The following is a 144,179-nucleotide window of genomic DNA, read 5'->3' as shown; positions in this document are numbered from 1 at the left end:
AAAGGTAGTACATACTGATACCTTTTACGAAAAATGTTTTTTGTTATCGTTCTAGTTTACCTTAATTTACAAATTATGTCTTTGCAGTTTCTTTCCTTTGCCGTCGCCGCAGTAGTTTCAATGACTTTAGCAGGAGTAATCCGCCACGATTTACATGGGTTGGACGACTATCACCACTCTAGCGATCTCCTTCTTCACGATCATGGGCTATTGGACCATGGTCATCATCACAAAGTCATCGTTCCAGTAGTCAAACATGTTGCCGTTGTAAGGAAGGTACCAGTCGTTAAACAAGTCGCAGTCGTGAAGCATGTTCCTGTAGTCAAACACGTGCCAGTAGTCAAACATGTGTCCGTTGTAAAACACGTCGATGTTGTCAAGAAGGTTCCAGTCGTCAAGCATGTCACTTTGGATTTGGGACATCACTATGACGATCATGGTCTTGGCCTTCACAGCCTTGGACACCACAGTCTTGGACATCACAGTCTTGGACATCATTCTCTGTCACACCATTACTAAATTCTAAGATTTCCCATTCAAGCCAAATTAATTCCTTTTTCATCTTCACTACTCCATCTCACCAGTTCAGGGGAACTGAGATACTGGGAAACTCTTTTCTGTTTCTTCTATTCTGAATAACTTTTTGTGCATGTGACACATATCTCAAGTTGTAAAAAAAGATGATGTGTAAATAATGCTGTTGTACAATAAAAAAAAAGTCACACACAATCCAGTTTCACTATTTGATGACATAATAACGTTAAGTACGTAAATTCAATTTTTACTCAGTGATTTGTATGAAGACTTGACAATCTAAAGACAAAAGCAGAAAAATATTTATTATTGATGTTTGTTTATGTACTTAAATAATTAAAAAATATCCGTTTAATATTAGTAATTTTTTACCTAAGAGATTATTTGCACAAAAGAAGTACGAAAACTGTTCCTAGTTGATAACACGTTTGATAATAATTACCTAAATTAAATAATTATTATCACTCAATAAGAGTCTCAGAGAAATATTTTAATGTTCATATAATTTTATTATAGTTTTATTTCTAAAACAATCGTAGGTTATCAATCGCATTTTTCAAAATTTTCTATTTTAGTAGAAAGTATAAAGATGAATTGAGGCAGTGAGAAGCAAATTAATGTAAGTGGATTTTTTTTAGTTTTGAGTAAAAGGCGTTCAAAATTTAATCCATAGGTAGGCCTTAGTTGATTTTTTCCCTAAATTCTGCTGTGTAACAGCTCTTGTCTGGGTAACTATTGCCAGTTCATGCCCCAAAATATATGAGAGTTTCTCCTTCCATTTGCCCAAGTTATCTCCATTGTTTTTAGTTTTGCACTTAACCCCTTTGCATGTAGGTTAGGGTGGTTCATTTTTTTTTTTTTTCAGCTAGAGTCCAGGACACCCACTAATTTTTTTAGACTTACTGATAGTATTATGCTGTAAAAGTTTTAGCTTCTTACTCAAATTTTAAGACGGTGCTCAATGACCCCATCTGCCGTAGCATAAAAAAATGTCACAAATTTAGAAACATTTAGTTTCCCCAGCTGTTTTTTGAGCAATCACGATTGCTTATTGATTTCATTTGACTGTTTTTGAGGTCCTTTGATTTTTCCCACCGCCACCCTCTGCACCATCACCGTGGACAGGCGGGCTCCTCCTCACACTGCTGCTCCTATAGCGAAAGCCGTCTCCAGGTTGCATCCATGTCCAACACACACGCGCAGACATACACAACTACACACGCACACACAAACACATACATTCAGACACTTACACATATACACACACAAAAACCTACACACACACACAAAACTATCCACACTTTCATGCCTGCACACAGACACAAACACACATGCCTACACACACATACCCCATACACACAAACACACATATCCCCCCCCCACACACACACTCGTGATTGCGAAAAACATAATTTGAATTTAAGATGTCAAAATTCAATTTTTTTTTTTTTTTTGTAAATAATTATTTTTTGCAATGTATATGCATAATACTCGGGTATATTATAATATGTTGCGTTGTTTTTTCATTTCAATGTATTTTTTAACCTCCCTCCTCATACTGATGAAGTTTGGGGGAGGGGGTTGAGCACCCTCTTTCAGTTGAAATAGGAAGCTAATATTCTTCCAGTATATTGCTCTCCACAAGTCTAAAAATATTGAGGGGTGTCCTGGTATCTAGGAGAAACTTTTTTTTTTACATGTATTTTTGAACCACTCTAATGTAGGTGATTTATTTTATTTTTTTAATGATACATTTATAAGCAGTAAAACAAAAGTTGTAATATCTGTACCTCAAATCCAGACTAACGTAAGTCACATTATCAGTACTTTGCGGGAGAATGTGAAAACGTTTATCTGGTGCATACAAAGGTTTTGACTTGCTCTGTTCATACCTGAACACTAGTAAATAATAAAATTGCATTTTTTTAATTTATTTATTTATTTATTTTTACTTTCGTAAAATTACTTATTGTGTTTTTTTTTTTTTTTTTTTCATTTTTAGTTTCTACATGCAATTCAATAATAATCTTAAAATTGCCTAATTTGGACTTACGTTAGTCTGGCCTTGAGGTACATGATTATATGTTGTTCAGCAGAAGCAACTTTCAAGCATTAATACAAATTCACATCTTTGACAATTTAATCAAGTAGTAAAATGTATTTTAAAAAATTGCTTTTTTTAATACATTGCGGAAAGCAGATGATGAAAGTAGACATATATGAAAGTAGTAAACTTGTGAAATAAAAGTAAGGAAAATCTTACTCAAAACATTTTGAAAATATCAGAATCAAATGTAAAGATGCTTGTGAGCTTTTAAAGCTAATACTCTTGCAAAATTGTTAAAAAGGAGTACTTGTTTTTAGCAACATAATATTTAGCTTTTATATGAAATTCATTGAAAATTATTTTCGACGAATAATTGTACATACATGTTTCATAGGCATTTCTGCATTAAAGTAAAAATCTTCACTGCATTTGTAAAGTGATTGTTCTTAGCATGTATTCGAGACATTACTTTTTCAGAAAATTATATCACTTATTTGTTAAAGTAATTACATACAGAACTGCTATATAAGAGCAATAAAAAGCCGTAATAAACTACGTTATTAAAAGATATTTGCCTTAGGACCGGTTTCTCTCATAACTATAACGTAAGGATTTGAGATTTATCTTGTACGGATAACTACTAAACTAATTAGTGTAATAAATTGCTGAAGAACCCTACAAGATTTTTAGAAACCTTTAAGATATTTTATGTAGAGGAATGTGGGGCAAAGTGAAATAGCCGGGCAAAGTGAAATGGTGAAATATTTACTCTCCTTTTAGCGCCACCTATGTAGTAACACGAGTAATCTGTTCCAATCAAGAAAATATTACCTCTGAAACTCATAAAATATGATAAGACAAGGAATTTTTAAAAAGTGATAGGGTAGACCGTGGCACGTTTACGCAGTGCCCTTTTTTCAAAACGAATTATAGCTGGAGGTCATAACATATTGATGCTGCTGCCTAGCAAATATCCTCAACTTTTTGAGCATCACTCGAACTTCGGTCTTACATGCAGAAAGAATAATCTGTTTTTTACCAATTTTGAGTTGAACGTTTTGAAGCTTGTTGTGAATAAATAACACTTAGTTAAGAAAGAACAAACATATAAAAATTAGCACACTTTTATCCTTTTTTGAGAATTGTATTTGTATGAACTGAAATGTTATTAAATTTTTCTGCACGTTAAAAATAAATCCAAACTTGGTGACGGACAAGTTTACGCGTTCACGTCTGAGCACCTACACGCACGTTCATACCGTGTCTTACTTCTAAACGTGCCCTGACGCTTTTTTCGCTCCCAACTGTCTCAAACTTTTTAGTATTTTCAGGCTAATTAGTTTTCAAAATCACCATTTAATTTTTAGTTGAGTTACAAATTCTTATAGAATGAATATGTACTGTGATTTAATAAGTGATTGAATAGGTGAACAAAATGAACTATTTCACTTTGTTTTATAAACTTGCCCCGCATGCACTTGACTAATTAGGCAAAACATTTAAAATAACAAAAGCTTAACATTCATTAAATAAAGAAATAATCAAATACTGGAAAGTCCCAATTAATATTTAAAATGTTAATAACAAGAACTTCATCATTTTATTATAGCAAAATTAATTTCTAACCTGCAACAAAATATTAGACTATGAGTATCCATTTTTGAAAAATGCTAGTATTATCATTTGCTTTGATTTTAAGACGCAAAATTTTCCTCACTGGAATAGCTTACACGTGTTACTACATAGTTAAAATATTACCAGATAGGTGGCGCTAAAAGCAGAGTAAATTATCCGCTATTACACTTTTCCTCGCTATTTCACTATTCCATATTCCCCTACATATATATGTACGCACCTACAGACATCAGAACAAAACCTGCCAAAATTTACACAAAGGATGACAAAAATGAAAGAACTAATCATAACCTAGTCGTGGGGGATTAGAATAAAAAAATTTAATTAAATCTAAAAGGAAAGTTTTTGCAAAAACAATAATTCCTTTATTTTGTACAAGGAAGTCATAAATAAGAAAAAAGTAAATGAAAGTTAACTTTAAAATTCATTAATTAGCAAAACAACATGTCTCCGTCGATTGATTTCCATTTATCTAACTTTTTACCTTAAAAATACTTTTTAAATCATATCTCTTCGCTTAATCTCAAATTTTTAGCTCATTTTTTGAATATATAAAAAATTCATTAATGCAACGTTTTTAGCTTAAAATATAAATATTTTGCTTTTTGTTAATAGCTCTACCCATAAAACCTAGTTACCCCTTAACCTTCTTTACAACAGTTGTTAATACTCTGTGAACAAGTTTCGAAAAGCCCAGAAAGCATTTCCTATTATTACAGATGTTACATACATAAACATCATAGTGATTCAAACTGAGCATAATCAGCTTAATTTTGCACATCCCATTTAAATCGTAAGCTGATTAATTCTCTGCGCGGCGTAGTAAAATCAAGGAATTTGCCTGTGAAAAGAACATAAAAACAAATCCTTTGTTAATGGATAACAAGATAATAACTTTATGACACATTTTGACACTTGAGTATGTAAATTTACCAACTATGCGAATATTTGAATGTAAAATTAATACAGTACGTTGATTTAATTTTTAAAATCAGCCTTTTTCTGAGGAAAAGCGTCTTTCTGATGTGGAAATTCATTGTTTGACCCTGCGGGGGCAGCCTTTTTTTTTTTTTTTTTCACATATTAGTTTACTGACTTTTTGATAGTTTAGTTTGGGTTCATTCAAAACAGATAGTATACAATAGAGAAAATGTTCTAACTTTTATTTGGACATTATACGTAAGGTGACCATACATCCCGTTTTGAGTGGGACGGTTCTGTTTTCAGGTGTCCTGTCCCGTTGTCCCCGCACATAGTAAAATGTCCCGCTTTCTAAAGTAACTGGCAGAACACTGAATGCTTCAACAAAAAGTCACTAAATGGGCCTATTTAAGCATTTTCATGCCAATAAATTAAATCATGTACACTTATTTAATATATTCTATGTTCGCCTTTGCCTAATATACTCACAGAAAGGATATCTTTGCTCAACGTAATTTATTGGCTAGTGAATGAACACAGTTGCAAATTACAGTTATCAAAACATTGTTGATTTTAACAATAAAGTGTAAGAAATTCTGCTAGAATTTCATTTTGATTTAAAATTATACTCAAACTAATTTCAGCACTCAAACAAAAATTAATACTCAAGCAAATTTATGTATTAAAATATGCATCAATAACTTTTTTTAAGTGTTTGTTCATTTCTATTTTTGTCTGCCAAACTATTTTTTAAAGGCCACTTTGTTTTTAACATGCACGTACAAATGCCTAAAATTGATAAATATCCCGTTTTGAGAAAAAAAAGAAAAAAAAAACTAAATGGCTGCCTTTATTGTAATGGAAGGGTTCGGGTCGGCTAAACCTGCACGTACAGCGTCACCTACAACTTCTAAGCTTAAACTAACCATTGAGAAGAAACAACCCCGCATTAGAAACCAGGGGCGTACCGAACTTCAATTTTTGGAACTGCGGAAAGTCTCAATTAGCCGAATGGAACTCCAAATTTTTCCGAATGATAATTTTACCGAATAGAACTCATACTTTATGTGAACTTTATTTTATAACAGGTAGAATCAGAGGGAACGCGCAAGCAGAAGTTTTTACTACTCGCGCGATCTCGCTGATCCTATCTAATATGAAATGAAGTGGTCCGTTTCCGCTTCTAATTCATCCACCATCTCTCCATGGTCAAGCTACACATTTGCTACATTCCAACCATTAATTGCATAAGAACAACTGAATGAACTTTTAAAGCTTTTTTTAAGCAGCAAGGCTATTTTCACTTCTGTGATTGGTTGTCAGTTACGATGGAAATGCCCAACGGTGAAATATCAACACATACATGGGCAATTCCCTAAAAAAGTGTTATTTGGCATCCCGACAAAACAACTTCTCACCAGGACTTCAGTTTGGCATTGTTTAGAAAGACAAACTATGTATTTTCGTTAAGCTACAACAGTTCACAAAACATTCCTTTTTTAGAGAGCTTGAGGGTTAGATTCGTAAATTTGACAAATTTTATTAACGTAATTTTCTTCTGTTTTCTTTGATTTTAGTCATGAATCAATAGATTAATAAATACTTCATTGAATTTATTACCTAAAACCAAAACAATTACACTAAGAATGCTAAAGTATTAAAAAACTTTAAAGATACTCATCAATTAGTTTTTCAAATGAGTTTCAATTAAACTTATGGATACAACCATAGATTAAAAAAATAACTTCCAAAAAATCAAGCATTTAAAAGATTAGAAATAATGCGCGTTGTATCATTGTGTCCTCGGACTATCTTTTATGTGGTTGTTTTGTTCTAGCTAGACTGGCAATTTTGGGTGCGCTGCTTAACTTTTCCAACTGTACCGTAATTTGGAGTGAAATCCAACATCCACAGTACACACATGCCATAAGGACCCGTTTATAGGGTCGACAACCATTCACAGCATAACAACACATTCACACAAAGAAAGGACATGGACAGAAGAGAGCAAGTACATCCATGGCCGAGCTGGAATTAAACCCGGGACCTCCCCATCGTAGTCAGACTTATCTCACCACTAGACAAGGCGGGCGGCGCACATCTTTAAGATCCACGTTTGTAACTCTTGCACTGGACGGTAATGATATGGATGGTAATGAAATTTTAGCGTATTTCACTTGCCAAGATATAAAATATGGCTACTTTCATTAAAACTTTACATATTTTGATCGAAAGGTTCACTTTTTATAAGCATAAAAAGACCAAAATTGCACAATAATGTTAAAAGTAATTCCTTTTGATTAAGGAAGGTAATGACTAATGTAATTTTTTTTCTGTTTTGTATGATATTAAATACACCTAATCAGGATGCTTAGAAACATCTTTACACAAAAATTTTATTTTATTAACAAAGTTCTGATAGTTGCGACTAAAACAAAGGTATTTGAGATGACCGTTGCACCAAGTGGTCGTGAAAGCCTGTAAAAACTGTTGGATGGTAATGACGCAAAATGCTAAGGAAAATTTTTAACTATGCGCGTAAGACATCAATGTATGCAATCAAGCAAAAAAGAAACTTGATTTCAAGTTAGGATACTTAAGCATTGTTCATTTTAATGTTACATTTTAATTTATTTACTAGAAATTAACCCGCCATGGTAAGATGGGGGCAAATTGCCTTTTTATCAGAGAGATTGGATGTTCAAATTTGACGTGTTCCAATAAATATCTGATCTCAAAGCCAGACTAATGTAAGTCACATTTTCACTACTTTTCAGGAGAGTGTAAAAACGCTTGTTTACTGCATACGAAGGTTGGGACTCGCGCTCTTGTAAAACATTTGAATAAATATAAAGTTTTTTTTATTTATTTATTTTATTATTATTGTTATTATTATTATTACAACATTACGTTGCTTAATGCAAACTAAGAACCTATTCAACCAGTCTGACACCGACGAGAGGGAAAGCTAATAACATCCGGTTTGCAGGCGGAAATGGAGGCATCTACATTAAAGTTTAGGGATATTTCCTTTTCAAAATAAAATTACCGAATTTTAGGTGCATTAACGATGAAAATAATAAACTCACGCTAATCATTTAGAACCTCTAGTTTTGTACTAAGGTAGGGATAGACGGACATAAGTACATCGAATTTTATTGCGAGTTTCATTGATGGTGACGTCAGATCGTTTATATATACATATATATATATATATATATATATATATATATATATATATATATATATATATATATAATATATATATATATATATATATATATATATATATATATATATATATATATATATATATATATATATATATATATATCAGGATTTATTTTTTTATTTATACATTTATTTTGTCTTGACAGACCTTTAAAAACAGAAATTCAGGTTAGGGACAGTATACATGCCTGTTTTTTTTTTTTCTTCTTCTTTAGAAGGTGAAAAACAAATGATAGTAAAACGCTCTTCTAAGGATGAAGGATGCCATGAGCCCGGGACAAGAAACTGCACCTTTTAAGAGAATTGCCCGGCTATTTAAAATTAAATTTAAATATATTCAAGGAAGCAATTCGCATATTTCATAGCATATTAAACCATCACATCCTAAACGTTAAATATATGAAGAAAAATATATATAGGAGTTATATATGAAGAAAAAAACAATTTTAATAATCACCTTTAATAATTTTGCGCAACCTTTCCGTATTCCAAACCACTGAAGCGAGACGATGTTTGAAAGCACTAAATAACTAAACAAGCAAGGTTAACAATGGACGTTAACGCCTGAACTGTGAAGAGAAAATAATTAATTCGTTCCCGAGTTTTAAAACGACGAACTAAAACAAAAGCGAAGACGCATTAAAATACCTTTCTTAATCAACTTTAAGAAATATTTATTAAGATGAATTGAGGAAAAGATTATTAAATCAGATTAAATGCGAAGAATAACACAAAGTGAAATATTTACCTTTATTAAATATTTAATTTTCTAATAAAAGTGATTATGACCTTATTTATTAATGCATAAAAAGCAGTCGACTCAGTGACTGCCGTGATCGTGAGCAATAACTGTAAATCGTTCAATCGAAACGTGAATGTCGACTTTTTGGCTAAATATGTAATGAAGATTTGTCGAGTAACAGCATGCTGTGACGTTAAAGAAGAAAAACGTGTATTTTTACATCGAAAAAAGTGTTGACAAATGATTAGCGGATCGTTTTGTTGCAGTTTTTGTAACAATTTTGTCAAATGATTAGTGGCGCGTTTTGTTGCAGTTTTTACAATAATTTTGACAAACGATTAGCCGCACGTTTTGTAGCTGTTTTTACCGTCATTTTGTTAGTGAACTTAGCAACATGCTTTCTGTTATTATACAATTTCTATTGCCTAGGTTTACAAAATTGTGAATAGCAAAACCGTAACTTTTATTTACTGTAATTAACAGAAAATCTTTGTACCGTGCTGCACTTTTTTCCATCATAGGTTTTAAAATTATTGTTATTTTTATTTTTATTTATTTATTTATTTATTTATTATTTTTTATTTATTTATTATTTATTTATTTTTATTTATTTATTTATTTATGTGTTTCTTTTTTTTTTTCGAGTTTATCAGTAAGTCGAAGGTTTAAAGATTCTTTCTTGGGATTACAGAGCAAAACTCCCTTTTTTTTCTATTTGAGCTGAGTAATATCTCCTCGTCATTTGCAGACCAGTGGATTCCCTCAGAATTTGCATCCATTCCTTCATGCGGTACCACAATTGGCGGACTCCCATTAACACCTGTGAATTTTGTCAATGAGATTCCCACCAGATCAAGGCACCTGAGTACTCACTATACGAATATGCACTAGGAATTTAGTTTTGCCGAGAATACTTAAGCCAAGCGAGTTCTCTAGGGATCTTTTACATGCTGCATAACCATATGGCATGGAGACTGACGATTTTTATCATCTTGAAAAGAAATCAAGTGGGAGTGTGGTTTGAACCATCGCCTAAAGATGTAGGATGACAACACCAAACTTTACGGAAGTTGACGTATTTATGTTTGACATTAGGCACTATTTTTGCTGCATATTTCATAGAATAGTGGTGTATTATTCACTTAACCAATACCTGCAAATTAATACGTAGGGAAGAATTGTTATGACTCAGAAATCAGCCCACCTAGAGCTGATTTCTGGGATAGGCAATCAGTTCCACCTCCTTGGGCAGCAGATTTAGGGGCGAAAAACGAGAAAAGGTTTGAATGAAGGGCGGTGGGGCGATCGCCATCTCTAAAGAAATTGATACGTAAAACAAATTCTAAAATGGAAACCTATAAAATGAGTGAAACATACTTCAGCTTTAAAAAACTAAATACTAAAAAAAAAATGTATTTCCAAAACATTCCGTTAAAATTCGTTGCTGATACTTAAAGGTTTCTTGAATTTTAGCTGAAAACGACGGTTCGCAAAAAATCCAACAGAACGTGAAATTTTGTTCAATAAAGTGTATATAAAAAGACTACGACAATCTTGTTAGTTTTTTTTTCCTAATTTTGTTAGACTACTTGAAGGTTTTAACCTTTTAAAATGCAATGAAGAGGCTGCTCCTAAACTACAGGAAGACAATATTTGTTGATAAAAAAAATCTTTTTTTTCTTAATTAAAGTATTGTGTCACCACGATTAGTTCTCTTCACCTCTTTATAAGTTCAAAAACAAGAGTGCAATCTCCACAGTTACTTTTGACCTCTGCAATCGTAACTGTAAAGAACGAACAATTTATATACACGAAATTGATATTAATATTAATAAAAAAATTATTTATCATTATGGGTTGGTAATAAATCGACTTTTTACTTTAAGACTACGTCCAGTGCTTCTCTCTCCATAGCTTTTTCAAATGTTTTCATCAAACCATGTGTAATGCTCAATGGAAAGAAAGGCACTTGTGGATTCCCAAGCAATTGTTGTGATATGTTTTAAATACCAGAAGGTGATTTTTTCTTGATCGCTACTACCCGCTACAAAATTTATGAAAAACATACCCAAACTGTGTTTTTTTTTTGGGGGGGGGGGGGGAAATGAAGCCGGGCGAACGAAATATATTTACAGTTAATCGCTACTTTCAGCCAACAATCAGCAAAAAACACATATTTTCATCTAAAAGACATTTTTTTCATGTTTTGCCATGTTGGCATACTATACCCCGTCAAAGTAAGTGCCACAACAGAAACTTTTGGAAAACGTACTAATTATTGATTTAAAATGTAAATTTAATTTTTTTTTTTTGTCAGAACACTCGCACTAAGGTATATTTCATAATTAATGCGCGGTAGCGTAAAAACGATATAACCAATAGGGTCACATCATTAAAGTTTCATTATTTAGACGAAAAACTTTTGCATTTTAAGTATGGATCTTTAGACTACAGAAACTAAACAGTTGACATGACATCATACTTTTTGCACGTATTTTTATGTTTTAGATCAAATCACTTAAAACTATAACTGCGCAAAATCTTGATTTTCTCCAATGCTGTTTTTTTTTTTTTTTTTTTTTTTTTTGTGTGTGTGTGTGTGTGTGTGGTCTGCCTTGGTCAGGTAAACTGCTGTACCAGCAGAAATAAATTTTCACGGTATTTGAAGTAACGCGTTTTGAATTCAATAACAATGGGGAAATGTTGGAATTAGACGGTTTTTTTTTTTTTTTTTTTTTTTTTCGCACGGTTCTTTCAGTGGAAACCGAATAAGCGAGCATGTACAATAAAGCTAACATATAATAGATGACTAAAATGCAAAAAAAAAATTAAAAAATTGCAGTTTTGCTGCACTTTACCTGCCCTTGGCAGTATAATCATTTATGTATCAAAAATAAAATGGAACTCATTTCACTAAAATGCAATCAATCAATCTTTTATTTTCGTCAATGATAAGTCTGCGAGAAAATACGCTTTTTATTTTATTAAGAACTTTTTTCCTGAAACAGAAAACTAAAAATATATTCAGAATATCTGCAGATTTTTCAATTTTCGGTTCTAAAACTAATTGAAATTATAGGTGCAAGAAGGGTAAAGCTCCACCTGTTGAAAACTTTCAAGAATCTCAAAAATCGTTTTAAAAACTCATTTTCAAAGATTTAGTTGGGCAAGTTTTAGACTCAAAAGTGCTTACTTTGTTTTAATCATAACTTAACTTTTTTTAAGATGATTTTTTTTAACTTCGTTAAAATCAAGTTGAGTAATTGAAAAAATGGTTCTAAATTCATATTATATAGCTCCTACAGTAAGTGAAACGATAAATGCAATTCACAAAATATCTAACTTGAATATTTTACCATCACATGTTATCTTAGCAAAAGTATAAACTGAAAGGTAAAAATCCTGGATTACAGAAGTATTTTGCTCGAAATATTCTATTTGAAGAGATAATATGATTAAATGTTGTCATTAGTGATCTTTAGTCACTTAACTTCCAAAAGTAATGAATATAATTAAAAAATATAAATTAAAAGTAAAACTTTTTACTCATGAAATTTTAAGTTTCTGGTTTTTTCCTCATAAAGTCGTTTTTTGAGTGGAAAAGTAAAAAACAGCAACTAATTTTTTTTATTAGATATTGTTATTTTATTTTCTTACAAATTAAATCGAACAATAAAATACGATTGAAGACAAAAATAATTAGTAAATTGCTATTTTCAAAACAAACGTAATTTTAACAATCATTATTGTTGTTTTTAACGTGTCCATTATTAATAGTCACAAAGAAAAGATTAAGTGTCATTGCCTCGGGAAGTTGGACTTCGTAATTAATTTACAGATAAAACATCACAAGAAATATTTTAGACACGGAGACAGGATATAACACCCAAAGCACCTATGGGAATCAAGAGGTTAATTACAAGAACTTGATCATTTAATAATGCCACAAATAATTTTTGACTTGTAACAAAATACTACAATATGAGTATCACTTTTTGAAAATTGCTTGTTTTTTCATATTCTATAATTTTCACAGGTAATTTTTTCTTTACTGGTATAGACTACGTGTGTTACTACATAGTTAAAATATTACCAGATAGGTGGCACTAATAGCAAAATAAATACTTCACCATTTCACTTTGCCCCATATTCCCTTACTTCAGATGTAAACAATTAGCAAGTATTGAAATTTTAGAAATCTCGGTTTAAATAATGTTTTGAGCATGGTTGTTCTAAAGCTAGTCAAAACTACAAAAGTTCTTTGTAAAAAGCGGAGAAACTACTTACACATAGCGGTTTTAGTTACAGGGTTTGGTATAAGTAAAATCTGTAAAACATGGTTCAGATCAAGATCTTGAACAGTTCTGTGTAAGCTAGTTGGACGCTTTTCCTCTGGGGTACAGATATAGTTCTGTGTAAGAGCATAAATTCTTATGGGGGGACGGGGTATGATTGCATTTAGGTTGTAAAGCAAATTTTTGAATGCAAAGCTAAACCTTCCTAACATACCATCAACACACGCATTTGTTCATAAAAACCAGGGCTTCGTAATCGGAAGGAAAACGACTAACTCGGGGAATTTTAGAGCCTTCGACTCCAACTCCGCAGCCATGGCAGATTGTGGAATTGGAGAGAAAATGATCGACTCCGGCTCTCAGAATTTTAAAGTCTTCTACTCCCGACTCCATTACCCCAATATCAGTCCGACTCCGACTCCGCAACCCTTGTAAAAACTACTCTTAAAGCACTCAGTAAGTAGTACCAATTCGTAACACCACTTGCTACAGCGCTCTTTTAAATAAAAGCTTACAAATCACCCACAAACGTGTTTTCATTGATTTAATCGCATCTTAAAATCCTGCATCACGTTTTCGTAAGCAACGCATTTATGCAAACTGCAAAACACCAGTCAGTAATCGAAACTGAAAGTAGCTGCTCTTCCTGACGCTATACTTTTTGTTTTTAGAGTAACCACAAGAAAAAAACTCGCATGACCTGATTTCCTTTCGAAAGCAATGATCGACGCTTAGGGACCATATTGAGGCAACCTACTCACATCGACCTTTCCTCTGAGGCGCGATCACTCATTATTACAGATTCTTCCTGCAAAGAATTGTTTACTGTTATGACCATTTAATCACCTCAAACTACTCTCTCAAACTCAGAAACGCATGTTCAAATCTTATTAAATTTTTGTCGCATTTGGCAAAGATGCTCCGAATAAGCTTTTTGTCAAACTGTCAACAATTTCGTCAGATTTGAGAGTGACTTTCTGACACAGCAAGAAAAGAATTGTCATAAATGGCTATTTTATTTATTTATTTGTTTATTTATTTTTTACGATTAAAGAATATTCGAAAGTGGTTCTACATTTTTGAGAGTGCTTGGATAAATTATATTATAATTTTTAGCAAAACGCAGAATTCAAATTGTTCAAATGCATTTGGACAGCTTAAATTTTGCGTTTCAAGTTGTTTACGTTTTGGTATTTTTATGAAGCATTGTTATTTTCTATACCGTAATACCCTACGCAATCAATGACATACTCGCAAATGTTTATATTTTGCTTCATGGACAGAGAAAACAAATCGCTTATCTTCAACAATAGTAGCGTAATTCCAAAATTAAAAAATTGCAATTTGTAAGGTGGGTGCAACAATAATCCCATGTAGACCAGTAAGGCCATCATCCATTTTTTGAGATAATATGACAAAAATTCACTAGATTGTGACTTCATTGTCTTTAAAAGACCTAACTGTTGATAAAGCGTTTTTAATGAGCAGTTTATTATTACCAGGCAACAGTGTGCGTACAGAAGACATTGCGCACGGATATCAAGACTACCTGATCTTATTTTATAGTAAGTTTTGTTTCTTCACGGTTCATTGCAGTTTACTAGTATTAGTTTTAAAATTTGTTTATTTTTCTTGAAGCATTATTTATGTAAGGGACGAATTCAAAAAAGAAAAATTTCGTTGCATACCGTCATTTTTTTCTGTGATTTGATAGCCTGAAAAAGTAGATTGTAGCCCAATATGGGTTAGGACACTGGAGGATCAGGTGAAGGACATGAACATGTGCTGCATATGCTGCACATATGCACGAACTGTGTGCAGGAGTATCACAAAAACAAAACAAAAAAAAAATGTCGGTGCCTCGAATACGATGACTTTCCATTGAAGTGAACATGGAATTTTCGATTATGATTTTGATTTTATACAATGTGGTTTAATATGTTGTAATATTGACAATAAAGAATTGCTCAACATTTTTCAGTGTAGTAGTACATTTGGGCATTTTATTTATTTGTCTACCATTTAATCACCTCAAACTACTCTCTCACACTCAGAAACGCATGTTCAAATCTTACGAAGTTTTTGTCGCATTTGACAAAAATGCTCCGGAATAAGCTTTTCGTCATATCACCAACCTGCGTTAGGTAATCCTTGCTCAGAGACTTATTGTAGACTCAATTTCCTAATAAGGCCGAATCACTTTTCTTTTTTAAAACTGCTAATAAGCATTATTGAAACCTTAATTTTCACTAGAAATTATTTTTCTCTGATTTTTTATGAGTCAGTTAATGAATGTTCAAAAGATTAGTCAATTGAATCATAAATGAGCGGATATTGTTCTATGAACCTTAGGGTGGCCTCATTCGGCGTACATACCTTCTTGAGTTAAAATCTGAAGTGAATGCTATTTCTTTGCCATAATATTCGAACAAGGTAAATTTATACAACTGGTGTGTAACAGTATATAAACGGTATAACCAGTAGGGGACATATCTTTAAAATTACCAGATTTAGAACACAAATTTACAACTTAAACTATGCAATCTTACTTATGACTACAAATAAACCAGTCAGTAAGTGTAACGCGTCCCAACGTTTTTAAATGCACTTCAGTATTTGAGAATAAATCCGTTGAAATTTGTACAAACTTTGATTTTCTCCAGTATGCTTTTTGAGATTTGCCACTATTGTCACTGGTGAGCGAATTATAGCTTGTTGCGATCTTTCTGAGAAAAATGGGATGTGTTACTAAATATGCCCTGCTAAGCACAAAAGTCGTACTAACAGCCGAGATCAAAATGAGAAATTTCCTTTCACATCCTCCATGCACTTTTTCAGAATTTTTTTTTTTAAATCTTTGCCATTCAAATGACATTAAAACATTGCATTTAGCCAAATCATGTTAAAAAAATCCGCCGGGTGACCGTAACTCAATTTTGATTAAAAGTGCAGATGCGACTTTTATGCTCAGCACGGCACAATACGTGAGTATTTTTTTATTTGTATTGTTGGAAGCATTGGAGCATCATTTTTGAATAGAAGCCTATCTTCTCTGTCGTTTTTCATAGTCCACAACTTAGACCATGGTGTTCAAAAGGGGTTAGTAATGACACCAGCAGGCTTCGAAGACTTCCACGTAGAAGTTAGTGGCTCCAGGCACATATACATATGGGGTGTTCAGATATTCAAGGGGGACGGTCGTGGCTCACTCACCCATTTAGGAAATCTTCATAATAAAATGTTGTTAAAATCTTTGCTCTTTGCATGAACAAACATGTCATCTAGCTATCAATATTTTTTTATCTAATTTCCATAGTACAAATAAGAAGTAAATAATTTAAATTAGCATTAGACGCACTCATGATATATATATATATATATATATATATATATATATATATATATATATATATATATATATATATATATATATATATACACGGTGTTCCGTTTTAACCTGCAAGACCTCTATTTTCGCATTCGTTAGTCCTAGATCCAATTGCAAAAATGTTCAAAATAAGATGCGGAGTTAAGATATTGAAAGTTTGAAACAAAAATAAAAATGAGTCAAAAAATAAAAAATTTAATTTTTTATACGGGCCCTAGGTCCCCAAACTTATATTTAGAGAAATAATCTCCTTAGAACACAATTACTGACAAAAAAAAAAACCTTGACATTTAAGCGACAAAAACTCAAGGAGATATTCCAGTTCAAAATTTTAAGGGACCATATGGAAGATGAAATTGAAACTTATCGCCCCTTCAGAAGAATGACAGATCGTAAAAGTAAAAAAAAAAGAAAGAAAGAAAAATCAAGGTATTTATATTTTTCATTGTTATATAAAAAATAAATGCAAATGTTTGCCGTAATGCGCAAAATACACTGCAAAACCTCAAACAATTTGAAAAACCGCACTCTATGCACTCATATAATTTTAAACAATTGTTACCTGTTAGATTTTTCCCCAAAAGGTGTTATTGACGACGAGTGTAAAGTGGTGTAAGTCACGAAACGCTGCATTTCCTATCTCGGTGAATATTGGTCGCACTAGTTTTAAACTTTTTGTGTTAGAATTGTTTTTCAATGGAGAATATTTTCCAGAACATAAGTTAGGGGACCTGGGGCCCATATAAAAAGTTAAATTTTGTATTTTTTGACTCATTTTTATTTTTACTTCAAACTTTCTATACCTTAACTCTGCATCTGGTTTTGAACATTTTTGCAATTGGAAGTATACATCTAGGACTAACGCTTGCGAAAATAAAGGTCTTGCAGGTTAAAACGGAACACCCTGTATAATCTACAAACGAAGAGTGAAACAAACAAACAAAAGATGAACCGAATAATTTACGCTATCAATTGAGCTACTTTTATGCCACAGAATTACTTTCAAGCACGCGGTCTCATTCATAAACTAACTAAACCATAAAGATATTGAAAAAGAATAACTAACTTACATACTTTACATAATGTTTCGTAAGTCGAAACGTTGTTAACCAAAGGACGCAATTTTTAATCATAGTGATCGACTTAGTTCGAAAGAAAAAAAAAAGAAAAATCCCATCAGTATTTAAATAGCTTATCTCTGCATCTGATTTTGAACATTTTTGCAATTGAAAGTATGCATCTAGGACTAACGGTTGTGAAAATAAAGGTCTTGCAGGTTAAAACGGAACACCCTGAATATATATATATATATAATATAATATACAGGGTGTTCCGTTTTAACCTGCAAGACATTTACTTTCGCAATCGTTAGTCCTAGATGTATACTTCAAATTGCAAAAATGTTCAAAATCAGATGCAGAGTTACGATATTGAAAGTTAGAAGTGAAAATAAAAATCAGTCAAAAAATACAAAATTTAACTTTTTATACGGGCCCCAGGTCCCCTAACTTATGTTTAGAGAAACAATCTCCATAGAAAAATAATTCCAACACAAAAAGTTTGATATTAGTACGACCAATATTCACCGAGATATGAAACGCAGCGTTTTCTGACTTACACCACTTTCCACTCGTCGTCAATACACCTTTTGGGGGAAAATATAGCGGTTAACAAGTGTTTAAAATTATATATGTGCATAGAGTGTGGTTTTTCAAATTATTCGAGGTTTTGTAGTGTGTTTTTGCGTATCACGGCATAACAATTGCATTTATTTTTGAATAGCAATGAAAAATATAAATACCTTGTTCTCCTTACTTTGACGACCTGTCATTGTTCTGAAAGCTCCTATCTCCTCTTCTGTATGGTCCCTTAAAACTTTGTACTGGAATATCTCCATGAGTTTCGGTCGTACAAATGTCAAGTTTTTTGTGTCAGTAAAAACTTTCAATGGAGATTATTTTTCTAAATATTAGTTAGGGGACCTAGTGCCCGTATAAAAAGTCAAATTTTGTATTTTTTGACTTGTTTTTCTTTTTGCTTCAAACTTTCAATGTCTTAACTCTGCATCTAATTTTGATACTATTCAGCGTCATACATAGAATTATACCTTTCATCAAATAAAATACTCCTCTTAAAATTTTGATATGATTACTACCAGAAGAAACTTTTCCAATGTTCAGTGCATGTGTTTAGGTATTTTTAAATAGTTTTACTCGAACAATAATAACACCAACGACCTGATACTCTTCTTAGAAACAAACTTTCCTTATGTAACAGAAGTTATTTTCAGAAGAACAGATTTTTTTTTTTTTTTCAAATGAAAAAAAAGCGAGAAGCAATAAACAAATTGGTTATTTTAAGTAATTTCCTGAATAAACTCTTCAAAAAAGGTTTTCCGAAATAAATAAAAAATTTAAAATCTTAAAATAGTCACATTAGTTGTTTTAGCTTTTCCGGTGTACTGAATAGGCAAAACGAGGACAAAAAATCAGTTTAGTCCATTTCAGTTCAATTGTTAATTGACAACTACTCGGAGAATTATAAAGTAGGTTAGTTCACGGTAAACAAATTATTCGTAGACAAAACTATTTTGACCTATTGTAACTCATGCTCTTAAATAATGAAAGATTTTTTTGCTCATGCTTTTTTGCAAGTTACTGTGCCAAGCCACTGAGAAAGCTTTCCTTTTGTGATTAAACATCAGTTTTGAGTATTTTCCGACCCATATTTTTAAAAAACAATAACAACACTAACTACATGCTCCAAAGAAAGCAAAACTACAGTCGATAGCTTCATTTTGCATAAACTTTCAAAAATATTAAATAACTATTGACATGGTGAAATGGATCGTGATTTGAATCTCAGTTTTTGAGCTATCTAACAGTCAATAGTACTTAATTTATTGTATCCATTGAATGCACTATCTAAAAACCAGTAGCTTAGTCAATAACGTAATTTGACATTAAAGCGGCGATATATGTTCTAAAACAATATGAGAGCAGTATAGAAGATATTCGATGGTTAAAATATCATTAAGTAACGGCAGTTAGTTATTGATGATCTTAAGGGGTTTTTATTTCCTACTGCACATCAAATAGCATCAAGAAGAGGACGCCATTTTTAAACGATCTATTACTAAGCACTGTAAAAAAGGTTTAGTGGAGACCTTTAAGAGACAGAAATGAATATTAATAAATTTAGTGACCAATTTGTATGCTAGTATACAATTAATTTCTTAAACTCTTTTAACTTGTCTTGCACAACATGCACACAGGAATGAAGCGTCGTGCAATATCTGTGTGCACTTTTCCACTTTACACGGTGCCTATCAGCATCAGCTTTTAGGACTACCTGACGGTTCAAGCAGTGTGACCTATATTTTCCCTTTAGTGATATTATTCTTGTTATAATACGTAAATGAATTCCGTCACACAGAATGTATAATTAAACTTATATTCTCATCACTATTAATTTTGTATGATGTGTACATATGAAGAGAAAGTTTCTTAAATTCCTGAATTTTCTGGCGAAGTTCTTTTTATACAATAAGCAGACATCATTCCTATGATGCACACAAGAACACCGACAAAATTGTATGCAAGGCGTGTAACAGCACGCAAATCAAAAATGATTGTTTTTTTCTGATGTGAGCTATATATATATATATATATATCATTGCCTCAGAACAACGGTAAGATATCTTACTATAGTTTTCAGGCTTAGATATCTTGATGTTGCTCTGAGGCGACGATATACACTCCTATTTGTGAAAATTGTAACACCATAAAGGAAGCATCATAGTTGAATGAAATTTAATACACAGTTGAGTGGTACCGGTACAAATAAATGATTACATTTTCAAACCAAACAAACAATAAAAAGAGACAGAAATTAGTACTTTGTGTGGCCACCACGCGCTGAAATAAGAGCAGCTACACGACTCGGCATGGAGTAAAACAAAATTTAAATATCTTCTGCGGAGGAGTATTCTATATTGTTTGTATGCGCAACCAAAGTTCGTCTGTCGAAGCAACAGGACGAGGATCACGAGCGAGACGCCGCCCAACGAAATCCCACACATGTTCAATCGGTGACATATCCGGTAAATATGCAGGCCAAGGAAGAAGCTGTACCTGCTGCGAATCAAGGTAGGATTTGACAATCTTGGCGACATGTGGACGGGCATTATCCTGCTGGAATACAGCCCCTGGCAATCCTTGCAGAAAAGGAATAGCTTGGGGCTGTAAAACTTCGTTTATGTATCGTTTACTGTTCAAATTGCCCACAATCCGTAGCAATTGTGGTCGTCCATATGCTATGGCACCCCAGACCATAACTCCGGGTGTTCGTCCACTGTGGCTTTCGATAATGCACTCCGGAATGTGCCGTTCACTGGAAATAGCGCCTGACACGAATTCGGCCATCATGGTGCTACAAATTGAAGCGGGATTCGTCAGAAAAGATGACCTGCTGCCCATCAGCACGCCAGCCCCTATGCACATTGTCCCATTGTAGCCGCATGCGGCGATGGTTTTTCGTGAGAGTAATCCTGTATAAAGGAATCCTTGCGCGCAGTCCAATCTGAAGGAATCCTTGCGCGCAGTCCAATCTGCAGCAGACGTCTCCGAATTGATGAAGCACACAATGAAACACCTGTAGCTGTTGACCACTGTGCTGCCAATTGTCAAGAAGAAACTGTGCGGTCTGTCAGTGCCATACGCACCAAGTGTCTGTCATCGCGAGCTGACGTCACATTTCGGGGTCCACTCCCGGATTTCCGAGCTGTCCGGCCCTCGTCCGTCCACTGCTTCCAAACATGCATGATTGTACTGCTGTTATGCTGCACACGAGCGGCTACTGCACGATAAGACAATCCAGCTTCACGAAGGCCGACGATTCTGCCCCGTTCCAACTCCGAAATTTACTCAAATTCAACTCAAGTCGAAGAGGCATAGTAAAGATTCAGTTAACGTTTACTCTAGCATATAATCACCGATAATCATACACGCTTCGTTACAGCCGTCTATTTATATTCGGTTCGATCCGCCGTTCAGAGGGCGCGCTCTTCAGCATACGCATGCGCTACCGGTCTGCAATTCTAATCATTTGCATATCATGCCATACTTTACATTTCCTGCAATTTTCAGCTCACTCGCTTAAGTCCTTCGTGGTGTTGCAATTTTCACAAACAGGAGTGTATAAATCGAAAGTAAAAGTTGCGTCAAGTGACGCTTGTTCAAAAATCAGGCTTAAATAAAAAAGGAAAAAAAATAGTGTACAAATTTTCAGTCAACGGGTAGAAAAGAGCAATTTTATGACTTAAAATTTTAATTCAGACCTTTTTAGATTTTTTTGAAATTACAACTCCCTCCCCACTTGTGAATTCCTGAGCAATTTGCCTTCCATTTGCCAAATTTGGCAAATATCCGACGTCAACTGGATTTGTATAAGACACACACAATTACAGCCATTTTCATATATTTAGATAAGTGTCTTGCTTCTGATTCAAAAACAAGTCAAAATACTTGTAAAAAAAGGAATTATCCAAGTCATTAACTAAAAGACGTAAATATATACTTTTATTCAGCACGCCAAACATCAAATCTACATTTAAACGAGCCGAAATTAAATTACACGAATATACGAACAAGTCTTCTTGAAATCCGCTTTGAAAAAAAACACTTATGTTCCTTCAAACAAATTGTAATGGCTTTTACAGTTTATTGCTTTAAAGTAAAACACAAAAGAGCGCCTAGCACGTAGAGACGTAAGAAAAACCATCATGCAATAAAATCGGTTCTCTAAAACAAAAGAGTTTTCCGAATAAATCCGGGAATAAGACAGCATTCAAACCTCTCAACTGCTTTAAAATGCATTTCGAATAGTCTATGCTAGAGTGATAAGCTGCATTGACGACTTGGACATTTAAATTTCAAAGAATCCTTTTAGAATTCAAACCACACGTTTCTGTAACACTACGAAATATACAATCAAATATGAAGCTGGAAAAATGTTTTGATACGTTCCTCTTTCAAGAAAGCATGACACTAATAATAAATCACAAGAGTTCAAAAAGTGTAAAGAGAGTTTATTGCTACTTCAAGCACGTCTCTCATCACTTTCATGATCATGAGCGTCTCATAGCCTGAAGTAAGAATTTACTTTTCCTCTAAGTTTACCCTGCAGAATTTTATATCAGACAAATATCCGCCTAGTCGAAACATTAACCGAATGATGCTGTTGCTGCTTTGTACCAACACCATTTTGAGCTATGCAATTACATTATACAAAGTCAAAGAATAAAGTATTTGAGCTTATTTAGGAGTTTAAAAAAGCAATCGAAAACTTTGTACTGTGAAATAAGTAAAATGACACAAAGTGTATTAAGTTCAAATAAAACCATTAAAAAAAAGTTAAAAACTCAGCAAACAGCTGCTTCGGGGCTATCAAATGCAAGCCCCTTCTTCAGTGCATAAAAAGAAGAATGATTCATCAATGCAATTTAAACATTTTAATCAACATCAATGCAATTTAACATGTAATACTTAACTGTGGCCACTACTAGTGTGTCTTAAACCTTGAAGTGACCACTAATGAAGCACTGGCCACTACTGGTGTTTTACCTTAACTATCATGCATGCAATGCAGACATGCAGAATGCATTTAAGACGTATATTTTATATAAAAATTGAATGCGTCATTTCAGAAAGTCAAACATGCGGTGTGCGTAAACGGAGTAATGAAAATAAGTAATTCTTCGTCATGACAATTTATATGCACTGAAAAAAGTAGTAACATTGAAACTATCCTGCGAAGTTTGTTGCCAAATTTGTAATTTATGTACCTTGTTTTTCGCGAATGTAATTTCTACCAGCGATGAATCTCAAAGTTGCGTATTGACATAGCGTTTCTTAATTTGTAACAAGTGGAATCCTTCTAAATGTCGAATTTTTTCGTGGAACCACAGTTTTTTCCTCCATAGTATAATCTACATGCAATATTCAAGGAATGGTTTATTTTCACTAAAAGCATTTTTTTACTTAAAAAACACGTCACAAAATCTTGAAAATATTGAGGTTAGAACGTGACTCTTTCCAAGCTGTGACTATATGCTGAGGTGTTCACAATTTGTAATATCATGTCAATGATCTCAATAATATCTCAGGAATTTCCAACCTTGGTGAAATCCAGCACTGAAGATATGCAGACACAAAGATTTTCATGCTCTCTGCTTCTGTATTAACTAAAACGGTACTCTGAATTCTGAGTTTTCTAAATATATTATTCTGCTTTCCCATGTTATGGGTTGAACGATTGAATTAGCATCGGTGTTTTTTAATGTTGTTTCCAGTCTTCCAGTATTCATTTTAATTTTTCGTTTCAGTACCTATCCCATTTAATAAGTTTGTCAAAATTTATCACTTAAATTACAAAGAAAATATATACAAAAGCTGATTTGTCAGAAAATTCCAACAGAACATTTTAGAAAAAAAAAAAAGAATAACCAGTAGAAAAAGTTGTAATCGTTGAGTTTTCGTTCAGACGATCATCTTTTTTTTTTTTTTTTTTTTTTTTTTTTTTTTTTTTTTACAGTGGTAAACTTTTTTTGTAGTCAAAAATGTTAGTTATTGCATTATTAATACATTTTAATTCTCATCTGATAAACTCTTACTCACCAACATAATTGAACTTTTCCATTCAAACACTTTTTAATACTTACATATATGCCCTTATATGTACAAGTTCCATTAATATAAATGAATTATACAAAAATAACTGAAATTTATCCTTAATTCGCCTAATTCTGTGAACTACACAAGAAATACAATACTGCGTTTACAAACACCAACCCACATCTTACGTTACAAATAAGTCATTTCACCAGTTAAGGGTAAAAAAATAAATAACATTTTGAGTGTAATATAAATAAAATTTGAGCAAAGTATTTTCTTGGAAAGCGACTGTCACTAAAACCTATTTTCACGAAAAATTTCTTAGAATTTGTGCAATCGAAAAATACTTGAACCTTTCACGATGAAAATGTTGCCAAGTTATTGCGTTTTATCCTTTTTTAGTTGACCAGCAATTCAGATAGCCTAGATTATTTTTATAGCTGAGAGGATAAAAGCGAATTTACTTTATCGAGTTCAGACATTTCTCAATTGTTTAAAGTCATATTTTGCCTTTTTTAACCGTACTGCAAAAATACTTATGACAAAATGATTCGTAAACATAATTTTTTTCCAAACCTTCAAAAATGTCTTGACACGTCACATACAAAAAAAAAAAAAAAAAAAAAACAATGTTCTTATAGAGATATTATTTTTTCCTGCAGCAAGATTATTTCTTGCTGTAGTAAATAATTTCAGTAACATCGAAGAAAACATTGAAGCAAAAGAAGTCATTTCCTTTTACTAAAACTGCCAATGATGATTTAGATGGCCCAAGAGCGAAAAGGGAACCCATAAACAAAAAATTCTATAAATAAACCCTGCACAGATATTGTAGAGTGAAAGAATATTTCATACAATTTCAAAAAAAAAAACCGAGCTGATGTGTGCATCACACTTTCAGGGAGGATGCACAGGACTTTTGGAGTAAAAGGACTTCTTTTTAATCCAATTTAATGTCATTTTCTCATTATTTGCAGTTTTAATATGATTCAATAGTTTACTCTCTAAATATTACCAACAGTGGCCAAATTGAAACCAGATTTTTCAAAAAATAAATAAATTAATAAATAAAAAAATCGCCAAATTTGTCGCCAAGTTGGCTACAATTCTTGGTGACGAAAGGACTGGCGATATATCGCCAAGTGTCCGCCAAATTGAAACACCACTTGAGTTTACATCGAAATTAACAATGATTTTCCCCAAAAAAGGGGAAAAAGACCACCTTTGGAGCATACGAATGCAACCAAAAAGGAAGGTGCACAACTAGTAGCCACTAGGAGTCTACGTAGCAAATTTCGACCTTCTAGGACATTCCGTTCTTGAGTTATACGACACACATACGCACATACGCACATACAGACGTCACGAGAAAACTCGTTGTAATTATCTCGGGGATCGTCAAAATGGATATTTCAGTTGTCTTTACGCTTCTAGGCACATATCCATGTGTTCTCGGGTTGAAAAGAAAACTCAACATTCATTTGGGGGTGAGCAAAATGGAAATTAAGGCCGATTTTTGGGTGAAAATTTTTTCGCGAATACAATATTTCCTTTTTTGTAAAAGGAAGTAAAAAAACAGAACTAAAAAGTTTTGAGTTTGCTTTTAATAAAACTTTCAAATAAAAAGCGGAAGAAAGTTCCCTTTTACTAAAATTGCCAGAGATGAAGCTTCAGATATCCCACGTCCAGAAAGAAATGTAAACAAGGACTTCCGAAACTAAATTTTGCAAAGATATTTACTAAAAACAGCAGATATGAATTTTATGCGATTTTCAAAAAGAAACAGATAGTAAAATTTAAAAAAATTCTAGTAAAAAAAATCCATCTTGTTGTAACTTAAATAGTAGTCAAAACGTGTTTTCTTGGAATGAAAAAGTTAATTAAAACACGACAATTCGCTTCAATTACAGAGAGCAACATTTGCAGAAAATGTTTAAAGAATTATGGGAAGACTATCAAAAGACATTTGAAATCAATAACGTTCTTCAAAATATTTTTGTTTAAAAGTTTACCGCACTCCTGTCAGAATATTTTTAGTTTTACGTTAAAATATTTATTAATACACTTCAGTGTAGGGAAAGTAAAGCTGGTTTAAGAAATAACGGAGTTTCGTTCTGAGAGAACAAGGAAAACATTTGTAGTTCAGATGTCTGGCAAAGGTCAAAACTTTTGTTTTCTTATCACTTTCAGCAAAAGACGTACATGAAATCGAAAATCTTAACTCTCAGGAAGTATACTTTTTCCTCACCTTTTTTTTTTTTTTTTTCTTTTTAGTCCATGCTAGAGCACAGGGCCGTAACCAGAAAATAATTTCGGGGAGGGTTTAAAAACTTTCATGCGGAGCTTTGCGCTATTTGTGCTAATGTTCAAGTCGTCGGGTTATCTATTATGAAAGCGTTTTATGCAATCAATATACTTATGAAAGACATTTGAGTTTTGGAACAATATTTTTTGAAAATTTTAAATATAAACGAACATTTAAATGTCGAACCGAACTTTTCGGGGGGAGTTGAACCCTAAGAAACCCCTCCCCTTGTATACGGCCCTGCTAGAGCATAATTGCGCCCAATATTTATGAATATGCATTTTTTTCGCACTTTATCTTTACTAATAATAAAGCTGAATGCGTCTCTGTATCTCTGTCTTTATGTCTGTTACGCGCATAGCGCCTATATCGTTCGGCCGATTTTCATGAAATTTGCCACAAAATTAGTTCGTTGCATACGGTTGAGTACCTCGAAGCGATTTTTTGAAAATTTGATTTTGTTCTTCTTCTATTCCAATTTTAAGAACATTTTACCGAGCAAATTATCATAACATGGACGAACAAATTACCATAACGTGGGCTAGCAAATTGCCATAACGCGGACGAGCAAACTACCATATGCGACCATGGACGAGCAAATTAACATAGCAAATTGGCGAGAAATTCATCATCCATTATTTGTAAATATGCAGGCGAACCAAATGACCTTTTAAATTTCTACTACGGGCAAAGCCGTGCGGGTACCGCTAGTTTTAAATGAAATTCCTCTATTTACCACTTTCTATAAAAGCTCCATTGAGTGAAACTACTATTTCAAAAACTACAATAGCAAAAATTACATTCAAACAGAATACGGACTAGGGTCTGAGAATTCATCGTTTTCAAAATCAATATCATTATTTATCTAATATTAGAAATCTCTTCCTTTTAAATGACCACAACCATGGGCGTAGTCAGGTCCCCCGTTAGGGAGGAGTAGCAAGATAATGGTTTTTAGTCCCCCCCCCTCCTCCAGCGCCGGACATCGAAAATTGCTTAAAGTTAAAGTCCCCCCCCCCCAGAAAAAAACAGGAGAAACAAGTCAACATTTTGTGCAACTTATGGTCGGATTCGGGGAAAAATGTACTTGTGCGGACATTTCTTGAAATTTTCGTCTTAAAAAGAAAAATAAATGAATTTAAAAATGCATAGAGAGATATTTTTTTACATAAGCGTTTCCATCTACTTAAAATGTGGAATTGTACACTGCTTGTAGCCCCCTCATTTCTTCTAGTCCCAATCTGTCGAAATTTCGTGAATCCCCCTTTCCTCTAAGTGTCACATTATTTGTGGACAACCCCTTATACATATTTTGCTCATTTTCTACAGATAAAATGAAAGAGAAATTCTGTTAAAAAAGAAATTAAATAAAAATGAAACATAAACTGTTAATATTCATTTTAATGCACACCCATTCAAGTCTTAGAAAAATTGCTATAATTAATTCGTTGTTTTTCATTAATCACTGCTACTTTCGGATTAATTTGCAAAATAAGTTTTTATTGAAAATGATAACGAAAACATCGTTAGATACCAATGTGAAACATTGGTATCGATTGGTAGCTTCGATATATAGTTCAAATACATAACAGGCTTGATGTTTAAAGCGAAAGTGAAAGTGCGAAAACTATGTTTGCCTCATATGGAGGTGCATAAATTACACCTGATTGGTCACCGCAGTAGAGTAGCGATCCCATGTAAACCAAACGGATCGTTTCAAACAATACATAATTATTTCCACTACCAATTTAAACAATGTCTGATAAAACTACTTCACAAGTTTAACAAATAATTTATTGATTGCCGTTTCACACCATGATTATTGATAGATAATAGCATTGTTCCTTCACATAAGATAAATTATCTTGTTCACAGAATGAAAAATATAATGAATGATGTTAAAAGAAAATTGTATTTAATTAGCAATAGATAATGTGAGGCAGTAAGAAAAGGGGTGTAAGTGGGCTGTTTAAAGATTTGAACGAAACGCGTGCTAAATTCGAACTCTTTGTAGGCTTTCATTCGAAGGTTTTCCCAAATCATGGCAACTTTTACTCGCGGAGCCGAAAAAACAGAGGCGAGTTTGGACGGGCATTATCCTGCTGGAATACAGCCCCTGGCAATCCTTGCAGGAAAGGAATAGCTTGGGGCTGTAAAACTTCGTTTATGTACGGGTACTGTTCAAATTGCCCACAATTCGAAGCAATTGTGATCGTCCATGATATGCTATGACACCCCAAACCATAACTCCGGGTGTTCGTCCACTGTGGCGTTCGATAATGCACTCCGGAATGTGCCGTTCACCGGCATAACGCCTGACGCGAATTCGGCCATCATGGTGCCACAAATTGAAGCGGGATTCGTCAGAAAAGACGACCTGCTGTCAATCAGCACGTCAGCTCTTATGCACATTGGCCCATTATAACCGCAGGCGGCGATGGTTTTGCGTGAGAGGAATCCTGTATAAAGGAATCCTTGCGCGCAGCCCACGCTGCAGCAGACGTCTCCGAATTCATGAAGCACACAATGAAACACCTGTAGCTGTTGACCACTGTGCTGCCAATTGTCTAGAAGAAACTGTGCGGTCCGTCAGCGCCATACGCACCAGGTGTCTGTCATCGCGAGCTGACGTCACATTTCGGGGTCCACTCCCGGATTTCCGAGCTGTCCTACCCTCGTCCGTCCACTGCTTCCAAACACGCATGATTGTGCAACTGTTAAGCGGCACATGAGCGGCTACTGCACGATAAGACAATCCAGCTTCATGAAGGCCGACGATTCTGCCCCATTCAAACTCCGAAATTCGCTCAAATTTCGCTTTCTTTCGTCGAAGAGGCATAATAAAGATTCAGTTAACGCGCGTTTACTCTAGCATATAACCACCGATAATCATACACGCCTCGCTACAGCCGTCTATTTATATTCGGTTCGATCCGCCATTCAGAGGGCGCTCTTCAGCATACGCATGTGGTACCGGTCTGCAATTCTAATCATTTGCATATCATACCCTATTTTACATTATCTGCAATTTTCAGCTCACTCGCATAAGTCCTTCGTGGTGTTGCAATTTTCACAAACAGGAGTGTATAAAAAATAATTAAGTCTACATCACATTTCTCAACTGGTTTTAAGTTACTCTATGTAGCAGGATAGCATTAAACCGTGTAAAACCATTTAATTTAAATGGTTTTACAAAAATTATTGATTTAATTTTTTATAGCTTTGCAATACTTTTGAAGTTTTACGTTAGTTTAAGCTAATAAATTTAGTTACACTATGGCGATTAGGGCGATAGCCCTCCCCCAAAAGGTTTGTAAATTCGAAAAATTTCCGGGAAAAGATCACCAACCCCCCCCCCCTTCCCAATACATGTAAAAACTTGCCTACAAGTGTATTTTTACGACTTTAATTTCAAAAATTTTAAAGGGGAGTGTCCCTCAACCCCCCCCCCCCCCCCGCTCCAAAGTCATCGAAGATCGTCAAAAATTTTGAATTTTTGGAGCTTCAATTTGGAAAAAATCGCCGGAATCGAAAACGTTTTCAAAAATGTCGTTAATGAGGGACTTCAGTTACATTTTTAGAACTTCAATTCCGAAAGAAATCCAGGAGAATGCCCCGATGTCGAGTCCTTCCCCTATCATCAATAAAGACCCACTATCATTACGTTTTTGAAGCTTCAGTATTGAAAAGCTGAGGGACAGCTCCTGAACCCATCCCTTCCCTTAACGCTACCAAAGATGACCAACCATCGCATTTCAAGGTTCCAATTTCGAATAATGTCCGATGGAAAGTTTCAAACCCCGTTTCTTCCCCCTACGTCATAAAAGATGGCTTACAACTGCGTCTTCGGGACTACAATTTCGAAAATTTTCCGGAGAAGAGTCCCCATGTCCTTCTTTCCTCATCTTTCAACATCATCAAAGATCATATAAAACAACGTTTCTGGTACTCGTACATCGAAAAGTGTCTGGGGAAAAGTTCCGAACTCCATATCTTCTGTTACGTCACCAAAGATGGCCTACAACTACGTTTTTAGGATTTCAATTCCGAATTTTTTTCCGGGGAAAGCCCCCGAAACCCCTGGTTTTAGCATCACTAAAGATATCTAAAATTGCATTTTTGAAGTTCTAATATCAAAAATCGATTGGGGAGAATTCCTGAATCTCATCCTTTCCCTTTAAGAAAAATAAAAGATAGCAAACAATTGTGTTTTCGCAAATATACCCTTAAATTTCAAAACAATTCCGGAGAGGGAACTCCAAATTTCCCTTCTTATTATTAACCACCAAACAGTCTAAAAATGCGTTCCTGACAAAAATTTTCTGGGGAGAGCCTGCAAAAACTCCTACTTATGCGCGAATATTAAACAACTCAATCAACAAACAAATCCATAACTATCTTCACTTTTTATTTAAAATACAATTTTAGTATTTCATTACATTCGGTACCTTTCTCTTCATTATGTTGTTCGGTACCTTTCTTTCTGCAACCTTCCTTTTATAAGGAGAAAGTTGAATTGAGGACCCGAATGGCTAATGAAAATATTTCACGTGTCCTCAAACGAATCAAAAGTTAAAGGGCTTAATTTAGATAACGCATCCAGAATATTAGTAGAACTCTTTTTTTTTCAACTTTTTACTCTTTTGTACGTGTAACTTATAACTTTCGTTCAAACTCTTTGAACAATACACATTATTCGAAAAAAAAAAAAAAAAAAAAACTTGCTTAAATTCTTACTTTTTTTAAAAAGTTCTGTTTTTATTACTCCGAACCTCATTTTGTCGAACATACGATAGTTAACAGTCGGTTATGGTGAAATTTTCACTTGGTTCCGAATGATGGCTATTAAAACTTTGTTTTGCGTCTTTGTCATTTATCCTTTTACCACGGGCAATGCCATGGTTGGAACTCTTTTATGTGCGTTTATAGTTCAAACGGCTGGTTGCGTAAGAAGCAAATTTTATGTGATTTCGGAGGATCGACCTCTGTTTTCGTTCCGATAACATTCTTTTGAGTTTTACTAATTTTGTGCAACTCTAAATTTCTGAATTTTCGATATCATCATAATCGTACTGATATTTCTTAGAGCAACGCCATGGGCTTCTGCTAGTAATATATATTTTTTCATAACCGGCACGCTGGTATAATGGTTAGAAGTTGGCCTCTGAAATCCAAAGGTGTGGCTCAAACCCGGTTCCAGTCGGTGGATTGTCAAAATGCAGAAAATTGTCCGTGTTCATGTCGTATAATCATGCGGTATGTAAAAGATCCCTTGCATATTTGTTTGGCCTGGAATACTCTTTGCAAAATTAAATTCCCGGTGCAGTTTCGCATTGAAGAGAACCAAGGTATCCCATCGAGGGGGAAAACACGATTTCTAAATTCTGTGGGAAGGGCTGATCGCCGATAGAGGTGCCGCATGTAAGAATTGTACTTGGGGATTGCACTACGTTTCTAAATTATAAGAAACCAATGCACAGCCCCATTACAAAACAAAACAGACATACATAATATAATACATGTGTTTTGCAATAAAGAACTTCAAACATACTTCTTTAAAAGTTAGCTTTTGTTCAACTAATGTTTTTCTCTTGTATGAATCCAAAAAATGCTAAAAGTATCTGAAAATCAGAACTATATTTAGTTAACAGAATAAGCCTCTATAAAACCTGGAAAATCTTTCTTTCCAAACGATTCGTTCCTTTGTGCACGGCAACTACACCGATAGCACTTGTGAAATCTAGGAAGTAGAAGAAAGCCAACTGAATTAGAAGTCCCTAATTTCCCCCAAGAATTACACAAAGCTTTGTGTCCGCTTTGATGGGCTAGTGGTATTATCTCTAGCTACCCAGAGGGAAATAACTTGTGATAACGTATTTTCGGACACTGGGTGAAACGAAGCGTAACAGGTCACTTGATTGCAGCTAATAATTTGGTAGGAAGGATCAGGGTTCTCTTTAACACATACTCCCTCCTGTTTCGTTTTTATCTACGTGGAAAATATTAATTATTTGATGAGGAAAAGAGAGTTTTGAAAATTGGTAGCAACAAAGCAAAGTTGATAATTGTGGATACTTTGAAAGTTATTGTTTTTTCCATTTCACTTCTTTGGAATTTCAAAATAAATAATTTTCTTCTTTGGTAAATAAAATGAAATTCTTTCTTTTTTTTTTTTTTCTTTTTTTTTTAATAGACTTCATCACAGTTGCACATAAAACATAAAATAATACTCTCCACCAGAAACCAGGTGAGAAAACTACATTCAAACTCCATGAAAAAGTTTCAAATCTTCTGTCCAGTTTCCTATAACGTTGCCATTCCAAAAAAAAAAAGATAAATAGCGCAGACGATAATTAATTAAATAATGCAAAGAAATTCAAAACATTGCAGATGATATTAAATTGATAAAATGTAAAGCACAGCAGACGAAAAATTTACAAACTGCAGTAACAGCTCTGTTGTGGGGAAACTGGTAATATTAACGGATCCGTGGTTTCGCAGGGTTTGTTTTAAATGTATTATGACAAAGGCAAATTTTAATACAAAAAAAAATAATAAATAAATAAAAAAACAGAACTCATATTTTAATTTTATTAACCCTATTTAATATATGTTTTGAAGACGTAAGCAAAATATTGAGATTGGGAAAATCTTTATATTTAAATATACAGAATATATTTACAAATGTATCTCTTTTTATCTCATTTTCCCATGAAAGAATAACGTCGGCTTTATTTCAATGAGAGAGCGATGAAGCATAACAGCGGGTAAAAAGATAAGAAGAGAGTGATTTTTTTTTTTTTTTTTTCCACCCTCTCTTGTTCCTCTGAATGATTTTCTCGTGTGTCGATCCGCCGATAAATGATTTGTACTTTCATATTGTAAATAAATTCATTGATCTGTGAATTGGATTATTCTGTTAATAAACAGTTGTTTATCCAATAAAATATTTGAAATTTAATTTTTGTTCCGCTTTTTATTATTTCTGACAATTTAAGATGTTCGCAATCAAAGATTAAAGCTAGGTTTTGACAGTGCAACTTTTTTATATTTCTTCACCAATCCAATAAGTTATCTTTAATATAATCTTTTTTTTAATTTTTCTTTTCTTTTTGAATTTATATGCTCTGTAGTTATATCATACAAAAAACAATAAAAAAAACGTTAATAAATTGCAATACTTTAAAAGTCATACCATAGTCCATGAAGCAATTATGAAAAATAAATTATCTATGCAGTAGGAAATTAGCTTAATAGTAATAGTAAATAAAAACTAAAGTTAAAAAATATGTATTTTAAAGCACACAAAATACAACTGAAAAACATATTCAAAATAAGTTATTTCAAATATTTTTGACGTAAGCAACTTATAAATTAGATGTGATTTAAAGAATAATCGTCCATATTTATCATAATTAAATAAAACTATTCAAATAACAAATAGTTCACACCACGGAACCACAGGAATAGTATAATAATGAAAAAAGTTGAAATCGGTAGCTAACAGAATTTTGTAGTTACGATTAAATGAGCAATGATGCGCTAGATCCAAGAGTTCATACGATAAATTTACTTGTAGAAGAAAGTTTCGAGATGGCCACAAGATATTAGCTTTTTTTGTGGAGTACAGAACCATATAAAAATTATAAATTTGTGGAGTCACTTCCGAGATAAGTGCTTCCGAGGATATTGTAGCTGAAATCCAAGTTTATACAAATGATAGAAATGATGAAAGTGATGACGATAACAACAAATGTTAAGAATTTGAAACTGTTCTATACTCAAAACACTTAATTGCTTTTGATGAGCAGAAAAACATCAAAAAAATTTCGAAGACAATGCAATGTTTTTCGGGCCACGAGTAAGCCTCGAAAAACAGTGAAACAAGAAAAAAACAATAGGAAAGTTTAAATCAAATTAGGATAACGGCACCAGTAACAGACAAAAGGGTCCAGTAACAGACAGTCGTAAGTTTGGATTTAAATAATAAGATTTTTAGGCGGGTAAAAATGATGTTGCTGCGACCCATGAATACGGTGCAACCATCTAGTGTTATCAGGGTGAATTTTATGAGCCAGTTGGTATTTACAAGGCAGTGGTGGAAGGTTATGAACAAGTCACCACGAGGTCTGCCGGTGTTTCATGCTCATTTGAATTTAATAAGGTTTCACATCTAAAAACGAGTTGATGTGTGCATCACAAGACTCCCTTTTACTCCAATTTAAAGATAATAGTGCCTCGGAGTGAGCAAAGAAACACTTTAAATATTTTCACCCCAAGTTTGTTGTGAACCGAAGCAAAGAAAACGTTTTATACCGATAAATTTTCCCAATATTGGCAGTTTTAATGTGATTCAATGGTTAACTCTCTAAATATGGCCAAATTGAAACCTACTTGGAGACCAAAAGCTTGGCAATATCGCCAAGTGTTTGCCAAATTATAGCACCGCTTGAGTTTACATTGAAATTAACAATGATTTTACCCAAAAAGGTGTAAAGGACCCCCTTTGGAACATCCGACTGCAACCAAAAGAGAAGGTGCACAACTAGACTCCACTTGGAGTCTAATTTCAACTTTCTAGGACATACCGTTCTTGTGAGATATGCGACATACATACGTACATACGGACGTCAAAAACACTCGTTGTAATTAACTCGGGGATCGTCAAAATGGATTCTTCAGGTGTCTATACGTTCTTAGGCATGTATCCAAGTGTGGTCGAGTTGAAAAAAAAAATTAATATTCATTCGGGGGCGAGCAAAATGGAAATTAAGGCCGATTTTTGAGTGAAAATTTTTTCGCGAATAAAATACTTCCATTTTTGTAAAAGGAAGTAATAAAAAACTTTCGCACATTTGGAAGAGAAAAGGGGAATTCTGTCCATTACTCATCCTTTCCTCCCCAGAATCCCTTCCCCCAGAATTCTCCGTGTTTGAAACTGAAATCGGACCCTTTTCGAAATTGAGCGAATAAAAATAGAATTAACTAATTCTGAGGATTCAAAAGCAGCCAAACGTTAGATGAGGTGTAGTTGCGAGAGAAAAATACTTTTAAAAGTGTAAATGTATTAAAAGAGTCAGAAAATTGAGTTAACCTCAGAACAATGCCTTAAGCGTGTCTGTTATTGGTGCCGTTACCCTAACTAATTTCCTTAGTTCTGTACAGAAATGAAAAATAATCAAATTAAGTATGTAGCAATTTTTATGCTCCTTTTTTTCACGAACCAATTTTTTTACAAGCACTCTGTTATAACGAGCAAATACGACAGTCCTCCGTGCTCGTTATAAGCGAGTTTGAGTCAAGGGCACACATATAGGGGGGCAAGTGGGGGCTCAAGTCCCCCCCCCTTTAGAAATTTGAACTTCCTTGCGTTTAGTACTTTTTTCTCTACAAAAATGTAAAAACATTTCTTCTCCAGCTATTAATAATTTATTAAAAATGCTAAACTTTAATAACTCTAATCTGTACTGAAATCGGTTTCTATGGAGAAAATTCCCTGCTAAACCATAGGGAAAATATCTGAGCCCCCCCCCCCCCCCCCTTAAAATTTTGCATATGGGAGCCAATGGTTTTAGGGTATACCAGGATTAATAAATAATTTATTAAGGATGTTAAACTTTAATAACTCTAATCTGTACTGAAATCGGTTTCTATGGGGAAAATACCCTAATACCCTGCTAAACCATAGGGAAAATATCTAAGCCCCTCCCCCTTAAAATTTTGCGTATGGGCGCCCATGGTTTGAGGGTATACCAGGATTAATAAATAATTTATTAAAGATGTTTAATAACCCTAATCTGTACTGAAATCGGTTTCTATGGGGAAAATACCCTGCTAAACCATAGGGAAAATATCTGAGCCCCTCTCCCCTTAAAATTTTGCATATGGGCGCCCATGGTTTGAGGGTATAACAGGAGAAGTATTACCTACTCTTACTGCGGCGGTCGTGGTACGACTCTTCTTTCTTAAAACTGCTTTTCTTAACTAATAAATGACCAACGATTTTTTTATACTTTCATTTTTATTCATTAATTTATTTTTTATTTTTTCTTAGAGCATTGAGTGTTTATAAACTAGCTCCTTTATTATTCCAGAAGGTAAATTCTTTTGAACGCAGGAAAGCAAAAGTTTCTTCAATCGTCTAAATTATTTTATAGATTACTGACATTTAACCTCAACTTCGTTTTATGTGAAGCGCAGATTCCACTACTTCCTGCATTTAATTCTCGCAAACGAAAAATAATTTCGCTTTTCCTGGAAGAGCTCGACTATTGTTTGAAGTAAAAAATGGAAATTTGACAAAGGGTGAAAATATGCCGTTTTAAGATAATTTCAACTCGATTCTCTCATTAGTGCTGTGACGCAGAAAACGCATTTTGTTTCAAACGTTTCTCTTCTGCAATAAATATTTAATCAAAATATTTAGAACGTTTTCGAACCAAAGGATTCTTTGAAGAGTCACCGGATTCATTTTTTATTTATGCAGAAAAATAATTCAGAAACCTGAAAATTGTATGATAGGCACAGTAGGGGTAGGCGTTTTCCCATGAATTATTTATTCTGTAGGGTATTATAGTTGGCCATTTTAATCTAATTTCGCAAGAGTTCAGACACCTTTTGCTTTTTGCTTTGTAGAAATTTTTCGTATATGCCTTATTTTTACCTCTATACCATTTCAGTTCCATGAAATCTGTCCCGGTGAAAGTTCAGATATTTATGCCTGGCAAAAATCTACACAGTAAAAAAATTCCGAAACGTTGGAAAAAATCTACACAGTAAAAAAATTCCGAAACGTTTGTTTCCGAAACGTACTGGCTATTTCCGTGGAACGTCTCGGGATTTCACACGTTTTCACCTATTTCCCCGTAAAAACAAGTATCATCACAAAAAAGTTTCCTGAATCGCTACAAGTTGCACGCGTGCAGACTTGTCACTGTTGTGGAAAATATTTTTAGCAACCAGTTTAAAGATTCAATGAGCGTGTTTATTAAGTGTATCGGCCTAAAGTTGCTTACGGCCTGTCCAGACTGACTAAGCTCCCAATGAGAGCGAAAATGTCAATGGATATCTACAGCTTTGCAAGGCGGGAATTGCAGGCAAGTGATATGCTTGGTTCCTTCTTGCATAGCTTTAGCCGTGGTCGCTCTGATATTTATGGAGCCTTCTTGGTAAAGTAGGAAGGTTCTAATCAATTATACTGAACCTACTTAATTTTTCTAGAAGGTTCTAGAGACATGACTGGCTTTAACAGGGCAGATTTTGCACGTCTTCATAAAGTTTCAAGGTTAATTTCAGAAAGGTTACTGACTTTTAGCGTTACTGGTTTTTCCAAGATATGTTACTGGAAGAAATTGGGCACATCAGCTGCCCATTATTTTTCAGGAACGTTTCTGAATCGTTTTTACAGTGTATATAACGAAATTACCTCTTAGAACAGGGGTTCCGAAACTTTTCTGACTCGCGGCACCCCTATCTATTTCTAAAATATATACGTAAGTATATACATATGAATACCGTGGGCACTTGGCGGCTCCCTTTGCCTCTCCCTGCGACATCCACTTTGGGAACCCCTTTCTTAGTGTAGCTAAAGCTAACAACAAGCCTACTATTCATTTTCTACCAGGGATAGGGCAGAAATAATGTACTCAGTATTTTAATACTAGTGTCCTTTGCATTCATAATAGAGGCAGTGGGAAACAAAAAAAAAATGTTAGTGAACTTTTTAAAGTTCTCAGAAAAATGCATTTGAAGTTCAGGTCCTAGGTATAGGCTTTCATGGTTTTTTTTTTTTTTTTTTTTTTTTTTTTTTTTTTTTTTAAATCCTGCTGTATAACACCACCTTACAGAGGCGAGATTCTCATAATATTTTTACAGGTTACCTCGAATTTTTTCTTTTAGCACTTACATCCCTTTGATTCTCACTGCCTCTATTGCATTGCTAAGCATTTTACATAGAATATTCAAAAAACTGCTAAGTGAGTAATCCGATTTCTCTTCTGAATTTTGCATAAATCTTTCTTCTGAATATTCTAAAAATAACATATTATCTCCTCTTCGGTCAACTTACTCCGGTAATGAAAACTAAAACTCAAGCACGTGTAGAATAGCATCGACCACTTATCAAGAGCATTTCCGAGTTTAATTGGTTTTTGTTTTTTATATTTTATCGTCAACTTAATCGAATTCCCATGAAAGATTAAGCACTTTAGTGAATTTAAATCGATTGTATTAAGCTACTGTAACGCAGAAAGCAGCTCGTCCGTGAGAATACACTAAGTTTATGAGCTTCTAATTTATAAAATCAGCTCAGTAGATATAGAATTTTAAAAAAAAAATCATTATCGTATGTACGAAAGAGAAATTCTGAGCATACAGTCAAAAATTCATTGAAATCCACTTATGTAGGTTTTTGGAAAATTAAATTCATATTAATAAATTATAATGGAGACTTAGATATTGTAAAATACTAAATCAGAAACCTAAGTTGGGTTTGTCGTTCATTTATGGCTAGTTTAAGCTAGGGTTTTTGCCAGTGGTTGACACCTGCCAGTAGTTGACCACTCGAGCACTAATATATACAAAACAAGAATAAATAAGTAGATATTTTTAATCTGATTGTTGGAACTAATTTATAGCATCCCATGAAGTGTTCTCTTATAATTTATAGTTGTAACTAAAGTTTTGAATGGAGGTTAGGACGGTACAATTACAAAGACATATTAAACATTTCAAGAAAATCACTGTTCTTACTAGTGAGAATTGTCATGAAATAAAATGTTTAATTGAATTCCTCGACGTTAAATTTTTCTTCAGGTTCATTTACTGATGTATGCTGATCATCCATTTTTAAACTAAGTAAATAAAAAAATGCATCAATTTACTAATCATTTATGCTGGGACTGAGGAGTGGTCAACTACTGGTTGTCTAAAATGCAATTGATGCCAGTAGTTAACCAGAACGGTCAAGTAATGAACTTATGTTGGTTTTAAAGCTTTTTTTTTTCGAAACCAAAGTGATTACAAACATTTTTTAGCTTAAAATAAAATATAATGCTAATTTTTTTCAAAAAAGAAAAAAAAATTGCAAGTAATTGACTAGCCGCCTGTCCCCTGAACCAATAGAACCAAAATTTGTGATACGGTTATTTGAACAGATGTTCTCCTAAATGCGAAAATTTTAAACAACGTAGTACTAACACAGATTCTGTTATAGTAAACTAATTTCGGAAATTTCGAATTGCAACATCAACATTTTTCTTGTGCAAATTGATCCGCGTATTAAAAATCCTGAAATTGCGTTGTAACGAGTGACAAAAACTGCAAAGATTAAAATTGTTTATCCTAGTGACAATATAAAAGAGAAGCATTTTGCATAACTCACAGGGTAAGACAGCAGTAGAAGCACCAACCACTAAACACCACGTGCAAAGCTTAAGGAAAAGTCTTTAAAATGCAGAGTGGAAAGCGTGTTTCTTCAGTTGGTGCTTAAATTTTCGAACAAGCAATTTTCTCCACACGTCGATCGATCCAACGCCATTTCTGGCTCATCAATACACTGATCAATTGCGCAAGGAAAAAGTGGGTGTTGTCATTTGAAAACTTTGAGATTATATCACTGTAACCGCAGCCAGGAGATCACTGCGTTGTTTAAAATCATCAACCTCAAACGCATTCCTTCAAACAACCGTATCTAAAATTTTGGATTGATAGGTTCAGCGAACAGGCCGCTAGGACTCCGTACATAGAGAAAGTTACTTTTGGACACCTCGTATAAACTATTAAACATTTTTCATGTAAGGGTTACTTAACAATAATAATATAATATTTAGGCATTATTCTGGCAGCTATGCTGACTAGATTCGGGTCGACGGTAATGTTCGGGTCCTGCGGCGACTTACATGATGGTGATGTCATATCTGCTTGGAGTGGCTGCTATGGACTTGGCGAAATTAAAGAGATATCGCTAAGTTGGCATCATTTTTGGCAACTTATTTTTGGCGCTAAATTTGGCTAGAAATTGCTAAATATCGCCAAATTTGGCGCCTTTTTAAAAATTTAATAGGTCATTGCTGGCAGAGTTTAAAAGTATATGCGAGTGTTGATTTTTTTTAAATATTGCTTTTAATTTATTTTGCAGGATTATCCGAGAAATTCACTTATCCTCGGTTACCATGTCACCCTGTTCTGCAGATAATTGGGAGTTTACTGTACTTACACTGATCACTCATAATATCAATGCATTATTTTTAGTAGTATTTTTTAATATTTAAGCATTATACGAGCGGTCTAGGTTGGCTAGATTCTTCGCTTGAGGTGCCTTCGGTGTCTCATATATCAATGACGTCATATGCATTTATAGTCTATAGGCCTGGCAAGAAATTGAAGATATAATATAAAGTCGGCACCATTTTTTGGTGACTTAGTTTTGGCGCCAAATGTCACGAAGTTTTCACGACATTTTAACCTATTAGTCATCATTGTCGTGTAACCATCATCAAAGTCACGTGACATCTGTGATCACGTCATTCACCCAACAACCAACCAGGGGCGACCTTTAAGGGAACATAAGAACATACAGGCATGCATCCGGTGCGATTTTAATAGTGTAGATTTCAGATTTTACTACTGGCACACGCTGGTCAACTACTGGCACACGCTGGTCAACTACTGGCGAAATCTCCCTTTTTAACTTATATTCGAAATAACTTGAAAAATAGTAAGTAAAACAGAAAAATGATTAGTAACCGTTGATCCTTATAGTTTTATAGACACATAGAAAAATTTTCAATGTGTTTCCATTTTTTTTCCTTTGAAATTAAATAGAACTTGTAGAAATTTCCACTAAATGGTCAACTACTGGCATATCACTCTGTTTAACTTTATAAACAAGCATCTTTCACGCAGTAAAAATTGGAAATATGCCAAATAAGTTTATTCAAGAGTATTTCTCCGTTGAATTTCAAACAAAATTTAGCATGGTGGAAAAGCAAGGGAATTTTTAAAAAATCACATTTGATTTTTTTTTTTTTTTTTGTAATAGAAAATGTCAAAAATTATACAATTAAAAATCAAAATTGCGTGCGTTTTTTTTCCCTGCCATCTTCCATTCCATTATTTGAAAGAGTTTTTTTTATTTATGATATTGATCCCTATTGAATTTTTTATTGCTTTCTATGCTTCACTTCTCCAAAATAAGCTTCAATTCTGCAAAAAATGTCAAGGAGTATTTTCACGCCTTGAAAAAACTCCTAGATATTTCTCTGATCCCAATAATGCACTTAAAGATATTCTCGTTTAAAAAGAAAATAATTTAACAGTCATTTTCGATCAAGAAAACATAACAAATATAGAGTTATATTTAACTCCTGGTATTCGAATAAATTTTCCTTTATACACTGCTTATAATAAACAGATAATTATTTAGGTACCTCAATTGCTAAATCGATTAACTCCACTTTTAAAAGAAAATCCTCATTTCTGCTTTAATAGGGCTTTATCAATGCTTAGCATGCGAATTTATATTAAAGTTTTGGTTCAGTACATTTCTGACCATGTGATGGCAGAAAAAGTAACACGAGGGCCTATTTACTCCTATGGATAACACCATCTTCTTCGTAACTATTTTCTACTTTTTGTTTTATGGAGTTAATCGATTTGGCAAGTGAGGCATCCATTTAAGAAAGCAGCTAACACAACGGACAAACCCTATCCATTTTTTCATCTTCTTTCGGATGCTCTTTCCTGTAAAAACGCCAGATTCCTTTTTTCTTTCGTGAGTACATTAATCACTTCACTGGCTTAACATTTTATTTCGAAACATTCTAACTCTTCCAACTATACTTTGAGCCTTCCTAAAGACTTTCACACAACGGATAATAAATAATTCTGCTCAAAAAAAAAAAAAAAAAGCTGAAACTAAGAGCTTAGAGATGACTGGAAGATTGCTTAGTTATGATGCCGGTTTTTTCTTAAGGAAGTTAAGTGACACATCCTCCTCAGACAACTGACCTTTGAAAGTCGTGACTAGTGGTTTCATTGTCAAGAATCTTTTCCTTATTTACACGGAGCACCTTGCATCCTTTTTGTTATTTTTTGATGTTACAGTTCTGAAGTTTATGCCCTCCATTCAGCTTATGAAAGTTTTAAGAACGAAATTGAAGAATGGCTGTAGTTGCAAAAAGTAAAAGGTTATTTCCTTAGTTTACTTCATCAATTTGTCTTACATTGTCATGGAAAGTTAAGAAGGCGGGAGGTGACCTTTTAAAAATTATTTAAGTCGATTTTTTTTATAATTTATGTTCCTACCAGCAATAACGCTGGAACTTCTTTCAAGGAGTGAAAATACTGCTAGGCATATTTTAAAGGAATGAAATGTCTTTTGGAGGAGTGAAATATACGATAACAGTAAAGATCATAACTGTGATCAATTCCATTCAAAACGAGCTGATGTGTGCATCACATGACTTCCTTTTACTCCAATTTAAAGATAATAGTGCCTCGGAGAGAGCAAAAAAACACTTTAAATACTTTCATTCCAAGTCAGTTGCGAACCGAAGAAAAGAAAACGTTTTATACAGATAAATTTTCCCAATATTGGCAGTTTTAATGTGATTCAATGGTTAACTCTCTAAATATGGCCAAATTGAAACCAGATTTAAAAATAAAAATTAAAAAAAAAATAAGAAAACCGCCAAATTCGTCGTCAAGTTGGCGACAAAACTTGGCGACCAAAAGTTTGGCGATATATTGCCAAGTGTTTGCCAAATTACAGCACTGCTTGAGTTTACATTGAAATTAACAATGATTTTACCCCAAAAAGTTAGACCCCCTTTGGAACATCCGAATGCAACCAAAACAGAAGGTGCTCAACTGGACCCCACTTGGAGTGTATGTGCCAAATTTCAACTTTCTAGGACATACCGTTCTTGAGTTATGCGAGATACATACACACATACATACGTACATACGGACGTCACGAGAAAACTCGTTGTAATTAACTCGGGGATCGTCAAAATGGATTCTTCAGGTGTCTATACGTTCTTAGGCATGTATCCCTGTGTGCTCGGGTTGAAAAAAAAATCAATATTCATTCGGGGACGAGCAAAATTAGCTGGAAATTAAGGCCGATTTTTGAGTGAAAATTTTTTCGCGAATACAATACATCCTTTTTTGTAAAAGGAAGTAAAAAAGAAAAAGAAAAGGGAAAATAACTTTCTAAGGATGAATATAAACATGTAAATAACTTGATTTTTAGCATTTGGAATACTTGACGTTTTAAATTTTAAAAAATCTAAACATTCAAAAATTCAAAAGTGTTATTTCGAATATTCCGATTGCTTTCTTCCCCCACTTTCCATGAGGCCATTTTTCCTTATTTAAACTACAAAGCATGAAAGAGCTCTTTCTAAGGATGAAATGAAAGATAGCAGAAAAAGTAGAAATGCATATTATTTTGATCTTTAGCAATTAAAATTTTTGAAATTTTAAATTGAAAAATAAAAAATTCAAATATGATATTTTGAAAATTCTGGTTGATTGTTCCCCCCCACTTTCCATGATGTTATTTTATTTTATTTTATTTTTATTTTTTTAAACACTAAAGCAGGAAAATACTCTTTCTAAAGACGAAATGTAAGACAGCAGGAAAAATAAAAATGTGTATTATTTAGATTTTTAGCATTTAGAATGTTGCACATTTTAAATGAAAATAAAATTAATCATTCAAAAATGATATTTTTAAAATCCCAACTGATTTTTTCCTCCATTTTCCATGATACTACTTTTTTTTTTACTTATAGTACAGAACACGAAAATACTCTTTCAAAGTATGAGATGAAAGATGGTAGGGAAAGTAGAAATGTGTATTATTTTGATTTCTAGCATTTTGTCGTCATATCAGCCGTTGCATGTGTACAAAAAAAAAAGTACTTGGATTTGTAATATGGCTTAAACCAAGTATTCTGAGGGGCTTGTTCGCCAACCACCCCCTCCTTTGCAGCGCCACTGGTAGTTTACAAGTAGAATGAATGCATCAAGTTTTTTTTTAATTTTCTGTTTGTCGTAGATTAACCATACAAATTCTTAATCAACTCGTGTATTGCTCTTTACTACGTAGACTACCTTTGCTATATGCTAGACGAGCAAAGCATATAGCAAAGATTTAAAAAGTAGTGTTGAACTCTGGCTTATCCTTGGAACGATTTTCCTTTTTTCCAAACAATTTCATCTATTGCCTTTTTAGATACGTACATAATTAATCTTATCAATCTTTGATTTCAATACTACCAAAGATTCTATGCGCGTCATACGGTTTTAATTCAATAAACGCTATCCCCACCCCTTTTAATGAATATTTTTTTAATATAAGTAACCAGTAATGAAAATACATCTTAAAATTTGAAACAATACATTTCCACGTGTGATTTACAAGCCAATTTGGATCTACCATATCTATTCGACTAAATTTCATTCGCATAACCGTTGAATGCTCTCATTGACATTAGATAGGACGGCTGAATAAATGACATGGATCTACGCATTAATGAGCAGCAATTAATTCTACTTTTTAAATGAACCAAGAGGGTGGCTTACAGTTCTACAGCCTTTGGCCACATGGCCTTGGGGCAGATGTGACCTGGAAGCTATGCTCCTACAGAAACTTGTGTCCGGTGGAAATAGGGCAAGAAGCCCAATTCCGGTTGTATATCTGAATTCAATACTCCCCTTGAGGTGAAACGAGAACTTTCGATTGCATCAACGTGGTGGAATCCACTTTCACTGGCCGGAAGGATTTACTTCCGTCTTCGAATTGTTTCAAGGGATTTCAAAGGAGGGTGGGAATATAGGTGACACCCACTTTGTGCAGGAGCTTCTGCAATTCGGCGGGTGGAGGGTGACGATTTGTTGATGTATAAAATGTCCGTTTATCCGACCAGACAGCAGATTCTCGCAACAAGAGCAGAATTGTGAAGTGTTCAGCCAGCTACAACTTAGCGTCGCTATGAAAGTGTTTGTAAGTAACTGCTTGTTATTTTCTCTCAATGACAAGATAGTATCTATCTTTAGCTATTGTTGAAAAACGAAAGGAATAAAAATTGGCTTCAGTGTATGATATCAGTTCAACAAATTTAGTATTAAAAAATAGAACCTATCTATTAGCTATTGCTGAAAAACGTTAGGTATAAAAATCGGTTCCTGTATATGATTTCAGTTAAATACATTTAGTGTTTGAGAATCTAAATAAATTCCAATAATAGCTCATTATTTTTATTTTTTCATAAATGGTTTTTGTACTCAATAAAAAAAAGTATTAAGTTTGGAAAGAGGCAAAAAAGAAAAATTATACATCATAAAACCACTGAGTTTTATAATAAATAACGGTATTACGTATATATCATGTCAATAAAAGTAAATAAGAAGCCGGCATTCTTAGCTATCATTTTGACATAAATTCCATGCCTATAGTCTTACTTCTAATGAGTTTCAAAATTAAGGGGGAAAAAATAAGACTCTCATCTCCTCGGAACAATGCTTAATAATTTAATGAACACCACTATCAATCGATTATTGCGTAAAAAGTTTTAACGCAATGAATACAATTCTGGTTTCATAAATATTTTGTAATAAGTAAAATACATGGATATAGCGCAGCAATTGATTTGCTATCAGAAAATATTATTGAATTACTTTTTTCATTAGTAATTTAATAGTTTTTGTACTAAATAAGAAACTATTTTAAAAATTTAAGTTCGGACAGAGGAGGAGGTGGAATTACATAGCTAGTAACAACACTAAATTTTAACATTTTGAGTATAAAAAATATTAAATAAGAAAAAGGTCATTAGTTACTATTCTTTTTAAATTTAGATTCATGTCTATGGCATTACTGTAATTTAATCCTACAGTTTAGATGTCAATAGATACTTTCAAAGCTAAGCCAAACTATAAATTCGCTCACTCCTTGTAGCAATACTAGATTTTTTAATGAACACCTTTCATCTATTCAAATACGAAAATAAAAAATCAGTGCACGCATATATTTTCTATTAAATAAAATTGTGTACATAGCAGTAAATACATTTACTATTGAGATATGGAATGAATTTCAAGAATAGCTATTAAAAAATTATTCTTTTACTAATATCAGTAGTTGTTTTTCTGTATGTATATTGCAGAGCATAGCGTCAATAAGAATTTTTAAACGAGAAACTGGCATTATTAACTAGCATTTTTATTATTCGCGTACCTGTGTCATTAATAATATATGAAAATATTTACTATTACTTCTATAGCTCAGAGTTTAGAAGTTACTGTTCATACATTTTTTAAATTAAGCAAACATATTAACTGACTTTGCTCGAAATAATACAAAATTTAGTGAAGAACAACAGCTTATACCACTATCTAATGCCAGTTAAAAACTTAAAACTTTTCTCATCAGTAAAAGAAAGCTTTGATTATTAGCGATTACTTATAAATTGCTTGAATGCGTAAAATAAATAATTGAGATTACTTGTATGCTACATCTCAAATCAATCGTAGATTTATTTTCAAGTTGAAAGTTTTAATACAAAAGTTTAATGCCTTCTAGTATTAAAACCACTTTTTAAACAGAAACGATTATCTGTGTCTAGAAACTATAAATTTAGAAATGAAAACCTTGAAATATTATCTTTTAAAAATGGAAGCCTTAAATATTTTCTTTTTTTTTTTCATTTCATTTCATGTACTGCTTATTCTATTGCAAAATTCTTTTTCTTCCACAGATGTAACTATTTTCTGACTTGAATCAACTACACGTTTAATAGCATAGTTAAAATAATTCCAGATAGGTAGCGCAGTAAACAGAGTAAAATATTTTACCATTTCGCATTAACCCACAATTCCCTACGTCTGTTTTGCTCGTTCATTGTTTCCACACATAGGTGAAACTCTTTTTTTTTTTTTTTTGTCTTTTTCATTTCAGGCCTTTGTCTTTTCCCTTCTTCTTTGCGTCTCGGCTGCTCTAGCCTCAGGTTATGAATGGCATGAGCCTCCACCAAAAATAATCAAGATTATCAAACCCGTTCATGTTGTTAAAGTTGTAGAGAAGCACATACCTCCACCAGTGCCAGTCATTAAATACATCAAGTTGTACCACTCCACACATGTTGGACATCCTTATGGAGGTCATCACCACCACTGGTAAAAGACACAGCACTTTGAAGTAAGTGTAAACATTTAATTTTCATAAAATTGGAGACAAATTAGCCATAAAGATACTCGCAGCTATTTTAAAAAAACAACTTTTTTTGCCAAATGCAGAGGTTGAAAATAATTTTCGTAATCCCTGAATTTTCACGAGTAGAATTCATAAAATAGGATATTACAGATTGTCTTCTGCACTAAAGTAAAAATGCAGCACACCAATTAAAGTTTTTAACGTATGTGATAGAAATTCGCAATTAAAGGTAGTCCTGGAGAATATCGAGACCATTTTATTACAGTGAAAGGGAAAGAAATGTTTTATAATGTTTTAATACTTAAATAAAATGTTTTTTAAAAGCTCTCAACTATCCGCTTGTTTAGCCTGAGAAAAAAACTTTAAATTAATTAATGAATTGATTTTGCATAAATTTAACGCAATAGATTTTATATGAAAGATAAAACTCTCTTTCTGGCTGAAGACTCACATACACACACGAAAAACCGTTTTTTTTTTTTTTAAATTTATGTGTTTAGTCTTAATCAGCTAAAACATACTCCTTAAAGAACAAAAAAATAAATTTCAGGCATAAAAACACAAACAAACAATTTCATCGTGCTGTCAGTATGCCTAATGGTAAAGAAAAAATATGACTTCGGATCAAAAATATCCTGGAGGATAAAACGAATCATCATCAATAGGAGCAAGGTTCGACATCCTCTATGTGTTCTAAATTATGAACTCACCATGACCCAAAACAGTCATCGAAAAAGGAAAATGAACTTGAAATCTGAACAGGGCAGATAATTTCGTTTTCTATATTTAACAATGTTAATCACAAACAAGTAGAGCAATTAAACTCGGTAGGAAACTAGTGAATATTCTGGATGTAAACAAATAGGTTGTTTACTTATCAGTGGTGGTAATATTTAGTAACATTTTCACAATTTTTATAAACAAAAAAGTGAGTGCGTGGAAATTCTCAGACAGAGATATTTTAAGTACCTCTAAATGCGTATTTCACGTACTGAAAATCAGAAATATGCCTCAAAAATGTAGTCAAACATATTTACATGCTTTTTATTGAGAATAAAAATTTAGCGTCGTAAAAAACGTAGTTAAAAAATATTTTTTTTTAACTATTACATTTTAACATTTTGTTATTTTCATAATATACAAAATATCAAACACTCCAATTGTTAAATATCAAAATCGATCATAATTTGTCTTTCCCTGCCATCTTTTTTTTTCATCATTGTTATTTTTTTGGTAGAATTGATCGTTATTATGATTTTCACTGCTTTTGTATATTTGACACCTCCAAAATAAATGTCACCTCTGTAAATACTATCAAGAGGAATTTTCACGCCCTGAAAAAAAACCTAGATACATCTATGTGCTCAGATCTAAGTCAGTCAAAAGGTAAGTAGTATTTTTTTATAATCATAAAGAGGCATTTGCTGGAATATTTTGGAAAATTCTTCAGGTAAGATCTGCAGTCGGAAAATTCGGTCACGAAAAGGTTGGAAGATAAAAATAAAAAATAATAATAAAGCTATAAATTACCGCCCCGTAGCTAGAACTGTGCACTTAAAATAAAAGAATCTAAAATAAAATTTCTCATTCATCGTTTTCATACGCAAAAAAAATTAGCAGGGGTGGTGGGTCTCCAAAACATTTTCTTAATAAATTTTTCAGAAAAACTTAATATTCCAAAACCAATTTTTCAGCGAATCAGACATAAAACTCTTATCTGATTTCACAGAAAAAAAGATTGAAAAGTTGCAAGTATCTAATGTTTTTAAAGCCACAAAATCATTGTTGTTTAATAAGTGAAAAAAGCAACCCAAACTTCCAATCTTACAAGACAAAAAATCGAGAAAATTAAAATCAGACAAATTATTAGTCATTTTTTTATGTGAGATATATTTTCGTTGATATTAAACTTTTTGTTTATTATTCATTTTTTTTTAATGCGAGATACGTTTTTGTTATTAAACTTTTTGTTTTCCTTTTTGATAAACTTTTGCTTTCTGATATTGAGCAAAAGCTGTATTCCTCTACAATGTTTTACCCGAAACGAAGCAACTAAAGAAGCTAGTTTCATAAATTTGAGAAGTCGGAAAAATAAATCTTTGAGTCATATATCATTTATTTATCACTTCCCTCTCCCCAACAATTGTCTGTTCCCCAACGTACTTTTGCGGATAGAGAAACTATAGAAAAACGTAAACAAGTATAATAGAAGTACTTACTTGAACAAATGTATAATTTATTTTAAGAGAAATTAAACATGAAAAAAAAAAAAAACTTAAAGCTGCATACAATTTTTGCATGTCTTTAGGGAGTTTTTTCTTTCACATTTTTTATCTCGATGTAGCTCAATACCCTGTTTGACGTTGAGAAAAAAACCGTACCGCAACTATACAAAAATAATAGTAATAATAATAATAACTAAACAGAAAACACAAACTTTCCAAGCAGAGTTTCAGAATGCACTACACACTTTTATAATAGTTTCTAACACAATTAATTTCCAACACAAATGATAATTAAATAAAATAAAACTCATGAAAATTTTTTTAAAACTCCTTAGTTTTTGTCGGTTTGTACATTGCTTATAGAATGCAGTTCGCCATCTTCTCCGCTAATTTTTACACATTAACTTCTAGAAAAGCTTCTAAAGTTTCATTGAAGGATAAAAATCGAAATTGTAGCGAAATTTCTCGCAGTTGTATGAATAACACATTTTGTTATATTTTTCTAACCACTGACAAACGATATCTCTTTCTCCAAGAACGATAAAAACTAAAAGTTATAAGTAATTGCACAATGAAATATTTTACATTTTTTTCTCGTACCCAAATTAAAACTTCTAGTTTTTCTTTTATCACATATGCCACGTTTATTCCTGACATAAGCAGTGTCATTAAACCCGTTTTTTTTTTTTTTTTTTTTTTTGCCTTAGTGTTTTATTTGATCACCTAGCCAAGTTTGTCCCTAACAAAGTCAATACATAGATAAACCAATCGATTTTTTTTTCTTTTGTATTATTATTTTATTCAATCCAAGTTTGTTCGTAACCTAAGCAGTACTATTAAACCTGTTAAAAACTTCGATTATCTAAGTACTTTGCTCTCTTTTTTCATTTCAGGTGCGACATTTCCACCCTTCATGCTCATGTTAAAGACATCTAATAATGTATTGGAGCCAACTCCTAATGCCAATTTGTACTTACGAACAACTTTCGAAGCCAAAGCACCAAGAAAATGTGCACCACTATTCAAAAAAATAATAATAATAACTGTGCATACTCGCATCAATAACGAAATGTATCAATTGTTAATATTGCTGTACAGTGTACAAATACTTCTGCCATTTTCATTGAATAAATGTTGTGTTTCGTATTCTAGTGTGAACATTGTAAGTGAAAAGCACAACACACGAGAAGAGAAATTCCGCCGATTTTTTGCACAGCTTCCTCATATGACTTACAGTTAGTATCACTTCTAAAATATTCGCTTAGACTATCGTAATGAACACAGTAATGAAGAGGAAAAAAACAGCTATAGGAAAATAAGTGACACCATTCACTAGGAAAATGATGGCAACACTTTTGTATTGAATTCGGGATTTCTTACTTTTGTGCATAAACGTCGAATCCACTGATATTACATTTCATAAGTATTCAAATTTAAGTATCTCTCTACAATGTTTTACCCGAAACGAAGCAACTAAAGAAGCTAGTTTTATAAATTTGAGAAGTCGGAAAAATAAATCTTTGAATCATATATCATTTATTTATCACTTCCCTCTCCCCAACGATTGTCTGTTCCCCAACGTACTTTTGCGGATAAAGAAACTATAGAAAAACGTAAACAAGTACAAAAGAAGTACTTACTTGAACAAATGTATAAATTATTTTAAGAGAAAATAAACATTAAAAAAAAACTTAAAGCTGCATACAGTTTTCGTATGTCTTTAGGGAGTTTTTTCTTACACATTTTTATCTCGATGTAGTTCAAAACCCTTCACTTCTAAAATATTCGCTTAGACTATCGTAATGAACACAGTAATGAAGAGGGAAAAAACAGCTATAGGAAAATAAGTGACACCGTTCACTAGGAAAATGATGGCAACACTTTTGTATTGAATTTGGGATTTCTTACTTTTGTGCATAAACGTCGAATCCACTGATATTACATTTCATAAGTATTCAAATTTAAGTTCAGCAAGTTAAACATCTATCATCAATACAATCAAAAGCACTGCTAAAATTATTAGATTGCTTTTGATTGCAATGCTTCACTTTATTCGTCGTAAATAAGTTATACTTACATTTCGTCTATTTTTCAAAATACCGAAATAATAATTTTTCATTTCTTAAAGGCAAAAAAAATAAGGCAATGGTGTGCATGATTCAAAGTTATAGGATATACACTTCTTACTTCAAAACAAGGTAAATTTCTAGTCGAAAACCACTCGCTACAATAACATGCCAATTGAAATTACTTACTACATGTCTAAGGCGTTTCTTCCTCCTCCAGTTTTGACTTATTAACTGCAGTTGCAAATGTAATAAATGGAGGAGCGATTGTTTCATGGTTTTAGAGTAACTAGTTCTAGAAAATAATTTTGGTATAGAAAAGATTTCAATTAAAAAAAAGGTTGAACAGCCTCAATTAATGATAACTTTTCTATTTCATTTTTTTTTCTCAATTCAAATCACAATTACGTGAGATTGGCCTGGGTAGAGTCAACAAAAAACACAAATACAAACAGAAAAAAAGGGGTCAGAAACCTGATAAACATTCTCAACAGAAGATTCAAGAACCTTTCCGAACACTGTTCATTGTAAACACTTTTTGATTAAAATTGATCAAATGCGTCGGTGAAAATGTAAGATTTTAAATACCATCATGTTCACTATGTCTTAGGCAAGATAAATTTCTCTTTTCTTCTACTGATTTATCAAAGTACAACTATGCTCTACGCTGATTGAATTGCAACGTCTTGGTGTAAACAGAGCTTTCAAAGCTTCTGCCTTGGGGCTTAAGGTGCCCTGATTACATAACGTGTTCTCTAAGTCAAGAAATTTTTTAGTCTTGGTTTGCTATTTAAGCCTGGAGCAGTTTTTTTTTTTTTTACTTTGACAAGAGGAAGTAGATAATAATTCAGGGTACAGGTCGAAATTATACGTCAATTACATTTTGCACTCGATTTCAAAAATAATAAAAACAGCTATTATATTTCGTTAAAGGCAGGGCGACAATAATTTGAAATCAGTGATTTTAATCAGAATTTAAATCAAATATTTTTTTTATTATTTAAATCATTTTGTAATGCAAAACTAGAAATCTTCTTGACGCAGCATAGCCTATTATTTTTAATATATAGGGCTTCCCTTCAAAAAAAATCCCTTCAGGACAGGCCCGGGCCAACAGGGGCCCCTTCTACGCCTAGATTGCATAGGGCTCTTGCGCCAAAAACTCAATTGTCTCCCAGAAATCTTCTTGAAAATTTTAAATTTCACTTGTTCTACCCTTTTCTTAGTCGTACAACCTTCCTTCCTTATTTTTTAATTCGTTCCTACCATTCACTCTTACTTGACCACTTTATATATTCAATGTTTGTTCCCTGACTTAACCTGAAAATTTAAATTTTTATTTGACAGTTAGTAGCCAATAGACATTATCAAGTTAGCCAACATTTTATAATTTTCAATTACCCCTTTATTGAATACTTTTTTTTTCCTAATGAAAATAATCGGGTAATCTTAACGCACAATGGGGCTGTTTGTAAATGTCAAGCTTTTTTAAATATGTATTTGATCTCCGTCCCCCCTTTGTCACAAAGTGGCACCGTTTCACCATACCCCTTCCCCACCAACTCATCATATGCTACGCTGCTTTTCATAAACATATTTTTATGGAAAAAACGTATGATTTCACACTTCTTTGTTACCCCCTCTCTCTTGACACAAACTGTCACAATTTCGCAAGCCTGGAATCCCTCAAAGCGTGACATCATTTGTGGACACCCCCTACACTAAAAATTGGGTTTGAAAAAACGTATTGGCGAAATTTGTGGCTCTACTTGTCTGCACATATTTTTAAGATGGATAAAAGGAAAATTAACAATTTATAGTGCTTCAACTATCAATTCTTGTTTAAAATTTGAAGCATGTAGGCATAAATTTATGAAACAAAAGACGTTTAAAATATTTATCATATGAAAAAGTTTAAACTTTTGGGAAAAATTAATAAAATGAATGCTGTAATTAACAAAACAAACAAGAAGTTCTTGTTTGTTTTGTTAATTTCCATTTTTTGCTATTTATACTGTCTTCTGTTCTACCGTGTTACTTCCCTCGGATGACACTTCATATAAAAGCTCACACTTCTTTGCATTGAAAAAGGGGTTCTTTGTAACCCCAAAACACGTGTCTGCAGTAATTTGCAATTTTTGAGGGAAGCTTTTTGCTCACCAAGCAGTCACTTCACTTTGAAAAGCTTCCCGCCAAACAGGATAAACAATTTAAAGGATCTATTAATATTTCTGAGGAGTTGAATATGGGAGGAGGTTCTAATAGAAGTAAGTGTGATGAAAGAGGAGAAGAGGGAGGATGATAGTTTGGCAGAAATACTTGGCGGGCAAACTAGATATTATAACTTTTTAAGGCTGAGGGTTTTTGGGTTTAGGTTGTGTGAAAGCATTCTTTTTTGTGCGGAAAAGGGTTTTCTTGCCGTGGAACTTTTTACAACAGGGTTGTTTTTTGATGAGATATCACATCTTTTCGGATTGATATTATGTACACGTAACTATTTAAAAATTATCACAGTTCGTACCTTTAAGCAGATGAGAAATAAAAGCAAAGGTTAAAAATTATACTGTTTGTATTAAGCACGTTGTGGGGAGGGGAAGACGTGCCGTTATCAATTTGTTAACCACATATGAGGTGGGCGTGATCTTATGTCGGTCTTCAAAGGGGGTGCAGAGCCTGAAAGTTTAAGAACTCCTGTTCTACACCACTAACTAAAATGATATCACATCTGCGAAAGTAGAAATTTGATAAATAGAAAAGACCAGTGTTAAACCAGATTTTTTTCTTTTTTTTTTTTGGGGGGGGGGGTTGAAAACTTTCAAAACATGAGAATTTGAACTCTTCCCCTTTCCCCCTTGGTTCAAAACGGTTTCTGTATCAACTGTTTTTGTTTCCATAAAGACTGAACAAAACAGTTAATAAAATTCATGACCGATAAAGATAGCGACTTATTGATCGATATGATTGACACTTGACTGGTCTATGTTCATTATAATAAAACTTCAACATACGGACAACATACGGAGCATTAAATTAAGATTGTAGTTTTGGAAGTAACTTCATCTCAAAACAATGTAAGTAAAAGTTCGTTTACGTAAAAGATTAGCAATCAAAGTCGCATCTAAAACAAAATTTATCATAAAAAAACTATGGTACTTCGTTGTGAACGAACTAGAGTTAGATGAATTATGTAAGCTCGACTGTATTTTCAAAGTTTTTCGGTGGGAGAAGGGCATAGGATTTGAAATTCAATGCATTTTATGGGAAAAAAGCATCAAAATATATAATTGCATTATTTTTTTAGAAAACCTGAGAGGTAATTCCCCCCCCCCTCGCGTGATTGCCCAAATGACGGGTCTGTATGTAAGTATATTGAAATGGGGGGTGTCATGAAGATAATATTACAATTTTCAACAAGGATATTAGTAAACGATGAATAAACTGAAATGGAATTTGTAGCTACGTAATGCAATTTTGAAAAAAGTCAGCATCACTTTAAACAAGCAATAAATATTGATTTCCTAGAATAGAAAACCCAAGAAATTAAATTTTTCGTTACAGAAGCAGTAATATGAAGTGGTACCAACATTTGAAATAATCAACCTTAATAAAATACAGGCTTCTTGAACCTTTGGTGAAGCAAATAGTTTAGCATATTGAGCAACAGAAAGAAAAACCACAGGTTTAACTCATTGAAATACCTTGAGCTAACGGAACTAATGTAGTATCGTATCTTAATACCTTACAATTAGAATGTTTATTGCCGAATGAATACTAATGAATACTAATTCAAATCAAATCATTTGTTTTATCAATTTCATTAACGTATGATAGTTTGATAAGAAGAACGATAAATCGCCATTAGGTGATCACATGTTGACTATTAGAACTTATTTTTCTAAACGCAACGATGGACTGAATTAACAGCACCTGTTTTCGAGAATTCTAAATTAAAATCAGCATTAGAAGCAATAAAATGACGAAATGACTATATTTGTCGTAAAAACGATAAGGGAGAAAACTTTAAACATTTTTTAGGAGAAATAACACGTTAGAAAAGGAATTTTTACTCAACGCTGCTAAGTTGTCTCTGTATTTCGATACCTTATTTTAAATTCTATTTGATTAACTTAACTGTTATTGAATGGTAATTGGGAGTAAGTAAATGAATGTGTGGGAATGCTTCAAATTTGCCACATCGCAGATATCACAAATTTGCCACAGCGACTGCGCATGAACGCGAACTTAGATCATTTCAAAAGTCATGCTTAAATTAATTGCAAAAATTTTGTCTGTTAACAAATTACTGCAAAACACGAATATCCACAGACATATTTCATATATTTTCAATTCATAATGTGTTATGTTTGTGAAAAAGGCATTAATTTAGAAAATAAGCAAGCCAATAAATAAGTGCTATTTTTCTCTTTCAATTATAAAGTTAAGATGTACCGGTGGTCCAGCGGGTAATGTTTGAAACAAATGAAAAACTAAAAACAAACAAGAGACATGAGAAGAATTTAATGACGTATATTGAAAGAACATATTCGGCTATTAATGATATAGAGGTTCGAAGTGACCGCCATCTTCAATAAAGACAGCAGTTAGGCGGTTGTGGAATCCAATCATTACTTGTGAGTAGGCCTCACTGTCAACCGTCTCGACAGCAGTTGTAATGGCGGTTTTCAGTTCTGGAAGGTTCGTTGGACTTGTCTGCCACACTTTGCTATTCAAATAACCCCATAGGTAGTAATCACAGGGGTTCAGATCTGGTGAATATGGGGCCATTCGATACCACCTAGGAAGTGCGATGGGTAATCTAACTCAATTATTCGATCTCTAAAATGCTCATTGAGCATCTCGAAAACATCCGCGGTACGATGTGGTCTTGCTCCATCCTGCATAAACCAATGACCTTGGACCAAGTCATTAACCATGAAAAAAAGGAATGAACTCCTCGTCCAGTAACTTTCTATATTTCTCCGCGCTTAGAGTTCCATCGATGAACAAAATGCCTCACCTTTCCATAGTCCTTTTGTTTGGCCAATTCTTGTAGTGGAACTTCTCCTGCCATGCTTGTTAAACTGCCTTCACATTTTCAACGCATCTGACCATTTGTAGCACAATAAATACGCGAACTTTCGTCGAATATTTGTTCATTTTTACTAACGAGAATCACACGCTAAAGCGCACCGCACACTGAAGGAACATCACATTTACAATGGACAGTATTCACCTGACGTCACTGCGGGTAAAAACCCTCACTGCAGTGCATTGTGGGAACTGTAGCAGACGAAAATCCGGCACTACAGCGTATAATAACACTTGCTTTTGTGTGGCTTATAAACTCTTCTTTCTATTTAAAAATGGGAGATTTTTTACGTTTTTAACTAAGAAACGCTGTAAAAGAATGATGAACGATTCATTTGATACGAAATACTTTCTTTATTATCGTATTTTCATGGGTTTAAGCCTCTTTGGTTCCTTATCACAAACATGGTGAAAACTCGAATTCTCTTTTTATTTTCTCCGTTTCTTGGCATTTTCCATGCATTCGTAAGTCTTTTTAAGCTCTAAACATGTTCATTATGCGCATGAAGTCCAGTAATCCTTAAATAAAACGAGTTTTTTTAGCACTACTGACACTGCGTGATTGGTCAAAATACCCGCAGACGGACAGCTGATGGGACCGTTGCCAAACCATGAATAAGGTCCATTGCTCACTCAACGGAGCATGCGCACCAAGTTTGGCTTCACTCACGTGCACCTAGTGCTATTTATTGAACTTTGTTTCAAACATTACCCGCTGGGCCATCCGGTATCATATTCATATGCGTACAGTTTCATATACGTAATATGCAACGCAAAATATTCTCCCAGTTTCACTGACATTTAAAATTTCTTCCCCCTGAAGTATATCAAAACCGAAAAACAGGAAGGAAAGAAATTTCGTACCAACAAAACTGGGGGGGGGGACTATATTCTAATCTCATTCATTAATTTGTTTCTATGCTTAAATACAAACAAACAGAATCTTAAAACAGAAAGCCCAATGATCTAAGTCCGCGCGCATGCACAGTCGCTGTAGCAAATTTGTGATATCCGCGATTTAACGTTTACTTGCAATTGTTGGATCTGTTTTATTAGTCTTGATTGAATTTCATTTCCTAAGAGAACTTTTGAATAACTGTTAGATCTTAGACCTGTTCTAGCCTTGCAATTGAGTCAGAGATTAGCAAACCCTATGAACTGAGAGTCAGTACATAGGAATTTAAGGGAAATTAGTAATTTTCAAACTTTAATTACTCCAGCCCATAATGTCCCTGGGGGTTGAATTTTTGTATATGTACTCAATGGCCCCCCAAGAATATGTATACCAAAAATCATTGCCATAGCCCCCCGCGGGGCTGTGACAGAATCCCGGGAAGGTACAGTTCGGGGGATAAAAACGAGGGGGGGAGGGGGTCAAATGGCACAAAAAGCGCATCAGTAGGGCACAAGGAATGTGTGTGCGAAATTTCAGCTTGATTCCTTTTTTCGTCTGGGCTGTAGCCCTGTCAAAGAAAACGAAAACTTTTTTGAACAGCGATTTTATAACTTAAAGATCCTCCTCCCCCTGAAGGTCCAGGGGAATCTATTTTGGTTTACAACGTCAGGCGCCACTGGAGATTGAGTGTACCAAAAACCAACTCCGAGGGTCTTCATGGGGCTGAGATACAGAGGGGTGAAAAACCCAGAAAACCCCAACTTGTTCTGTCGTGTAAACTATCCTTGGTCGCTTTTATTTTCTTTCGTCATTGGCAGTGGATTTGCTTTTGCTGGCTGCTGACGTTTGGTTTCCTTGGCGGCCGGGACACTCCCGCATCCCGGCCGCCGTATATCACGGGACGCGGGAGCGTCCCGTGATATAGCGTCCTGTGATATACGTTGTAATAGCTGAGGTCTGTATAGGACTTGCTTTTTTTTTCTGTTCTATAAAAGCTTTAACTATTTTTACGCTTAAATACGAGGGCTGTCAGAAGAAAAGTATCCAATATTATTTTTGTGTGTGTGAAAACCAGTGGCACGGCAATTTGCCAAAATTATTTCGAAGAAATATGATTTTTAAGTTTTCAAAAAAAAAAATACTTTAGGTATTTTTTTCTTAGAAAAATCAGCAAAGAATAAAACTGGAAGGTGAAAAGGAACACTCCTTAATGCTTAAAAAGGCCCTAGGCCAGTTTAATACTTCTACACGGCAGTGTATCTGGGATTGCTGAGAGACGGCTTCGCGCCCCGGATGAAATCTCTTTTTCGGGAAGGGGGCGGCAATTCTAACTCTTGATAAGAACGGAACTACTTAAAACATTTTTCAAATAAGATAAATAAATACAATATATTATCTATTATGTTTTAAAACGGATGAAAACTCCTGTTCACATTACCAACGATCGTCAAATATGTTTTTAAAGCAACTACTTCAAAATTTTCCCCAGGAAGTCTCCCCCTCTCTCGCCAACAACATTAGTCTGAAATTTTGGCTTCAATTTCGAAAATGTTCTGATGGAGATCTACCCAACACATCGAAGGTCAGCAAAAATGATGCTTTTGGCACTTCAACTCTGAAAATTTTCCGGAGAGAGCCTCGAATCTCTCCTGCCCTAACATCACCGAAATCGTTTATAACTGCGATTATGGCACTATAATTTCAAAAACTTCCTAGGAACAATCTCCCCGTAGTCCCCTCTCCCTAAAATGATCAATCATTTAAGAGTTAAAATTTCGAAAATTTGCCGGGAAGGGCTCCCGAATCTCTTTCCTCAACATCTAACATTTCCCAAGATCGTATAAAACTGCGTATTTAAAACAACTATTTTGAACATTCTGTGTCGAGTGATGATTCCCTTCTCGTTCCTAAACCTAATAGAACTGAAAAATGTACCCTGTATTTAGCTCAAGTACGAACACTATTAATATTTCATAATGAATCGCTAGTGTTATTGATTTCATTGAACGTCAATGAAACGGAGTGGAGGGTAACTCCATCCCCAAAGATCGCCAGTTCCAGTGATGAAAATCTGATGGATATGAATTAAAGTGCGCTTGCATGAGCCGACTTTGAACCATTCCGCTCATGCGTGACTTGACTGACATAATAGCCACGTTCACAACACACTTTTGTGCCTCGTAAATCCCCGCTCCGGCTCCGAAAAAACCGATTGAAAAATTCCCCGATTACATATAATAAGAGGTTGCTCAATAGGGCCGTTTCCATCGACACTTTCGATCCCGGAAAAAACCTGCTTTTCACCGCATTCCGGTTTTTTGCGAGGTATATGTGGAATTTTTCTCCTCCTGCTTGCTTCTCTAGTTGCTCTCAAAGCGGAGTTTTTACCCAGAATGCATTACGCGAAACAAGTTCGTCTACTAGCCGCTAAGGATGCTGGGTAGAAACCGCTTTCTCTGGTACAGTGGGAAACAGCTTTTTACATGGAAACGGGGAATTTTTCAATCGATTTTTTTACGGGGCCGTAACGGGGATTTACGGAGCAGAAAAGTGTGTTGTGTTTACCCAGCATCCTTAGCGGCTATACCCAGCAAGTAGACGAACTTGTTTCGTGTAATGCATTCTGGGTAAAAACTCTACATTTCCCCGATAAATAACCGGATACCGGTGAAAAACAGGTTATTTGCAGGGTCAAAACTGACCATGTAAACTCTGCTAAGGTGTAGTTCGCTCGTCGGGTTTTTTAACTTCGGGTAAAATGCCGAAACGACAGGAGAAGCACTTTTCAATCGCCTTAAATTTGGGGGACAGCCAGAAGTAGCAAGGGAACTGTTGGAAGAGTATAAGGAGCCTACTCAACTACAGAAGTCAGGTTTTGAGCCAATAAATAAAGTGCTAGAAATTTGACGAGAAATAGCCCTGCATCTTTTGAATGGTTGATTGGCTGTTTCCCAGTTTCTGGCAAAATTTGATGCAGTAGCGCTGCTCCAGTCGTTCTGTCATTTTTCTTGAAATTGAAAACTCCGGCAAGAGCTCTACATACTAACTCAGTCAAAATGTTTGCCAGCTAATGACGGGATTGATAGAAGGAAAACTTCATGCATGTGCGCAAATGTTCAAGGTCAGCTCATGCAATCACGCTTGATTCATTTAACCAAATAGAATTTTTAAAAAGGCCCGATACGTTTCTGCGTATATAATCATTATTACTGTTGTGCTCACAATGGTAAATGTGTTATTAAAAAACAAAGTCTAAAACTTACATATGATCTACTATATAACGTTTTGTTTCAGAATTACAATTGTTTTCATGTAATATAGCCTGACAAGTGACAGGGGGTGGGAGGTCAAAAGATTAAAATCCGTGAAATTTACATAGTTCAATACAGGCCTACATGTTTTTCTTCATGAAAAAGTGTTTCAATTTTAATCGAATTATTATAATTTTTTCTGACGAAAAAAGGTGGAATTTGGATGGACAAGACGCATGATTTGCTAAAAAAAAATCATATTTTCTAAGCGATAGCTATATGTAGGCTCTCCAAAACTCGACTGCTTTGCTTGCAATGGTATGGGCTCGGTTGAGTTTGTTTCAGGCAAAATAAATTCCCAAACATATCAAGATGCCCTCGCAAGTCATCGTTTACCAAATGCTGAATTTACTGCAGGAGAAAATTCGAAATATCAGCAAGACAATGCACCTATCCATCCGAATAACTGCAAAAAATTGGTTCCAAGTCAACAATGTTGAAACTTTGAGATGATAAATTGAGTTTCAAGATCTTAACCCAATAGAGAACTTATGGTTTAACTTAGCAAAAAGAGTTCATGCAAATGGGTGTAATTTTACTGCATCAATAGAGCTGAAATATACTATTGAAGATGAATGGCATAAAATAGATCACAACTTAGTCAAATATTAGTTTCATCCATGAAAACAAGAATACTTGAAGTAATTTGCAGAAATGGCTCCTAACCAAGCTCATACATGTTTGTATTTTTGTCTTCATATGCTTTTTCTATGTTGGATTTAAAGATTTTACTCAGGTTAAAATCTTGATCTGTAAAATTTTCTGGTAATGAAATACTTACAAATGAATTGTTTTTTCTTCTTTACTTGTATTTAAGGTTAATAATTATTGCTCTAATGATTTTTTTATCCTAGTTTTAAGATAAGTCTAATTTCTCAAGGAAGTTTAATGGCCTTTAAGTTTTTATTTAGACTGTACATCTTTGATTAAAAATAAAAGATTTCAAAAATTCGTTTCAAAAAAAATGACAATACTTTCCAGTCCCTATAATGCATGCTGACTTGGGGAAATTTTAATGTGAAAAATAATTTGAGTGTTTCTTCTATAAACAAGTAAACAACCTATAATTCTATTATCGGCATGTAACATACTTGCATGTTCAATTTTAAAAATAATAAAGTTTAAAAAGTAATGTTTATTTTACTTATTCTTTAAAATTACGATTGCATTTTTCATTTTTCCAAAATAACGTCTCCCGTGTCATCACTCCGAATGTAGCAATGAATTTGTTTTTTCATGTTAGCTTTTATATTGTTTCAAGTAAACTTAAGATCAAAAGCACATACAGTTAAAACAAGAAAGCATGTGCATCACTAACTGTAGAGAATAGATGAAACAGTGAATATGTGAAGAAATATTTTTTCAAGTTCAGAGGTAAATTAATAGAAAACTATGAATTTTTTTTTTTAAATAAGACTGCTATATTTCCGCACTAATAAGTAACAATCACTGGCACTTCATTGTATTTTCTTAAAATATTTCTAAACCAAAAATAGTCTTCAGAAACTAATGGTCAATTTTGCGAGTAATTGCTTAAACTAACTCTGATGCAATTCTGCTGAACATTTGACTGAGAGTTTTGAAATGAAGTAGAGAAAAAAATAAGGAGGATTGAAAATAATGGTCAACACATAAAATCATTGACGTACAAATGGTAAAATGCAAAGCTGCAAAAAGGCCCAACTCAGGAAATTTTAGAACCTTTGACTTGGACTCTACCCTAAAATCAGTCTGATGACAACTCCCCAAGCACTGGCAAAGTTGCAGACTTAGAGGGGAAATGAGACTGACTCTTGAAACTTTAATTCATAGGAACAGAGACAAAAGTTGCATGCAAGTTACAAGTACAGTAGCGTCTTGAAACCAAGTCTGAAAAGTTTGAGTTTCTGCTTAATCCGAGGTGTTTAGTTTATATTTTAAGTTATATTTTTAGTAGCTAAAAATTTAATTTTTTTTTAAATCTGAAATAGAAATCTTTTGCTACCGTTAAACTTATTCACTACGTATAGTATCTAAAAAAATTCACCGATACAAGATAGAGATTCTTGGAGAACTTTCACACGATTAAGAGATACCTTGGAAATAATTTTGATACATAAAATTGACATTGATTTTCCACAAAGAACATGTTTAACATCCCTTTGGACTATCCAATTGTGAGGTCAGTTCGCCGGGAGGCTGTTGGTTGCTAATGTTCGTTGCCGCGATTACAATTTAGCCATTTTCTAACAGAGCGCATCTAACGTTAGTAAAGAAAGACTAATGTTTTGAAATTATTGTTCTCTATTGTTGAGGCAAAATGCCATACAAGTGCTCTGTGGTGAGTTGCAGAGGCAACTACGATGGCGGACCAAGAGTAAGTCTTTTCCGCTTCCCAAAAGATGACGATCTGCAAAAGAAATGGCTAGCAGCTATTAATAGACAGGACTGGAAAATAACTAAAAACTCTCAGGTAAGTTATGTTTATCTTTTTTCAATGTATTATTTATTCACTTTACTCTTAGACACTAATTTTTTTTTTTTTTGTAACCTGTATTTTCAAAACGAATGAACCAGAAACAGCATGTGTTTAAAAACAATTCATTGTTTACATTTCATTGATATGATGAACATGATTTTTTTTCGCAGTGAAAAAGTCTTACTCTTTGATTGCTAAAATTAATGTTATGCATTCTTAATTAAAATGCAACATTTTTCATTTCCGTACACGTTTAAGAACTGACAAACCTTTTGAAAACAAAAATAGCAATATTAAAAACATCAGATTTAAAAATGTACGAAATTATTAGTTTATTTCCAATAAAAAAAATTACAACACTTAGTGAATATAAATTCCTATTAAGTTATGAGACTTTCGTTAATTACGTTTAGCATGCTAATGTGTTTGGAAATAAATGTTTTGCGTATTAATGCTTAATTAATGCTAAATTTTGTAAATAGTTAACTTATTTGTATTCTTGCTGGCTTGTTTTTTAATATGTTTTTTGTTTTAGGTTTGTGCTAGGTGGATTTTGTGTTAGGTTAAATTATTGCTCAATTGAATTGAAATTAGACTGCATTCTAACTGGAAAATTCCAAACAGATGCCTTATAAGCAAGGTTTGGTCTTTATAGAACTCTAGCTGGATCACAATATGATCTATCAATGACTAAAGTATTTGAAAGGGAAACTAAATGTGTTCGCAGTTTAATGCCTTTGTATATAAATTCAAATAATTAAGGCAAAATTAAAATTACAGCCTTGAATGATTTAGATTTATCCAATAATGCAGATCATTCAGACAGTAGATCGAATAATTTCAAAATAGCAATAGAAGAAAATATTAAGAGTATAAAACTATCAACTCCAGTACTTATATAACTGGTTACTGTGTAGATACTTGCTTAAAACATTTAAAATGTGAATAATGTAAAAATTATTTAACCATAAAAGACATTATTGAATTTTATACTAATGAAAGTGACATTGATTCTCTATCATGAAAAAAAGTATTGATCATGGAGGTTTAAAATACCCTTGCGATAAAACTGTTAATACAGTTTTGTTTAATTACATAGTTGTATCAAAATTGTCTGAAAATCATGAGCACATATTTGGTAACTTAAAAAATCAAAGAGCTGTTGTATCTAATATAACAAAGACGAATCTGTGACAAAATATTTTTTTTACCATTCGATGAATGTAAAAATGGCCATTCTTCTGAATATGCAGTGAACTTTATTCATTGTAATGAACTGCATCAAACTTTTTTTTTTAAAACTACTGTAAGAAAGTTAATTTGTTGGCATTCAAGAAAAATGAATCAAAAAGTTTAAAGAGAAAGTTAGATACATTTAAAAAATGATTGTTCAGTTTTTGTATTTTCATTCCATGTTTCAATAAAATATTTACTTGTAGTTAAAGTCTGAAAATTCGCAATCACACAATTGTATTTCAAGTTTATATTTTCAAGCAATGCATTTCAGGACTAAAGCATGAATGAAAAACTAAGATGTAATTTTGTCTTTTTAAAAAGAAAAAGTAAATACTAAAAGTTTTAAATTTGGAGTATACATAATTTAAAAACAAAAACTTTCTCAAAGAGAAAAAATTGGAAACTATTTTGTACTTTGATGAATGCATGAATTTAGAACATATTGTATTATTTTGTGGAATTTTTTTATGCGTGCGTAAAGATATATTTTCGCAAAAGATAAAAAATGGTTTGTATTTAAGATTTTGACATAAATAATTTTGTAAAAGACTTCATTATTTCATTCTGATCAATTTAACTCAACTTTCTGCATTGAAATCAGTTTGCTTAAGTAGCATTAAAATGAAACATTTTGAAAACATCGAACAGCTCCGAGTCAAAGTAGCTGTCAGTAGCTGGAGGACTTGACCGAGTCAAAGTCCTCCAGACAGTATTCTGCAGAACCCGTGGAAAGGCTTTCTATCTTCTGGGGGTGTCAGTCAGGCCAAATATCAAAGAAATCTGAATTGGAAAATAATTTAAAAAGCTAAGAATTATTTGGAAACTTTAAGCTGAAAACACTTGCCCATTTAAAATTTTGATGCTAATTGAAAGACCAAAATTTTCTGAATAAAAGTTTGCTTGAAATAATTACAACTGTAGTTATTAGGGTGATGGTTCAAACTTGAAAGGAAATTCAAATCTATAACAATCTATAACAAGGTCTCTTGAAATATTGTAACCATTTTTTGTCCTTTCACCAACTGTATTTTTCTCTCTTGCAAATGATAACTGTTTACACCTAATTGATTTGGGGGGGGGGGGGATTTAAGAATGCTTTTGTCATATTCATTTGTGATCAAAATAGTTTAAATTTCACAGTAATAAAAATTTTCCATCTACAATCAGACCTCGATATAAGGTCACTGCGCACATAAGTTCACTTTTCTAAAGTTCCAGCTCATTGAATAGGAATTCTATGTTATGTATTATTTGATATATAGTCAGGTCATAATACAGTTAATCGCTTGTAAGGTCACTTTTGTCACTTTTCTTTGAATGACTTCTGTGTCTAACAGATTCACTTCCAAAGAATTTTCCTCAACATATGATCCTTAAAAAGTGAAAACTCATTTCTCCTACTAACTTAGCATGAAGTGCAGATAATGCAGTCGAAAGTGATGCTAAAAAATGAAGCAGTAATACAAGCACTCACAATGTACACGTTGTGAGACATTTTTTTAGTAGCCATAGGAGAGCTAAAGGAAATTCAGAAATTATAGAAACCAATGATGATACAGCAAATAAAAGAAAGCTGACCAATGGTGAACCAAAATCAATAAGCAATCTTTACTGCTTGAAAACAACAGATGAGGTACCTCAAAATGAAATTTCACTTTTGAAATTAATACAAAATTTCAAGCAGGAAGTATGGGGTTATCAAGTTAAAAACAGGGAGGGGAAAGAAACAATGTAATAATGCATATTTGATGCAGGAAACCAACTACAATCAGTGCACAAAAAAAGAAGTAAAATATACCATAGGCATAGTAAATCAAGGGCAATGGAAAAACATTACTAACACAGTAGAATGTTAGATGAGGAAAAATAAAAGTTGGGGTCCGGCTGTAGTCAAATTCATTGATTGAAAATCATTTAAATTGACAACACATTAATTTATACTCGTCAAAAAAGAAGAGTTAAATGAAACAAATTTTAATTGCAAGAATTCAATACTTTAAGGTACTAGATACTTGATGCACTCAGGGTTGCAGCAAAATGAGCAGCAATTTATATTAAATGATAATGCTTAAATTATGGTCCATTGGCTACTTACTTTATTTAGATTCAGCAGATTGCTTTAAGAGTAAATTCTTTGCTCTTCTCATATATTAATTCCCAGTACAAGCTCCTATTTTTACTCACTAAGCATATCTAATGGAGAACATGGTTTCTCAGTTGTTACTAATGATACTAGAAAGCCAATTTGTCTTTTCACAATTACTAGTACACATGCACAGAAAATATTGCTCGTAACTACTGGCAGAAATCAAAGATAAGCATTCAAAACTTCCATCAATGCAAAACATCATGTTTTATTGTTTAGTATGATTTTAAATATATGTGTGAAAAACCCATGACATATCATACAGTAGAAGAGTTATAATGCACACCTTGGGACCAGAGCTTTTGCGTTGTAGAGGTTTTTGCGTTACATAGATCATTTCACAAAATTTGAATCTAATATTCAAGATATATCTATATATTAGAACTTAATGTTTTAATTGCAATGAGTATAAAAGCATTAATATTACACTTAGTCACTCACAAATAAATTTGTTTCACAATTGAAAGAAAGTGAATTATCCTGCACTTCTGCTGGCTGCATGGTTTGCATTGCAGCTGCATTTTCAAGAGGCAACTGGTGTTTTCTGTGAATACTAATTTTCATTTAAAATTTTTGAATTAAGATCTAAAAGTGTTTCAAAATTTTAATTTGTCTAACAATTTTTATCTTTGCAAAGCAAAAAAAAGAGGGATTTTTTAAACTTCAAAACCTTTTGTTTACTTTTGAAAAGTTGTGTGGTTTACAGAGAATTGCATCATATAGGTCAGCATTATTAAGGTATTCTACTGTATTAGAATGAAATTTGAGTATATTGTAAAGAAACACATATTAGTTCATGTTACTGGGAGTATTCTATTGCACAGACTTTCAAAGAAATGGACGCATTAAGTTACTTAATCAATGGATAAAATAACTTTATTATAATTCATGTACATTATAATTACAATAAAGTTCATTATTGCATTAAATAACATGACGCCTTTGTCTGAACATTCCAGAGAATAATGCATTGAATAAATATATCATTACTCGCTGACATTTTTTTATACATGGGTACATACTTTCGAGGTCTTAATCTCTAATACTTAAAACCATTTTATTCTTTCACATTAATTACAAATCGTTTCAGAAATTTCCAGAGAAAAACATTCTGTTTTGGAACTAGAAACTATTTTAAACCCATGGTTTTATTTAAAATCGTAATTTAATGCATGTTCCTAACATTGAATTCAAAAATCATCACCATAAATCATGACTTGAATCAGCTCAAAGCGACCACGACTCAGAGAGTAATTACACAAAAATAAATCTCCATAATAAAACAATTTTCTTACAAAATAAATTAAACTTAAAAATGTACATTAAAACTAATATAGCAATTTAAAATCTAAGCTGCACAGCTTATAGTCAAACTTTCTTAACATTTGTACAACCGTTCCAAATGGAGCACGGTTTTCAAACTTTCTAAAATATTCATTACTAACAAATAAAATTACAAGTGCAGATAGCATTAAAATATAAACAAGTAGCTTTTAAATGGTTTCATAAGCTTAATGATACAGGTGATTCAATACTGGAGACATTCAGAAACCTGGAATTTGAAAGAAAAATAATGAAGAAAATTTAAAGACTGTTGTAAAAAATTTAATTTATACCCAAAAATTACTTCAGCTAAAATAACCCTTGAAGATATGTTTATTTTTAATTATTAAAAAAAAAGAAAAAAAAACGTTTTTGCTCCCTAAAAATTACTAAATACAGTCAAAATACTGAAAAATCACAAGTCTAGGCATTATAAAAAAAAATTCAGTAGGTATGCCGAAGTATGTTCTAATCTTTTTTTTCTACATTGAAGACTAAGTTAAAATGCATGAGTGCAGACCTAGTTTATTTCATTTTTCAATTTAACGAATTTCAGTCCACCCTTTGAAGGCATGACTTGTAGGAAACCCACTGAGCTGTTGAAAGGAATTTCAAGAATTATGTGTCTAATTTTAAGCTTTAATTGGTAAATTCTGAAAAATTGTAGTAAAAAAAATTAGTGAACAGCACAAGCTAAGCAAAATAATGACACACCATTGATGTTAATGTTTTGGAAAATATTTTTTCCACTCATGTATTTCTGGTCTATGTTTTTCGAGTGTCAGTATTTTATAACTTAACCAATAATATCAACAAAAAGGAAGTAAGAAAGAAACTGAAGAAAGATTTTTTTTTAATAAAAATGCAGTTGTGTAAAAAGTACATCATTAATCAATGACATCAATTGCATTGGAAAGGGTTTTCTATTGTTAGTTATTCCTCTGGAAAAGAGTAAATCTTTTCTTTTCAAGCACACTGCGAAACTAGAATAGTGTTTTTATAGTCTTATGTAGTTGCTAATTTCAAAGACAAAAGAAAGATATGCTGAAAATCCAGAAAAAAACGGCAGACTTTTTCAAAATAGCAGAAGATATTTTTAAATAACCATATAACTTGTTTTATCAGTTTTGAAAAGATAAAAGTACAAAACAGACTACATTAAAACTTGTCTACGACAATACCGTTGGGACCAAAAAATTGTCAGAGACAGGTTATCACTATAGACAATTTGATTACTTATGCTGACATTTTGCCAGGACCAAGGAAAATATTGCTATGGACAGGTTCATTGTTGTATACAGTATTGTTATACATAGGTTTCACTGTAACTGCAAATGAAATGATATGCAGAAACAACCTGCCACTTTTTAAAGCTCATATACAAGCTCAAAGCTTTAAAATCCGATTTTGGAGGGGTGGGGATTAGGAATTTTGCACTGAAAGAATATTTAAAAGAATTAGTTTAAAAAATATTTTGATTATTTAGTGAGCAAAGGCATGAATTCAGAAAAAATGGAATTTAAGTTTCCAAAAAAAAAAAAGTAAAAAAAATTTGATAAACTTCCTGTATATAAACTGAAAACATTATATTTAAAACAAAACTTTCCTTTAGACATTCATGAATAATATTTGATATTGGTGCTATTACGGCAGTTTATTTCCATTAGTTGATGAAATAAGTTTTTAACTTTTAGTACAATACCCTAATCTATAGCGCTATGCAAATATTCTCAAAATATAATGAATATCTTATTTCCTCTTTAGATTAAAAAATGTTTTATTAGAGATTATACTGTAACATGTTCGAAGACAAAATTTCCAGCATTTCGAATTCTATCAAAATTCATAACTACCAATTCTGCATTTTTTATTCCCATAAAATACTAATATTCTAAAATTCAATAGGGTGACTTTCAAATGCATTGACACATTAGGTTCGACACATTTTGAAAATTTTTGTTGTTACAAACATTAAAACTTTCCTACAGATAAATTCCTTACAATTTATAGCTTTCTAACCAGGTGATTATTTGTAAATTAATTTACATAGATTTCAGAAATTCAAAAAAAAAAAACTTTTGCTAGTTAGTTTTCCTCATGAGTGTTACCTTTACAAAACAAAGATGGAGAAATATTTTTAACATAAAAAATATTTAATTATCCGTCGTAACACTCATGAGTTGCACCTAAGGACACAAACTGCATTGAAATTTTAAATAGTTTGATGAGCAGTTTAGAAAAATCAATTTCAGCTGTGTTTAACTAACAAATATTACTTATTTCTTTAATGCACAAAAAAGTTGCTTGAAAGTCTACAAAAAAGATTAAGTTTATGCAAACTTTTTAATCAGGACAAGGAAATTTCCATCACTAGTTATCTAAAGTAATAGAAAAGGCTTACAAATTTACAAACATGAAAAAATGCGCTGAATTTAATTTAAAACAATGCCTCACTACATGATTATGCAATGCCAAAAAATTTATTTATAAAAATTTAATTGAACAAAAAAGTCAGGACACCAAGCTCAACGTTTAGAAAATCACCCAATAAATATCTAAAATCAAACACATCTAAGTTTATTTTTTGATGAAATACTAAAACATACGTTTCAGTAATGTTTTACAAATATGCATTTCCAATTTTTTTCATGCAAGTCTTTTTTCTTAATTTTAAAGATACAATATTAAAAGTGTTAGCTTTAGAAAGATCAATAACACTTGCATGCATTTAAAGAATAGCTAAAATGAAGGCCATGTATGTAAAATATGTATAAAAGCTAAAAAAGTATCACTCATTATTACAAATGGTCCAGTCCTTTGATCGTTTTCCCTTCATAGTCATCCTAACATGGAGACGTTGCGTATGGAACGTAGTCGCCATGTTTGGTCATACTCTTAGTTCAAATAATGCAAAAAGATTTTTTTTTTTTTGAAATATATTCTTGGTAAATGCCAAATTGTATATTACTAGAGGAGGTTTGTAGTTAATTATTTATTATGCCAAAAAAACAATAATCTTAATTATTGAAAACATTCAAATCATTTGTTTATCTAATATTTTTTCTATTCCCTTCGTGCTAATTTTCTTACAGTTAATTCTTTTCATTAAACTAGGTACCTGAAAAGTGCGTGTTGATTTTTACCGCCATAGCATTTGCAAGGATTTACAAAAAGATTTTAAAGGAATGTTGTTTTTATGGGAAATCTTTTTTTTTTCACTGTGCGACCATGGTACGGTGTACACTACTTTATTTTTGGTTTAATGATTTTTTTTTCTTATGAAACTTTAAAATGGGTGGAATGAACCATTTGCTTTAGAAGCTCCCAACCTTCACACAATGCCTCTTATATTTCCATGATTAATATAATTTATATTTCTTGGTAGCATTCCTTTAGATTCACTTTCTTAAGGCTCTTCTAAACCTCTCCGTAAAATCAGATTCGACGAAAACACGAAATCTGTGGCAACACAGGGGGTGTATCTGGGAGGGGCTAACTCGATTTTTTTGCACTGCTAATTGGTCAGATTTCATGATGGACAACGTCAATCATTGAGTTGTTGAAAGGACAGTCGTAAATCTAAGCTGTCCCCATAGGTACTCCTTTACGGTCGGACGAGAGCAGAGAGCGAGCTAAGAAGGATTCTGTTCCAAAACATGTCCCCCACCCCTCCGGCCTGTTTCCCACCACGACAACAGATCGGGTAGAAGGGTGTAGTATGAGGATGAAGAAAAAAGAATCCAATTCTCCTATTCTATTCTACCACCCTTCTCACTTTTACTTGAAAACTTTGGAACCGCGGGACAATTCTACACATTTACTCTTCGAATCGAATTCTGTATTTGTTTTGCAATTCATGGGCGGCATAATCTTCGTTTTTTTTTATTTGTTTTATATTTATTCGTTCAGTTCATTCATTTATGTATTTTTCAATATATAATTGAGGGGGAGAGGGCGAGCGGAACATTGATGATCTTTATAACTTTATCGATAAAAGATTGCTTTGCTTTTTACAGAAATTTCTGAAACTATTCTTGAAAAGAAAAGCAAATTAATCATAGAAAAATGTCGAAGAATTTCTGCGGATGTCGGTGTGAGCATAAAATAAAAACATTTGGTAGTTGTGTAGTTAGTTTTGCTGATAGCTAGTTTGATGAATGTTACAATTAATAAAAAGGCATAAATAGTAAATCTTTCGAAAACAATCGCGCCCTGTACAAGGATTTTCTGTGCAGTTTTTAATTAGAAAATTATGCTTTTGTTTTGTCTATGAATTTTCTGCGCATCAAAAGAGGAAATAAAGAAACTGACGAATCTGCATGTTGGCACGATAGAAAACAGGAAAAGAAAAAAAATGCTGTTGTCTTGTTAGTAATCAGAAGGATACCATATTACCAGTGGCGCACATGAATTTTTTAAAGGGAGGGTCCAAGGTCGAAAGTCTCATACCATTATTACGCCGTCAAACATATTGACTTGATTTTATCGATTCCCGAGAACAAAAAACAGTAAAAAATAAGCTAATGAATAAATAATTAGCATTAAGTAAAGAAATAACCAGAAATTAAATAATTTACGCTTTTATTTTTCTCATAATAAAAAATGAATTCAAGTTCAAAGGATCTCATTTCAATTTGTAATCACAAAACTAAAAACATACTTATTACTGTGTATTCATTTATAATCCCCATTCTTCTTCTCATAGGCTAAGTGCACAATATTTTAAAAAATCTCTTAACATGCGGGTTTTATTTTTTCACTTATTAAAACAGAAGTTATTGTAACCTTTGTTTGAAATTATTTCACGCACAAAATATCGAATCGTAATCGATCGGGGAAAAAAGCAAGACCTATGGGAGGGGTCCTGACCCCCTGGTCCCTAGTGTGCGCCACTGATAAATACCCACTAAGGTTTTCATTATTTATACACGTGTACTAAATAATTAGAATGAAATGACACCTCTCAGTAATGCTAAAAGCAAATTATTGCAGAGCTTAGTATTTTTGACAGTTGCATGCAGAATCAACGCTTGATTTAAATCTGAGAAAAGCCATGTTACTGCGTACAAAAGCCCTTTATCACGCTCTGAATGCAAATTGGGAATTTTACTGTTGTTTTTCTTGGATAAAAGCCTACTTCAATTCAAACTTTCGTCGATGTGCCTATTCATCAACATTTTAAGATAATTTCAATTCATTGAGCGTATTGTTAAAAGAATAAAAATTATATGTTCACAAATTTTACCAATGCATATAATAAAACGTAAGTAATTGAACTCTAATGGTTTAAATATACTTCGAAAGAATGAATGAAGTGTAAGAAAGCGTACAGTGGTTCAAAATAGTCAGCAAGTGGTATTTAGGAATTTCCGTATCATAAAAATTTGATTTCTTGATCTTGAGGCAAAGAATGTTTTTTTCTTTCAGTTTGACACTCTCTGTTATTTAAACATTTTGTTCACATAGTAGGAAATAAATAAAATTCCTTATGAAAATAGAGTGGCGTTAAACAATATGAGTAGCACAGTATACAAATGAAAAACGTTATCTATCATGAAAGCGTCTCGAAAAATATTTACGTGTACCAACAACTACGCTGTTGTAAAAAGATTGCCATCAATCATGAAACGAGAAAAAAAATCCTAAAAAAAGGAAGGAACATGGTTTTGTTAATATTTTCGAAAAATATTTTCGTTTAGAGTTGAAAACTGTCATATGACAAAAAGAAAAAAAAATGCATCGATTCAATGAATCAAATGTATGATCATGTTCAATACCGAGAATTATAGGAAAAATAGATTGCAAAAGACACAAAATTAAATAAGCATTATTCGAAAGGAGAGACAGTGAGGCACTCAATTTATGTGCCGAATTAATTATCACTATGAGGAACTTTCTTGTTCCCAGTCTCATTCGCTGTACGCAAAAGAGAAGACTTGTTTATCCAAAGTGGGGAAACAAAGTGCAAAAGGTGAGAAAAAATTATACATGAAATCAAATGAATTGATATCGTTCCATCTTCAGTATTGGAGGCAAACAAAATAATATGAAAATTCAAAAAAAAAAAAAAAAAATGAGCAAGGAAAAATAGTACTGTGGCCCTAAATTACTGTGACAGTATCACCATACTAAACTTTCTTGTTCGCAGCCTCATTTCTTTTCATGCAGTCACGATGATTGACAAATTCGGATTGCAAAAATAAACTTTATGTAACATGAAAAGATTTCGGAAAATGCATTGTAAATTGTGAATAGAGTTCTTTGATTGTGAGCATGCGCAAATGATCAAGACGAAAGTTCAACTAATGATACTTCTTGAAATATGGAGAATGTTTTTGATATGAAGTGCTGCTGGCGTCATTGCTTTCTGGATTCTTTGAAAAAAATACTTTCAATTAGTGTTTTAAAGAGCCATTTGGGCGGAAAAAAGCATCACTTTATACATGAAATTGAATGAAGCAAATATGATCTTGTTCCATCTTGAGTATTGGAGGCAAACAAAATAATATAAAAATTCAAAAAAAAAAAAAGAGCGAGGAAAGAGTACTGTAGCCCTAAATTACTGTGATAGTATCACCACACTGACCTTTCTTGTTCGTAGTTTCATTTCTTTTTCATGCAGTCACGATAATTGACAAATTCGCCCTGCAAAATTCGTATTGCTTTCTTGATTTTTAGAAAAAATATACTTTCAACTGGGGTTTTAAAGAGCCATTTGGGCGGAAAAAAAAGCACCAATTTATTCATAAAATTGAAGGAACCGAATATGATCCTGTTCCATGTTGAGTGTTGGAGGCAAACAAAATAATATGAAAATTAAAAAAAAAAAATGATCGGAGAAAAAAGGTTGTGAGGTACAAGGGCGGATTCAGGGGAGGGTCAAAGGGTCAGCCGACCCCCTGTGAGAAGAATGTCATTATGATTATTATTAAACTTCAATTCTTTACATCCGAAAAAATAGTACATGGAATCAATATCAACATTTTTTTTTTTTTTTGCTCGGTTCTGTAAGGTAGTTCTTTTTAGCGCGTCATAATTCAAAGAATTGACTGGATTTGTTTACTGAGGCATTGCTATTTTGATTTCTTTGTTCATTTTCAAAAGCGCAAATTTCTGTAATGAGCTTAACTTTTTCCCCAGTTCTCCTCCCCCTCAAACCACATGTTGTGCGTGTTATGGGTGCTTTTTATTACTATTTACAGATGTTATCTCATATAACCAAAGCTTACGGTGACATGACCAGCATATCTGCCGAAAGAAATGTGACTTTTGATGAAAGTTTGAGGGAATATGATCCATGGCTCAGGCTGTGGCATTGAAAATTTAGGGGAGGGGAGGTAATTTGAATGGGTTTTGACATGGGGGGGAGGGGAGTGCTTCGTAGCATATGAGGCGGTACGCTCTCCTGCATGGAATGATGGGCAACCCTGATTAACTGCTACTTTTTTACGTAGGAATAAAAAGGATATCCATTGAAACTTGACCCCCCTTACAAAAATTTCTTGATCCGCCCCTGTTGATGTACTAAATCATACTTGCTGATGACAGTATCACCGAATTGAACTTTCATGTTCGCAGTCTCATTTCTTTTTCATGCAGTCACGATGATTGACAAATTCGCATTGCAAAAATAAACTTTATGTAACCTGAAAAGAGTTTGGAAAATGCATTGTAAATTGTGAATAGAGTTCTTTGATTGTGAGCATGCGCAAATGATCAAGACGAAAGTTCAACTGATGATACTTCTTGTACTAGCGAGAATTATTTTGATATGAAGTGCTGCAGGCGTCATTGCTTTGTTGATTCTTTGAAAAAATACTTCCACTTGAGGTTTTAAATAGCTATCTGGCCGAAAAGCATCATTTTATACATGAAATTGATTAAATCAAATATGATCCTGTTCCACCTTGAGTATTGGAGGAAAACAAAATAATATGGAAATTTCAAAAACATTGATCGTAGAAAAAAGGTTGTGAGGTACTAAATTACTTGCTGATGGCTGTATCACCACACTCAACTTTCCTTGTTCGCAGTCTTATTTCTTTTTCACGCAGTTGCGAAGATAGACAAATTCGCTTTGCAAAAATCGACTTTATGTAACATCAAAAGAGTTCGGAAAATGCATTGTAAATTGTGAATAGAGTTCTTTGATTGTGAGCCTGCGCAAATGATCAAGACGAAAATAAAAGCAATGATAATTATTGAAATATGTACAATCTTTAAAGGAGAAGCATTTTGATACGAGGTGCTGACTTTGCTGATTCTTCGAAAAAATACTTTCACCTGTGGCTCTAAAGTCACAGGGGAGGAAAAAATGCATGAAATTGTGTATGTATATATATATATATATATATATATATATATATATATATATATATATATATATATATATATATATATGTATATATATATATATATATTGGATTAATCAAATGTGATCCCTTTCCATTTTGAGTATAGGAGGAACACAAAATAATATGAAAATTTAAAAAAACAATTATCTGGAAAAAAGATAGATACTGGCTGATGAGAGTATTACCATAGTGAACTTTCTTGTTCGCAGTCTCCTTCTTTCCTTTTTTTTCACACAATAATAATGACTGATAAATTGATATTGTAAATAAAAAAAATAATAAAAAGAAAAACCTTTATCTAAAATGAAACATTAAAGAGTTCGAAAAAACCAGAGTAGATCCATGGTCGCGCCGTCCTTATGTGCGAGGTCGTGAGGCGCACTACGGCGCCAGAGTCAAAACGGCGCCTTTCACTGCCAATCAAAAATATTCCAAATGGGGGGAATCTCTCCAACCAAAGAAGGAAAAAAAAGAACTTTTCATTATATCCAGTATCCAACAGGGCCCGCTCAGCCCAAAGTGATGCCCAGGCCCTGGCAAAATTTGGTGCCCCCTCTCACAGGAATATCTGCAATTTTTTTGTGTGGAAGTTTTCAAAAACGGGAAGAAATAAAGAAATTTACCCCCATTTTGGTGCTCCTAAAATTGTGGTGCCCAGGTCCATGGACCTACCAGACCGTGAGTTCATCAGGCCCTGATTATATATCCTATGGTGGCGGAGAAATTACACTGCTCACTGAAACAAGCAATCCTCTCGCTGCCTATCTAAAATGAAAAATTAATGCCATGTTGTGTGTCTAAATATGCTTTTCAAGAGTGCAATCTTTTACACTGAAATCACGTGATGCTAGTTAATGCATACATCAGCATTTTTCTTCGTGTGGAGGCGTGAATGCTGTTTAGGGTTAATAGTACACGAAGCTGAACATATGAGGCGCGAGAAATTTTCTATTCTTCATTTTGGATCTTGAGGAGAATATGTTGTACTATAATTTGTGCAATATGTCTCTTTTTGATTTTAAATTATTGCTCGCGGAAATTCGACTATTTCATTTTATCATACATAAAAATTATGGTAAGTGTATTTGCATACATTTTACTTGTGCGTAATATTTGTATATTGTAGACTACAATTTTGGCTAACTTTTTAGTTCCAAAAAGTAACGACTTGACCATAATTACTCGATTCCTCTCCCCCTCCTTTTTTTTTTTTAACTATTTGTGTGTCAGAAAAAGAGCTTTGGACAATGTATTTGTTTTAGATATCATATTCAATGCCTTCCGTATTTTAGAATTGTTAATATTTAAAATATTTTCTTTTTCCTAAACGCATTAGCATATCAGAGGAGCTACTGAACTCGAAATAAGTTCGAGATATGAAGTGAAACTGTAATGACACACGTGCACTGTAATCCAAAATTAAATACACATTTTTTTCAAAATCAATTAAATGACAAACGTATTTTTTTCTACGTCATATTGGTCTACAAAACGTCAATCCAGCTGTTAACTATATTTTCGCCGAACGCCACTGCATAAAGGCGCTCAAAAGACATTTGCACAACGGCGTTGATCAGGCTTGGCGCGGACCTGAGTAGAGCTCTTTGATCTTGGTTATGCGCAAATGATTAAGACAAAAGTTCAAGCAATGACAATTCTTGAAATATGTATATGAATCTTCAAACGAGAAGACTCACATTTTTTCCCATTATGAGATGCAGTAATTTACACAGATTCTTTAAACAAAATAACTTCTACACTCAAACGGTGTACTTATATTAAAACAGCATTGAAAAATATATCACCTAAATAATTTCAAAAACTTATCGAGGAACTCGAAAAAAGAAAAAAAAAATGCGTTTTCTTTTTAGAACGGATGTCACCGTCGAGTCACATAGATACAAGACCAACACAAAAAACGACAAAGAATGAATGGTCTGCCTGGCGAGGCCTGTGGCGAGGCAGAGGGGAGAAGCAGCCAAAGACCCTGGGGGAGAAGAGAAAGTGGTCCCTCAAAGTGGGGTGTGGGGGGGAAATGGGTGTGGTCTGGTGGGAGGCGTGTTTTTCGCAGTTTTTCTCAATTTTTCGAAAATAAGGCTTTACTCCGTGGAGAATATCAATAGAACAAATTGTCTCAGAAACAAACTCAAAATATGTTTTTAAAGAGAAATGTTCAATCTCTTGCGCTCCTTTTTCCGTTTTTCCATATCATTTTTCAAACGTGTGAAAATAGTCGTTTAAAGTTTTAAAATGTTATTAAAAAAATTTCAAAATAACTACAGAAAAAATAAAAAAGAGCATCTCTAGTTCTAAGTCATAGCCATCGTTTAAAACAAACCGCATGAAAATATTCCAGTAATTTCTCGTGTTATGCTTTGTATAGGTAGCAGATTTTCCCGTAGAGAAAGCATTAGCGTCGAAAACCAAGATGGACGGTATAGAAGAGCCTTAATATTTGTTTCAAAAAAATACAAATTGAATCCCCCCCTCCCCATTCTCCTACTAGAGCACTGTTTTTGAAACCCGGTAAAACTTGTGGCTACCAAGGTTTTTGAGTCTAGTGGCTATTGGCCACTTGAAAATTTTCTGAATCTTGAGGTCTACTATGAGAGTATCATTTTACTATTATGGTGATTTCTGAAACTTTTGACTATTTTTTTAACAGAAATTATTTTTATTTGAAAAGAGGATTTTTCAACCCCCCCCCCTCCCTTTCCCCCCAAACCCGACGCACGAAGTGCTGGGACTTTTTACCCCTTCTTGCTGGAAAGATGAAAAGTAATTTGCATCAATTTTTTTTTTTTTTTTTGGATGTTTGGGTTTGGCCATATTTTGGCCTAATTTTACTGTACTAATAGTGTAAAACATAATAATTACAAGAATTTCACTGAGTATGACATGCCTTATTTTTAATTAGTAACGCATCATATACAAAAAATATTTGTAAAATATTTCTTTACACAAAAATAATTTTAAAAAATAACGTTAGTGAATTTAATAATGAAGTTCCAGTGATGTAAGATTAGTTACTTTATTATTTTACAAAATGAAATAAAATCTTACATAAGATAGGGGGGGGGGAGAGTTTAAAATTATACTTATCCTAACATGGGGGAGGAGGGGTCAAAAAATGCCAAAATCATCCTTACGTAATTCATGAATGGCCCCTTACACGCTTTTACAGTTTCCACTTTGTGATAAAAATTATTTCCCTCCTTCAAAAAAAATATCAGAAAACAAATTGAGAAAATCACCATTCTAGCGATGATGCAAAATCCTTCCATTGCCGATCGCCAAGCCTTCCATTTTTGCCAAATAATGGAAGGTTTGGCGATCATTTTCCCCCTCTTGTTTACTTGTATGAGATGGGGGAATCTGGATAGTGCAGGTGGGGGCAGGAGGGGGGAGAAAATTGTTCATTCTTTTGCAATACTACGCTGGGATGAAAATTGTTTTCTTCGTTCCACTTCCTCGGTCTGGGATTCATTATAGAGTTTAAGAGTTTACAGCGGGGGGGGGGGGAGGAATCCCACATAGACCTTTACATTGTGCGGGATTTTTTCGATTTCGTGTGCGTTTTGCGCAATCCTGAGCTCTTACTCAAACCTTGCTGACTATCAAGTATAACAAAAACAATTACCTGCTTGATTTGTACTTATCATATATTGCCTTTTGTTCGTATTGTAAAACAGATGAATATACTTTATGAAGACAATGCATTACATTTTTCAGATCATTTAGTTGATAGCCTGATAATTCTGCAAGATCCTCTGACTGTAGACAAAGAAAGTAAATACTAAAATCAAATTTTTAAAAAGAACTAAAAAAAGCAACAAATCAAACTCAATACATTACAAGCAGAAAATAAACATACCAAAATTATGTTAACATTTATAGTATGATGCAAACAGTAAGTTTATACATTAATATATTTAATAAAATTAACCTGAAAATTTAGGTCAGTACATGTTTTGTACCTATTGTTCCAATGAATAAAAAAGAAATTATAATACTGCTCTTAATATGTAAAGGTTTGTATTCTTTAACCAGCAATGAAAGAAAAAAAAGGGAAGAAATCCAAGGATTTAATAAAATCATGCAGAAAAGGTGTGTCCAAAACTACATCAAAAGAGATCCAGGAAGACAATATCCTAATAATGCTTCAAATATTTGGGTAGAAACCCTGTGGCAGAATTTTATTTCCCTTTCTGCGACAAATTTTCTGGACCTGATTTCTTTCTGCAAGATTGCTCCGTGAAGTGAAGAATGAACAGAAGGACAAACTTCAGTGTAATTCATTACAGAAATAAAATAATTGACAAATGTAGCATAACTTCTGGTTTAAGCAAAATTCATTTTTATAAACACAAGAAGCATTAAAACCCAGTACCAGACTCCCAAAAGTTTTCGCTAGAGAAAAAAAAGGGACCTAATCTATACGGTTAAAAATTGGTAAGTGGAGGAAGTATCAATATTTTTTCTTCAATGCTGAAAAAAGAACTGTGTTAAAGGGAGGGGAGGGCAATTGCTTAAACATAATGCAGCACTGATTAAGAAAACAATGAAATCTGTTCTTTTGCAGCTAACATTTTGTACAACTTTTAAAAAATGTTTTTAAATTACATGTGTTCAAATTCTGAGATCATTAAAGGATATAAAGTATCTTAAAATACTTCTGTATTACTATACAACAAAAAGAAAAACATTCAAGCACATGATCATAATTTAAAAATAAAAAATGATGGCTAAAATGCAAGACATGCGCAACTGGGAATCAATCCTTACAAAATAAGGGGGGAAAATGTCTTACCAAGTTTTTCAGTTAAAGTTAATTCAACTAAAGATTAAGAATGTTTTGTACATATTTTTTGAAAATAATAATTAATTCAGAAAGTAAAGTATTTTGAAATGAACACAATAACAATAAGGTTTTCAGCAGAACTTCATTTTTAAAAAAAAATCAACATTACTTGTAACAAAATGGAGCACTGCATTTAAAAAATTTGGTTTGAAAGTCTTGATAAATAAAGCCACTAAACTTCTAAATAAATCACTATTTTAATCACAAAGAAAGGGGAGGAAATTAAATCATCGGAAGCAACAATAATTCAAATCTGCTCATTCATTTCAAAACATAGGTAATTTTCACTATTTAGTTTAAAATAACTTACTAAACATAAACTACCATTCTCAGCATTACAAGTCTAATTTCAAGCCATTAATGACTATTTGTATTCCTATAAAAGAATTGAGAGTAGGTATGATAATGGGAGAAATGATTACAGGGATGAAAGTGTTGGTATAAAAACTACCTTTTAAAATGAAAATATTCAGGGAGTTGAGGTTTTAAAAAAAAAAATGGACTTAGAGAGGGGAAAAAGGAAGATTGGAGCCTTCTAATGCAAGAAAAATTATGCACTGTATGTCTTGTGCAGTGAGATGAGAACTATGCCAGGAATTATTTGAAACAAGGTAAGCATTCAGCCTCAGAATTCACTTTTTTTACAACTTTTGAGGTAACAAATTTTCCAAGCTGTTTGTTTCTATGAATATTTGTAAAATGCCGATGATAATTTGTGCCATACATAGCAGTTAATGCTGATTTTAAATACTTCCTGGTATTTTTAAAACCAGAAGGTGGTCCATTAATTTTGATAAAAGTCCTTTTGTCACTTGCTCCAGCTTTATCTTCATTTCCATCAGAACACCTCAGTCTTTGTTTATTAACTTGGTCGATGATTACCCCCATGTCTCGCATATTGCTTCAGAAATTGGCATGGTAATCGCTGATATAAAAAAGTTCATAAATAATGGTATTTTATCATTTAACTCATGAAAAGCTGCTTTGTAAAGCAACTTTTGAGAACAGGTATTGCCATCACAGACATATTTGTATAACTTTGAATATACCCACTCATTAAAAATGGCAAATTCAAACCAAAGAGTACGTCTTTCATCTTCGTTTTTGCTTGCAAAAGGAATTTCATCTAAAATGGCATTGAAATCGACTTCATTTAAACCTTTGACTGCATCTGCTTAATGTATGTTTGCAGTTGTTAGTAGATACAATAAGAAATCATTGTTAAATAAAAAATTTAAATGCTTTGCCACTCCAAATGCAGTCATTTTGTTGCAGTCATCTTCAGAAAAATATGACTCTGCTTGCTTAGTGAGTGATGCAGTGTACTTAGCCAAATCACTAACATTATTTTTCATCAAGGTAGTTTTGTCAGTTGAATTATGTAGTCTCAAGCTTTTCAAGCTAACTGGCTTATCCGGCAAAGGCACACCAAGAAATGTACTAGTCATACTCTGATTAGCTTTAAACATTTCTACAGACTTCTTCATATTAGAAAATAAATTATCTGGAAGTCTTTTTAGAAGAGCTACAAAGTTGGTGATAGAGCCATTTCCGAGACAGGTTGATAACTCCTTCAAGTACTGCTGCATAATTTTTATGGAAGAAATCATGGACTAGATAAATGATATATACTGCCATGGAAATAAATCTGAATTTTGAACTTGTCTAGATGTCTCTCCCAGGCAACAACAAATATCAGATAGAACCAAGATGTTGAACATAGTTTCTTTGTTCATCAACAAATCACGAAGTTCATAACCATCTGAGTCCTGTTCACAGGAAGATACAATTAAAGGATAATCTGTAATAAATGTTTTAAAAACATCTTCACAGTATGCTGAAAATTTCGTTGTTTTGAACAGTTTAGGCCTATAAAAGTACTCATGAAAATTTTCCGAATTTTTCAAAAGCATTTCATAATTTTTACAAAACGAAAATTACTTCATGGTATCATGGATTAGTTGAAAAGCATCTGAAACTATCTTAGGCACTTCAGCATGTTTTCTTATCAACTCAATCCTATTCATGGGATCCCATGATACGATTATATCTGTCGATAGCTTTGTTTTCAGATGCTTTGCAACGTCTAATTTAACATATTGCCCGTCAACTGCAAGGCCAGTTAGATGTTGACGCACATATGTGATATCCAGCGCAAATCTTTCAATAGTGTTCAAAATGCGGCTGGATAAACCTTCACCAGTAAAATCTGTAACTGGACTATGTTCCAAGTATATTGATTGGAAAAAGGTTTCATGATTTACATCAAAAATTGGAATTCTTAAGCCAACAATGTGTCGACTGCGTCTATTTGACGTCATCTTATCTGCTATAACTCCAATGGGAAGCTTGTTAGCAACAATAAAGCTGGATATTTCTTTTTTTAATACATTATAACAATGAGGAAGAAAGGTCCTAACAAATTCTTTTGAATAGTTTTTTAAACCTACTTCAGCACCACTATTACAAAACTCTGTCAATATTATTTCATAGTCCCTATAAGAAGAATTCAATTTGTAAGATAAATATGCTGCTGAAGCACAATTAAGAGCAGTTGTTTTGAATGCTTCTAAGGCTTCTCTTTCACGAATGCCAAGTTCTTTCGCTGTTTGCAAATTTGTTTTTCATCCTCATTGTAATAGCATGGAATAAGCAGTAAATTTCAGAAATCAGTTTGCTTACTATGTACAATTACTTCATACAGTTTCACAAAAATATCACTTACATTCATGAAGATAAAAGCATTTCCTTCAAAAATCAATTTTGTTCATGTTTTTTGTTTATAACATGCAGTTTTTTCACCTTGGCTTATTGTAATTGTAAGGGATCAATCACAAATCTGTTCTTATCAGAAATGATACTCTGCCACTGCAAGTTTGGGAATATTCCCCACAGGTTTTCTAGTTTATCAGAGAATAACTGAAATGCAGCTTATTAAATCACAGAAATCTTTCTAAATTTTACAGATATTCAACTCCTTTTTTTTTCCATAAGTTATCAAATTCATTTGGTCACAAAATTTTAAAAGTTCTAAATTGCTATCTTCTGCCCACGCACAGTGAGAACATGATAGCTTTAAATGCTTATATTTCACTAAATTTTCAGATTTTTTTATTTCAAAGTTTAGTATAATAATGATTCTCTTGTATGCCATCAAGTTTTCAGAAAGTTTAGTAAACCAGGACGGAAAATTCTGCATGCTACAAGCCCAAAACATTCAAGCAAAATTAATATTTGAGAAAAAAGCTTAATGAATATAAGTGATACTTACATGAAACTCTATACAATTAGTGAATATTAAGCAAATTAATTCCTGATATTTACAGCTCATTCCATGCTATTTACAAGGAAATATAATTTCAGAAAAAAAAAATCAATTAGTCACTGGTCCCCTAAATACATGAGTGATATAATTTCAATAGGAAAATGACAACAGAAGCATGAATTTTATGTGACAAAAGTTATAGAACGATTAATCTCTTATTTCATGAGAAATTAGTTAAATTTTTGCAAGTGTACTGAAATTAATGAGCAGTAGTGCCCACACATCACTGACTGATCACTTTACCAGAAAAAAGTAGCACAAACATAATGTTTGGAGTTTGCTAAATAAGATTTTATCATTTAAATAAATAGTATGAATTAAAAGGAAAACAAAAATGCATTCAAGAATGCTGCAAAATACTAATTTAGATTAACAGAGTAAGATAAAATACTAGATGAACTCAAGTACCCAAGTTTGACAGCTTTTAAAAATGCTATCTTAAAAATGCATTTCAAATACTCAATCTATTCGAGAACTATATTGCTTTGTAACAGAATTAGGATTTCACTCTTAATTGATCCCACTTAAATTCTCTCTCAAATTTATATGGAAATGTATGGTTAAAGACGGCGCAAGCCATGTTTAGTTATAACTACAAAAAGAAAAAAAAATGTTTTAAAAATACTACATTTCTTAAAAACTTGAAAAGATATTCTAAAATTATGTTATGACTATTATGAATAGGATAGTATACCAAACAGAAGAAATGAAGTGCCACTTTAAAAAGTTTTATGAATACATGATCTTTCTACAAAGCTTAATAACAGCTTAATAAATATGAAGTTGAAGTAAAGAAAGCTAAACATACCCAAACAATGTGTCCCAGAGTATAATTTGCAAGAGCCAATGATGCTGCACCAATTACACTAGGGAGAAATGTGAGAAACGGCTCAGCTTCCAATAGTGAAAGTTCACATATGTACTGAAAATAAAAACCAAAGGCCATTGAGATATTATACAGAAATTTAGAAAACAAGAATATTTAAATAAAATGGAATCACCTGTAGAAAGCTTAATTTTTAAAAAGATTGCCATTATCAGGGCTTTTTTAGAGGCAGAAACTATAAGCTTTATACATTCTTGCCTACACATGGATTAAGGACTGAATTTTGGCGTCTGCTGCCATAAAAAGTTTAGAAACAATAAAAGAATTTTAGCTTAGTTTAAGTTTTCTTTATAGTTTTAGTTTAAAAACTGAAATAGAATTTTTATAAAAAATATCATTAGCAAAACTCTTAAATAATAGTTTCTTTGGAAGTTCGTGAGAGCACTTAGTTGCCGTTTCAAAGAAGGATAATTAGCATCACCTTTTTAGAAATGAATGTTCAATCACAATCCTTTTTCCACATTGTAGGTGCTATTAACAAATTTTCTGTGACACCATTAGAAACTTAGAAACTGAACTCTTGTTTCTTAAACTAATAAACAATCCTTTTTTTTATGGTAAAAGGACTTTGAGTGCCATTTGAGTTGATTTCTATTGCAGTGGCCAGAATTCAAGACAAGATAGTGGGATTCTCGAGAAAATTTCCTGGAAATTTTTCGTGCAAGTAGTATAGCTACAAACTCCTTCTTACAGAAGATTTGAAACGTTTATGTAAATACAGAACAACTTTGCCTGATTTGTTATGTTAATATTAAGAAATATATATACTGAAAAATACATAACTTTAAAATCCACAAATTTACAACAAACTGCAGATGTGTTTCAGGACTACAAAGAACCTGATTTTTAATGCAAAGAAATAATTATTGAAAAAAACATTGAACCCTGAAAGATGTGTCAGGGAACCTTTGATGTATATTATTATTTGAAACAAACAGTTGTGCTTGAGAATCATTATCAATTATACATATTTCTCAAACAGAAAACCTATTTTTGTTCTGAACAGCTCCAATTCTAACTTTTTTTTTCAAACCGAAAAATTATTAAGTTTCAGTTTGTTATTTATCATCTTTAATGATACTTGACTCTCTGGGATGAGGAGGGACAATTGATATTAAAACCTCTCCCTGTATGTCAAACCTAGAACACATCCAATTTCGTGTCGCCGTCACTGCAGCAGATATCATTGTGAAATCGAGTGCACAACACATTGACTGAATGCTGCATTTTATTGCTTTGCAAATTTCAGTATTATCATCTCAACCAAGAATTATACACTACAAGCCCTGTATCTGTTCATTCAGTGACACTTTTTCATTAACATCAATCATGAGTATAAATCATTTAAAAACATGCATAATTTTTGTAGTACCTGAGCTAAATATGAAACTGTATCTGATGCAGAAGACATGCAACAAAATATTCTGAGAAAAGCATAAGCTGTTGGTGAAGCAATATCAAAAGCTAAAACTTTTAAAACCAGATGTTCCATTCTCAAAATTTGTTTTTTCGTGTAGGTATCGTCAGTGATGTAAACAAAATCTTTTAATTCTGGTGGATATATTTCTTCATATTTCCTAAAAAAGTAAATAAATCATTAATTATGAGCAGGGTTTATAGTGTTTTTCACTTTAAAAAAATCCAAAAAGTCTTATTTTCTTAATTTAAATCAGTTAATAATTTTTAAATATATTTTTTATTTTTTTAAAATCTTCAAAAAATGTAGATATTTATTACTTTACATTAATAAACATAATGTTTTATACAACAAGTGAAAAAGCAACTTTTTCGCTATTTTCATTTCATGACAGTGGCTGTTTTTTAATAATTGGCATAAACATTCCTTAAACTAAATTTCCATAATTTTTAGAAGAAATTCGTTTTTATTTGGCAGTTTTCTACGTTTATCAGCTTAGAGTCAACATAATCTCTGAAATGGATTCAATTGGGATGAAGAAGTGTGTTAGCAAATCAAATGAGTGTTAAAATAAATTATAATGCATGTAATAGCATTTATAAAACAAGCACATCAGCTGTAAATTTTAAGATCTGTGATATGGAGGTTTATTGCCCATAATAAGTGCATTTATAAAATTAAAAAGTAGAAATAAAAAGTTTTTAAAGCTTGGGGTTTCAAAACACTAAAAATCATATTAAAAACAAAAAAAAAGCAAAACTACTTGATATCAATAAAAGAAATATTGGCGTGAAGTGAAATCTGTTCTTGCAATACAAATACAAATGTGATGATCAGCACTCTGACTAGGCTGTTCCTAGTCAATTAATTAGTCTCCAATGAAGATTATTGGCCCGTTTAAAGCTATCTATCCTCTTGCCTATTACAGCCTCTTCCGGTACCTTGTTCTGAGTACCCACAACCCTACTCAAGTAGTAATTTTTCTTAATTTGTATGACATTAACATATCCATAAAACATGTTGAGTACATAAATATTTTACTATGGGGTGACATCAATAAAAATTCGAAAAATCTAACAGTTATAAAATATTTTTAGTCTATAAATTTTTGTTTTGTATGTATGTCTCCAAGCATTTCATTTGACTTTCCCATTGAGTTTATTTTCTACTGTTGTATATAATAGTCTAATCATGCCCAATAGATTATTCACATTGTTAAATTTTATTACTTTTATGTAAATTATGATCTAAAATTAGCTGCACCAATGTGTAATTTTTTTTTTAGTTGTATGAAATTCTAAAGCAAATGATTCTATTTTAATTAAATGATCAATCCATAATAGAAAATGTGTTAGAATAATGTACTAATATTATTACACCATAACAATATGTATGTATAAATCAGATTATTTTTCATTTCGTCCATTTTGTTCATTTCGTCCAGTTTCTTCTGGCGTCCTGGACTTTTTACAAAAAGTGGACAAAATAGCAACCCTGTTATTCAGACATAACCTTCATTTATCGCCTGCCGTTTCAATTTTTTTTATACCTAACGTTCTTAAATCTTTTCAGCACATGAAAGTTATTTTTTCAGTTATGTTTATTTTAGTGCTAGTTTATCATGACCAGCCTCATATTTTGATAAATTTAGGATTTGCAACTAATAATGTTTATTTTGTTGGACTTTTCCTTTCACACGGGTAAGTTTTCGAATCATAATACAGTCGAGTCCCGAATGACACAAGTGATGAGTTCCAAGACCCCTCGCGTAGGTCGAAATTTCGCATTGTAAAAAAGGGTATGCATATGACATTTTGATAAACATGAAGAATCATTTTAGACACATGTAAACAACCTTCAGACAACTTTAAACCATTCCTTAAGTATGTGTCAATGTTTTAAATGAAAAGAACTGAATGTATACTACATTTTTTAAAAAAAGGATTCAATATAAGATAGGTTATAATGCACAAACTCAATAACCTATGGGAGAGTGAAACAGAGTGCAATACTGCATATACAGTACACAATAATAACATGATGCAACACTATTACACTATTCTACAGTGGATTAAAGTAATAATTATTATAATTAAAAAACTGAAGAAGATGAAGGTTGGCGATGCTCATCGGATTAATATCGATTTTCTCCTGCATTTCGAGGATTTTTACTTTTAACAAACTTTCTCTTGCCTATCTTAAGCTGAAAGAACACCCTTAGATACTATGTTAAATTAACTTTCACATTTAGAGTGGAAAATATGGATTGATTATTTGTATACATACACTAACAAAGCGATGATTCAACTAGTGTGGTGAAGGAACTTCCGCACATCAGTGATGCTAAAGGGATGAAGTCCACTCACAAAACCAATACTTAGTAACCAGTATCAAGACTATACTTATGCCCAATGATTCCTTAACAGAAATTTTCATGTTGCAGTTGAGGAATTTGCGTTAGCTCTAAAATTCGCAACTCATGAAAAACTCACGTTATATCCGTTCCGCAGAAGTCGAATTGCGTTGTAACGCAAGCCGACTGCAATTCTCTTCACCTTCCTATTTTTACTTTTGAATTACATTATTTATAGTTCAATTAAGAAAGTTTGGATTTTTTAAATGAAACAGAGTTGAACAAAACAGTTTGCTTTTAATGATTTTAACTAAAGCTTAGTTGGAATCTGATGACTTGGTATTAAATTAATGCTCATTGGTATTTATTAAGTCATGCTTTAGTTTTACGTAATCAACCAAGCAATATGTGTTAATGTAAAAAGCCAATTGTCATTGTTCATAAATGTTCCAACTATAGTCTATCAGATGTAATTCAGTTCAACATGACAGATTATAGTCAATATTGCATATATTTTTATCTTTTGTGCTAATTGAAAACACTCATAACTTCTATCATTGATAACTATTATTAACGTCAATGAAATTTTTGCCGAAAATATTTTTACTAGTGTTTTCAAAACCGTGCATTACATGCAATTATTTCTAAACATCAGAGCACTACAAAAACATCAACTGGACATCTCTTTCATTTTTTAGGTAGCCCGTGCAATGCCGGGCAGGCAGCTAGTATATGTTAACAGTTTTTGATTAAATTTTTTATTGTTTGAAAACTATCAAAGACATAAAAACTCTGATGCATTCACTAGATTTGAATTATTAATTTTAATTGTTTTAGTCAATCCTAAACTCAAAAACTCACTGGAAATCACTTTGAAGTTGGACTTTTGCATTTGGGGAAGCTAAGCAGCAGGGCCATCATTTGAAGAAACAAAGGGAGCCAGTTCCCAACGCCCCCTTGGATTTCATAATCCTTTGAAATTTTTGGAATTGAGGCTTTAAAAAAGCCATTCTAAAGCTATTTTTAGGGATGGTATGGGAAGGAATGGTAGATTCTAGAGTTTTAAAAGCACCAATCCTAATGGCACATTTTAAAGCTTTTTTGGTCATCTTGGACTCTTTAGGGGCTCAGACCTTTAGAAGGTGCCACCTAAACAAGAATCCCTAGATCCAACGCTGTAAACCTCAATGAGTAAAATTAAGGCATAAGAGAAAAGCTTTGTAGCATGTGTTATCAAAAATGTTTTTTGATTGCTAGGCACGTATTTTTTAAAAAACAAACATAATTAATGGTAAAAAGAAGTCAATAACCTTGAACTTTTATCTAGGGGTGCTAATAAGCTGCCAAGGGGCCCCCTTTGCAAGCCTCCCCCCCCCCACCCTTAATTCTGCCTATTGGACCAAAAATCATTTTTTCTTCTCAGTTTTTAAATTAGTAAGATGTACCCCCAAGATTAAAATTAAATTGCTGAAATCAGACAAGCAGATTGTTTTAACCTGATTTTTCTTCCTATGGGCGATTCTTGAAAATGTCCCGTGTGTAATATTAAGTTTATTTTTTCCAGCTAACCAAAGCCTTCAAAAAATAATGCTGTTGGGGAATAATACATGCTTTAACATACTGTCAAAGCATAACAGTTAATCCCATATTTAATTAATAATTACTTGAATAAAACCTTTTTTCGAGAAAGTCCCCTATTAATAGTTAGTATAAATGGATTGTATTAGTACAAAAATTTAGTGTACCAAGTATACCTCTCTTTACAAAGAACTCCATGATTACTTACAAAACATTTTCATTCTTTAAAATCACATAAAATTTGTTCAAAAATTATTTAAACATTATCATTTTGCAACAACTATTAATCAGTGTTAATGTTCTAACGTCAAAAACTGGTTTAAACTCTTGAAACTGCCAAAAACCCCAAGTTGAAGCTCAGAAAATTATATAAGACTAATATCATATTTAAAGTTATTTTTCAGCATGTTTTAAACTCACATAAAATGTGCTCTTTCCATTACCATTTAAAAAGTAATGATTCAAAAAGGATATCTTTAATTGGTTTCATTAATATTAATTAATTGAATGATAATTGCAATTGTTTAACTTTGATAAAGTTATTTCAAGCAATCAGTATGTTACTATTTCAGTAGCTTACAGATAACCTAAATTGAAATAAAAAAGAGGTTCCATGTGAAAATACAGAAAGATGAAAACTTTTGCCCTCCCACTTCTGAAACTTTATTAAATTCTTAAACCCATTTAAAAACAAACTTCTATTTCAAGCAATGCATCTATATGCACACTTGTCTATAGAATCTAAGAAAATGAAGTACTTACGATGCAATAAACATACTAGCTGTACCAACAAGTTGCAATTTTGCTCTCAAAACTGACATGCGGGACAAAAACCTATCAACGTATGAAACAGCAAGATGAAGAGTCTCTACTTGAAGTCTATATTCTTCACCCACTTCAACAAGCCAGTCAACTAAGACTGTTCTCATACTTAAAGTTATGTCTTGCTGTTTTGACATGTATGTTGGACGTGGACGAAATTTGTGCTGAAATAAAATGTATAAATTTTATTAAATATCTAAAACATTGAAAGCTAACCAAAATTAGAACTGACAACCAGACTACATTCTGTAATAGTTCAATTTAAATCAAAAAATTTTAATGAGAAAATAAAAACTAATATATTTTGATAATGCTTAAGATTCAAACCCAAAAACATGTTTTATGCTTAGGTAACATATATCACAAAAGTTACAACTGAGATAATAAAAATTAACTGGATATTTCCAAAAACAAGCATTAAATTTGGGGGGGGGGGAATTTTACAGACCCGAAATATCAAAATCAGGGAGGGAAATCTGAAAGAAACAAAAAAGTTTCGAAAACTCACCAACATAAATCGGTTTTCTATCCTCAAAATATTAAGTTAAATGCTACAACAGCAAAATGAAAAGGGCGGTGGGGGCAAGGGTAAAAGGGTGTCACATAATTTTGAGCACTAATAGAAATTGATAGCGTTTCATAATAAGGATGAACTCTAAAATTGAAAAATCCTTTAACAAACAACACTAGGAATCTAATGATAATTTACCTGCTGTTGTGAAAAGTTGAAACAAAAAATTTGACAAATTATGTTTATTGGTTTATATACACTAAAACTAAAGAAATAAGCTAAATATCTTTTTATGTGCCATAACCAACGATTTAATAAGAAGGAATGCAAAGATTCAGACATGAAGATAACATTTGAGCTACATAGTCAAAAATTTGATAAAAGGATATATTAAATGAATCAAACAAGTAAAAGTTTATGCTGATCTGGTGATAACAATAAGTAACTAATTTCAAAAAAGTTATCGCTTAGTAATAGAAAAGTTTGCTATACAGCAGTTTCTCAAATTGGGAAGAACACATACGTGATGCATACTAATTTTTAGAGAGACATGAATGTTTTAAAAAAGAAAAGTAAAACTAACTAGAATTTGTTCAATTGCATGGTCACATGAAAATATTTAAGATTACCTCAAATTAGCGATAAAAAATATCCGGGCATTTATTTTTAAGGTAAACCCCCGGGAAATACATAAAAGGATATTTTTCAGTGAACTATATTCACACAAAAGACCTACATGTGTGTACAATATGATATTGTAATGTGTACCTAGAGTGAAACCTTTGTAAAAAATTTTAATTTTATACATCAAAAATATTTACTCTGGAAAAACAGATATCATACAACATAGTGCATTTTTCATGAAATGTTCAATTTAAATATCAACCCTTTTTGAATCACAATGTATTTGTTGATTAAAATATATATTTCAATTTCTAAATATGCATGACAGGGTTGCCAACCTTGGAGAAACAATTTGAGGAGCATCTCTGGGAATTTTGAGGAACAATTTAAAAATTTTGAGGAGCAGTTCCAGACTTCAGGGGTCTGTCCAGGATTTTTCAAAGTCCGATTTTTGTAAAAAATCAAATAATTTTGCAAAAAAAAAATTTTTTTTTGTCAAAACGAAAGTTTAAACTCTTGAGATGGTAGAAACTGCATCATTGACACTTAAAGATGAGTGTTTTGCCTCTTTTCTGTTCAGAATATCATTCTTGAGTGTTTTTTCTAGTATTTGGGGAGGGGGGGGGGGGGAGGCATCGCTCACTGGGAGATAGGCACCCTCATGTATAAATATTTATCTACCATTCTACATCATGTTAAACTATACTAGAAATGTTATTTGTATAGTATTTGATATAACTAAGAAAAAAATCAGGCAGGGGTTCAGCATTTCACTTTTTAACCCAAGACACTGTTTAAGAACACAGAATTTCATTTAAAACTTATAAACTCCATGATTTTTACAAAACTAAAAAAATATTTTATTTGTTTACTTCTTAACTAAGCGTACTAAACATCGAAAATTCGAAAAATCAGATTCCCTTAGCGGATGCAAAGAGAATGCAATCCTCAAAGTGAAGGCGTCAAAAGTATAAAAACGGCTTGTAAAATAATATTTTTGATAAAATTATTTTAAAATTGCATTTTCGAGTCCTATGATAAACATATCATTAATATCTGGACACAGTTGAAGCAAAAAATAAATTAATTAAATAAATAAAAAATAAACCATTGATTCAGCATTTTAATTATTGACTCATAAAAGAAAATGGAATTCCGCTTTAAAAACTTAAAATAAGCTTTGTTACAAAAATAAAGAGACTTTTCATTTATTTGCATCCTAATAAAGCGAAGTTAGCTTGGAAAAAGAATAAAATATGATTCTCATATCGGATGTAAAAAGATTGCGTTTTTCAAAATGTAGGTATCTATAGAAAAAAAAAAGGTAAATAAAAGAGTTTATTTAAAGTTAATTATCCTTTTTAGCATCGAAAAACCAAACCCATGTAACTTTCTCCCAAAATACCGTAAATTCCCGAAAGTAACCCCCTTATCGATTATAGACCCCCCCCCCTTTTTTGTGGAAAGTGAAATCACTTTAAAATCCTGAATATACTCCCCCCCCCCCCCCCTTCACCTGAAAATTTTCCAATCATCTTCATTTGCCACTCCCTCCAAAGAAAGAAGGATAACATTTTCTGCTTGACTTGGAAAGCATTTACAAAGGTTTAGTTTCCCCCTCCATGTGCAGTTTTGCTTTTCTAAAAAGAAAGAGAAAACACAATGATTTAAACAAAAAGAGAAAAAAAAATGGCCTCCACGGTTTATTCCTTCCAAAATGTCCAGACTCCTTTTGATGCAAGGGCGCCTTTTTTTTTGTTCATAAGTATTACAAAAGAACTACGATTGTACTGCTTTTTATTCATTTTGGAAGGAGCATTTTTGTTCTGCTTTATGAAACTGAATGATCTTCAACTTGGCGCCATTTTGAAAACGTGACGCCATTTTGGATACGTGTTGCTTAAAAAGTAGCGCGAAACTTAAAAATAACTTTTTTAAAAGGAGAAATAATGTAATTGAACGAGTTTAGGATCATCAAAAATGTAAATTTTACTAAATCGAGTAAGAGATTTGTCTGTGTTTGCGTTCACAAACTTCGTAAAGCTCAGTTTTTGAAATTACGATCTCGTAATGAATTTGCGGCCGTGATTGCGATTTTTGCTTCTATTCTGAAAGAAGAACATTAAGATTTTGCTTCTTTTACTGTAACCTTATTACATTCAGTACAAAATGAATTTTCAAACGATAAATTATAGGAGTTTTGCCAACTTAAGGTGCAAAATCCTTTCTTTCGAAAAAAATGGTGCCTTCATGCAATTTATTACTGCTAGAAAATTATGGCAGGTTTTTATTAATTTCTCTTTCTTCATTAAAATTAACTCTTATTTACTTATTATTTCTTTTTTGTACTCTAAAATTAATACTACAGAAAACAATTATTTTGGCTAATTTTTCTGAAAAATCTCAATTATACCCTTTCCGAAATTTTGTTTTGAAAATAGGGGAGGAGTTACTTTTGGGATTTTACGGTAACAGTTTAACATCGCACCGCCACACTAAGTGGCGATAAACAGTTAAATATCGTACCCCCAGACGCTAAGTGACAATAAGTTTCTTGTTAAATTGCTTATGAATACTTGAATTTTATACAAAAGCACTTCAACCATATTTTTTCTAATAATTAATCTCTTTTTGATGGGCTATTTTATTTTGGACTTGCAAAAGTCGGGTATTAATGGATCGCGCCAATATGAAAATGGTGCGATTTTAAAAAAGCACAAAAGCCAGAACATATTTTGAACGAGTCAAAATAAAGTCAAATATACTGATTTAAGATTGCAAATGAGCAATTTTCACTCATGAGAAAATGTTTCTTTTTTGCTATCGCAATTTTTGCGTTGGGTTCATTCACTTGCTATTTTTTTTAAATTATTATGTAATTGCTAATAATTGGGAGGAGGGGGCTGTTCACTTTTTTTCACTAAGAAAAATTTCTAGGAAAACAAAGGTTAAGGGAGTGCTTTTTGCTTGATCAATCAGAGGCACTTGTTTTTTATTTTATGGTAAAACCCATTTTTAAAGTAAATTTTGAGTTAATCTCATTGTAACTGACTGAATAGTTTCTCACATAACTAAGTCTTGCAAGTGTATTATTTGAAAATAATTTTACTATGCTAAAATCACAAAAAATTAGGGCAAAATTAACCAATTTATTTTATTTCATGCCTCCCCCCCCCCCCAATTATAAATCTTTTTATATTATTCATTTATACATTTTCTGTTTAAAATTTAAGGGACTCATTTTTTGCACCAAAGGACCAAAATCTATTTCATTAATGGGTTCCTGGGACCCAGCTTACGGATACTTGAGCGCAAACACCGATGGTATAGGAGAGTGGATGAACACATCCCACTGAAAAATTAGTTTAAGTTCTTTTTAAAATAAGGATTCAAGTGTTCTTTTTAGACGAACTGGCAACAGTAACTTCAATTTGTACAACTCCAAAAAGGAAATGTAGAGACAATTTTGTCTGTCCACTAGTTAGAGATTTTTCTTTTCCTGAATTTCCACTACAATTTCGTTGAACTCCGAAAAATTCTAAAGTTTTTTCTTTAATTCTTGTTCAAATCAATGGTTGAAAAATAATATATTATTTTGGCATTTTGAACAAAGAAAACTAGTTAGGAAATTAATTTCATGTAAATTTGTTAAGAAAATATGGATTGCATATATTTTGAATATTTAACAATTAATATTATGAGAAAATATAACTCTTTAAAACCAACATTTGAATTTTTTTTTTCAATTTTTCCAGACAAAAAAATACTAGAAAAAACTTTTTCTTAATGCCTTAAAATTTCTAGAAATGTTACATCGCTATACAGAAAGGAATATAAGACTAACAAAACGGTTACAGCTACTCAGCCCACCTCGCAGCCAGCAATGTAATTAATGAACAGAAATCTGCAGCTGGCTGTATAAGCCAAAGGTTACCAACAATATACAATAGAACCCTGAGTTTACCTATTCTGTCGGACTGGTACTAAATAAGCACCAAGCCGGAAAATAAGATCGAGAGCAGGAAAAGTTTGAGCATATTGTTTAAAAGTTCACTTTCCCATTGTGAACTAGTGAAAGAAATCTCATTTAACTTTTTTATAAACAATTTCATTTATGGTATGTTCAATACAAGCAAAGTTTTGCAGTTTTGCTAGTTTGTTTAAGCTTGCAAATACAAGGGTGAGAGTGGTCAGAGCGCAAAAAGGAGGAAGTCGAAAAAAACTTTGTAAAATATGCAGAAAAGGGATGGTATCCAAAACTGCATCAAAATAGCTAACAGAAGCCATGAATATTAACAAAAAATTACCAATTTTCCTATTTCAAAGATAATACGAAATAATTTCATATTAATTATGTTTAAAATAATTGTGTAGTAATTAAACATAGCACATATTGTCCTTAAATCATAGTATTCATTTCCCAAAATTCAGTAAGAAAAAGAAAAAATGGGAATTACTGTAGTTAGAAAAATAGTTGCATATTAAAGCATTGAACTGAATTATTTAAAAAGTGTTGCATTAGATTGGGGGTTTACAATTGACATCATACACAGGAAACTTATTAATTCAACTAATAAATATCAAGCACTGTCTAAGATGAATTATTCTAATTTGGTTGTTTTACCCTTTTTTCCAAGAATCAGTCTTCAAATTGCAAGAATTTTAAAAAAGTTTAATTTTTCAGTTGCATTTTCCCCTATCAACAAACTTAAATATTCGCAACTAAAACACTCAGTTCCAGAACTTGACCGATGGGGCATTTATAATATTTCTTGTCAGTGTCAAATGAAATACATAGGACAGACCCGACGTTCTCTTAAATTCCGTATTAAAGAACATGAAAATTATGTCAAGAAACAAGATTTAAAACGTTCCTCGATTGCACAACACTGTTGGTCTTTCAATCATATTTTCGATTTTTCTTCTGCCAAGGTTATTCATGGGTGCTCCTCGATTTATGATTTAGATTTTTGGGAATCCTATTACATTTGGAAAAATTCTGCTTCAATAGTGAATGATTTGTCGAGTACTCCCCCTTTCACCAGTGTTTGGAAATCTTATCTTTAAAAAACTTTTTCTGTTTGTGATGTTTTTCCGCACTATAGGTGTCGTTGCTGTTCTGAGACGCATGTGTTTCCGGTTTCCATGTCTATTTACTTTGCTGCCTTCCATTTTTTTGTTCATTTATCGTTCGGTTTACATTGTGTGGACTTTTAGTCCTTTTTGGCACTGATGAAGAGGCTTGCATATGACAGCCTCGAAACAGCTGTTTGCTAAGTTTTTAACTCTTTTATACCACTTTATTTGTAGTTTATGCACGTTGTCATTTTTACTCATTCCATAGTACAAAGTTTTCGACTGCTTTTTTACAATTTTACTCAAAGCATTTTTTGTAAGAAATTATTTAGCATATATAAATATCTTGACAAAAAGAGGTTAACTAGTTATTATTGCTTTTCATTTGTTACTAACATCCCATTTTGTACAAATTTTCAGCATTGCATCATTCTTGTAAGTTTGTTTATATATAACTTTAAATTTTGAAAGAGAAACAGTAATTTCTAACAAAAAAGGAAGAAAGGTTTTAAAAAACAGGGAAAACTGGAATTCCGGCAGAAGCCGGAAAAATCTCATCCCTCCAATAAAAATTTTACAAAAGATTTTTGCATTGACAATAAAGATAAGACTAAACGGAAAAAATGTAAGAATGGCTTAAAACGGCTAAAAAACAAACATATTTTAAAAAAGAACCCTAAAAAAGTTTAGTCTTGTATAGAGAAAATGACTTCAATCTGTTTTTAGAAAAATACATAAAGCAGATTTTCTGAAAAAAAAGGACGTAAAAGTCTGAATATTTTGATATTAACAGCATAGAGTAATTTTTCGGAAAAGCAGAAGATAGTGTAGGAAGAGGGATAACCTAAATGAAGACGCAAAATTGGGTTTCTACTGTTATGCAAATATAGATTACAAAATAACAAATTACTATAAAAATTACTAAAAATTTAACTGAACATTCAACCAATTTCTCTTCAGAAAATACAAAAAATTGTTAAAAAGTGAAAAAAAAAATCTTTAGTTTCTTAATCATTTAAATGCAAAAAAAAGAGGATATCCTTATATATTTTATCAACAATTGGTAATACATACTAACATTTAAAAATTATCTTTACCTGTAATTCTTTTAAATATGAATAAACATCTTCCCGATATGGTGAACTCCAAACCAAATCAGCAGCTTCATCAATTTTAATTTTTGATAGATCTAAAAAACAAAATATAAAACTTTTGGTTATTGAAAAAGCAATTTTGAGCAGAAAATAAAAAGTTAGACAAAGTTGAAAGAACTTATTTTCTAAATTTTAAAACAAATTTTTAAAAAGTCATTTTAATTATATCAGATTTAAATAACTGTTTACAAGCTGTTTTAAATTGCTCAAACATATTATTCTTGGTTTAACTAAACCCGTAAGCTCACAGAAAAAAATTGCTTAAGAAATAAAAAAAATTACAGGATAGGAAAAATTTCAATACTAATAAAGTATATTTGTAATACATGGTGACTGCTGGAAATCTAACAATATTTAAAATGATCAAAAAAATTAAAATTTAAATGTATATTACTCGTTTTCACCCATTACATCTCGAACTGATTTGATAAGAAATTACAGATACATTAGAATATGTCATTCTCAGAAATACGAGGAAGTATCAAAAAGTAATGTAACAAGCCCAATCAGAGAAAACATTTATTCCGGAATTAAAAAATATATACAATGTAGGAAGGCACAAGTATATATTACTTCTCTACATAGTCACCATGCTTATCGGAGCATTTGTTCCATCGGTACACCAAACTATCGAAACTGGCACGGAAGAAATCAGCGTCAAGGTTGTGCAACCACATCAAGATGGCTTGCTGAACCTCAGCATCAGTTCTGAAATGCAGACCTCCCAAGGGTTACTTTAATGGTTTGAATAGAGGGAAATCACTTGGTGCTAGGTCGGGACTGTAAGGAGGGTAGTCCAAGACCTGCCACCCGAAAATGCTCTAACAAATCGCGTGTAGTTGTGGCTGTATGTAGTCCAGCATTATCGTGCAACAACAGGACGCCTGTCGTGAGCAGCCCCGGTCGTTTACCGAGAATTGCCTCTTGGAACCAACCGAAAGTGGCACAGTAACCGTATCACACTTTTTTCAATTGCCGACCATGCTTCCATCAAGGTAGCCATCTTCTAACTCTTCGTCATGTTACCGGCCTACCAGCTCCATCTACTGACGCCGTTTGAATGATGCGATCGTTTCAATTACCTTCAGAGGGATTTTTATTCATACGGATAATTTGCACACCCTTCAGACTCTTGTTACCTTACTTTTGATACCCCTACGAATGAGAAATTACGCTAATTCCAATAATCTATAGAAACATAATTGAGTTTGTTGAATTTCTGCAACATGATTAAAAACGACAGTGTGTTTCTAATGCTCAAAAATTTTAATTTATGTGGAAACTTGAAAGTACTTGTTATATTTATTGTAGCTAAGTCATTACAACACATTTTTCATTAAGAAATGATAGGAATCCTTTGCATTTTGGGTATATATATCATTCTTTTGTCAGCAGTTTCCTATTGGAGCTCTGGATTTGGTGGCACATGCCGAGCAGGCACTTTGTTTATTTTTTCTATTTCTTTCTCAATTTCATTCTTTCATTTTCTATTTACCCTCGGACATGGAGTCCATTTTGCAAAGCATTTCCACAATTTTTGAGGCATAAATCAGCAGAATTCAACAACTTTTTAGTTTTCATTCTGCTTCTACGGCACATGTTTGTATAATAACCACACATTTGCCATTATACCTAAGGGGTATTAACACATATGATGCTACCATCTGTTGCTCCTTAGATGAATATATTAAGAGCTGTATACAAAATGCAGCAAATATAAAACAAATCTTACATAGATTTTTCAAAACTTCCAAAAAAAAGTACAGTATAACCTCGATTTAACGATTGTCAAGGGACTAGAAAAAGTTATCGTAAAATCAAGGATAACGTTAAATCGAGCAGCATAGACATTCAATCAGGTATTGTTAAATTGAAGTTATACTGTATTTAGACAAAGATTTTAATCCTACATTCATGAAAAAAATTATTTCTGAATGTCTGGAATCAATACAACTACAAAATTTGAACAAAATATTTACAATTAACATACTCAACCTTATTAGTGACAAACTGAACTTTAGTTCTTTAAATCACCTTAATATTTCTATCAGAGAAAAGTTAAGCAATATATTGTACCTGAAATTTTGAAAAACAAAGTGCCTTTCAAAACTCATTAGATAAAAGGTATAGTATTTTTATGTTTGTTGCAGATAAGCAAATGGGTAAAAAAAGGAGCTAATGTCAAATCCACTTGAAATACCAAAACTTCAGAACTTAACGGGAGTTACCACACTGCATAATGTAAATGAAAACCTGACAAGTCCTCATAGCATCTAAAAAATGTATTATGCTTAGTGATGCGGATCGGGTAAATACCCAGCAGGTAGGTAAATATTTTTTGGGTAAATACCCAAAAAACTGGGTATTTTACAAAAAAATGCAAAAAGTGAATAAGATTTTTTTTTTAAATCTAAATATGAAATAATTGGTAAAACTGATACATACACATGTATTACACAGTTGATAATATTTTTTATTAAAAGACATAATGAAATTACGAAAGAAACATATTGTGAATCAAAGAATCTTTCTTTTCAATGTCATAATTGGAGATGTTTGCTTTTTTTTTTGTAACCAGTTAAGCTTTTTACTTTTTGTAGAATGGCTTTTTTATACCTGAAATTTGGCTATCAACATTGATTAGGCATATCCAACACATTTAATGTGGATATCATATTAGATTGCTGATTTGTTTCACACAATATTTCTTTAAATATGTGGTCAAAGTACAAATTTAAGGGGAAAATTTGTTTTGTATATGGTTGGTTATACAGGGTGTTCCGTTTTAACCTGTAAAACCTTTATTTTTGCAACCGTTAGTCCTAGACGCATACTTCCAATTGCAAAAATATTTAAAATCAGATGCAGAGTAAAGATAATGAAAGTTTGAAACAAAATAAAAATGAGTCAAAAACTACAAAATTTAACTTTTTATACATCCCTAAGTCCTCTTAACTTAGAGAAATGATCTGCATCTAGAACTTACTGACACAAAAAATCTCGACATTTGTGCGATCAAAACTCAAGGAGATATTCCATTTGAAAGTTTTAAGGGACCATGCAGAAGATGAGATTAGAACTTATTACCCTTTCAGAAGAATGACAGGTTGGCAAAGTAAAAAACACAAGGTATTTACATTTTCCATTTCTATTCAAAAATTCATGCAAATGTTATGCCGTGATACGCAAAACATGCTGCAAAACCTCGAACAATTTGAAAAACCACACTCTGCACACATATAATCTTATATAAACACTCATTAATTGCTATGTTTTTCCCCAAAAGATGTTATTGACAGCAAGTGTAAATTAGTGTCACAAAATGTTGTGATTCATATCTCGGTGAATATTAGTCATACTAATGTCAAACTTTTTTGCTGGAATTGTTTTTCAATGGAGATTATTTCCCTAAACATAAGTTGGAGGACCTGGGGCCCGTGTAAAAAGTTAAAATTTGTATTTTTTTACTCATTTTTATTTTCACTTCAAATTTTCAATATCTTAACTATGCATCTAATTTTGAACATTTTTGCAATTGGAAGTATTCATCTAGGACTAATGGTTGCGAAAATAGAGGTCTTAAAGGTTAAAACAAAACACCCTGTATATATACATAATGGAATACATACAGAAAAGTATTTTAGTTGAATATAAATATTTTGAAATAAATACCCGGGTATATACCCTGGGTATCCCTAAAAATAAATACCCAGGTATTTTACATCACTAATTATGCTAATTAAAGACTTAGTCATTATACCTTTTGATGTTTTGTCACAAGAATATGTTGGGGTTATGGTTTTGACAGGACTCAAGTCTATTACACGAGACACATTACTGAGCAAACACAGATTTTCATTTTGACAGTCATCTTCATAGATACTAAACTTCTGAGATCCTAAAACTCTTATTTTACTGTAGTTTTGCTTGGCCCATGTCAAAGTATCTTCAATTGATGTCAGACAAATCTAAAACATTGAATATTTTTTTTAAAAATTCAGTAAAGAATATAATAAAAATAACACAGTACAGATATGATGCAAAAACATGTAATATTACATCTTATTCACTCTGGATTTCAGTAGAATGTCTGCAGAGCAAATTAAAAACAAAAAGTCTAAGAGGTAAATTGACACTTTAAATTAGTCGCAAAACTTGTCATATCAGCACCCGGCACTAAATAAGGTTTAAATATAAAAATCAACACATCAAAATTATAAGAAAAAATTGCCTAACTTAGGGTTATTCTAAAATTAGGTTCATCCATTCACTGCATTTAATCACCTCATTCAAGGCACATGAACATTAAGCACAAAACAGAAAATAGTCAACATTGTGCTCATCCAATGTATAAAAAGTACAAAGTTTAAAAAAAAAAGAGATTAAGGACTAGGATCTAACCGATGCATCAGCGCCCCCAATGGTTCAAAACTTGAGATATGGGCATCCAATGCAAACTTGGAGAAAACAGGGCCCGTCGGGCCTTGAAAAAAATCCAACTATTATTTATCTACGAGGGCTGTTCACTAATAAGGACTAAATTTATAAAAAATACAGAACTTTAATCATCATGATTTACATGGTTTAAGAATAAATTCAGCGGGACTAAATGCATTTATTACAACGCTCTGTCCACTTAAAAACTTGTTAACATTAAGTTTGTGAGAGCTATTTCAAAACCACCTCCGTAGAGTGTAGACATGCTTTGTTGCTTTTAAAATCTGCCTCATATAATGGTTTCTGAAGTTGAAGAAACAGATAGAACTCACTGATGTAAAATAATTCAGAGATTCCCCTTGATAATAATAACAGCAATGTTAATCATTGTCTCTGTGATGGACGGTGAAGGTTGTCCCTCACATTCTATATCTTCCATATTCTGCCTGCCTTCCTTCAAAGTTTTTTGCCAGCAAAAAGTACAGATTTTAAACATTGCTTCATCGTTGAAAACTTCACGTATCATTTGAAAGATTTCCGATGCTGATTTTTCCAGACAAAAATACTTTAATTGCATAACTTTGTTCCAACGACGCTTCCATTTTGATAACTGGCTGTGTCTTGTAGGCGCCCGCCAACAGGCTTCAATTCAATCACGTGATACTCAGGAACATGAGTCTGTACGCTCCAACTATCGGTAGCTTTTTGTTAATACAGACAACAGACATTTCTCATGCCACAGGAATTAATATTCCGATGAGTGGTACCGTGGCAGTAAAAGTCTTATTACGTACCAAACAGCCTACGTACATTTTATTGCATATTAATTAAAAGTAAGTACAGCATAGGGTCCGAAATAGGTTAGCAATGATACCAACACCAGTTTTTGACTTTGGAAATACGCTGAGTTTCAGATCACAACCGAAATTTTGACAACATGCAGACACTTATAAAAGATTCACTCTGATAAGAGTTTTAGAATTTCATGTTGTTCAGCTGAAATAATTACAGTATGCATCAGCATGCTAGTGGAGCAATCTAGTACAAAAAACTAGGTCAAAATTTGGGAGATCAACCAACCATGAAGGACAAAATTTCTGAAAATTTTCCTTCCCGAACAGAAATTGAAAACATCTATATTTCCAGATTTTAGCTTATCCCTTTTTTTCTCTCTTAACAATAAACAAAAAAACTCATATTCTGACACATAACTGGCCCTTAATTGAAGACTAACGGCAGTAAACGCTCAATCAGAAGAATAGTGCAAATTCAGAATTTGTATGGTGATTAAAATCCCCAAAAAGTATTTTTCTTTCACTCTTTTGAAGCCTAAAAAGAAGAATAGTTTTTCACTGAAATCCTTATCTATACTTTTATAGCTCGTCACTTTAAAAAATGGTTGCACACTGTAATTTTACTTTCACAGTAGCTGTAAAAAACTTTTTTTAGGAACGAAAAACAAACGGCACCAGTAACAGATATGCTTAGGACATCGCTTTCAGGTTAACTTAATATTCCGAGCCTTTTAATGTATTTCGACTTTTAAAACTATTTTTCTCTCATGCACCTACATGTTTGGCTATTTATGGATAATCTGAATTAGTTAATACTGTTTATTAGCTGAATTTCGAAAAAAGGTCTGACCCCCAGTAACAGACACCGACAATTCTGACCATATCCAGTAACAGATAGGATGAGGAAAAGATGAGTAATGAACAGAATTCCCCTTTTTCTCTTCAAAATGTTCAAAACTTCTTTATTTGTACAAGGTTCATACACTTGTGGTTAAAAAAAATTCTGACTTGACCAGGTTTTCCAGGTCATTTTCAGGGTTCATACCACCATTCAGGGAGAAAAAATTCAAGCACTTTTCAAAGCAAAAAAAATTTTTTTCAAGGCAATATCATAAATTTGTACTAAAAATATTGTATGCAGATTTCATTTACTGCAAACACACATAGAAATAAGGCAATAATATAAAAAAGTATAAGAAAACGAAATTGCTTTTCCTACAACAAGAGACACTTTGATGAAAGATCTACTGTGTTGAAAGTTTTTCTGAAAATGTCTGAAATGTTAGGTCATAAAGAGAAGCAAATCCGAAGAGGTTTAATTTTGCAATCTCCACATTCAAAGAAGTATATTTTCTAGAATCAGCAAATTAATATTCAAAAAAAAAACCTTTCATGAGTGCTTTTAACTTTTATGGGAAGAAACTAAAATACCCATGTTCAATGTCATTGCCAGAGAGGAGCTTCTGAAGTCTGATATTTGCAAGATGCAAAAAGATTGAAATTTCAAACACAGGAAGCATTTTTTCGCGAAGTCTGAGTTTATTCAACGTTAGCATGTTTCCCATACAATAAATTTATTTGTTTTTTATTAAAATGGAACAAAAAATATACTAATTTAAGGTAGCGTATGCAAAAATAACATCTGATTAGCCAAAATACACTGCTTGACAATTGCTAAGGAACAAGTGATTTATGCAAATTTGTACCTCAACCACCTGACCAATGGAAATAAGTTCAAGTTCAGATGGCATGGTAGACCAAGACTCGTTATCTGTATAAAACACTGCATACAAGCTCAAGATTCATAAGAAAATTCACACTGTTTGGTTTTTAACAAAAATAGTGCTGGATGTTAAAAAAGGTTTTCTTCTCAAATTCTGTCTAGTTCTTGAAATACTTAAGAGAAAAATGTCAGCAAGACATCATTTGAGTATCCACGATCGTGGACGAGCCGTTGGACGACTAGAAGCTGGTCAAAGTGTCACCACTGTGGCTGCTGCCATGGGTGTATAAAAAAGTGCCACCTCCTGATTAAAGAAGGCCGCTGAAGGTGGAAATGCTTTGTAAAAGCATGCTGGGGGTCATGGTAGAAACACCACACTTTCAGAGGATCGTTATGTAGCTCTCATGGCAAAAAGGAACAGAAATTTCACTCCTGGACAGATAGCTGCAAATCTAACAACCGCTACTGGTACGCATGTTTCTGCAAGAACTGTCTCATGGCGAGTAAATAATGTTGGTTTGTATGCACAGAAGCCCATACTTTGCACCCAAGTTCAACTACGCCATCGTGGTGAAAGATTACGCTGGTGTAAATAACATGTTGGTGGGATCGTCAAAATTGGTCTGGAGTGATGTTCTCTCACGAATCTCGTGTCAGTGTGACAAGTGATTCTGGTTACCAACTGTGAAGAGAGCGTGGAACACGTTGTGCACAATTGCTTGCGAATGTGATCGATATGGCCTAGGCGTCATGGTGTGAGCAGGCATCATGCACAATGGCAGAACACAATTTCACATTTTTGAATAAGAAAGCGATACGTCGCAAATGTATTGCAGAGATGTTATGCTGGACCTTGTTCGTCTTTTTAGGAGGGCTGTAGGTCTAGACTTTAACTTTACGAACGACGATACACGACCACACTGGAGCATTGAAGTGTCAGACACTACAAAGTGAAAACATTCTCCGTATGCAGTGGCCTGCTTACTCTCCCGACTTAAATCCAATTCAACTTGCCTGGGAGGCTCTTGGCAGACGTGTTGCGTGAAGAACCGTCCCTCCCAGAACAGTACAAGAACTCAAATTCGCATTGAGAGAGGAGTAGTAAAACATTCCTTAAGCACTCTTCAGTGATTAGAGGAGAGTATGGAAAACAGATGTAAATTATGCTTTAGTGTCCCTGATAATCATATATCATATTAAAGTACTCATTCTAACCTAGATTATTTTTTTTGTTGTTGTATGAAAATCATTTAAGTAGGATTATTTTTTTATTTTTAAGTTTTTAATTCATTGATGCAGTAATCTGTATTATTTTGTACTTATAATAAAGGCACATCCTTCCTACTAACTATATATTTCGTTCTGTTTCTTTAATCATTAACTATTCTTAACTATTCCAAAAAACGTAATTGTTCCTCAGCAATTGTCAAGCAGTGTATTGAAATATTTGCAAGATGCAGAAAGAATGAAATTTCAAACACAAGAGCAGTTTTCCGCGAAATCCGAGTAAATTCAATGTTTTTATTGTTTCCAAATTAAATCCTTTGTTAATTAATGAAATTAAACAAAAACTAAACTAATATAAGGTACTATCTGTCAAAATATTTTTCGGTTGTAAAAAACATCAAAATATTTACAAGATGCAAAAGGATTGAAATCCCAAACACGGAAGCAATTTTTCGCGATGTTGCATATTGAACACGTTGAGAAAATTTTATTGGTGAAAACTTCTTTTTTAATTTTAAGCACAATCCGATGTTTTTTGAGAGAATTTAAGCACTAAGGAACTTTTTCAAGGTTTTTAAACACTTGAAAATGAACTTTTTTTTTCAAGCACTTTAAGGGCGTATGAACCCAGGTTTTTTTAGAAAATTTCAGGTTACTCACTTCATTCAAAATTAAGTTGAATAACAATAATTTCAAAAAAAATTAAAATTGTTTAAAGTAGCAATGTAGAAGAACTGAAACTTTAGATTTAAAAAAAAATCTTGCAATTATTTTCCTTTTTTTTCCTCAACTTTTTCTTTTAAACTTTTTGTTCAAAACTGTTTTTATTAGTTTACTTGTTGAAAACAAAGTACTTTCAACTTACTTTAGCGTTTTTTTGATGATACGTGTAATGTGTAATGTTAGCATTTTGCTGTAATTGTGCAGCAGTCTTTTAGCATACACTTTTGGTTTACAATACTTTTTATTTTGTTATTAGTATATAACACAAAACATATTGAGCCAAATACAAAGTCATTTTTTAGTATAAATATGATTAACTTTGTTGCATTGATTGGCATACCATACAGTGAAATTCCGTTACAACGAATATAGACCAAGAGCTGACCCCCCAAAACACGATTTATCTCTTTTATGGCTTGTGGCCGGTTAAAATAATAAAAAAATGCAATTTAAAACTTTGGCTCGAATCCCCCCCCCACTAATTTTGGGTCAAACGGCTGCGTGGGTGGGTGAAAGGTCAAAAAAATGAAAAATATCAAAGTGATGAGTTAAATGGCTAAAAACTATATAATAGCATTAAATTAATAAGAAAAAACCCGTAGCGAATTTCCCCCCCAGCTATGTTGGGGCGAACGTGGTGCCCCCCAGGGGTAAAGTATCGATTATTAAACTTAAAAAAAAATGATCACTTTCGTGGGGGGGAATTTTACAGGGTATTAGTTTCATTATTTTGATTGCCGAAAAAAATTCCCCCCCAGTAACTATGGGTCAATTTGTCAAAAAAAAATTTTTTTGTTCCTCTTTATTTGGTTCAAGTCTAGTATTATTCGAACTTACGCATGACTGTTTAAGTTGCAAAAAAAACCCCCCCAAAGTTTGAACGTTTTTTCATTAAAAAAAACTCGTAGCAATCCCCCCCCCACACCTATGGAGGGGGTTGCTACGCGGTGCGCAGTTTTACAACGTGGTGCCCCCCCCCCCAGGGGTGAATTGTCGATTGATTAAATTAAAAATAAATGATCACTTTCGTGGAGGGAATTTTACAGAGTATACATTTAATTGCAAAACAAAATATCTCCTCCCCAGCAATTATGAGTCTACTAGCTGCATTGCCAGGCGTTGCACGGTCTACCTCAAAAATGTACGTGTATTCGGCGTTCCAAGCATTTTATACAATTATATAATTTTTCTCGCTTTCATTACATTACTTATTGCTGCTCCACTCCTATTAGTCAAAGCGCAATGTTATATAGCCTATAGCCTTCTCAATAAATGGACTATTCAACACAAAATGAATTTTTCAGTTCGAACCCGTCGTCCCTGTAGACCAAGAGCTGAGCCCCCAAAACACGGTTTATCTGTTTTATGGCGGGTGGCCGGTTAAAATAATAAAAAAATTTGATTAAACATTTTGGCTGTAATCCCCCCCCCCTCCGCCCACTGTTTTCGGGTCACACGCTGCATGGGTGGATGAAAGGTCAAAATAAAAGAAAAATATTAACATAAGTGAAATGGCTAAAAAGTATATAATAACATTAAATTAATTAAAAAAAACCACGTAGCAAATCTCAACTCCAGCTATGTTGGGGCGAATGTGGGAGTCCCCCCCCCCCAGAAGTGAATATCGATTGTTAAAATTAAAAAAAAAAATCACTTTCGTGGGGCTGGGGGTGGGGAACTTTACAGGGTATTTGTTTCATTATTTTGATTTCCAAAAAATCTCCCCCCCCCCCCCCCCAGTAACTATGGGTAAATTTATCAAAAAAAAGTTTTTTGCTTCTCTTTATTTGGTCCGAGTCCAGTACTATTCGAACTTTCCCATGACCTCTTAAATTGTAAAAAACAATTGCAATTATTTATTCTGTAAAAAAAACACGTAGAAAATCCCCCCCCCCAGCTATGTTAGGGCGAACTTGTTGCCCCCCAGGAGTGAATTATCGATTGATTAAATAAAAAAAAAAGATTACTTTCGTAGAGAGGAGGGATTTTCTCAGAGTTTACACTTGATTGTAGCAGGAAAAAAAATCCCCCCCCCCAAAAAAAATGTTTTTAATTTAAATTAGAAATTTTGAAATATTTTTTAAAATTAAAGGAAGCAATTCAGCGTCCGTACATCTGCTTCTACCATTGTGTGCTCAGCATGAAAAGAATGAAGGGGAAAGTATACGCCTGTGATGATTTCTTCTTGCTGTTTCGAGGGCAGTTTCGTCAGTGATCAACTGTAGCCAACACAGTGAAGTCGTTATAGCTGTTGGTTTTTCTTTTCGGAGCACGCTGTACCGCATCCGTAAACTGAAAACGTAAAAAAATCCTTTTTTCAAAAATATATTTTGATGTTTTTATATAATGAGTGTTTTAAAGGGTAATTTTAAGTGTAGCCAGCAGGGCTGTAGAGTCGGAGTCGAACTGATTTTGGGATAAAGGAGTCGGAGTCGGAGTCATTAGAAAACATGCCGACTCCGACTCCGGGTTTCTTTTTTTCTTTCCTTTTCACCGACTCTCCTTGCATTTTTTAAAAACTGATTACCAATTGGTTCGATTACATGTATAAAAAGATACTAATGAGAAAATAACTGCCATTATGGCAATTAGCTAGCTTGAATGCTTACCGAACTTTCTGTAGCCGTCCCCTAGTTTGCTTGCTTTTTAACTTAACTAATAGCAACTGCCAGCAAACGGTTTTGTTGCCTAACATTTTCAAGTAATCACTTTCAAATAAAAATGAAATATAGTGTTTTGTTCGATCTCACTTATAAAATAGTAAAAGAAACTTAACAAATTAGTAAGTCGACACCCGTAGCTAAGGTTGAAACGTTTAAGTGTGATCGGCAAATTCAAAGAAGTTCTGGCGCGAAAGCACGAATCCAAAAGATTCGATGAAATAATCTAATGTTTTTTTTTAATTAAGACTATTTCTGTAAGCTTGATTCTCACTATAAAGTATGGAACAAAATAAGTAAATGATTTCTTGATTACAACACTCAAGAATTGCAGTTAATCTTAAAATCTTCATATTTAGGTTAATTCTAAAGCAGCCAATAAAATTTAAATTAAAAATTTAGCGAAGAAGAAATATAGGTATAGTAAAAGTTATTCGTACAAATTTGTATACCGCCGCGTTTTATGTAAAATTAGCTCCTGACGTATATGTGCCCTATTTTCGTTGAAATTTTTTTGATGAAATATAATTTAAAATATATTCGTGAAAATTTTCAGAATTAAAGTATTTATATTTTTTATAAACTCTGAAATTAACTTTGGGTGTCATCTACTAGATGGATGTCACCAGGGGCAAACCACTCCCTCTCAAGAACTTGGATTTAGAAAAAAAAGGTTTTTTTTCTCTCAAGTTACAGCTTTCAAAAATTGAAAGCACACGATTTGATCAATATCTATTTGTTAAACATTAAAGGGGGGAAAATTACAGATAATCCATTTTAAAATTTTTAAAAGGGATTTTTAAGTCATCTCACTTTTTAACTCGTAACTATTGGAAAATTTGATTTTTAAATTGAATTTCTAACGTTGTATGGCGTCTTGGGTTTACAATAAAACACAAAATGCGAAATTTTCATAAAAAGGAATTAATATTTCAATCTGTGTTAAGAGGTTTTCCCCCTTCCCTTGAATGGAGAGAGGGAATTGAAAAAATACAATTAAAAAAAATAAAAAAAATTTGGAGTCGGAGTCGGGCGTTTCAAAATCCAGGAGTCAGAGTCGGGGTCGGCCATTTTCTTTCCGACTCCGCAGCCCTGGTAGCCAGCCACCAGATAAAAGATAATGTTTTGACAGAAACTTTATTTGAAGGAATAAAAGTTTCAAAGATTCGAAAACACTGAAAACTGAAATTCCGTGATTTAGATTTTTCCGAGTTCTTAACAGAAGCAGATTTATATCATCGAGATTGCAGGAACATTTTTATCAAACTAGATAGACACTATCACAACCAATATGCTGAAGGTAAATAAATCTATATGAATTTCCAAATTATTTTAAAAATTCATTTAACGCATCGGATTAACGCATTAACATTTACAAGTAAAAAAGTCGTTATTGCAATTTTAACATAAAATCACTTTTGCTTGTGAAATAAACTCATAATTACTGGGGTAGGGGGAGAATTTTTTTTTTTTGCAATTAAAACAATTAAATGTATACTCTAGAGATAATATACTAAATTATCTTTTATCTGGTGGCTGGCTACACTTAAAATTACCCTTTAAAACACTTATAATATAAAAACAGCAAAATATATTTTTGAAAAAAGGATTTTTTTACGTTTTCAGTTTAAGGATGCGGTACAGCGTGCTCCGAAAAGAAAAACCAACAGCTATAACGACTTCACTGTGTTGGCTACAGTTGATCACTGACGAAACTGCCCTCGAAACAGCAAGAAGAAATCATCACAGGCGTATACTTTCCCCTTCATTCTTTTCATGCTGAGCACACAATGGTAGAAGCAGATGTACGGACGCTGAATTGCTTCCTTTAATTTTAAAAAATATTTCAAAATTTCTAATTTAAATTAAAAACATTTTTTTTGGGGGGGGGATTTTTTTTCCTGCTACAATCAAGTGTAAACTCTGAGAAAATCCCTCCTCTCTACGAAAGTAATCTTTTTTTTTTATTTAATCAATCGATAATTCACTCCTGGGGGGCAACAAGTTCGCCCTAACATAGCTGGGGGGGGGGGGATTTTCTACGTGTTTTTTTTACAGAATAAATAATTGCAATTGTTTTTTACAATTTAAGAGGTCATGGGAAAGTTCGAATAGTACTGGACTCGGACCAAATAAAGAGAAGCAAAAAACTTTTTTTTGATAAATTTACCCATAGTTACTGGGGGGGGGGGGAGATTTTGGAAATCAAAATAATGAAACAAATACCCTGTAAAGTTCCCCATCCCCAACCCCACGAAAGTGATTTTTTTTTTAACTTTAACAATCGATATTCACTTCTGGGGGGGGGGGCCTCCCACATTCGCCCCAACATAGCTGGAGGGGAGATTTGCTATGTGGTTTTTTTAAATTAATTTAATGTTATTATATACTTTTTAGCCATTTCACTTATGTTAATATTTTTCTTTTATTTTGACCTTTCATCCACCCATGCAGCGTGTGACCCGAAAATAGTGGGCGGAGGGGGGGGGGATTAGAGCCAAAATTTTTAATCACATTTTTTTATTATTTTAACCGGCCACCCGCCATAAAACAGATAAACCGTGTTTTGGGGGCTCAGCTCTTGGTCTACAGGGACGACGGGTTCGAACTGAAAAATTCATTTTGTGTTGAATAGTCCATTTATTGAGAAGGCTATAGGCTATATAACATTGCGCTTTGACTAATAGGAGTAGAGCAGCAATAAGAAATGTAATGAAAGCGAGAAAATTTATATAATTGTATAAAATGCTTGGAACGCCGAATACACGTACATTTTTGAGGTAGACCGTGCAACGCCTGGCAATGCATCTAGTAGATTAATAATTGCTGGGGAGGAGATATTTTGTTTTGCAATTAAATGTATACTCTGTAAAATTCCCTCCACGAAAGTGATCATTTACTTTTAATTTAATTAATCGACAATTCATCCCTGGGGGGGAGGGGCACCACGTTGTAAAACTGCGCACCGCATAGCAACCCCCTCCATAGGTGTGGGGGGGGGATTGCTACGAGTTTTTTTTAATGAAAAAACGTTCCAACTTTGGGGGTTTTTTTTGCAACTTAAACAGTCATGCGTAAGTTCGAATAATACTCGACTTGAACCAAATAAAGAGGAACAAAAAAAAATTTTTTTTGACAAATTGACCCATAGTTTCTGGGGGGGAATTTTTTTTGGCAATCAAAATAATGAAACTAATACCCTGTAAAATTCCCCCCCCCCCACGAAAGTGATCATTTTTTTTTTAAGTTTAATAATCGATACTTTACCCCTGGGGGGCACCACGTTCGCCCCAACATAGCTGGGGGGGGGAAATTCGCTACGGGTTTTTTCTTATTAATTTAATGCTATTATATAGTTTTTAGCCATTTAACTCATCACTTTGATATTTTTCATTTTTTTGACCTTTCACCCACCCACGCAGCCGTTTGACCCAAAATTAGTGGGGGGGATTCGAGCCAAAGTTTTAAATTGCATTTTTTTATTATTTTAACCGGCCACAAGCCATAAAAGAGATAAATCGTGTTTTGGGGGGTCAGCTCTTGGTCTAATACCAATATAACCAAATTTCCGTTTCAACGAAATACATTTTCAGTCCTGATTTAACTGACATTACATTATTTGAATTCCATTACAACGAAATTCTCGTTACAATGAACAGAATTTGCGGTCCCTTGAAGTTCGTTGTAACGGAATTTCACTGTGTAATGCATAATAACAAAAATCAACATTCGTGGATCATAGACCGATGTCAATATAATCAGTTTTTTTCTTTCATATAGTAAAGGATGCTTACATCAAAATTAAAATTTTTAAAAATTCAGTTTTTTGCACATTTTAGGTTACTTTCAATACATTAATTACATTGAGATAAACGTCCAATTCTGTTTTTGGAAATTTACGTCTACTTGCAAAACTACCAAATATGGCGACTAAGTGAAGAATTTAAGATGCGTAGATTTTTGAATGTGTACCCAGGGGTCTGGCCAGAGGATATTTGGGTCTGTTAACGGACCCTTCACAAAAATCGGATCAGCCAAAACGGACCTTTCACAAAATCCCAATCAACCAAAACGAACCCTTCACAAAATTCTGATAAACAAATTTTCATAAACAAGGACTGATCTTTCACAAATTGTTTATTGTAAGAGCAAATCTGAAAGCAAAATAACGCATTTTTCGCTGTATAAAAAAGGTTCCAAAAATTATCAGTTTTAAAGTCAAATTTGAAAGATCAACTTATGCTAATTTCGCAAAGAAAAAAAATCGTACTCTTGTGATGCTCCTGCAAGCAATAAATAATTGCTAGTGCCAAATAAATATAATGCTTGTTGTTTGTTTCTTGGAAAGAAATTAACAACTGGCAATAAGTTTGGTTTTAAATAATTTTGTTTGTTTGATCACAGCTAATTAGCAGCGGTGTTGTTAACTTTTTTGAAAAGGTGTTAGTAAGCACTTTTCTCCCTGCTCATTCAATAAATCAGGGGTCTGTCCAGGATTTTTCACAAGGTCCGTTTTTTGTGAAAAATCAAATAATTTTGTGAAAAATGAATTAATTTTGTGAAAAATCAAAGAATTTCGCAAAAAAATTTTTTTGTTAAAACGAAATTTTAGAATTTAGAGATGGCACAAACTGCATCAATTAAACTTAAAGTTGAGTGTTTTCTTCTTCTATGAAGAGAAAATCATTCTGGATTTTTCTTTCTGATATTTGGCCGGAGGGGGGGGGGGCATCGCTCTTTCAAGTATCAATATTTATCTACCATTCTGCATTATGTTAAATTATACTAGATATATTTCTGTACAATATTTAAAATAATTGTAACAAAAATATAAATAAAACAAAATTCAGAATAGGGTTCAGCATTCAACTTTTTGACCCAAGACACTCTTAAAAAGCACAGAATTTCGTTTAAAACTTATAAATTCCATGATTTTAACAAAAATAAAAAGATATTTCAATTGTTTACCTCTTAACAAAGCGTAATAATCATCAAAAATTCGAAAAATCGGATTCCCATAGCGGATGCAAAGAGATCGCAATTCTCAGAGTGAAGGCATCAAAAGTATAAAAACGGCTTGTAAAAGAAATATTTTTGATAAAATTTTAAAATTGCATTTTAGAGTCCTATGATAACATATCATTAATATCTGTGAACACAGTTGACCCAAAAAATAATAATAATAATAATAAAATAAACCATCTATTCAGCATTTTAATTTTTGACTCATAACAGAAAATGGAATTTTGCTTTAAAAACTTGAAATGAGAGTTCTAACAGAAATAAAGAGACTTTTCATTTATTTGAATCCTAATAAAGCGAAGTTAGCTTGAAAAAAGAACAAAATATGATTCTCATATTGGATGTTAAAAGATTGCATTTTTCAAAATGTAGACATCTAAAGAAAAAAAAAACGGTAATTAAAAGAGTTTACTTAAAGTTAATCATCCTTGTTAGCATCGAAAAATCAAAACCCATATAATTTTCTCCTAAAATAACAATTAAACATCGCAGCACCGCACCATAAAAACGCAAATATTGACAAGCCAACAAAATGAGAATATTTTCTAATCTCATTATTAAAGGTTCAACGCCAGACGCTAAGTTGTGATAGTTTTGAAGTTGGTAACCCTATCTGAAGCAATCATATTTTTTCCTCACCCTTACTATCCCTTTGCAGTTCTAAGTTCATAACGCAGATATATATTATTATTGTTTATTAAATCATGAGGGGAGAAAAGTGCTTACCAATGCCTTTTCAGAAAAGTTTACAACAACACCATTGCTAATTAGCTGTGATAAAACAAACAACCATTATATTTATTTGGCAGTAGCAATTATTTATCGCTTGCAGGAGCATCGCATCCATCGGAGCATCGCATCGGAGCATCGCAAGAGTGCCCCCGATTTTTTTTTTTTCAAAATTAGCCGATTTTGTATAAGCTGATCCCTCTAATTTGACTTAAAAAAGGTTCCGAAAATTATCGGTTTATACACAGAAATATGCGGTTTATACACAAAAATATGCGTTATTTTACTTTCAGATTTGCTCTTTCAATAAACAATTTGTGACAGATCCGATCTTGTTGATCAGAATTTTGTGAAGGGTCCGTTTTGTTTGATCGGGATTTTGTGAAAGGTCCGTTTTGGTTGATCGGATTTTTGTGAAGGGTCCGTTAACGGACCCAAATATCCTCTGGCCAGACCCCTGTAAATAATAATATATATCAGCGAAATGAACTTAGAACTGCAAAGGGATAGTGAGGATGGGGGAAAAAATATGATCGCTTCAGATAGGATTACTAACTTCAAAATTATTGCCACTTAATGACTGGTGTTAAACCTTTAAAATGATTTGATTCGAAAATATTCTCATCATTTTACCAGCTTGCGTTTTTACGGTGTAGGTGCAATGTTTAACTGTATTTTGGGAGAAAATTATATAGGTTTGATTTTTTGATGCTAACAAGGATGATTAACTTTTTGTTCTTTTTTCAAGCTAACTTCGCTTTATTAGGATGCAAATAAATGAAAAGTATCTTTATTTCTGTTAGAACGCTTATTTCAAGTTTTTAAAACAAAATTCCATTTTCTTTTATGAGTCAAAAATTAAAATGCTGATTTTTTTTTTTTTTTTTTTTTGCTTCAACTGTGTTTACAGATATTAATGATATGTTTATCATAGGACACTAAAATGCAATTTCAAAATAATTTTATCAAAAATATTTCCTTTACAAGCCGTTTTTATACTTTTGGTACCTTCACTTTTGAGAATTGCAATCTCTGCATCCGCTATGGGAATCCGATTTTTCGAATTTTTGATGATAAGTACGCTTTGTTAAGAGGTAAACAAATAAGATCTCTTCTTATTTTTGTTAAAATCACGGAATTCATAAGTTTTAAACGAAATCCTGTGCTTTTTAAGTGTGTCTTGGGTCAAAAAGGTAAATGCTGAACCGTTCTGATTTTTTTTGTTGCAATTATTTTAAATACTGTACAGAAATATTTCTAGTATAATTTAACATAATGTAGAATGGTTGATAAATATTGATACTTGAGAGAGAGATGCCACCGCCCTCCCCTCCCTCGCCAAATACTAGAAAAACACCCCTTAATGATATTCTCAACATAGAAGAGGAAAACACTCAACTTTAAGTTTAAATGATGCAGTTTATGCCATCTCTTAAGTTCTAAAATTTCTTTTTTTAAAAAAAAAGAAAGAATATTTTTCAAAATTATTTGATTTTTCACAAAAATTATTTTTTTTTACAAAAAAAGGACCCTGTGAAAAATCCTGGACAGACCCCTGCATAAACTTATCCTTTTCTGTTATAGACTCTCTCAAAAAGAAATTTTAATGCTTTAAAGACAACAATGGATGATACTTGTCATATCAGCTTAAATTGCTGCTGAAGCATCATGCCCTTTTGGCTAGCAAATCAGTTTCAATTTTAAAGATAAATTATGTCAGCATGCAATAGGGAAGTTGCAACATATTAAATGTTCATATTTTGGCTATTGGATATTGTTAATTGACCCTCAAAACTAAAAAATTCACCATCGCCGAATTTTAAAACACCGTGGTTGATTTTTAATGAATTTTGAAAAATCCACGCGCAAAAGTGCGCTCTTCTGAAACGTCACGAGCCTACGTCACAGGGCGCGAATGGGCAGCCTTCCGCCGAAGATCCCTTGTTTTCGCTACGGACATTTTGAGCGCGCTGATATTTTTATTTTTTAGAAATTCAGTAATCCTTTTGAACACACTATGGAGGCCGGATTTGTTAAAGCACAATCTAAATAATCTTCCTCAAATAATATCAATGATGATATTCTAATATTTTCGAGAGGATGAGAGGTTTAATGTTCCAGAAACCCGAGGAGTTTAATGCGAGGAGATAAGCTTTTTACGTTTAGTCTTCGAAGTCGAATGCACGGTCTTCGGTTTCTCCCATGACATGAGAACCGGTTCGCTAGTGTTTCTCTCCTATCGGAAGAGCGCATGACGTCACTTCCTATGCCATTTGACGTCACAAGGGCTTGAACTTTAAAAATTAATTTAAAAAAAAATACTTATGGTATCGCAAAAATTTTTTCACCTATGATGTTCATGCATGTTACTCTATCATATAAAAATAAAATTGAAAAATCAAAAACATCCCTATTATGTCAGACATCAAGAACCAAAATAAGCAACAGATCAATACAAATCCCTAAAGTATCATATAAGGAGACAAATTCAATAGCTATAACAAATCAAACTCCCTTCTTTATCTTCTAACTGCAAGAGAAATCTAATGCACAAATGAAGAAGTAATCTGAAATAAGTGTATTTTTTTAAGTCTAGTTAATTGAAAAGAAAAATTCTTGTAGAGAAACATGATTGATGAAGGTATCATACAAATGTTAAAGAAATTTCTTCACCGAATCATGGGCTTAGAACAAAGACAAATACCCAATTGTAGTTGACTAGTAATAGTAACATCAAATTATTTCAATTATAATGTGTTATTTCTTAAACATAAAACAGGGTTCATACCCAACTTTGAAAATCAAAAGTAAGGAGACTTTAAGGAGTTTCGCAGGAGTTCATTTTATTTTTTAAGGACTAGTTTCCTGGTTAAAGATGTATTTTTTGAAACTTATTTCAGAAAAAATATGTACAATTCTAATATTATTTATTTTTGTTTTCATACAAAACATTGAACACACAAACATACTGAATTTATAGTAAAATATGCATTTACTGCATTTTCTTTGACGTGAGCAGCCTCGGTATCAAATTCAAATACAAGGTGGGGGAGGGGGTGTTACATAAAAGAATTTATAGAAGCAAAAAAAAAAAACCTTCAGCATGGTACTTTAACAAATCTACAAGATGTTATTTTACAAATAACTATCCGCATAATCGTCATAAATTTGAAAAAAAATTCGGATGTGGGGAAGAAATTTGTCTAACGAAAAAATCGGATTTCCGGTATTAACAGACGAATAAATAGCGGAATTTTTGGTAAAGTTAGGTACAACGTAATCACTCCTATCGGATAGGCGATAGAAAAACATCTTTAAGGTCATGTAGAATAAAAAAATAAGGAGTTCGTAAGGAGATAATAGCAAAATTCAGGAGTTTTAAAGGCCCTTATTTTCTTTTCTTAAAAATCAGGAGTTTATAAGGAGTTTGTCAGGAGCGTACGAACCCTGCAAAACTCTTCATCATTCAAAAATCTTTGTGAGCGAAAAAATAATTGAGAATAGTTAAAATTACTTTCGACATGGATTACTTAAAAAAAAAAAATGGGGTGACCCGTATCTGCCCCAATCCGGGATAATTCTTGGTCACTCATTTCATTTTAATAAAAAAATGCAATTTTAGGTAAACGGATTATTTGAATAATTTTTAAATTGTCTAAGTTTACTCCATGCCAATTAAAAACATTTTATCTTTTATACATAAGAAAATATTGAGATGTTATATTATTTGACCCATAATTCCCCCGTCTGACCCTACTGGGAAAAACTGGACAAAGTGAACAAATGACATTTTGTGCAAATGGTTTTCTCAAGAGTTTTTCCCAGCATTGAAAAGATCAGACAACCTTGGCTACATTCGGAAACAGGCACTGATCGCAACGGTGGGAGTCTCAATACGTTTTATATCAAGAATCAACCGTTTTGACTGCTTGAGGTGGCACCGGTGCCTGCTTCCGAATGTAGCCCTTGTTTACAATAAGACGAACTTAGATCTTCATTGCCAACATCTCTCCTCCCGAAATTTTTTGACATTAAAAACTGTTAAAATGAGTCTTACGGGTTTGCTTGGTAACAACAAGGAATTGAACTGTGACATAAAGTGAAATAAGAGTTAATTAGATAGCAAAGGTAAACTTGAAATATGTTAAGCTACTAAATTTCACTTTTAAGCAAATGAAAGTAATTAGTAAAGTTATTATACTTGTAACGCAACTATAATGATTTTACACAGCAGTTTTAAAATAAACATTTGTAACCGATGAAGTCTTAGTTCATACTTTAAAAAAATAAACATATACTGCCTTGAAAGTTCTCCAAGTTTTCAGATATCGTCGCCTCAGAGCAACAATAAATTACCTAAACCTAGAAACAACAGTAAGATATCCCACTGTTGTTCTGAGGCGACGACATGCATTCAGTTGACAAATTGGGCAAAGAAAACTAATCAAAGTGAGTTTCACAAGTCCGGAAGACATAAATACAATGGACTAAGTACAGAACTTAAAAAATGGTAATATTTTGACAGGAAATGTTTCCTGAAACTAGTGTCCAAAATTAACTATTTAATGCATTTGGTAATTCATATTTTGTGACACTAACTCTAACTCTACAACACATACCTTTTCTCGAATGCTAGAAATGTTTCTTTTCCCATTAATGTCGGCTAATGCAGGTCTTTTTGAAGGGCCACGATGAACATTGTGTTTGTTTTCAGCGTTTGTGATAGATTTTTTTACTAATGGCGAACACTCAGCCATACTAACAACCGGACACAGTTTCTGACAATATTTACCTTAAAAAGAAAAACATTCAGTGCAAAGAAGAATTAAATCTGAAATCCTATGGAACGAAAATGCATGGTGGTTATTGCCGGAAAGTGACACAAAAATTGAAGTTAAAATTTTTTGACACGAAGCTGCATCACGTACACTTACGTACGCATTCAAATTATATGCCTCCAGCTGGCAGCCAATGTTAGCAATGCATCTTCATGACGTTTGAGTGAAATGCAGCTAAAGAAAAGAAGCAACTCGAATACGATTGGTCAAACGAAATTTGAAGAAAACCACAGTGACGGTCACAGTGAAGTTATGACAATTTCGAAAACTACTTTTAATGCTCTATAACAATTTATTAAAGAGTGAAAGATAAGAATAACAAACGATAATAAAGTTGCTGTCGTCAGTTAAAAATATTTTTAATGTGAGAGCGAGCCCTGCAAATCTTTCCAAATGCTGGATTTCTACAAAAATAAAAGTTGAAATTAATCGATGAAGTAAAATTAAAAGTTAAAACTTATTTTTATGTGTACTAAACATTATTTCCCAGATAATACATGCTCCATAGCAATGATTCGTCCTGATGGGAAAAGGGGACACTCACTGGTTGCGTTCAATGAGCGACCGGTAACTCACCGGTTAAAATAATTAGAGTCCCTACATGAAAACGTAGTTTTCAGAGTTGCGACAACGCGGTATCATTTTCCTACTGGTCGAAGACCGCCTGAGGCAAGGTTTCTTCTTCTCCCGTAGGATTAACATGGAGCGTATGACAGTGCTGTGGAAAAACCCAGAATCAGAAAAATTAAAGGTGAGTCCAGGATTTTAATGCTCATATTACTGTTCTACAATGTTCAAATTATACGTGTGTAGCTTTACTTGAGTGAGTCCATTCCTATTTCTTTAACTATCGCGTAATTATATCAAGAACATGTGTTCCGGTGTGCTAAAATTCCATCCTGACACTTTATTTGGGTCTTTTATAGTTATTCTTTCTGTTAAATCGATGATTCCAATCACAAAGTTATTGAAAAACAACACTTTAAGACAAGGCAAATGTTTAAATTGTGTAAATTAATTTTTTTCAACGATAGATCTCTGTATTCGGTGTGGCGCGATCAATTTCGTGCTTGGCGACGAGTGGAAGAAACAAAACATACACTTGTGATGTGAAGAGATCTTAACTTGTGATTTGTATTATAAATGCTTTATGCTGCGGAAATTTTTATTTTAAATGAATGTGACTTGATATTAAAACCCATTTTAACTTATATTTTAATGTTAAGGTTTTTATTTTTCCTGATCATTTCTTAGACAAAAATTGACTAATGTCGTTTTTTATGTTCCTTCAAGCAATCTTCACTTTATGCAACGTAAGTATTTACAGTGTCAATTTTTTGTTTTTTGAAAGGAGATGCAGAGGAAATAAAATGCTTATAAATTATAGGACTTTCAGTGCTTGCTGGCAGTATCTTTTAATAACATTTTGATTTATGGAAACGTTTTGTTATGATATTCTGCTAAATGTTTATTAGTTAAAATTTGTTAAAAAAAATGTCAGTTTGATTATGAAATTACTGTGACCACATGAATTTGCCAAAGCGTTTGAGGTGGATATGAAGTACAACACTTGCTTGACACACAGTACAGTTTTTATCGATTTTTTAGGTTGAGCGAGCCAATTTAAAATGTATTATTTTATTAAAAATTTAATGAATTGTAGGTAGTTTTGGTTAGTTTGGTAATTTACTCTTTTTTATTCAACAAGCATGCCAGTCGCTGTGGGTTCCATCATAAACAGAAAACTGAGGTGTTCTAAGTTCGGTTCAAGTAGTGTGTTGGTACATTTTATTATGCTCTAATTAGGGTTTACTAATTTTTAGGTTGCCTTGTTATTTCCATTACCTGCTATTTCTTTATCACCTGAAGAATCAAGTGCATGCTATCACCCCACTTCAGGTTCGTAAAAATTTCTATTTTTATTGAGAAAATGATTTTTAAATAATTATGCCATGATTGATACATAGTTAAGTTTTAACAAGTTTTGAATTACCTTTGATGTAAGGACTGTTATCATGGGTTTTTGAGATTGTAAAAGTCCTCCCAGCCACAAAGTTCTTGTTAGTCAGAAATTAGGTACATTAATTAGGTTAATTAATGTACCTAATTTCTGTAATTAATGTAATTAATTAAATGGTAATGTAATTAATGTAATTAATTTAGGTTGAAATATCAATACTTTTATAATAAAATGCTGAATCAAAGATTTTTTAAGTGAAACTTTATGCAAGGGCTTTGAAGTTATATCCAACCTTTTTGTGTGATGAAAGGTGGTGGGGATAAGCAATGTCGGTTAGAAGGAAAATAGTGGCTTGCTTGCCTTCAGATATTGGAGGAAAGTGAGACCTTGCGCTCTTCTCGCTTTCTTTCTCATTTTGTATGGTTGCATGTACTACGTTTAGGCAGCGCGGAGATCAATATGTACATTTGTAATTACTTACTTAAGTTATCGTAAACAGATCATTTCTCTTCTTAAGAAGGAAGAAGATGATCATTATAAGTGGACACATGTATATAATTTTATGTAAGAAAATGAATAAGAAATACAATCTATTTAAAAATGTTTGATGAACAATTAATTTTTTTTCGCGTCTATCGTGTGTCATTATGATACAACCCGTTTCTTGGAATCAAACTTTAGAAGAATTCTACTCTTCTAGATCAGCAGAAAAATAAAGTACATGAAGCTCTCACCCCACATCAATTTCGTAAAAATTTCGATATTTGGTGGAAAAATGATTTTTAAATAATCCTATCTCGATTAATGTGGAGTTAAATTTTAACTAGTGTGGCATTTTAAAATAAAGGCTGTCATAATGGGTTTTTGAGATTATCCGTAAAGATCAGGGTTCGAAAATATCCGATATTTTGATATATATTGGTTATTTTGATATTTATCCGATGTTTTCAATCAATGCAAAATAAAGTCTTTAGTTACTACTTCCTTAAATCAGAGTTGTTTATTTCTCTTATATTATTATTATTATTATTATAAAGCATCCACTTTAAAAGTAATGTTTCTTTCATTATTTATATTCATTTATTACATGTTCGTGATTTTGCCTCACCCACTCAAAAGGTAATTCAATTGCATCCGAGTTCATTTCAACCACTCATAAAAATAAATGTATAAATAAACAAATATTCAATTTATCAGAGATTATCTTAATTTGTTAAAGGCTTTAGAAAATCAATACTTTTTTCAGAAAATAGAACATTGAAATAAAGGGGAATTCAAATGCTCTAAGACAATGGTGCCCAATATACGGCTTTCAAAACTGATTCATGTGGCCAGCTGAAATATCTGGTATAGATAAATGAATTTACTGAAAAATGTGGCTTTATTTTAAAGAATCTAAATTTGAGCATCAGTTATATTGCATTCTCTATATTTTTACTTCACTTAAATTTATATGTTAAAGCCAAACAAGAACAGTTTATAAATAGTTTCTACAATATGCACTCACATTTTTTCAATCACAAGCACAAGTAAGCTCTTTGATGAGGTAGTAGCATTCACGTAAAAGTTTAAGACAGGAGTTTAATTTTTTTTTCTCCTCAATCTTGACTAAAACCATTAAAGAAATTAATTTATAGTTTTCTGAAAATTACTCAGGACTGCTGAAATAACACTTTCTGGAAAAAAATTTGTTCAATATAACTGTGCCATGTGATTTCGTGATAGGATTTGTAGGACCATAGGAGCTATTTGTTGGTCAGAAAATAAAATAAAAAATATTAATATTATTAAAATAATTGGGACTCGAACAACGTGCCCCACTGTCCAACATACCCCACCTACCCCTACAATTTTGCTGTGGATATTCCTAAGTGAAATGCAGAAAAAGCAAGCAAGTTTTCTCACGGTTCCTATAAAATTTGGAATCACGAACAATCATTACTTGTTTTAGTCATCATAAACTGATGATTTCTCTTCTTAAGAGCAAAGATGATGCACACTAAAAAATATGTACATAATATTATGTACATAAATGAATGAAAAACACAATCTATGCTAGTCAAAAGAGATTGATGAATTAAAATATTCCCTGTAATATGTGTTTTACTTTTTCATGTGTTTTTAGAGCACCCTGTTATTTGAAATTAAACTTTACAACACACTTAATGCAAAGTAGTTGAAATACAGCTCTATTTCAATTAAAGTATGTTTATTTATTTTCCATTTATAATTTTATGAACTACTTTAAAAAAACATTCCTGCCAATTCAAAACATCAGCCGTATTGATGATTTAGCACATTTGAAGAGTTTTACTTCAGTTTTTAAATTTATTTGCCCTTAATGTTTTTTAAGTTTCTTCCAGATATTCTGCAACTTAAAGAAAGCTCAACTACTAATTGAATTGTAGCCCTGATTCAGATGTTCTAGAAAACTCATGATAATATTGTACTGTTTGCTTAAAAAATTGTATAATAGAATGATCTCCAGTATTAAGTTTACAAGGATGTCCAGAAATCATTTTCGAAGTTTTCTTAGCTTGACAGCTTTATTAAAACTAATTTTAATGAAGTTGTTTAAAAAAAAATAATAAATTGCCATGTATAATATGCCATTCATGTTTGTTATGTTGAAAACTTCAGGAAATTTGTTGCCGAAATGGTCTTTGGACTTTCAACAACGACATACAAACCAACGAAAATTTTGCGTTTAAATGCTAAATAGTGTAATTAAATGAAATTTTGATCTTCATACAGACAATGCTGTATTTCTGATTTGTTACGCTTATTGTCAAATTTATTATCATTCATTTGTATAATAATATTGAAGTGTAAAGAGGTTAAACAAACAATACTTTTGCAACAGAAATTTTGCTAGAATTCTGTTTTGATTCTCTAAATTTAGAGTTTTGAATTTGTTTTGTAAATCAAGTGCTTTCTTTAGGTTTATGCTTGTTTGTCATGTAAAAATATTGTTTTCAATTCAGATTTATAATAAATTTTTTGGTATTTAAGGCAAGGCTAAAAAATTTAGGTATACATAAAATTATGAAAGATGTATTTAGGTTTGTTTATTGTTATACCTTATTTCAGCATTAAATGAACAGTTCATTTCTGCTTATTCTGTTCCTGTAATTATCCAGAACACCCCCCCCCCTCTCAAAAAGAGATTTTTCTCCCCACCTAAACTACAGGACAGAATTTGAATAACTGCAAATAGCTCCAATTTTGGAAGGGATTGGTAGCAACTGTTATCTTAGTCCACTTCTGACTGTCAATGCACCTGTTCTGTTTCTGACTGAGTTCTGGAAGCATTTTTCAGTGTATTAGAACATACGTCGTGTTCATCCATCCATGATATGGAGTAAAGAATGGAATAACAATCTATATGAAAAAATCTGAACAAAAAATTCAATTTATTTCAATCAAGGGAGTTTTTTTTCATAAAAACTCACTTCACGAATAGTATAAGAGAAAATAAATTACAAGCATCAGTATATTTTGCCCTGTCTAATCGAAACTCCCTGATTGAGTAAATGGGAATAAAGCCTATAACAAAATTTATTTTCTTTATGTTTATAAGTGACTGAAAATTTTGATTAAACTAATGTTTTGTCCATAATTATTAATTTTAGGAAATGATACTTTGGAGTAAGGAATTTTTAAAAATTTGGTAATAATAACTGCATTTTGAACATCTAAATATTTTGGCGTTACGTTGCATTTCAGAAAACACACAGATTAATCTTTGCCTATTTTGTTACTTAAGCAGTTATTAATAATAATAGTTTGTCCCAAAATCTATAAAAACTACAAATCCTGTTTCGGTACCCTGAATTTGAGTTTGATTGCCTAGTTGAGAAAAATGTCTTTGTTTCCTCGTTGTTTCCTCGTGTAAAAATGTTGGAAATTCTGTGTTTGAAATAAAGTTTACAGATGTAACAACACCAAAAAAATAAATTGAACATTAGAGACTTTGGTTGTAATTTTTATGTGGTAATGACCTGAAGACTTAGTATGGAATTAATGAGTTTTCTTCATGCTAAGTTGTATTTAAAATATCTGTCAAAATTAAATGTAAACATTGCTTTTCCACGAAAATAGAAAATAAGCACTAGTCCTCTACTTTTGCTGTGAATGATTTTTTCTTTGTAATATTGTTTTGATGTGAAAATATTGTTCAAAATTTAAGTAATAGATGTATGATGCAGAGAAATAAATAAATACCAATAGATACATTTGTTTCTTATTCATATGAGTTGAAAATAAGTAATGTTTAAAATTACACCCCCTCAACTCCTCAATTTATTTCTGAATATTTCTATCTATATCTAATTAAAGTAATAATATTCAACTTTATTCAAATTAATATTTTAACCAAGAGTGCCTACTGAACCACTAAAATATTTAGAGGTTCTTGGTATTCTTTCTTTCTTTTTTTGCGGGGGGGGGGGGTTACCTCGTTTTGACCATCTACCTATTTCTAGTTTTGAACTTTCAAATTTTCTTTTGCATATTTATCTTTCAAATTTTTAATTTAATGTTTAACTTAATCACATTTAAATCAGAAAATTGTACAGGGTAAACTTAAACATGCAATTTTAATTAGCATGTTTTTAAAATAGAAAACCATTTTAATTAGTGATATTGCTTTTTAGATGGTTACAGAAAATATTTTTAGATTTAAAACTCTTTACAACGTTTGCCTTTCCGTTCATTTATTTATTTTCATTTTCTTACCTTTTTTTATCTCTTTATTTATTTTGAATCAATTAAATTCTAACACATGGAGGTGAGAATTCACATGCTGCTAACCAAAAAAAAAAAAATTATTACAAAAAAAAAAAAAAAAACTGTCGGCAGATTTATATGGATATATTTTTGCTGAAATTAAAAAATAATAAATTATCACTTAGTTTTAACTGTAAAAGGCATGTGACAGCAAAGTTGCACTTTTTGAAGATTAGCCCATTAGTGACTGAAGTTTTTAATTAAACTAATGTTTTCTTTTTCGGATGAAAATGCTGAAAATTTTGTGTATTAAATAAAATTTATAGATACAATAACACCAAAAAGTAAATTGAACAACAGAGATATGTGTTGTTTACAACAACAACAAGATTACAACAATAAGATCATGCTATTGATCTGAAAACTTAGCATGAAATAAATGAGTTTTCCTCATGCTAAATTGTTTTCAATTTTTAGTTTTTGCTTTGTCATAAAAATTCAAAATAAGTACAAGTCCTTTTTTGGTGCTCTGAATTGTTTTAATTTTGTTTCATTAAAAAAATGTCTACTATCTTACTACTTTTCATTCTAGTTTTGTTTTGGTATTCACCAAATTCCAAGCCACGCTTACTCTTTTGAACACTAGGTGGCAGGGCTGCACGGGGTCACTCAAAACTTCCGGCGGAAGTCTTATTTGTATTGCTTCTTACGACGAATTGCTCTGTTTACGTATCTGTAATTTGATTGAATTTTTAAAATTAATCATGAATTTCAAAGGCGCAAAATTTTCGTAAAAAGAGGGGATGTTGTTCTGCTTTCGGGTACAGCATGAGGACAGGAGCAAATAAGATGTCAATTAAAGATGTTCAAATTTCTAAAGGTCTTGATCGTCGAATCAAAGCCAATGCTTTAAATCGAAAGGATTGAATCTTAATGAATATTAAGTAGTAAACACACTTTGTGCGAGGTATTTACGAGCTGGAAACATTCACCTTAATTTCATCAGCTTTGTATTTTTACTGTAATGTGTGAAGATCTATATTGATCTATATTAAATTGATTATTAGAAAAACTCAACCTGAACCATTTTTTATTTGCTTCCTGCAAAGCTGAAAGTTTCCAGTGTTTTGACGGGTTTCAAACAGTTTGATTTGTGTGATTAAAATAAAGAACCAATATTCATTACCTCATGAGAAAAAAACTTCCCATAGCTCGAACTATCAATAACTCGAACCATTTAGCCCGTCTCTTGGGACTTCGAGTTATTGACGGTACTTTAATATTAGGCGCTCTAATTGTAAACAAATTTAGATATTCGACAATCGGTAAACAAACACATTAATTAAAGTTATAGTATAGTATCATAGTATAGCTATTGGGGGGTATTACATTCAAAGCAATTTTAACGCAGGAGAAAGCACTCGGAGATTAAATTTAAATTTTGTTATCTTTCAATTTTTTTTTATGCCTATATCAATCTTGCTACAGAAGCAAGTTGATTAAACAAAAAAAAAAAAAGTGATGAACAAATATGTAATAAAATATATTAATTATCAAACCTGAAAATTAGCTAGCAACTGTAATAAGTGTGTGTGAACTGAAAAGCTACAACAGGAGAATTGATTGAATATGACACCAAAACTCCCTGTCATAGCCATTCTGTGTGAACACAGTGCAGAAAAGCTTCCATCTTTGAAAAAATAGCTTCAACTTAAGAATAGGAATTACAATTCACAACGTACTTGCAACCTAGTAGATTTGTGATTCTTGAAAGCAGACTTTGTATCAACTTTATTTCTGTTTAGGAGGTATTCATAAATGCTTATCATTGAAATCGCGGTAATGATCGACAAACGAAGACTCTTTTTTTTTTCTCTCTTATTTCTGTATTTAAAGGATCAGGAAAATCAGATCCGTTGATCGACAATTTTTGAGAATAGCAAAGCCTATTATACTCATTTCATGCATTAAAATACGCAAAAGACATGATTCTACCTAGAACTGAAAGAAAACAAAATTGCCTGAACACTGTAAACATCAATCGTTAGCAATAGATTCACCATCCATCTACTAGGATCGGTAAGGTCACAGCCATTGAAAGATAGTTTTTAACAATAACTAAGTTTGTCTTTCTTGTTTAATGCATTGAAATACGCAGAAGACATTATTCTGCTTTTTAAAGAAGCACAACAAAATCGCTTTCGCTATGAACACCTATCTCTAGCAATGGAGATTGGCGCTTAACCGGAAATAAGACTCGCTACTTCCGGTCTACGTCAGCGGTTTGTTTGTTTATTTAGGATATTTGGTGAATAAAAATGTTGTTGAAAATTTTAAATAATAGATAGTGTACTTTCAAGAAATAAATATAAAATAATGGAGACATCTGTTTCTTATGCATATAAGAATGTTGAAAAAATATAATGTGTCGAAATACCCCCCCCCCCCCTCCTTTACTTCCCAATTTATTTCTTAATATTTCTATCTGCATCTAGTTTCAAATAAAAATGACCTCTGATTAATATAATTTCAGTTTTCAACTTTATACAAATTAATCTATTAACTGTGTACCCACTAAACCATTAAAATATTCAGAGGTTCTTAATCTCTTTTTTTTTTTTTTTTTTTTTTGGAGTAGGTTGGGGCGAGATTGGATCCCTGCAGTGTGGGGTGCCCCACGTTTTAAGGGGTTCAATGGCCTCTGATATTAAAGAAAAAAATAGAAAAAACCTAGCACTAAGACTTATTTAACGTTACAAATATACACTGATGGCCTCTGGGGAGGGGCTATACAGATTTTGTTGCAGGAGGCCTAAAATGTATAGATCCTGGCCTGGATAGGATACCTTGTTTTAAGCTTCTACATATTTCTAGTATTACTCTTTCAATCTTTCCTTTGCATATACATGGGTGCCACACCCCTAACAGTATTCCCCCCCCCCCCCCGTATGTGGGCATCCCAGGCATATATTTCCTTTCGGAATTTTTAAGCTAATACTAAACTTTGTTCCATTTAAATCAGAAAATTGTATATTTTTCCTTTTATAGAAAAAAAAAGAGTAATGCTTTTGATATCAATATAAGAAATATTTCTATGTTCAAAAATCTTTATAAAGCTTAATTTAATGTAGCAAAAACAAGCAATTTTTTTATGTTCGTTATTTGTTGCTTATTTATTTATTTTCATTTTCTTAATCAGTCTTTATTCTTTCATTCCTTTTGAATCAATTAAAATTATTATATAATTTTCGTTGTCTCGGAATCTTTTGATTAGTTTAAAATTGATCGTATTAAAGAAAATAAGATTTTAGAAAAATCTGCTCTTAATTCTGCTAACACAGGGCCATTTTGTCTTTTTTTAATGTTTGAATCAAAATCGAGCGTTTCACTTATTGAACAGCATGCATTTTCGAATCCGCGTGCTTACATCCTTCAGAACCCGTTTCAGCCACTCTTTCCTCTCCCGTTTGCGACTATTTTTTAAAATGAAACTCGAAAGCGAACAAGGAGCCAATCTTGCAGCTCGGCAACACAAGGCCTGCACGCTCATTCAACATGGCCGCCCGTGAAGGCGGTTTGTTTACATCTCATAATAGCTCTACCGTGAATAAAAATTTAGATTTTTTTATTATCCATTAAAAAAAACAATTAATTTTTACATGAAATACTCCGATACATCTCTAAATTAAAAATTTATATCGTTCGAGTTTTAATATCGACACAAATAGTTCTTAAATAGTAAACTAAATTAAAATTCATGCATGACACATTAAATATTATATTCGCAATAAATATATAGATAATGAATAAAAATGAAAATTTTATTGGGTAAAAAGAAAATACACTTCAACTTCAAATCATAATGCAAAAGAAAGTACGAAATAAATTTTGCTTACTGTAAATTGTAAAATGATTAAGATAGACGGGGAAGATAAACGGGAAGTGCATATTTCTTATTCATAAACTAATAAATATTTTGCATTTTTCACACGAATGATTTACAGTAGTATTGATTTCCTTTGATAAACATACAGACAAATGAAAAAAAAAATAAGATGGAATAAAATAAACCAATATTTAGCTATATTTCTAACTGTTACAAACAAAAGAAACAGCGTACATTTTTGAGAAAAAAATCACTCCAATACCCAATAACAATTACAAAACATCTGAACAATTGAAACAAACTAAACAATTGGTATAAAAGGACAATACTGATACATATATTTCAGAGTAAAAAATATAATTAGATTTATCATGAGTTATCTGTGAGTTTTTTTTTTTGGAGAAGTTATTCAACAGTATGTTATAAATCGTTTGCATAATATTTCTCAAAATCAAGAAAATGGTGTGAGAGCTAAGCTTGTAATGGTCATGTACCACATTTTTAAAGCATGGCTCGCTAATAGTTGTTAAAAGCTTTAATTCATTTTCATTTGCTATGAATTCCTCCAAAAAAAAAAAAAAAAAAAATTCCACAACATTTCAAAATACATTTATACAAATAGAAGCTGGGTTTAAAAGAAAAAGTTGGTGTTTTTCAAAAGTCACGATTTCATGTATCTATTAAACTGCACACTTCAGAGAATTCATATTAAAAAGCTCCTTGAAATTTTAGTTACAAAAAATAATCATTTACCAAAGTGAGGGCAAAAAGCTTCGTCATTAAAATCGAAAGTAATAAACGTGTATTACATGAAAAAAACATAAATAAAAATGTGTACCTTTCAATAATAGAGTACAGTACCTTACAGAAATAGAAACTGCTTTAGAAGTTAAAACAGTTGCTCTTTTTAATGAACCGCGATCTAATGTATATATTAAACAGCACTCTTCAGCCCAATCATGTTAAAAAGTTTCTTGAAACAATAGTTACAAAAAATAATCATTACACAAATTGAGGGCAAAAAAGCTTCGTCATTAAAATCGAAAGTGATAAAAATATGTAGCATGAAAAAACATACATAAAAATTCGTCCCTTACAAGTAAAAAATCCTTAAAATATTATTTAACAAGTACAGTAAAACTCCTCCAATATGGACTTTAACAAGACAAAATTTTTTGTTCGCAATAGAGGGGTGTCCGCATGACAGAGGTTTAATAATACCTTTTAATTTTACCTTACAATCGAGGAATTAAATACTGTCCACATAGGAGGGGTATCCGTTAGGAGGGATTTTACTGTATTTATTTTTATTATCAATTCTGCTTAAAAATAACCATTGGTAACCACACTTACCTTCTTAACATTTTTTAATCCAACAATAGTAGCTTCAAACATATTTGGAGATGTTAAACATTTGATACGTTAAATTTTCACCACCAAAGTATCCCAACGGCCTATAATGTAAACTTGACGAAATTAGCACAGTCAAATACAAAGAACAAAAAAGAAAACATCATTTCAAGTCTCCATAAAGACAGTTGATAACGTATTCACACATTTGGAATAAATATTACTTTGCTATTTGATACTAAAGTTGTGAGATGAAATACAATATTGCATCCGCAACGTGCAGCTACTTGAAGACCACAACACTGTTTGAACTAAAGGGATTTCCCCGCTTAACGCCTACTTGAGGTCACGTGACATCGATTGCGCAATACAGCGCGTAGGCCTGATATATAGAAGGCTGTGGCTTTAGCATTAGCTGACGTCATTATCTGTCACGTGACAATTAATTGGTCGCTACCGGTTGAGCTCGTCGAACGTAAACACTGATGGGGTCGAACACTTTTGTTGATAAGTCAATCAGCTTAATGGACCTTATTCACGGTTTGGCAACGCTCTCATCAGCTGTCCGTCTGCGGGTATTTTGACCAATTACGTAGTGTCAGTAGTGCTAAAGAAACTCGTTTTATTTAAGGATTACTGGACTTCATGCGCATAATGAACATGTTTAGGGCTTAAAAAGACTTAGGAATGCATGAAAAATGGCGAGAAACGGGGAAAATAAAAATAGAATTCGAGTTTTCACCATATTTCTGATAAGGAACCAAAGAGGCTTAAACCCATGAAAATACGATAATAAAGAGAGTATTTCGTATCAAATGAATCGTTCATCATTCTTTTACAACGTTTCTTAGTTAAAAACGTAAAAAACCTGCCATTTTTAAATAGAAAGAAGAGTTTATAAGCCACACAAAAGCAAGTGTTATTATACGCTGTAGTGCCGGATTTTCGTCTGCTACAGTTCCCACAATGCACTGCAGTGAGGGGTTTTTACCCGCAGTGACGTCAGGTGAATACTGTCCATTGATTCAAAAATGTCACGAGGATCACTGCTGGTTAGTCACCGGTTCACCGCGGTCGACCGGTTCCTATATTCGAATGCAAGGAATGCCCCTTTTGCTTATACTTTTTAGGATTAAACAATAAATTACAAGCTCCCCCCCCCCCCGCCCTCTCGACGAAACCCCTCACCACAAGGACTTGACATGTGAGCTCCATTCAAAAAACAGGAAGACTATTCACAGAACGTCCATTTTTTTCCACGTTGATTCTGGACTTAAAACACGATTATGTAAGATTTTTTCAAATGATATCACTGCTAACAAATCTTCTATGTCTACAGTTTTTTGCTGACGAGATAAGTATTATTTATAAATATGACTTATCTCAGTTCTATTATTACAGATATAAATCATTAAAGTGTTTAATTACAGATTACTAGAGTTCATAAAAGTGTTAAACATTCAAATCAATTAGTTAAATATTTGATTACGATCCAGTAACAAATAGTTAAGCGTAGCTAAACAGTCAATTATTTTTTTAGAAAAAAGTTATGTAATAATTTGTATTTACAGCAGTAAAAAGCATTAAAATTTTAAAATCGTGTAGGAAAAAGATTAAAATATAAACGAAGAGTTTTCCTTTCTTAAAATTACTTGAATATTCCCGAGAATTTATGATATTTCTTTCACAAAAATCCTGTTTTATTTCCTGGAATAAACCCGTTTTTCTTTTCTTTTGCAACACACAACTTACGGATGGTACTGTAGCAAAAGAATATCCGATTCTCCGGGGTTCATTAACAAGGTGAAAGCTCACAAATCTCCTTTTATTTAACACACTTCTCAGCGTTTTTAATGCAATCATGTAACCAGTGGCGTAGCAAGGCGTGGCCGAAGCAACGAAGCTCCAACTTATGTCATAAAATACCAAAAGTTCTAAAATTAAACATATAAAAAAATAATTACTCCATGAAACATGCAATCAATGTGATCCATTTTTGTTGAAAATTTATGAAAGACAAACATTGCTAAGGTTCTCCATTCAGAATAAAAGATGAAACTCGTAACCTTTAAAAATGGTCTGTTTTATTCTTTTCCTTTCTTTTTTCTTTTTTTTTCAACTCTCCTTACAACAACACAGTAGGGTGATTCTCCAAAATTCTAACAATATTATGTCCCAGTAGCCTAACATAAAAATTGTTTACCTCAGAAAGTGTTTTAATTTTTTTAATAGTTAGAAATAACTTATCTGATGTTATTCGCAACTCCAACGAACTATAGGGGGCACTGCAGTCACTGTCTAATGGCCGACTTAAAAACTAAAACAAACGCATGTGGTAACGAAGAAAATGCTAAAAGTGTTGTGATTTTTGTTCGTATGTATGATATTTTTCGCTTTATTCTTTTTAAATTAATTTTCAAAGTCTTGTGGATATTCTGGCCCACGTAGAAAGAAATGAGAATTCAAGAAGCATTACTAAACGTCAAAGATTAATGCAAACTACGTAGTTCGTAGTTCTAAGCAGTTATTTCCACGATGTTGAATTCGATATTTATCAATTCTTGATAAAACTAATTAATAATTGTGGCCTGACAAGAACAACAATTAATGCTAGAAAATTCAATATGACATTACAAATTATTATCGAAAGAAGATTATACTTCTTTGCCTTGCTTCGCTAGCGTTTATTGTTTTGCATTTGTTGCTGAGTTATTTCTCTCGAATTCCCGAATCGGTTAATTTAAAATTTTTCTGTTTCGATTTTTCTAATTTCTGAGTTACGATTTAATTATGTCAAGTTATGCAAATCATCTACAGAATTCTTACGGATATATGGTGGTAGTTTTCTTTTCAGTTGATTGACCATTATTTCTTTTTACTTATCGAATTCTGTAATCTTACTACCATTTTATTCCACTCATGATAAAAATTAAAAATGGTTTAACTAAAAACGCGAAATCTCGCCAAGGCTACTTTGCTCCCACAATACTAAAACTATAACCCTAAACAAATTTGGCGAAACCTTTCAGCTGAGAATAAAAGGAATAAAGTAAATTCTTTCTCGGTGAAACATTTTTCATTTTGTTCTACGATAATATATTCAAGAAAATATTTTGCATACCGTCCATTTCAACTAAATGCTGCTGTAAAAGATGATTAGTTAAATTAATTTAAGATTAAAATAAACTCACATTTTTACAAATTCCTGCAAAACAATAAAAAATTTTACCTTGTATAACGTTATCCACGTTTGTTAATCCAGTTTTCGCTTTCACCATTTTCAATCAACTCATATTTTAGAAGGAAATAAGGTAAACTAACATTATTTTGAGAAGCTCGAGAATACTACTAAGGGACGAATTAATTTCTGTAGCTGAAAGCAAACTAAGACTCATCGATTGCGTTAATAAATACTCAGAACAAACTGCCTGTGTTTACGTCAACAGACACACGTGGAACGCAACGTGGCAATGTTTTAGTTTCATCTGCAGTTTTGTAAATCACCGCAAGGTAGCGTTTTCGAGCGCTGGAGTTCCGAATTCTACTCTTATTAAAACAATAACTCATTTAGATTTTTCTACAAAAATTTTTAAATAACCAAAGAGTCACACTTTTGGTTTGTCTCCAGCCGTTTTTGAAATAGACTTAAATTCTTTAAAAATTTTGTATCAACATTCCACAAATTCAATTTGTAGTACAAATTTAAGCATACTTAAAGGTGTAAAATAGCATGCTTTAAATAAATTATTTAGATTATTTAAATCATCAACATACATTGTTTTGAACTTTGTCCCCAGGTTTCAGTCATTCTCCTGTCCTAGGAATGAGTTCAATTATTATAGATTTAAAAAAAAAAAGGAATTTTTGATTTGTTGTTCTACAACACTGTTTATTATTACCATTTTGTTAGATTCCTTGAATGATAAGTTCATATGCTTTGTCTGCTGTTCTTACTAAAACTTTGAAGTTCAAAAATGGGTATGAAACATTTTTGCTGTCATTCTCCTGGACAAAAGATTTGTGTAAAATAAAAGAAAAATAATAATTCTACTCATATAGTGTGTAGTTGAATTAAGAGGTTAGAATCGAAAAATAACATCAGTTACCATGCAACAGGCAGATTGTATGGAAAATGTGATACTTCTGTCCTAAAAAAAAAGTCATAATCCGGTCCTAAAAAAATCACTTTCCTAGTATTATTTCTCAAGCCCTGGTAAATGCATCCCGTAGAATAGATGGATCATAGACTAATAATAAGAGTAGACCGAGCTATGGCAACCCTTTTGCTGCTCATAAACCAAACCATGTGACTGGTGGATATCCTAGCAACAGCGGGCGTTAATCGTAGCAGACGATCAACGCCAGCGCGAAATAAAATGAATAAATAGAATTGATGGAACACGGAAGAATGATCTTTTATGGAGTCCGATTTGTAAATTTGTTATTCTAAGTTGTAAATATTTTGTTAATATAGTGAGTTTTTCGTTTAGATAGCATTGTGCATTTTCTTTAGTCAATTTCAATAACTCTCTAAGCAATAAAAGATGCAAGCGACCAAGAAGAATCAGCAAACGGTAAGATTTTTACCTACAGTTTCAATTTAAGATACCGATTAGTACATTTTTGCGTTAACGCAAAACGTTTACGCCATTTCGTTCACGCCAACGCTGACAGCTCCAAATGAAATAAAAGTTACGGAAAACTGATCAAAAACTATTACTAATGTCAAAATAATGCATAACTAAAAGAAAAACAATTCAATCTCTGCACCTGGAAGTTTTTTTTAATGAAAACACATTGTCTTAAAATACATGTCGAGTGCCAAACTATAGATAATGCTGCCATCTAGCAACCATGCTGCCAAAGTCTTCGCCAAGCCCTTCCACTAGTCACATGATACATCTATGAACCAATTTTCTTTATCAGCAAGAATGAGAAAGCTCGGTCTACTCTTATTATTAGTCTATGAGATGGATTTATTTCCAATACATTAGTTGGAAAATGAGATTGAGAAAAAGAAAGTTTAATTTGGCAAACGATAATTAAAAAATATATCAATGGAATAATTCTATTTATTTAATATTTTTTTGCTGTTGTTCAAACGAATCGTTCCAAAAGAGATTTATTGGTTACACATCTGTTTATGTAAAAGTTGCTCGAATAGGTTGATGAAGTTGCTATAAATTTCATAGTTGCTTAAAAAGTAAAATATATGTTATTAATATTGCTGATTTTCTTTTTGTTTCATGTTTGTATTTCCTGAACCATAAAACAATTCGCAGGTAATGAGGAGGCAACTTTTCTTTTTGTAAATTTTATCATACTGTGTATGGCTAACTTAAAGAAAGTTTTAATGTATCCAATCCTGTGTTTTTAATCTCCCTTTGCGTTGTTGTGTTAAGATGCTAAACACCATTTCGCACAAATTTATTAAGTAACAGTTTGAAGAAATCCTTCATTTTATGAAGGGTGCCCCCTAAAAGCAAGGGCGCAATCCCCCCCCCCCTAAAAACCGCGAAGACCACCCCAAAATCAAGAGCCCCCTCCCTCGAAGTGAAAAAATACCTTTCACCCCCCCCCCCAAAAAAAAACAATGGCGCAGGCTGCGCCATAACCCCCCCCCCAGGTGGGCCTTCCTGATTTTATGCACGAAAAGATGATTTTGACTATGGTCTTTTCATATCTTAACTGCTATATCTGGTAAATTGGGTCAAATTTAGATTAGCGAACACAGATTCAAAAATTTACATAAAAACTGTTCATCTCTATAAAAATTAAAATATCATTAGTCTTTATTTGCTCAGGGCCACAGGCAAGGTTCAGCCCTAGATGAGGCCCCCTTTTTTATGAAGATTAAATAGATTTTAGATTATGGGGGGGGGGGGCGCTATGTTATTTAAATTAGCGGTGACCGCACGGCTTTGCCCGTAGTAGAAAATTATAAGGTCATTCGGTGTACCTGTATATTTACAGGGCAGATTTGAAACTTAGCATGTGGCTTAATAGAAACCAACAAAAGCCTTAGAAATATTTTTAAAGAGGAAAGAAGTTTCCCTTCCTTGCTTAAAACGCAAAATAAGACATTTTCCCAAAACTAAACACTCTAGAAAGAAGGTTGTAATTCAATATTTTAATAATTTACTGAATGTAATTCCATAAAAACTAAGAAAATAAAAGCAGACGATTTTTTCTTAACAATTAAAATATTTCGATTCGTTTTTTTTAAATTTATTTTCAATAAAAGAAAAAGTTTTGCAAAAATAAGTATGTTTTAGAAAATGTTTAAACCAAAAAAAAAAAAAAAAAAGCTCAAATCAATCAAAGTGAATAAATGACGTTTCCATGGTAACAAACAAAAGTTGAAAGGAATTTACTTTCAAACAGAAATTATCTTTTTCAATTTTTGATTTTATTCTCGAGCTTAGTCATTTAGAATCGTTTGGCTTGCTTAAGGTAAGCCTTGAAGTTTTTTTTTTTATATTCATATAGCTCTCCGAATGCTCGTAAAAACTTCGAACAAACTGCATCTGATGCAGAAAATTTTAAGCTTTCGAATGACTTAAAACTTAAAAACGTGAGCGAAATATTTCTCCCCCGTTCAAATTAATCTGAAAAATGAGCTTAAACCTGGAATAAAAAAAGAACGAATCGATCTTAAAAAATCGCTTTGAGGTGCACACCTCCATGCTGCCAATTAATTTTGTGTCAAATTTCATGAAAATCGGCCGCTCGGTCTAGGCGCTATGCGCGTCACAGAGATCTTTCAGCTTTATTAATAGTAGAGATTAAAATTTTATTCTATCATATGACAGACATCTGTCTCTGGAATCACGAGTGAAGTGGATTTGAAAGAAATTCACTGAAGCATTTATACTGCCATACCATTGTCATTAAAAAAATATTCTGCTCAAAAACATTATTTGGTTTGAGAAAAATTGCAAAAAACCTGTTACGAAGTGCGATGGGTCAAGATTTGCTATCTGCGCAATCAGTTTTATTTGCTTGAAACTAGATTGAGTTACAATAGTTCTCAATTTTACTTTAACTAACAAAAATGTAGAAAAATTTCATTTCTGCAACTTTTGTCTCAAAAATGCATACTAACCAGGAAACCATACCATATTGCAATAATGATAAAATTAAATTTAAAATTATTTAATGATAAAATTAAATAAAATAAAACCCTCAAAAGAGCATAATAAAATGGATATTACTAGACGCATAAATCATTTGCCCCCGTTATCGAAATATGAAGTCTTAAAAAAATTGGCACTTTTCCTAAAATTCTGACTGGCTTTAAGACCTTATATATTTGCATCAAAACAATTTTTGCATCAAAAAACTGTCTTAATGTACTCTTTCTATTGTTACTTATTTCATATTCTACCTATTTGTGAGATTCCCTGGAAAGAATAGCAATCAACAGTCAGTTATCAGACGAGTACTCCCACTGACATGCCAGGGGTGCCCTCCTAAGAGCAAGGGTGCACCACCCCTAAATATTGCGAAGACTCCCCTCCCTTAAAATTTCAATGGCGTAGTCTGCGCCATGACCCCCCTCCCCCTAGGTGGGCTCTCCCCTGTATATGCTCACTCTAGAGGATGAAAGAAATCAATCAGTGTTCTGCTAAAATTTCTCATTTGATTTATTACAATAAGGGAAAAGAATGTTGCTTTTGTTCAAACTAATAAATATTCCGAAATCGAGAAAATCAGATATTTGAAAATTACCTGTAGAAAGGTCTTTGAAAAAATCCCAAATCAGTTAATTGTTTCTAAATATTTTCAACTTGTTCAGTTGAAGATATTCCATCCGTTTTACATTGGTTAAGGATTTATCGTTAACACAAACAATATTCCAATCGGAGTTAAAACTATCACAGCTACTTCCAAATTTACCATTAAGAATATAATATGTGGTTTAGAATAAAATGATATTTTATCTAATATGATAAACCTTTTAATTTAAAACAAAAGTTTTAGTTCAAAATAAAAGTTCTTAACGTTCCAAGTTTTAAAATTAGAAAAATATATACAAGGTATTATAGCTAAGTCTTTCAAAATGAGGTTTAAAATAAGTTAGAGATTGATTCTGCAACATCATTTGTGTCGGAAGAATCAGAGTGTAAAACTGGGAAATGTATTTGAAACTTTTGTGTGGGGGAAGGAGAACGCTGACTTGTTTTTTCCCCGTGAGATGGAGTTTTTTAATTTGTAAAGTTTTCTTTATAAATAAAAATATACTGATATTTGATGTCCGGATCCATAGTTGATTGGTTGAATTTATATTGATTTCCCAATACCAGTTAGCAAGATATTATTCTTTGTTTCAAACGTTATTTTTAGTTACAATCAGGTGCCTCGCAAAAATCGGTTTCCCACACAGAATTTTGATCTTGCTACGCCACTGCCTCTCTTTTCGTTTGTTCTGAAATAAATGACTGTAGACTTTCTAAAAAATTGTGAAATAAATGAGAAAAGACGATTAACAGCTAAACATAAGACAAATTAAAAAATTTATTTACATACTTTATATACAAACACTAGCATGTAGCATGTCACTAGATTTTACATAACAACAAACACAACTTATAATAAGAGTAATTGCTTAGGTAAAAATTGAAAAATTCACATAACATGTAAACAAAAGTAGTGGATTTATTCCGTGCAATTTTGAGGGAATGTTTGGGCACAAAAAGTTATTAACTTTCTAGTTCACTAGTCATCAAAAGGTCGGAAAAATTTATTTTGGTTATTCGATGATGACTTTATCTCGGAGGTGTCACTTATATTTGAACTTTGTTTCAAAACCTGAAAGTTAATATTTGGTACTTCAAGAGAAGTTATCTCAGTTGAAGGATATGAAACATTAGGTGATGCCTTCTTTTCGGCATTATCACTTACATTCGAACTCTGCTTGAATATCTGGAAGTCCATATTTGGTACTTCAAGAGAAGGTATCTGAGTTGAAAGATATGATGGATACTGGTCACATTGTTCATTGCATGTGTAACAACAAGCTGTTTGTTGCAGATGAGGTTGTGATATTTTCGTAGAATAATTGTGCGGAGGATACTGAATCGTTTGCGTCATTTCTGGAAATGGGCTACTGTATTGAAAGACGTCTTGGTACTTAGCTTCTGGAGATAAATAGAAAGTATATGGGTAAGCAGTTTTTATGCTTAGATTTGAAGAATATACATCGTTTGGCATCGGCATTGAATATGGATGATGGTATGAAGTCAACCTAGGTGGAGAATAATTCACAAAATTTTCTGGCTGCGGACAGTTAGGCGGGTATGTAATGGGGTAGGCGTTTGCTTTTTCGGCTAAATATAAGATGCTGTCTCTTTTCCTTTTCATCCTTCTGTTTTGAAACCAGATCTAGAAAAAAGAAGTTATAGTTAACGCAAAAGTTTCATGATCACGATACATGTTCTCCAGACAATCAATACGAAATGATATATCCATGAAAAGTAGAATTCCAAAAAGGTTAAAAAAAACTCTGACACACATATTGTAATTTCAGGGAAAATAGCTAAAACTATATTAATGCTATAGTTCGTTTTCCACGAGAAGGCACTTCGCCCCTCCTTCTCGAACGCATAGTTCAATTTTACGCGAGGGTGATCGGTAAATATATCCTCGTGCTTGTAAATGAGACAACTAGACAATAGGGTGGGTCAAAAAAAAATTTCTTGCTACAGACCAAGACACCCCCTATATTTTTTACATTTATGCAGAAGATTACACTCCTAAAATTTCAGCATTCTACTCTTAATGGAAGATGGTGCTCAAACACCCTTCATTTTTACGCTTTTTCAGGATTTCTCACAATTTTCGGTTTTAGACTAAAAAGAAGTATTCTGTAAAATGTATTTTTTTCCGTTTCTCTGATTTTTCAATACGTAAATATTTGTTGAATTAAATGGAAACAGGTTTTATCCGTTGGACAGGGCGGTTCAAAATAGAACACAAATAAACACCAAGAAAACCCCTACTTTTTTGCATCAATGCATAGTATCACTTTTCCTCCTTTTTTTTTTTTTTTTTTTGATAACGTGCATACTGATGCTTTAAACCTAATAAAAACGAAAGAAGATTGTGATTTCCTAATCGATCAACGAAAAGACTATAAAATAAATTCGGGTAATGGAGACAAAAAATTAATAAAAAAAAGCAGAAGAGAATCCTAACTAAGAAAACAGCAAGAAGAAAGATGAAAGACAAAATTTGCAGGAAAAGTTGCTTCAACATCAGCTGCTTGTTCTATCAGTGATTCTGCGAACTCTACCTTTCGGTCAGATGGTGATGAAGATTTCTCAACTAATCAAATACTTGAAATAATGTCAAAAAAAAAAATGAATATCAATGCCAACGACACAATTGTTTTTTACATTGC

General features: G+C 32.6%; 1 protein-coding gene across 1 annotated transcript; it reads right to left on the bottom strand.

Annotated features, from left to right (window-relative positions):
* Nucleotides 1–68,296: 68,296 nt before the first annotated feature.
* On the bottom strand, nt 68,297–121,980 carry LOC129218026 (G2/mitotic-specific cyclin-A-like). The gene is made up of 8 exons (XM_054852204.1): nt 121,635–121,980; nt 103,461–103,668; nt 99,644–99,735; nt 92,276–92,499; nt 87,538–87,742; nt 86,088–86,201; nt 80,734–80,867; nt 68,297–68,968 (listed from the first exon to the last, which is right to left on the bottom strand). Exons 1-8 carry the CDS (start codon nt 121,770–121,772, stop codon nt 68,920–68,922), a joined length of 1,164 nt encoding a protein of 387 aa, XP_054708179.1. The 5' UTR covers nt 121,773–121,980; the 3' UTR covers nt 68,297–68,919.
* Nucleotides 121,981–144,179: the final 22,199 nt, after the last annotated feature.

Source organism: Uloborus diversus, chromosome 3 (genome assembly GCF_026930045.1).
Source record: "Uloborus diversus isolate 005 chromosome 3, Udiv.v.3.1, whole genome shotgun sequence".
In the NCBI taxonomy this organism is placed as follows: domain Eukaryota; kingdom Metazoa; phylum Arthropoda; class Arachnida; order Araneae; family Uloboridae; genus Uloborus; species Uloborus diversus.
This window is presented reverse-complemented; position numbering and strand designations above follow the sequence as displayed.

What these genes read in the sequence shown, in the direction of transcription:
- LOC129218026 (XM_054852204.1), bottom strand. Translation starts at nt 121,772, where the DNA reads ATGGCTGAGTGTTCGCCATTAGTAAAAAAATCTATCACAAACGCTGAA. An exon ending in GCTAGTATGTTTATTGCATC is followed by an intron (nt 87,743 to 92,275) that starts GTAAGTACTTCA and finishes TTACTTTTTTAG; the next exon opens with GAAATATGAAGAAATATATC. An exon ending in GATAAGTACAAATCAAGCAG is followed by an intron (nt 68,969 to 80,733) that starts GTAATTGTTTTT and finishes TTCAAATTCCAG; the next exon opens with GTTTCTGAATGTCTCCAGTA.